Consider the following 144,179-nt stretch of genomic DNA (forward strand, 5'->3'; position numbering starts at 1 on the left):
TTGTTTTTGCAGGGGCCAAACTGGTCAGTTCCATGGAACTGTAATGAGGACCATTACCCTTTGATCCTTGAGTTTTAAAAAGGGAGCTCCAATATCTGGTACCACCCTCCCCCTCCCCCATTTGGGATGCGATATTGTGTGCTTTTTAACATATTTTCTAAAGTTTTTATTTATTTTTTCTTGTGCTGGGTCTTTTTTCCTGCATGCAGGCTACTCTCTAGTTGAGGCGGGCAGGCTTCTCCTTGCGGTGGCTTCTCTTGCTGCGGAGCATGGGCTCTGGGGCACACGGCCTTCAGTAGCTGTGTGGGCACACAGCCTTCAGCTGCAGGGGCTCAGTTGCCCCATGGCATCTGGGATCTTAGTTCCCGGGCCAGGAATCGAACCCATGTACCCTGCATTGTAAGGTGGATTCTTAACCCCTGGTCTAGCAGGGAAGTTCCAGAGATATCTTTTTTTTTTTTTTTTTAATTTACTATCTCAGAAGGGAAAAGAAGACAGTTTCAGAGGCTTCCTCTTTGCCTACCCCACCACAAAATCTCTCACCTTGCAAGCCAAGGAGTCAAAATAGGGGTTGTGACAATTACTGTCTCTAATTGCACTTTGGGGAGTGGGGAAATGACCACTGGGTGAATCTATGGACCCACTGGATCCACTGTGAGCCAGGCCTGGTCCAGTATTCCATCTATCACCTGGGCTGTGGGGCCCCACTAACGGAGGGCCACCATGGTACACCAGAGCTCAGCGCATCTTTATCAAGCCGGACTCCGTCTTCTGTCCTGGATCTATTCAGGTGGCCTCTTTCTGCGGGACATGTTTCAGGAGGACTGAGGCATGATCGCTAGACACACTCGCTTTGTGTTACCGGCTCATCCTGAGGGCTCAGTGTCTCCTTAGTCAGTGGGCTCCGGACCTGAAAACTGACCTCCAGAAACGTGATGAGGAGCCCTGACGTTTCTGTTTCACTGGGAGGATTGCCCTTGGCCTCTTGACTGTCCGTTCTTGATTCCTTTGATTGTACAGCTCAAGTAGAACATTTGATGGCTGCCCATCTATTTCGCATCCAGGGAACACCTGGTTCTCGAGGACTTACTCTAGGCCTGGTCACGTGGGGCCACTCTGACCTGACAACTTATTATAATGATTGCGTCCACCTCTTTTGGGATGGGTCGGCATCACCACCAGACCGTGATTGTTTGGGGCTCCCTGCCCTCGTTACTGTTAGGGACCCTTGTGCCATGAGAGCTGACCCCACCAGCGCCGGCCCCACAGAGGCAAGCTGTCGTCCACCGTCTCAGTGATGCTGGGCTCCTCTTAAGTGCACGTTCCCTCTGCTAGGGGAAGTGGTGTGTCCACCAGGCCCTCCAGACGAATGTACTGCTCCACTGGTTTTCCCCACCTTAGGGCTTTAGCACATCCACTCCACCCCACCCACTTCACAGAGCCCTTTAATTCCCCCTTCTACCATCTGACACAAAAATCCCGGCTTCCTAAACATACAGGCCGTGCTGTTTTCTGTGCTTCTTTTTTAACTTTTTAGAGCATTTATTTATTTGACTGCACTGGTTCTTAGTTGTGGCATGTGAACTCTTAATTGTGGCATATGGGATCTAAGTTCCCTGACCAGGGATTGAACCCAGGGCCCCTGCATTGGGAGCTCAGAGTCTTAGCCACTGGCCCACCAGGGAAGTCCCTTTCTGTGCTTCTAGCAGCATCTTTGTGCCACCTCCATGGTCCTTGCTAGGGAATCTTGCATCCCAGGAAAGTACTGTCACATCAATAAGATTTCCCATCCGTCTAGCCTTCTGCGTCTCTCCCACCATCTGACTTTGGATGTTACACCTTCAAAATCCAGTCTCACCTGCGCTCTCAGGCTTCTGCCCGTGGGCTATAGTTCCTTTCCTTCCTTATCAAGTCCAGCACTGCCTTGGCCCGGTCATCATGTGGCTTGACCCCCAATTACAGGTCTAGTGACCGGAAGGGGAGATGGAGGCAGATCCTGGAGGGGCTTCATAAAGTTGCAGAGCAGAGACCTCTTCACTTTTTGTAAAGGAATAAGGAAGTATTAACCCTTAATAGGGGCTTCCCAGCTGGTGCTACTGGTAAAGAAACTGCCTGCCAGGGCAGGAGACATGAGAGACACGACTTCGATCCCTGGGTAGAGAAGACTCCCTGGAGGAGGGCTTGGCAGCCCACTCCAGTATTCTTGCCTAGAGAATCCCATGGACAGAGAAGCCTGGTGGGCTACAGTCCATGGGGTTGCAAAGAGTTGGTCACGACTGAAGTGATTTAGCAGCAGCAGCAGCGGCAGCCCTTAATAGGGAAGAATGGGTTACTTCTGCAAGGCTCAGAGGGTTCAAGACAATCGAGGGATTTCAGATTTGGGGTGCATCAACTCAGATGTCCCATCTGAAATGTCAAGGGGCCATCCTCTCCCCATGAGAGCACAGTCTTGACACAGAGCTAAGTCAGGTTGAGTTTAATCTTCTTTGGAACTTGGCTGCTCTGAGCTCCTCCTCTTTGTCCGTTCTCCCACCACAGGACTTGAGGACCTCCTTTCACACTTAGCTCTTAATTACTCTCAGCTTTTGGTTATCTTTTTTTTCAAAGGGCTAGTCAAGTTTAGCCATAGCCACCTAAATCCACTTATTTTGCTATTTCTCAGGTATCCAAATAGCTGCCCTCAGCATTGTATTTCCTTTCACAGGTAAACTATCTTAATTCATTGAAGGTGAACGTTCTAACAATTGCATTGTCAGCTTGTTGTAATCCACCTACTACTGTCGCCAGGCAGGAGATGGGTGAATCTGCCCCCAAATCCCACCCCAGCACCTGCTTTCTCAGACTCCTCAGCCCTCGCTGCTGTAGGAGGGGTTCCCCTGCAAGCGGAACTTACTAGCACGCAAGAGGTTGATAAGGGAGCATTCCCAGGACCCAGAAGTTGGTCTCCAATGCTGTGTGAGTTTCCCGTTGCTGTTATAACAAATTGCCACAAACAGAGTGGCTCAGAGCAGCACAAGTTTCTTACCTTACAGTTCTGGAGTTCAGAAGTTGAGAATGGGTCCGCAGGACTGTGTTGCTTCTGAAGGCTGCAGGAAGAAGGTGTTTCCTTGCTTTTTTCTGGAGGCTTTCTGCCTTCCTTGGTTCAGGGCTTCGTCCTTCCATCATTCTGACCTCTGCCTCCATTGTTTCCTCTTCCTCCCTGACTCTGACCCTTCTGCTTCCTTTAAATTATTTTTTAATTAAAAAAATTATTTCTTTACTTATTTATTTGGCTGCAGGGGGTCTTAGTTGTGGCATGCAGGATCTTTAGTTGCGGCCTTTGAAGTCTTGGCGGCAGCATATGGAATCTAGTTCCCAGACGAAGGATCGAACCCAGACTTTCTGCATTGGGAACTTGGAGTCTTAGCCACTGGACCACCAGGGAAGCCCCTGCCTCCCTTTATAAGGGCACTTGTGATTACATTGTGCCCTCCCCCCATGGATGAGCCAGGATCACCACCCCACCTCTCAATCCTTAATAATAGTGGAGAATATCCTTTGGCCCTGTAAACTAGCATATTCACAAGTTCTGGGGGTTAGGGTGTGGACGTCTTTGGGGGCCGTTTTTCAGACCAGGTAGGTGGAGCTTTGAGGCTGTATGGCCCTTCAGAATTGTTGTATGAGTGTGCAGGCCTTTTCTGTTTCCATGTCGATTAGACACTGGGTGTGCCGTGACCTTAAGCAAGCACCTGTCTTTAGCCTACGTGTGTGCCCACTAAGTCCCTTCAGTCGTGTCCGATTCCTTTTGACCCCTGGGACTGTAGCCCGCCAGGCTTCTCTGTCCATGGGGTTCTCCAGGCAAGAATACTGGAGTGGGTCACCATTTCCTCCTCCAGGGGATCTCCCTGACTCAGGGATCAAGCCCATTTCTCTTGTGCCTCCTGCAGTGACAGGGGGGGTCTTCATCACTAGCGCCACCTGGGAAGCTCCCGTCTTTAGTCTAGACAATCCCGCAAGAGCATTGTCTGCCAGCGGCGCTGCTGACACTGGAGGCTCTGCCCTCCCCAGGGGCATCTGCGTGCCTCACTGTGGGATCCACCACCATCCCTTTTCCTCCTTCCCTCATTGGTCACACAATCTTTTACCCCTGGACATTTGCCCATGCTCTTTTCCTTCATCTCCCTCTTGTTCTGATCCGGGTGCAATCACCGCTTCCTCCAGGAAGTCTTCCCTGACTTCTCTACCCAGGTCATCTGCACCACAGCCCTCCGGAGCTCAGGAAGCTGCACCTGCGGTGTTAATACATCATTAGCATCAGACTAGGTAGAGAGAGCTCTGTGAGGCAAGGATGGGGCTTGGTTTTGTTCACTACTGTGTCCCCTTCACTGAGCACAGTGTGCCTCCCACAAGTGCTCAGAAGGTATTTGTTGAATAAGTGAATGAGGGGAACTGTTGCTTTCTTAATTAGGTGGATACATCCAGTTTGGCAGCATGAGTGGATAGCATTTGTCTGTTTCTCTACTGATGACTGTTTAAGTGTTTCCAGTGTTTTAATAGCTAGTTCGCATCATGCTGCAGTGATCATTCCCTGCATATTCTTGTCTTCCTGCCTGCAGCTTCTGCAGGACAGATTTCTAGAGACAGAACTGCAGGGCCCATGAGAGTGTCCCTGGGACGGGGGCTGGGTCCAGTCCCTCCCTGGGCAGCGGGGTCCCTGGCGAGTCCCCTGCCTGAGTTTCTACTGTGGGAACCGAAGGAGCAGGGGAAGCGGATGATGCACAGTGGGACAGAGAAGCAGGAAACAGCCCTCCAGGGGAGCAGAGGAAGCCCGATAAAGAGCCTTGGCGGCACTCCGGGTCCTGGGCTTGGGCCCCTGCAGCCCTGCCGTGTGTGTCCCCCCATCTTCCTGGACCTCTCATCAGGTCCTCCTTCAACTGAAACTGCTGCCAACACATTTCTTATACTTGCTACCAAAAGGTCCCTGCTCTTGTAAGCTCCAATCACGTCATTGATGTCTGAATATGTGACTTTTATATTTTACATACCTTCCTTGGGAACTGAGGGGTGTGCGTGTGTGCATGAGAGAGACAGACTCAGAGGGATCTGTGAAAACCTTTTTTTAAAAGTTTGTTTATTTATATGTGTTTTGGCTGTGCTGGGTCTTGGTTGCTGCACGAGCTTTTCTCTAGCTGTGACAAGCAGCGGGCTACTCTAGCTGCGGTGTGCTGGCTTCTCATCGCAGAGGCTTTCCTGTTGCAGAGCGCGGGTTCCAGGGCACACGGCCTTCAGCAGTCGCTGCTCCGCGGCTCTAGGGCGCCGCTCAATAGTTGTGGCGCATGGGCTTAGTTGCTCTGTCACATGGGCTTTGGATTAGGGATCGAACCGGTGTCTCCTGCATTGGTAGGCAGATTCTTTACCACTGAGCCACCAGGGAAGCCCTGTGATAAACTTTTGTATATATTCCAGAGGCCTCTGAAAAGATGATGCATTCTCTGGGGGAAGTGGTGCAAAGTGACATTTATGCTATAAGCTTATCAGCATTTCCTGAGGTTTGTGACAAGAGCTGGAGGCAGGCTGTTCTGGGAGAGTCTTTTGTGCACCTGCCCCACTGGCTCAGACAGTAAAGAATCCGCCTGCAGTGCGGGAGCCGTGGTTTCCACCCCTGTGGTGGGAAGATCCCCTTGAGGAGGAAATGGCAGCCCACTCCAGCATTCTTGCCTGGAGAATCCCCAAGGACAGAGGAGCCTGGCGGGCTACAGTCCCTGGGGTGGCAAAGAGTGGGACACTACTGAGTGGCCGCGTGCACACGTGGACACACCCACCCTACCCATCATGTTCCTGTAGGGGCAGCAGAAGCTCTCTGACCCGACTGAGTGGCTGAGGGTTGATCCACATAGGGGACCCACAGTCCCAGCATCATCCCATGTGCTGGGCCCTGGTTCTTAGCAGGAGCGCACGGGAGCCAGCTCCATGTGCCCCCAGCGCCCAGCACAGTGCCTGGCACGTATGGCGGCTCAGGAAACCTGGTGCGGATGAGTGCCCATGGCCTCTCCTCTTATGGACCTTTCTTTTTTTTTTTTTTTTTTAACGTTTTTTTCTTTTTAGCCTCACTGTGAGGCATGTGGGATCCTAGTTCCCTGACTGAACCCGAGTCCCCTGCAGTGGAAGCACAGAGTCTTAACCACTGGGCTGCCAGGAAAATCCTTTTCTCAAAAAAAAAAAAAAAATTATTATTTTATCTTTTGGCTGTGCCCTGCAGAAAGTGGGATCTTAGTTCCCCAATCAGGGATCAAAACTGCAACCCCTGCATTGGAAGGTCAGAATCTTAATCACAGGGCAGCCAGGGAAGTCCCTTATGCATTTTTTTAACGCATCTTTTTTGACATAGAAAAGCTGTTGCATCTCCAGGTCTCAAAGCCCTTCTGTGGCTTCCCGTTGTTTCTAGCACAAAATCCAATCTCCTTATCACCACGGAGAGGTGCTGCCCTCCCCACCCTGCACACAGGAGGCAAGCGCCCTGTGGAAACTCAAGCCCACTCTGCCTGGGGGTAGGGGTGGGGGTGGGGATTCCTTGGAGGAGTGTCCTTGGAGGCAGCCTTATGGGATGACATTCCTCTCAGCCCTCAGGCTCCAGAGGCCGGTCACTCCCTGCCCCAGATCAGGGCCCTCAGCCCCACCCTGGGCCCTGCAACCTCACAGAGCCCATTAGGTCAGCAACCCTGGCTGCAAACCCACGGAGAGCCTGAGGCCTAAATAATGGCAAACCTGGTCCTTGTGCCATTCATTCTCCTGTGACCCAGGCCTCCTCCAGGGCGGATGTGGGGCTGGGGGCTGAGGGCACCTGCTTGGTGGGAGGTGAAGACGGTGTCTCCAAGTGAAATGCCAAGTGGAGATGAATGACTCCTGAGTTGTGGGCACCGGGTACGTGAGGCCTAGGTTGAGCCGGGCGGGGCCTGGGGGCTTGGACCCCCAGCTGCTCCCCCCACCCCTTCAAGGGGCAGGGCTGCGGGCTCTTCACCTTCACCCAGGTGCCCAGGATTTCCCAGAAACAGTTGCCTCAGCTTCATGCCTGAAACCTCAAACACAAATAATTTTCAATTTGCCTGGGAGTTTCAATCGCACAATCCAATGTTAAATAATAGATTAGATGCCTCAGGGAGAGAAACAGGATTTAAGCAGAAGAAATAAATAAAAGGAAAAGTAAAATTCAGCACATGGGCTTGGAGAGTAAGAATGTAGCTTTGCTTCCTGACCTACCTGCCTTCACTGCCCTGGCCCGTCCTGCCTGGCTGGGTCGTCTTTCCCGAGTCAGCCCAAACTGCCCTTCGCCCACCTGGCTCTACCCACCAGCAGGTTGCAGCCCCACTGCCAGGCTTTGTACCCCAAAGAGAGGCCCGACTCACAGCCCAGGTGACACCACCTAGCCCGCAGTCAGGCTGACCCACACACAGCGGTTCCAGATAATCAGGTAGACACAGACTGTCCCAGGTGACAGGCAGGTGACAGGAATGACGTGATGGAGTTGGGTGCAGACACAGGTGTGGGATGAGGGCGTCCTTGGACCAAGAGGAGGCTGAAGAACGTATGTCTGTGAGACATTGACTTTCTACAAGCTCTGTGCTCCCCGTCGCCCGCTCCCCTCCCCAGCCAGCTACAGTCGGTTCTTGTCATGACAAGAAATCACACCATCTCCAAGGTCACAGACTCCCAATGCCCACCTTACTTCCTCTACAGACACCCCCACCTTTGCCCTGCCGGCAGCCCTTCCTGCCCTTACAGCCTTCTTGTTGAGCCCAGATCCCTTGGGCCACTGCTTCTCTCTCCCTTCCCTTCTTCCACCCCATGTACCCAGCAGGAATCTAGTTCTAACCTTTTTCTGCAGAAGCATGAGAGCACACTGTGGGATACCAGGGCCAGAATGCCAGGGGCTGAATCTTGGAACATCCTCTTCATAGCTGTGTGAGCTTGGGCAAATTACACAACCTCTCTGTGTGTCGTTTCCTCTTCTGTAAAAACTGGGAGGATAAAGGACTGTACCTACCTTTCAGGGTTGTGGTGACCATTACATAAGGTAATATATATGAAATGCTTAGAGCAGTCTCCAGTATAGCAGTAAATCCAGAATTCTTAACATTGCTTCAAGGGCCTAGGAGGGAACGAAGCGGAATCCTGGTGGTTCAGTGATTAAGATTCCATGCTTCCACTGCACGGGACATGGATTCAATCCCTGGTTGAGGAATTAAGATCCAACATGGAAAAAATGATGAGGGCACTCGACAAGCAGAGAAGTGCATGGATTCAGGATACCCTTAGGGCACAGAGAGAATGACCTCCAGGGCCAGTCGGGGATGGAGGCCTGGGGAGGAAAGCTGGGAGAGATGGGAGGTGCCCTGACACAGCCGGCAGGGGTGCGGTCTGAGGTGAGGGCTGGAGGTGCCGGTTTGGGAGTCCACCGGACAGCGGAGTGTTTCTGGCGAGCTGGTCCAGGGAGCATGTAGATCGAGGGGTAACTGTCAAATTCAGAACATGGGATAGCTGGGGACTCAGAAGCGAGCCATTTCTGTGGGTGGGGGGACTGGCAGGCAGACCACAGTGGGTTCAAGAGCAAAAGGCTGGAGGATGCGTGAGGTGGCGGGACAAGTTTTGCAGAGAAGGAGCAGACAGAAATGGGGCCAGGGCTGGAGGGCCTCTTTGGTTTGGGGGCCAAGGCTCCTTCGGTTTTGAACACAGGGCCCTGCTGAAGCCTAATGAGCCAGCAGAGAGAGGGCAATGCCTCTGAGGAGGAGACAAGGGGCTGGGTTCCGAGAAGGACTGGAGGGTGGACCCTGGCAGGGCAGGGGGAGGGGGCAACTGGGCTCAATGCACTTAGAGCATCAATTTGACAGGAGATGTGAGGGCCTATCTGGCCCTCCCTTTCCTTTCACTGCAGTAAGGCACTCTGTCAGTTCTGCACATTTCTGTGTGTGTGTGCGTGTGCGCGCATGTGGGTGTGTGTGCCCATGTAGGCATGTGTGTGCGCACCCATGTGAACACGTGTGTGTGCGTCCACGTGAACACGTGTGTGTGGTGTGGCTGAGGTCACAGAAGGCTCGGGTCACCCTCATGCACAGTGGAGGACGAATGCTTGCAGGCTGTTGGTAGCCCTGGAGGTTTGTGATGGCGAGTGTAGGGAGAGTCCTCTCCTCTTGCAGCTGAAGGGGCAGGCTGCAGGGGTTGGCTGCTTTGGGGTTTGCCAGGGGCAGGAGACAGCAGGAACAATGGCCAAGGTGGGTCAGGGTGTGCCCCCGATCTAAGCTTGCCAAAGAGGGGAGTGAAGCCAGCAGGCCTGAAGGCAGACCCCTGACCCTTCTGTCCGTGTGGACCGGTCTGTGCCCTCCAGGGCTTCCTGAAAGCTTACCGCCCTATTAGACCCATGAGGGGCGCTGGGGATGTTTGGGGTCCTCCGGAGCTGGTGGGTTTGAGACTGACCTCCAAGGTCTGCCTGGAGAGAGAGTTGGGGAAGCAGGGTCCCTGCTGCCCCAAGGCTGGGAGGGGCAGCGGGCGGAAGACCAACACAGTCTCCTCTGTGTCTGGGGCACGCTCCGGACCGCAAGAGCTACCCACAACCGGGGCGTTGCTGCCACCTCGTGGACCAGTTGGGGATGCTCAGGCCGCGGATCGGGAGTGAGGATTTAGTGCCCTCTGGTGGCCTAGTGCTGTCTCTGCCAGAGAAGGCTTGCGCCCTGCCGCGCCCCCTTCCCCGCCCGCTTCTTGAACTGCACTGAGGTCGAGCGGGGCGGGGCGGTGGGCGTGCACAAAAGCGAGGGCGCCCAGTCCTCCGGGTGGGATTCCGGCACCAGGTGCGGTTGCTATGCAGCTCTGGGCGGGACTCCCTGTGCCTCGGTCTTTTCATCTATAAGGTAGAGGCGTGGTCAGAGCGGCCAGGAGGGCTGTATCAAGCAGCGCGTGGGAGTGGCCAGCATCGCACCTGCCCATCAAGAGCGCTTGATTCATGCCGGCACATCCTGGGCCCCACAGTTTGGAATTACTCACTTTGACCTCTGACCCCGGACCTTGTTCTGGGCTTCAGGTGCTCTCAGGAGCAGCCCTCCAGCCTACTCTCTCCCCTCCACTCCTCTTTCGGAGGCCGACCCAGAGATGGGGGAGGGGACCGAGGTTCCCAGGCGGCTCCAGCTCCTGCAGACCCCTGAGCACTGTCTGCTGTCATTTTGCAACTGAATCTCCTGTGCAAAGGGCCCTTCTGCGCAGCGTGAAAAGTCAGGGAGCAGCACCGGCCTCACCGTCAGGCCCACCATCCAGAGGAACCAAAGCTCAGGGCTCGCAGGCCCTCTCCCTCGCCTGGGCCCTGTAGACCCTGGAGGCCACCCTCTCCAGCAAGAGGAGCCAAGGCAGACACATGCCGCCAGCCTCATCCAGGGTCATTGTATCCACCAGCATGGGGGCCCAGAGATGGGGCAGGATGATTTCAGCCCTGCTCAGCCCCAGACCGTCCACCCCCAGGTCCTGGAGACCACCCTGGTCCACTCCTGGGGCCCTGTGCTTAGTGCTTAGTTGCTCAGTTGTATCCGACTCTTTGCGACCCCAGGGACTATAGCCCACTAGGCACCTCTGTCCATGGGGATTCTCCAGGCAAGCATATTGGAGTGGGTTGCCATGCCCTCCTCCAGGGGATCTTCCCAACCCAGGGATTGAACCCAGGTCTGCTGCATTGCAGGCTGATTCTTTACCAGTTGAGCTACCAGGGGTCCTGGGGCCATGGATCAACACTAATGATCCGGGCCCAGCTCTGGTCCCCCAGCATTGGGTGAGGTGGGGGACATACTAGGAGGAAATTCCCTTGGTTAGCCATGGGTGCTCCCCAGAGAGGAGAGGGCTGAAAAGATGGTGGGAGAGAGAGGAGACCACCTCCTGCCCTCAGGTCTCTCCTGGGGCTCCCGTCCCCCACCGAGGGGATTCAACCCGAGGATGAAATTGACAAACAAGCCCTGCCTGGAAGGGGAGAGGATGCTGGACAACTGTCCCTCCATCCACTGCCTGCCCATCACTGTCTGGACGGCCAGGGCCCATGGTGACAGCAGACAGGAGGGTTTTGTCATGTCTTGGAGCCAGAGGTGCCACCTGGCTTGACTTGGCATCTCATCTCCCCAGAGACTGTGGGGCTCACAGGCCTCATGGGGACCCTAGGTTTGTGGGACAGCTATTCTCTTTAACCGGCTTCCCAGGTGGACTAGTGGTAAAGAACCAGCTTGCCAGTGCAGGAGATAGAAGAGATGTGGGTTCAATCCCTGGGTCAGGAAGATTTCCTGGAGGAGGGCACGACAACCCACTCCAGTATTCTCTCTTGCCTGGAGATTCCCACAGACAGAGGAGACTGGTGGGCTACAGTCCATGGAGTTGCAAACAGTCAGACATGATGGAAATGACTTAGTATGCATGCATTCTCTTTAATACTCAGAGAAACAGGCTCACATCTGGGGAGGTCTTAGCCACTGTCAGGAAAAAGGCCTGGTGGGACTTCACTGTGGGTTGCCCCCCAAAAGGGCCCATTTGGAGGACCAAGCCTGCAAAGGTCACTGGGGGTTCAGTGGTTACTTTTTCTAACTTGATGGACCTGCATGACCCCTGGGGGGAGCCCGTAGCCCCTTCTTGGGTCCCTGACCCAAACGGCCCCCTTCAGACTATACCCCACAAAGTGGTGAACAAAGGAGGACTGTCCACAGTACCCCCAACCCCTCAACGCATATACAGGCTCACACACATGTACACATACTCTCACCCCAGACACAGATGCCCATAAGACAGACCCCTGCCACACCACTCACAAATATACACATACACAGACTCGCATGCTACCCTCCTCCCCCAGAAACACGCACCCACTTTCCTATGTCAACAGTTAAGTCCACTGTCTCCAAGCCCTAGAGCTAGATGAGGCTGGGCTTGGGGGCTGGAGCTGGGTCCAGGACCACCTCAGTGGATCCAGGGTGAGGTCTCAGGGCTAGGCTTCTGGAGCTTGTGCTGGGGGCCCTCGAACGGTGATCGCCTGGACTGCGTCCCCTGCCATCTGGCACCAGAAGGAAAGACCCTTTCTGATGGATGTTTTGTGAGTGCACGCATGCTCAGTCCCTTCAGTCGTGTCCGACTCTTCAGTCATGTGCACGGACTGTAGCCCACCAGGCTCCTCTGTCCACGGGGATTCTCCAGGCAAGAACACTGGAGTGGCCTTCCACGCCCTCCTCCGGGGGATTTCCTCCACCCAGGGATGGAGCCCCAGTCTCCTGAGTCTCCTGCGTTGGCAGGCAGGTTCTTTACCGCTAGCACACCTGGGAAGCCTGTGTTGTGTGTGTACATCTGCCCAACCCAGGCCTGGTTGTCTCTGTGAGATGACACAAGGTATCTTTTCCTACTTTCCAACACACACACACACACACACACACACACACACAACACCATGGAAGGATGGTCCCTGGGGCAATCCTGATCATCTCCAAGCAGCAGCACTGGGTGAAGGCACCCTGCAGGCCCCAGGCTGGCTTCTGGTTCTCTGTTGAGCAGACTAGTGATATTGCCATGTGCGGACGTACTAAGTCGCTTCAGTCGTGTCTGACTCTGTGAGACGCTATGGACTACAGCCTGACAGGCTCCTCTGTCCATGGGAATCTCCAGGCAAGAATACTAGAGACACATTTGTCAAATGTGTCCTCGACCAGAGACACTGTTTCTACACGATGAATTCTGCCTCACTTTGTGGGCGCCGCAGCCCAGAAGAGGCACTTTCTGGGTCATGGTGAGCCAGGCTCTCCCTGCCTCTTCTCACATTGACCTGGCCCTGGCCTGCGTGTGGGTCAGCCTCTCAGCCTCTTCCTGCCTTCCACACCTTCAAGTCTCTTGGGCCCTGACCCCGGCCTCCTCCCTGCCCCTGTGAATTCCTTCTGTTCTATGGCCCAGGTCGCTGTCAGCTGCAACTCAAGGAGAGGTCTTGCCCTACTCAGCATTCTTGGATGCCTTTGGCCTGGAGCAAGCAGGGGGCAGCCTCAACTCCCTTGTTCTACTACTCTTAAACTTTCTAGAGCCCCAAAAGAAAGATGGAGTAACCCATGCCAGCACGAGCCTGGCTGGGATCCAGTAGCTTGTTTCACCCTGAGGACCAGCAGCATCCTGTCAGGGTCTGGGAGATTCCCCCTTAGCACATGGGAACAGACAGAGAGCAATCTCCTGGGAGGGACCCGCAGATGGGCCACAGAAAGACCCGGGAGGACCTGCGGCAGACTGCTGGGGGACAGGCTGACAGAAGGATGAGACCCAAAGTGTCTGACAGACAGACAGGGCCCTAGAAACAGCCAGGCTGCACTTCCCATTAAAACAAGACCCCCCAAACTGCCACGGTCATGCCCACACTCAGAGCTCCAACACTTTCTCTGAGACCTTTCAATAGTCACCCTGGCTTTGGACAATTTCAGAACCATTTCTGCAGGTGACCGTGTAAGCTTTTGGAGGAGGTGGTTCCTCTACAGCTTCTCCCCTCCCTCCGTCAGTGCTGGTTCAAATAGGAGCGGGCAACCCTGGCGGCTTTGAGGTGGTTCTGTCGGATGAATGAAGTCAGGGATCAAGGCCAGTGTTACGGGGTCTGCAGATGACATCAATGGGCCGGAGCCCTGCTTATCCCGAGGTTCAGAAAGCCAGAGACAGGACTTCCCTGGTGGACCAGTGGTTGACAATCAGCCTGCCAATGCAGGGAACACGGATTCGATCCCTGGTCTAGGAAGATTCCAAGTGCCTCAGGGTAGTTAAGCCCGTGCACCATGACTTCTGAACCTGGGTCCTCTAGAGCCCGAGCTCTGCAATGAGAGCCACTGCAATGAATAACCCTCTTACTGCAACTAGAGAAAGCTTGTGCGCAGTAACAAAGACCCAGCACAGCCAATAAAACAAAATAGAAAAGAAAGCCGGGGTGGCATCATTCTCACCTGGAAATGCCACATCCCCTGAGACCCACGTGCAGTGTAGCACTGGCGGCAGGGGCAACCCCAAAGGACAGTTGGTCTAGAGAGCTTGTCAGTGCTCTGGCAGTCCCCAGAAGGCCCCCCCAAAGTGCACTGATAGAAGGGCCTCCACGGGGACAGGTCTGTCTTCTTTCAGGATGAAGTGTGCCGGTACCGAGATCTCAGCACCTCGTTGGTGGCGTCCTGGCCTTGGGAGCCTGGGTGGAGACGCGACTGCGGGCCCTGAACCGGCACTGCTGGGGCCGCTGCGTCTTCTGCGCAGGCCCTGGGCGGGGCCTGCAGGCGCCCGGCTCCCACCATCCTCCCAAGGGGGAAAGAGCCCCAGAGAGCCCCGGGGAAGGGTCCCTGTGCTCCCGCACCAACGCACAAAGTATAGACACCCCTGCTCTGGAAACCATGTGCTTTATTTCAAACCTCATTCCAAGGGAAACTCCCCCCTGGGTCGTAGAAAAGCTGCAAACCGTGCGGTTTGGTTCAAGGCAATGCTAAGGGAAATCCCTTACTGCTGGGGCCCTCGTCCGCTGGGCCTCAGACTTCCCTGGCCATCCCGACTCTTCACGGAGCTGGGTGTGGGCAGCCGGGACTCTGGAGTGAGTGTCCAGCTCACCGCCCGCCCCACCAGTCCCCAGCATCTTCCTTATTTGAGGAGTATGGGAGGGGGTTATGGGACAAGGGCCAGGGTCTGGTCCAAGGCCTGGGCCTCTGTCCCCCCCACGCCGAAGGGCCTGCGCCACCCTCAGAGCCTCCTCAGAGCCCTGTTGCTCTGGGTACATCTCAGCTCCCAGGTGAGGACCCAAGGGGGAGTGGGATGCCCCTGCGGACCGGTGAGTGGTGGGGCTGGCCCCGCCCCTCAGTACAGGTCTGCAAAGGGCTTGGAGTAGTTGAACATCAGGTAGTCCATGTAGTAGAAGTCGTAGGTGCGCTGCCGCTGCAGGTTAGAGAGCTGGGCGAAGTACTGGTGGGTGATGCGGGCTGTCGTCCGCGCCTCCTCCGAGTGCCGGTCCTTGAACCGGGGGAAGGTTAGGTTCCGCGGCGCGTGGATGAGGCTCAGGAAGAAGTTGGCATCGTCCTCCATGCTCTCAAACTTGCCCACAAAGTCATAATCGATGAGGCAGGGGCTGCAGAGCCGGCTGACATGGTCCCAGTGGATGTCCATGCCCACCGGCCGGTGCACGTCCAGCAGGTACTGCACGAACTCGGGGAACCGCACGCCGGAGCCCGTCCGCAGGGCCTCCCGAGAGGCGTTGGCCCGGTACCGGGCCAGGATGGCCTTGCCGAAGACGGGGTGGTAGTAGCTATTGGGGTGCTCGAACTTGTCGCGGAAGGCGGAGACCAGCCTCTCGAAGGGCTCGCGCACGAAGAGCATCTTGGTGTAGGTGCTGAGGCGGTGGAGGATGCCCTGGCGGTCGAAGGTGTCCAGCCGCTTGAGGGCGCTGCCGTAGTGCACGGCGTCGTGCTGGATGTCGGCGGTGGACGAGGCCAGCCCGGCCAGCACCATGAGCACGCGCTTCCAGTTGGAGCAGCCTGCCTTGGGCACCTCGCAGTACAGCACGCGGTGGCGGTCCTCCACGAAGATGCGGGACACGTGGCGGGGCGTGACCGCCCTGCGGCTGCTGCTCGCGCGGTACTTGGCGCACGCCTCCCGCATCACCCGCTTGCGCTCCCGCTGGGTCTCGCGCAGGCTGGCCCAGCGGCCGTCCAGGGCCCCGGGGGCCGGCCGGACCAACGTGCCGGCCGAGCTGTTGGCGGGGAGGGCCGCCGCGGCCGGCATTTTCTTGATGAGCAGCCTTCGGCGGCGCTGCCGGAGTCGCAGACGGGCCCCCACGTTTAGCTGAGCTTGAGGGTCCTGGGACATCCGCAGGCTCAGCCCCCGCGGGGCGCGGCTGGACAAGTCTCGGGTGACCCTCTCCGTGGCTGCCTTAAAAGGACCATCCTGGGAACTGCCTGGTGGGAGGTCCTGGGGCAAGAAGAGAGGTGGTTAGCAGCGTGGACAGATCGGCTGGGCACTAAGGCGCCCACGGGACCAGGCACTCGCCAGGCCGGGGTCCCTGCCTCCTCTGTGGACTGAGGTTTTTCTCAAATGAGGGCGAAGGGGACAGCCTGGCCCTGCAGGATGCGACCCTTTGGTCTGAGCTCGCATACAGTCCCCAGAGCCCCGTCTCCCCTCGAGGGCCGTGGTGTGTGTGTGTTGGGGGTGGGGGGCAAGTGTTATTTTGGCCACGAGATGGCGCAGGTCTCCCAGGAACAACCTCCTGGCGAGGAGGCGAAGGGGGAGCTGGTGGCCTGAAGGAACCAGGCTCAGATTTAACGCTTCTATTAGCACAGGCAGGAGCCGCCATCCACGGGAAAGGGAAATTCATGGGTCCAAGGTCCCCGGCTTTGTTCCTAAGGCTCCTGGGAAAGGCAGGACACATTTTTCTTTCCAAGAATGGATTTAATGTGAGCTCTGAATTTCTTCCCTGGCCTCCCCAACCTTCCCCAAGCCGCCCATGCTGAGATTTATCAAACTCTCAGAACTCACGTTGTGCGGCTGCTGTGGCCTGATGCTGAACTTTATTCCTAAAAAGCAAACAGAGAGGATAGTATTGGCAGTGGAAGTACCACGTGCTCTCCTGTAAGCAATGGAACCTGCCTGTAGGTTCCTGACTGTGGGTGCCTGGGCTGGAGGGCCCTTGGTGTGAGCTCGGTGAAAAAACAGTTCAGGGGGCCAGGAGGAGAGGCAAGGCATGGTCCAAGTGCCCCTCCACTTCCCTGAGCCACGTGGAGAGTGGAGGTGCAGCAAAGACTTGGTCCCACTGGCTCCCACCTGATGTTAACTTCTGAGCATCCTACATCCTAGTGTGACCTGGAGAGTCCAGAAGGTGCCCCGCCCTCATACCTGCTCAATGGAGCAGCTGAGAACCTCACAGGCTGCCCCCACCTCACACTGTCATTAAGACACATGGAGGGGCGCTTCAGGAAGATCTCTCCATCTTCTCTCTATGCCCTGGCTCCGTGAATATGGCACACTTGTGTCTGTACTTGGCACACAGGTCTGGGAGTGGACTCATTCCTCTTGGACTAGGGCCTCCCCACTGGCTCTGGAAAGTTCCTTCACCTCAGCATCTGCTTTGCAATTTGGGCCCCTAGCTGGTCCTGGAGCTCTAGGGTGAGCTGATCTCATTCTGCCCACCCTGGTTTCCTCCAAAGGGCTGAGGAGAGCCCCAAATAGTGACTGATCACCCGGCAAGCCCTTACTGGGGACTAGGGAGAGATGGAGAGAGATCAGTGCGTCACTAGCCACACCTTGGATCATCCCCTCTGCCCCCACCAAGGAGGTGCTTTGTCGGCACTGGCGCTGGGGTCACTCAGGACAAGTAAGGTTTGGAGAGGCAAATCTTTGGCCAAGAAGAGAGGATTTGGCCCATCTGAAGGTAGGTCCTGTGAGGATGAGAGGATTTCCTTCAAGGAGGCGGTGCTATTTAGAAGTCTTGGCCTCCTTCCCATCCCTACCGGGCCATGGAAGCATTGGGCTCTTCCCGCCTCCGTGCCATGTGAATGGACATGGCTTCTCTGAGGGTTTCCCACAAGCCACAGTCACAATCAGAACCAACGATCCTTTAAACAAGCAGAGAGCTCCAGCTCCCAGCTGGCACAGTGGGCACTGCATAAACCATACCTGGTTGAGTTCTGGCTGCTGCTTGGGGGTGGGGTGGGGGTTGTTCTGCAGACACTTCCCCTGCTGTGTCTGTGTACTCTGCAGAGGTCCAGTGTCTGGAGCCCAGCTGGCCAGGGGATACCCAGGCTCTCTGTCCCTGACCCAGGGACTCTGCCGATTCCTTGTGAGGTCCAGTTTTACAGGTTCAGCCCCTGCTATGACCCTGGCCTTACACTGCTCAGTCTGAGGATGTGCCCACAATTCTTCATTCATCAGCAAGTGAGGGTGGGAGGATGTGAGGTCACCTCTGGGTTGGGAAACCTAAATTCCCTGAGCCTGCCAGGACCTTTCCCAAGACCCCAAAGAGGTGCAAGTGAAGGCATAGCTTGTCACACTGCATCTTTTCTTCTGCCGCAGTGTTCTTCTATGACCTCTTTGTCCAGGGACTGGCCCTTCCCTGGGCAAAGGGCAGAGTGTCCACACCTTTCTGGGCATCCCCCAGCTTATAAGCATTATGTGTGCGTGTGTGCAGGGGTCAGCTCTGGAACAGGCCTTCCTGACTCTTGCATGGAGAGGGGCAAGCTCCATGTAGAACTGACTGCACCCCTCAGGAGGGTGGGATGTGAGCAGTGGGTGCTTGACCTTGAGGCAGAAGCCTCTAGAATTAAGCCCCTCACCAGGATCCCCCAGTCAGCCCACAGCCTCCTTCCCTTGGCTAGCCACCTCCCACCCCCGCTGCACTCTCTCGTCTCTTCATGTGGCCTGTCCCCAGCATGAGCTTCCTAAGCTCATTTCCAGCTGATACCTGCGGGTTTCCTCCTGCAGCCGATGATCACAGATCCCTCCACCAGAAGGGCTCCTCTGCACACTCAGTTTTCCTCCACATTGCCGGGTTTCCTTAATTATTTTCTTCTGGTGACGGCAGCTGGCTCTGTTAAATCACCTCTCCTCAGAGTCTCAGATACGGGAATTTACTCTGCTTGTCAATCCTGTCAGCTTGTCAAGGTGCAATGGTGCTTATTTATATTCCTTTTCTGGAGCAAATGAGTCATGCCAGATTTGGCTGAGAGTGGGGCTGAGGGGCCACTTACAGAAGGCATCTTGCCAGCAGGCAAAGTGAGACAAGGATGTGCTTACAGAGGTCACACTACAGCCGTGACCTCCCACTGGCACCATTCCCTCAGCCTGGAGGGTGGTGGACTGTGAGGCCTGACCCATTTTTATCTGTGCAGACTTCACAAGAGGGCCCTGAGCCTAAAGGCTTTCCAAGGCTGGTCAGGCCAGAGTTCTGAGCGCAGACCGGCGATAAAGTCCTTCCTGACAGAGCCCAGGGCTGCGTGAGTCTCCTGACCTCTTGGGCACTTCTCCCCAACAAAGCCAACCTGGCCGCAATTGCCCCCTTTGAAAAAAAGGATTACCTTGTGGAAAACCCAATAACAGATTTTATATGGAGCTTGAGTTTGCCACAAGCTGAATGGTCATGACCCTTAAACTTATGGCAGCTTGTTTGCAAAGACTGTGAGCCCATCCCATTTGGCCACTTTGGAATAAAGAAACTTAACAATGGAGTGTAACAGAAATGGCCCCATTGGCCACAGGCTAAGTGTCCCTACTTTTTCCATCAAGGAAGTAGCTCTATATCCACTGCTCAGATAAAGGTTGAAACAAAGACCACCTGCAGCTCTAAGATGTGACAGCTAGGAGATGTCTTGGGCATCTGAGAATTGGGTGGGTGGGTGGGCAGTCTGTGCATTCCCCAGAGGACTGAATTTCAGGACCCTGGACAGCTCTGGGGAGCCAGGCAGGGGCGTGCCTCTACTGCACAACCAGGAAAGTACTGCCACCAGGGGCCCTGGAACCCATGCCATGGGGAACCTGGAGGGGACTTGGCCTCACTATAAGACCACCTGCCAAGCCCCCAGAAGGTGTACAACATAGATAAAAGCCACAGCCCCGCCCTCTCTTCCATCCAATGTCACCATGCTGCCTCTCATCTCCTGTCCCCGACGCTCACTCTGTGACAGGAACCCCCAGGGCCAGTCGTGTATGCACTCTCCTTTCAGTGTCTGATCTCCTGTCCTCTACCTTCAGCATAATATTAACAACCTTTAAGGGAGCCCTCTCCCCCCATACAGTAAGAAATAAACCACCACTTTCTCTCTCTGGACAGAGGACATTCGCAGAGCGGTTGAAACACATGCAGTACGATAAGAGTGAGCATCGGTGAGAATAAACAAGGCGTGAGTTATTGAGGCTGCCAACTGTGCTCCACACTGTGAGCTCTTCATTGGCTGAAGGTTTTCTTCTGAGCGTCTGGCTGAAAAAGCTCTCTGGTTACCTGCCAAGGCGAGGCAGAGGCTGATGTGAGAGTGTGTGAGGCCAGTTTCCTATAATTAGGCCAGGCAGCCTGGACCTGAGGCAGAGCTGGGGAGGGGAGGTTTCAAGCATGTGGGCTGTTGGGGGGAGGGTCCTTTGCCCACCACTCCTCTCTGAATCACAAGAGGGAGACCTGCTGGGTTGCATTCAGAAACCTCAATCCTGGATGCCCAGGACCCACTGGGGGTAGGGGTTGGAAACCAGTCTTTCAGTCAGGTTGTGTAGAGAGGCAACACTGATGAGGGTCCAAAAAGGACCCAAGTACTTAGAAAGGGCTGCCTCATGAGCCCCTGACCCCTTAGCCCCAAGTGGGTCATTTAAGGAGAGTGATTGCTATTCTGGCTGCTCAAATTCTAGCCCTGGGCCCTGATGGGCAGTGGGGAGAGGGTCCTGCCACTCTAAACACTGGAACCTTGGGGAAAGCATGGCCATCCCAAAGGAGTCAGACCCACAAAGTGGGGCAGAGATGGGAGAGAACTGGAGAGGCCACACAGTATGAGTGGAAGTTCAAAGACCCTGACCTGTCAGGAGCTTCAGACTCATGGTCCTTGGATTCCCCAGAGGTTTCTGCACTGAGCCGGGGTTCCTTGGCTCCTTTTCCACAGCCTGGCTCTTCTAGTGGCTGAGCCTGCGTGGTGGGCATCCCCATGCCCACACATCCACTTATGCTGCCCATCTGGCAGGGAACTTTAGGGGTTTCAGGCTGGAGGGAGCCAGAAGGGACATTGAAGGCAAACCCCCCACTGCAGCCTGGTTCCCTCAGGTGCGAGAGTCAGCCTCCAGGTATCGGTCCCACCCCAGGTTCCCTGTCAGTTGCCTCTGGGGCATGAGTGTTTCCACATCCCAGTTAGAAAGAACGAGACACCTACCATGTGTGCAGGAGAAAGGCCTCCCTGCTCTGGGGCAGCTGCACAGCTGGCCAGTGTGCAGGACCTCACACAAGCGGTGATGAGCTACAGGGTGTGAAACTGGGATGCTGGCAGGAAAGAAAAAAACACAACCAGGGCACATGTACTGCCTTCCCACTGGGGTCAGAGAAGAAGCCCCGAGGGAGCTGCCAGGCTCTACTCCACAGGAAATCTGAAAGGTTTCTGAATCAGGGTTCTTCGGAGAAACAACCAATAGGATATATATATATATATATATAATTTGTATATCATATAGCAGGAGGATTATGTTAAGGAATTGGCTCTTGTAATTGTGGGGGCTGGGTAAAATCTGCAGGGCAGACCAACAGGCTAGAGATCCAGGGAAGAGCTGATGGTGCAGCTCAGGACTGAGGGCCGTCTGGAGGCAGAATTCCTGCCTTCTTTCCTCCTATGGCCTTCAACAGATTAGATGAGGCCCACCCACATATGTAGGGTAATCTGCTTTACTGGAAGTCTATTTTTCTTTTTAATTAATGAGAAGGATTGGGGGTGCTGTGCTTGGTCTCTGTCGCTGCACTCAGGCTTCCTCTAGCTGTGGTGAGCCAGGGCTACTCCTTGTACAGGCTTCTCATTGCACTGGCTTCTCTTGTTCCAGCATGAGCTGTAGGTGCCTGGGCTTCAGTATTTGCAGCAAACAGGCTCAGCAGTCACTGCACGCAGGCCCCAGAGCACACAGACTTCAGTAATTGCAGGCTGTGGGCTCAGTAGTTACAGTGCAGGCATTAGTCACTCCATGGCATGTGGGATCTTCCCAGACCAGGGATCAAATCTGTATCCCCTGCATTGGCAAGCAGACTGCTAACCACTGACCACTAGGGAAGTCCACTCGAAGTCCATTGATCTAAAGGTAGTCACGTCTAAAAAATTCCCTCCCAGTAACACCTAGACTGGTGCCTGACCAACTCTCTGGGCACCATAGCCTAGTCAAGTTGACATATAAACTTGACCCTCACAAGAGGTATATTAATTTCCTGCTGCTGCTGCCGCTAAGTCGCTTCAGTCATGTCCGACTCTGTGCGACCCCACAGACGGAAGCCCACCAGGCTTCCCCGTCCCTGGGGTTCTCCAGGCAGGGCTGCTCTAACAGAGTATCACAAGGCTAGCTGGTTTAAAAATAACAAAAAGTTATTCTCTCACAGTTCTGGAGGCCAGATGTCTGAAATGAAGGTGTCAGCAGGGCCCTGCTTCCTCTGAATGCTCAAGGGGAGCCTCCTTCCTTGCCTTGTCTAGCTATCTGGCTGTCCCAGATGTTCCTTGGCTGTGGCAATTTACATCCAATCTCTGCCTCCATCTTTTTAAGTCTTTATTGAATTTGTTACAATATTGCTTCTATGTTGTGGTCTTTTGGTCAGGAGGCATGTTGGATCTTATCTCCCCAACCAGGGATTGAACTCACATCCTCTGCATTGGAAGGCAAAGTCTTGACCATGGTGCCACCAGGGAAGTCCTCCCGTCTCCATCTTCACATGATTATTTTATGTACCTGTCTACTTGTCTCTTCTCCCTTGGCCATTCTGAATTTTTTCGTTGTTTAGTCATCGTGTCCGACTCTGCGAGTCCTCCCTGTCCCTCACCATCTCCCAGAGTTTGCCCAAGTTCGTGTCCATTGAATCAGTGATGCCATCCAACCATCTCATCCTCCGTCGTCCCCTGCTCCTCCTGCCTTCAATCTTTCCCAGCATCAGGGTCTTTTCCAACAAGTCAGCTGTTCACACCAGGTGGCCCTGGACATTCTGAATTAGGGCCCACCCTAATGACTTCATCTTGATGACATCAGCAAAGACCCTATATATATTATGGTCACCTTCGCAGGTACTAGAGTTTGAGACTTCAACCTATTTGGTGGGAAGTGGGGCACAATTCAAACTCATAATGGGGGAGAGGGGAGTGAGTTCAGGGGGCTTTAAGAGCACTGGCTGGAACAGCCTAGAGGAGGTGAGGAAACACTTTCACTGCAGGATTGGGTGGCCCCATCAGTGACAAAAGATTGTGTTAGTTCTCTGTGTTCTTGGGACAAGGACTGTGTCAAAGTCTGGCACGAGGCCTGGCACACAGCAGGAGCTCAATAAATGCTTGTGGAAAAGCTGATGTTGCCTGAACTGAGAGCTGGCCCTGGAGTGGGGGATGGGTGTTGGGCTTCTCCAGGGTTCTGGCTGGAGTCCACCAACCCCCAGCTGGGCTTCTCCAGCTCAGCCTGGCAGCCTGGGGAGGGTCTGTCCACCCACCCAGGCTTTGCGGGATTTGGGGGTCTGGGTATACTCAGCTGGCTGCCTCCCATTGCCACTTGGGGGGCCCCTGGCTGGGCCTGCCTCTGGGCCCCCATGGTGGCCATTCCTCCTCTGACTCTTCCTACCAGCTCAGGCTCTGCCCTTTGGAGGGGCAAGCCCTCCCAAACCCCCTCTGGCCTCTGCCTGCCTACTTGTGAGCTGCTCTGTTCCTCTGGGCTGGTTGTTAATATATGCAGATTTGATGCAAAACGGAAGTTTAAACACTCTCAGCAATTAGAGGGCAGCTTGGATCAGGGCACAGAATTCAAATGGAAGAAGCCTCACCAAAGGGCCTTAAATTCTCACTTGTGTTCACTGGGACATTCAACCCATTAGATTCTCTGCTAGGGCCTCAGAGCACAGCCCTGCCACCTCTTCTGCCCCCATGGCCCAGGGCACGAAAATGGGGCTCCAGGAGAGAGGGGGGCCCCAGACAAAGGTGCCGGTTGCTGCTGGACCCCAAAGATGGATGGCTCTGGGGTCAGAACCTGGACCTTGGGGAAAGGCAGGGGTCAGGCCAAACGTGCTCCCAGGCAGGACAGTGGGTGGCCCTGAAGGGCCCTGTCCTCTGGCCTCAGCCTCTGGGTGGGGGAGCTTCTTCAAGTTGTTCTGAGACACCCAAACTCACAGTGGGATCCCACAGTGACCCCTGACCCTTGGCCCAGACTTGAGCAAGGGTTTCCTCTCCCTTAACTGAGAGACTGCACCCCGAGTCACAGCTTTTAACAAAGGGTCAGTATATTGGGCTTCCCTTGTGGCTCAGCTGGTAAAGAATCCGCCTGCAATGCGGGAGACCTGGGTTCGATCCCTGGGTTGAGAAGTTCCCCTGGAGAACTTCAGGGGATGTTCTGGCCTGAAGAATCCCATGGACTACAGTCCAAGGGGTTGCAAGAGTTGGACATGATTGAGTGACTTTCACTTTCAGTATATTTAAAGGGCTTCCCAGGTGGCTCAGTGGTAAAGAAACCTCCTGCCAATGCAGGAGACATCGATTTGATCCCTGGAGGAGGAAATGGCAACCCACTCCAGTATTCTTGCCTGGAAAACCCCATGGACAGAGGAGCCTTGCAGGCTGCACTCCATAGGGTCGCAGAGTCAGACATGACTGACCACGAACACACGAGGCAGTATATGTAAAAAGAGGAAAAAAAATGAGAACACTGCTTTGTGACCTTAACCTCCCTGAGCTTTAGTGTCCTCATCTGGAAAAGGGGATGAAAATACCCATCTTGTGGGTCTGCAAATGTGTAAATGAAGTGATGCATGGTGCTGGGCACAGAGAGAGCTCAGAGGATGGAGGCCCCCGGCTCGTGATGTCCCATCACCTGGGCACCTTTGCAGCACCTGGGTTTCCCCGATCCCAGCTCCTGCACCAGCGCAGGGACTCTGGGACCTGCCTGCGGGGGAGGGAAGCGGAAATCTATCCGTCCTGGGCAGACGGGCACCTGACGGCTCTGACTGCTCCTTGTTTTGTTTAGTGATTCCATCCCCTCGCCTCTGTGATTAGGACCCACGATTCAACTGAGTAGTTCCCTGTCAGCTCAGCCTTGGCTGTGAATTCCCTTGGAGCTTCCTGTCAGTCAACCAGCCAGGCAGTTAGCTGGTCTGCAAGGCCCCCTGCTGTGCTGCCGCCCACCACCCGGCTGGGGGAGGGGTGTCCCTGAGCATCCTCTGTGTACCCGCCTGCTGTCGGGGGAGGGTCCTCAGCTCCCACTTTGAGGCTCTCCTCTGTCCGAGCCTGGGGTGACTCCATCGTGTCTGGGGGGGGGTGGCCCCCGTGCACACGCCATGCACATGCCATGCACACGCAGCTGCTCCGCCGTGTGTGCACGTCGCATGGAGCGGGACTTGGTGGGTCTTGTGCTGTGTTCCACCGCGAGGGCACCTGTGTGCTTCCTGCTGTGTGCTGTGGCCTGCGCTGGGCGGGGAGGGTGTGTTCACATCCAGGCACAGTTTCTGAGAGCATGTGGCACACACTTTAAGCAAGTCCCACTTTTTTCTTCCTTTTACGTATTCAACACCCATGGGCCTGGAAGGATAAGCAGGGGTGAGTGAATGCTGCTGCAGACGAGAAAGAACCCAGCTCACGACACTCGCCAGCACAGCCACAGCAGCCCCTGGCGGCCCCATCCCGCCTCCCGTGCAGTATGAGACCTGAAGCACGGCGTGTGCCAGGCAGTGTCTTAGGCACCGGTGACAGCGTCTTGGCCATGAACAAGACAGTCGTGGCCCTGCCCCATGGAGTTTTCAGTCTAGTGAGAAGGTGAGGCACTGAACAGCTGCCTTCCATGTGTGATGGGGCACTTTAGGATGTGGTAGGCAGAATGTGGTGGGGGATGCCAGCAACCCCAGGGCACCAGGTGAGGTCTCCCTCAGGTAGTGACAATTAATTGGCACGTGGGCTTCTTCAATTGTCCCGTGGATAAAGAATCTACCTGCAGTAGAGGGAGACACAGGGGATGCGGGTTCGATTCCTGGGTCGGGAAGATCCCCTGAAGTAGGAAATGGCAACCCACTCCAGTATTCTTTCCTGGAGAATTCCATGGACAGAGAAGCCTGGTGGGCTACAGTCCTCGGGGTCACAAACAGTCAGATGTGACTGAGTAACTAAGTCCAAACGTGGGTAACGAGGGCATTGCTGGCAGACTTTGGTGGCCTTGCACCGTGACATCAGGGTTCATGGAAGGGTGTCAAGAAATGGCTGGACCAAGGCTGCAGAGGCCTTATGGTTCTGGCAAAGGCAGAAGGTCCTTCGTTTCTCTCCTAAGGCCTGAGGGGAAGCCTAGAAGGGGTTTAAGCTGAGCATTATTGTGAATTTAAGGGTCATTCTGAGGTGAAGAGTTGAAAACAGAGCAGAAGGTCTGGTCAGCAAATGTTGCCATTGTTCAGGCGGAGATGTCTGAGGCCTGGACCCAGATGAGGATGGCAGAATGTGGCGGAAAAGGGATCTTACCCACTGGTGGTCCAGTGCGTAAGATCTCACCCTCCAATGGAGGGGGTGCAGATCTGATTCCTGACTGGGGAGCTAAGATCCCATATGCCTCACATCCAAACTCCCCCAAACCCCAAAAAACATAAAACAGAAGCAGTATTGTAATATTCAATAAAGATGGTCCTTTAAAAAAAATCTTAAAGAAAGTGGAGAAAGATGTGAAGACTATTTCAGGAGGAATAGTCAGCAGAGGGTGTGCTGGTTAAGGTTTAATGACTGGCCCTGGAGGTGGTGGAGTGGGGGTGGGGAGGAGCCTAATTGGTACTGTTTGCTGATTTCCATGGTATAAATACTCCTACCATGGCAGATTCCAAGCTACAGGTGTGAATGTGGAGTTGGGACCTCATGGGCTGGTACCAGCCGGCTCCGTGCATCAGCAGGACCTGGGGACTGACTGGGAGCAGAGTCAGGGATGCTGGCTTCTGACTTGAGCAGTGGGTGGATGCTGATGCCCCTTCCCACAAAGGGAGGCAGATCCTCGCTGAGTCTGAGATGCCGATGGGTCTCCCAATGGCAGGCATCCACGATCCGCATGATTGCCAATGCACGGCCATCTGGGGTGCCCTGCTAGGGACCAGCGTATCCATCCCCGAGCCCCTGGGCAGCCCTTTGTAGGAACCTGACTCCTCCAGGGGGCCCGAGGTGCCTCCCTCACCGAGTGGCCCTGCAGCAGGTGGGGGGAGCATGTCAAGGAAGCATCAGCTAGATGGATTTACAGCTGAAGGAGGGGGAAGAAGGGAGGCCAGGGTTAGCAGGTGCATAAGTGGGGGCACACTTGTGGCTCTAGGGGGATCACTGACAGTGTGGGACCAGCACTTTCCGAGGACAGAGAGCAGGGCTGAGGCAGCCAGTTACCTGAAGCCCCAGCAGTGAGCCTGGCCCGAGTCCTGCCTTTGTCCTGAGCCTGTGGGGAGCCACAGCTTCAGCTCTGAGTGGCCGTGGCCAGGTTAAATGGATGGATGTAATGTTCCTCCTGTTTGGCTGTCAGGGCCCCTGGTGACCGCTCTCCAGCCAGCTCTGCAGGAAAGGGCCTAATTTGGCTTAAATATTATGAATTTCCATCGGGGGTGACCAGAAAATAAAAATGAGGGAGTCATTCTGGAGCCCGAGGCTGCAGTAGGCCCACCAAGGGGCTGCCTGTTTGCAGGAAGAATGCCAACCACACCAACTGGCCCAGGCCTGTGATAGACGCTTCTTCACTGGAGCCGAGTCAGGTCATCAGAGGCTGCCGATGGGGCAGCCTCATTACCACGGTGGCCCGACCGCAAGATAATGATCGGTCTGGTTCTGGCCGGCTTCTGGATGTGACAATCCGGCCGCCGCGTCAATTACTGAGCTGGTCTGTGGCTGTCAGACCCATCACAGCTGTTGCTTGTGATACTCTGAAAAGCCACAAAGCAAATCCTTCTAGCTGATGCTTCCTTGAAGCGTCCCCCAGCCCCCAGCTGCTGCAGGGGCTGCTCAGTGAGGGAGGCGCCCCAGGCCCCCTTGGGGAGTCGGGTTCCTACAAAGGGCTGCCCAGGGGCTCCGAGATGGAAGCACTGGTCCTTAGCAGGGTACCGCAGATGGCCATGCATGGCCACTGATCATGCCCAGAGGGGTCCCTGGCCTTGATTCCAGCACCACCCAGGCCCATCCTGTCTCCAGGGTCTCCTCCAGCCCAACTGAGACCCTCAAGGGGCAGCAGCATTTCAGAGATCATCTTCTGTGTCCCTGAGCAGAATGGAGTTCCTGGTGACTCACAGATGGCAAAGGGCAAGCAGGGGACCCTGGCAGTCAACCCAAGTGTTTTCTGCCATCGGTCTGGAGAGATGCAGTTCACAGCTAACCCGAACCCCAAGACAGGGCCTTGGAAGTGGAGTCAGTCCAGTCAAGGATTGGGCCACCAGCAGCTCAGGAAAGTCTCTGACCTGAGGATTTGGTCAGCTCTTCTTCCCTGGTGGCCCAGATGGTAAAGAATCCACGTGCAATGCAGGAGACCCAGGTTGGATCCCTGGATTGGGAACATCTCCTGGAGAAGGGAATGGATACCCATACCAGTATTCTTGCCTAGAGAACCCCACGGACAGAGGAGCCTGGTGGGCTACAGCCCATGGGGTTGCAATGAGTCGGATATGACTGAGTGACTAACACTTTTAGGGATTACCTGGCAGCTCAGACAGTAAAGTATCTGCCTGTAATGCAGGAGACCCAGGTTCAATCCCTGGTTCCGGAAGATCTCCTGGGGAAGAAAATGACTACCCACTCCAGTATTCTTGCCTGGAGAATTCCATGGACAGAGGAGACTGGTGAGCTACAGTCCGTGGGGTTGCAAAGTCAGACACAACTGAGTGGCTATCACTTTTCCAAGAGGTAAGGCATTAATCCTGACCTTGGCCATGGCTGGCTGTGGAGATGCCCCTTCCCTGACTACCTGGCTAAAACCTACTTCCTCTTCCTTCTGGCTGGCCAGCCCTTGGCTCCTCCCAGCTCAGCACCCAGAGGTCCAACCAGCAATGGACCACACTGGGCTGACAAAAGGCTGACCACAGCATCCCCAGGCCGTCCTGGGGAGCACAGACATCTGATCCTCCTAGCATTTGGGGGATGTTATGTTAACTCTGAGAGGCACCCTTTGCAGGGAATGTGATGTCTGTTTTCCTGGGTGCGGCAGGGGCTGCCGGATTCCTGGCAGGCACTGTCTGAGGTCCTTGAACATTCCCTTCAAGACTCAGTTCTCCTCTTAGCCTTGGCCTGCGACTGAGCAGCAAAGCCCTGGAAATTAGACCTGCCCACTTTGCAAAGAGAACATGGTCCCTGTGTAATAGCTGCTCGAAGGGTGGCAAGGGTCACTGTGAACAGAGAGCTGAAGAAGATGTTCTGAGCTGTTTTTCTGCTTCCTTTGAAGTCCAACCAGCAGCTGCTCTCAGGACGACGAGCACAGATCACAGGCACAGACCTGGCCCCTCCCGGCTGTGTGCATTTCTTTCTGAATTAAGACTCCTGTCTGGATTGCCAGGCACGTGTTTTGGGCATCACTTTACAGTCGAGAATGTGCAATTCCACAAAACAAAAGCAGCCCAACTCAGGCCTCCATTCTTCCACATCTGTGTGCCGCAGAGATGAGGGCCCAAACGTGTTAGCGTGTTTGCACCCATCCTCTCTAGAATGAATGATTCGCTGGCTGGGTGAGAACGGCTCAGCCCACTGAGGCTTTTTCTGCAGGATTAAACGTCATTCCTTCTAATGACTTGATTTATTGTCTGGAGGTTTACAGCTCCAAACAAAATATTGTGATGATGGCAATAAATCACACCAGGGATGCTTACAACAGCGACGAGCATGTTTTCTGTTAGGGAGGTGATTACAGAATGAGGGGCTGCTGTGTAACAGCATATGTGGGGCAGGGAGTGCCCAGAACACACAGGGCATCAGGCAGAGGGGCACCTGGATAGGCGGGCATCAGGCTTTGAATGCCCAAGGCTTGTGTGAGAATCTGTGGCTGGAGTTGGCAGAGATTTCGGAAGAGTTAGAAACTCACAGGGAGGTACCATCGTGCTGGGTACTGGGGGAGGCTCATGGTTGGTGGACATCCTGAGAATATCATCTCCAGCTTTCAGCCACTGTCTGCCCTGCTGCACCCAGGCTGAGAACAAGCGCCAGCTGAGGTCGGGGCCCAGGAATCCACCCTCTCCGATTGAGAACATGAGCCAGCTGAGGTCGGGGCCCAGGAATCCACCCTCTCCGATTGAGAACAAGCGCCAGCTGAGGTCGGGGCCCAGGAATCCATGCATGCTTCTGGAGGCAACATTGCTCCTCTGCGCATCAAACAGCATCTGGACACACTGGGGCCATTTTCCCGTCTGCAGCCCTGTCTTGGGTAAAGAGAGGACCTGGCTGGGCCAGGCTAGGATCACTTTGCAGGGCAGGGCTCCTGGGTAGAATGAGGGCTGATTCCACTGCAGACAGGTGCCCCTCGTTGGCATCTCTCACTCACGATCTGCAGACAGGGCATCTCTACACACCCCCTCCCACCCCCGCCCAACACACACTCTAGAGACCTCACCCTGCAGAAGAGAGCTCAGAGAGACTGAAGTCAACCTCAGGGCTTAGATAGGACCCCAGCCTGGGCTCAGGAAGAATTCCATAGCCCTGCTTCCCCAGCTCCCGTCCTCAGCTGAAGTCAGAGACACTATCCCCCGTGCCCCCAGTGTCTGGGCATGGGGGCAGGGCAGAGGCTGGAGATGGCACGCAAGAGAGGGAACACTCGAGGGGCAGCCACGAAGCAACCTGGACCATTTCCACAGGCCCAAATGAAGCTCCCTTCTGGCCAGAAATCTGTGAGAGCACAAGCCTTCACGTTGGTAAAACGGATCCTGTCCCTGGCGTCAAACTGGGGAAAAGGTGGATGGGAGGAGGCTGGACTGGGGTCAAGTTTTGGGGAGTCGTCTGCTCATCCCTCAGGCTACAATTGTGATTCAGTGGTAAAGAATCCACCTGCCAATGCAAGAGATGTAGGTTCGATCCCTAAGTCGGGAAGATTCCCTGTAAAAGGAAACAGCAACCCACTAACAGTATTCTTAGCCTGCCGGGCTAGAGTCCATGGAGTTGCAAAAGAATCAGACATGACTTAGCAACTAAACAACATCTGCTCATTGCATGGGAACACAGTGGCTCTTCTGGTCCATGCACTCTCTTTCTAGAGAAAGGGATTGTTCTCAGAAGAACCCAGTGGCCTACAGTGCCACATCAAAGACTGCATGCCATTGGAGGTCATGACAAGAGGCAACTCAGGGATGCTGAGCACTGGGGGAAAGTGATGTATCGACCAGGTATTGGCCCCAGCCACTGCTCATGGCACATTTAACTGGGAGGTGTGGGTGGGGAAAGTGGGGTGGGGGAAGCTCATGTGGTACACACAGGATGTCTTCCACATCAGACGTGACGCAGCACAGGTGATGGATGGGAGATGGCATGTGAGTGGCACAGCAGATAGTGGTGGGATGAGCAGAGGATGGCATGTGGGTGGTGGTGGTGGATGGTGGGGAGACAGTTGGTGGATGGGGGACATGGATGGAACATGGATAGTGGGCGAATGGGTTGAGGTCCAGGAAAGGGATTTTTTTAAGACAATTTTTTAATTGGAGTATAGTTGATCCCCTGGAGAAGGGAATGGCTACGCACTCCAGTATTCCTGCCTGGAGAATCCCATGGACAGAGGAGCTCTATGGGCTACAATCCATGGGTCACAAAGAGCTGGACATGACTGAGCGACTAACATACACACAGAGTTGATTTACAATGTTGTGTGAGTTTCAGGTGTACAGCAAAGTGAATCAACTATATATATACATATACTTGAAGCTGAACCTCCAATACTTTGGCCACCTGATGCGAAGAGACAGTTTATTGGGAAAGACCCTGCTGCTGGGAAGGGTTGAAGGCAAAAGGGGAAGGGGCAGCAGAGAATGAGGTGGTTGGATGGCCACGCTGACTCAATGGACATGAGTTTGAGCAAGCTCTGGGAGACAGTGAAGGACAGGGTGTGCCGCAGTCCATGGGTCACAAAGAGTCAGACACGATTTAGCATCCGAACAACAAACACACATATCCACTCTGTTTTAGATTCTTTTCCCACATAGGTCATTACCGAGTGCTGAGTGGAGTTCCCTGCGCTGCACAGTAGGTCCTCATTAGTTACCTATTTGATGTCTAGCAGGCTGTGCATGTCACTCAAGGAAAGGACTTGAGGTGGCGGTTGGGTGAGGACTGGACAGGTGGGTAGCTGGAGGGGGGATGAGGAAGCTACACAGACACAGGCAGGCTCCAGCCCAGCCCCACTGGCCAGCGATGCCGCCTGGGGCTGTGCCCTCCCCGGGAGCAAGAGGGACAGAAAGCCCAGCCCCTGACCAGTTTTGGCTTCCCTGATGCTCACGAGGTGGCCAGGGTACAGCAGCCGTGGTAACCCAGGACCCCCTCTGACCTCCTTGGGCCCTGAGTGTACATCCTGGCTGCTTCAACTTAGATGGCATGACCCTTTCCACCAAACGCTGGGAGCAATCTCCAGGATGTCGAGAGACAAAGCTTCTGTCCATCTTTGATGAAAACAAAGGCCCCCCCGCCAAAAAAAGTGTTGTCTGTCTTATAAAGTCTGGTAAACTTTGATAATGAAAACTTCAGAACATAGAAAACCAAAACCTTTCTAATCCTGGGCAGCTAAGGAGTAATGGTAATGTATCTCAACTTCAGAAGCAAGAAATAACCTTTTATCACCTAATTTAACAATGTTACTGGGAAAATATGTTAAGAGAATGTGAAAATGCTATTTAAATGATAAAATATGCTGTCTTGGATGGCAAGGATTCTAATTGCCACGCTCAGAGTCCAAACACACTCCCATGCCAGCTCCGATAGACACGCTAATGACACGCTGTCCGTAATGAGGCACAGCAGAGAGGGTCAGCCTCTCTCCTGGGATCTGCCAAAACCCGACAGCTGTCTGGGCTCCGCGGCGCTCATCAAGAGCCCTGCCTTGTGAAGTACGAACCGGCTTGGTATTAATATTAATCGGCCAACACATTAATATTAATCAGTTAATATATACTTCCCATGACAACAAGAGATAAAGGAATCTTATTATGTAGGGGATCAGGGAACACGGAATTTCTAAGTGGATTTCTTTGGGATGCACGGCATGAAGGAGCCTAAGCCTCTTAGGCATGTCGTCTCCACAGAGAAAGGAACTGGGGCGCACATGTGGAAATATATGAGCAGGAAGCACCCGGGGTGGGTTGAATCCTCTCAGGGGCAGGGAGACGTCTCCCCTAGTTGGCGAGCTGGTTGGTGGGAACGTGGTGGGGGGGAGGTGTGGGTGGCTCCCACATCCCTTCCTCTCTGAGGAAGAACCGTTCTTGGGGGGAGCAGCCTGCATAGCCCCCGAGGAGAGAATACAGCGACAGCCCTCGACCCCCAATCCTCCCAGTCCTGATGAAAGGGGACTGGTATGCTTCTGGAATTACTTACCTGGGGCCTGGCATGAGTCTCAGGTTACCTGTGTTGCTGGCATCCAGGCTGCTGGCCCTGTCGGTGGCAGAGCCAGCGGCCAGGCCAGACCTGTCTGACTCCAGGCCTTTGTTCTAACCATGAGGCAACACTGCCTGCGAGTGTCTGGGGACAGTGGGCTGGCCAGGCAGGGGCTCACAGCAGGTCTCACAGAGTCATCACTACTGGCCTCACGTGGATAAGATGAGTACTAGGGGGTACTGCCCACTCTGGGGTTCCTGGGAAGACCACCCAGTTGGGTGGTGGCAGAGCCCTCTCCCACCAAGGACTGCCTTCCTGCACGCTCGCCTGTAGACAGCTTCCAGAGGCAAAGGCACATCTGAGCACAATTAACATTTTAAGCACTAATTATTTTCCTTGGGTGTCTACGTCTGAGGATCCTTCAATCTCAGTTTAATTGGAGAAAAATGGTCATCAGTTATTGAACAGCGGGAAGGCGGCTCCATGCTTCCCCAATACGAGCCAAGCTGAGAATCATCCAAATATATGAGTCCCTGTGGGCGGGCCACAGGCAAGGGTGCGGTGGGCGGGCCACAGGCAAGGGTGCGGTGGGCGGGCCTCAGGCACCCTGCCCTGCCCTCCCAGACATCTGCCGGTAAGGCTCTGGGGCCGAGTTAATCACTCGCCTTTTTGTCTTTTCCATTTTGCTCCACTTTCTGCAACAGCATCTGTTGCAAGAAAACCAACTGCAAGAGGAAACAGGATTCATTATTAAAAGGAACACTTATAACGTTCCCTTAACTCCCCCTTGTACTTGATGATAATCTGAGCTCATAATGAAATCCTCAGGCCCTCCCTGGTGAGGCTGGGAGGGCTGGGGGGTCGGCAGAGGATGCCCTGGCCTGCAGCTGAGTGACACAGTGACGCTGGTCTGAACAGACACTGGCTGTTCAGTCCAGTGCCCACAGCTGCCTCTCCCCTCCCCTGGGGGTGGGCACCCGTGGTCCAGGGTCTCATGGGAGAACCATGAGGTTTTCATGCCCAACTCGTGGAAAACCGAAAGGAATGTTTTATTTGCTTTGCCTATTTTTTCCCACTTTGATTCTCTCTGAGCAACCAATTAAAAGACTCATTAGTTCAGGAGCCCTGACAGGGAACTGAGAAGGTGGCCCCCAGGATCCTGGCGGCTGGTGAATCAGGGGAATGAAAGCACTTTTCTGGCAGAACCTCTGTAGATGGGATGGCCTGGCCCAAGGCTGGGGTTGAGGGAGGTGGTCCGGGACACAGCTAAATCTGTGCTAAATCGGTGCTACATCTGTGGCTTCTTGGGGGACAGGCCCTCAGGGCCAAGTAGTCCTTGGGAGAAATGCACAAGAGACTCTAAGGAGAAAGGGTCTGACCCAGTGAGTGCCCTTGCTGGGGACCAGAGCCCCAGGTGAGGGCATCTAGTTGTGTGTGCAGCTGGGAAAGCTGAGTTCAGCTGTGTCCATCCGTGGTCATGTGACAGCCCCCTGTCCAAGAGCACATACTCCTACCCGCCCCCCGACTCCACTGGGTAACCTCCGCTAGTCACGCCCTGTGACCCCACGTTGACACCTTCCTGCTCAGAATACCCTCTCCAGCCCCATGTTGCTCTCAGCTTCCATATCCCTGGCCTCTCCTCCTTGGGAAGGGATCTGACACAGAGCAGCCTGATGCACTGATGCAGGGTCTGGGTCTTTCCTGGCCTGACCCCGCTGGCCTGCCTCTGGGTGCCGTGGCCCCTCAATCATGTCAGCTGCCTGGGATCACCCTTGACCCAGGCTCCAGCTTCACCGAGGCCCTCGGGCCTGCAGGACTCAGGCAGTACAGCCTGTGGACAGACGAAGGGCAGGAGCTACTCGGAGATCCGAGTGCCTGATACGGCCCCTCCCCATCCGAGGTGGGGGCCTGCCACACGTGCCCTCCCTCTGCAGGGGGCCCCTGCCTCCCTTCCCTGGAGCTCTGATCCTAGAGGGGTGGGTCTCCCATCTCAGCAACTTTCCCACAGCACCCAGAGACCACCCTGGGGGCCACCCAGGGAAGACCTCGCTCTGCTCCCACACTGACCCTGCTGTCCTGGTCAGTGAGGGTATTTGTCGATTCCTGGTACCCTTCTAGAAGCTCTGGACCCTTACAGAAGCCCACCAGGTTGGTGCCATTTTGACCCAAATGGACTCACGAAGAGATGGAGGTGCACACACATGAAGCCACCCAAGGATGCGCAGCTGGTCAGTGGCTGAGCCAGGATTTGAACCAAGTGGATGGAGGTGCACACACATGGAGCCACCCAAGGATACACAGCTGGTCAGTGGCTGAGCCAGGATTTGAACCAAGTGGACCTTGGCCCCCAGGTCAGCTCTCCTTCCCACCACTGCTTTCTCACAGAGTCATTCCTGCCTGGAGTCAGGGTCCTGCTGAGTGCGAGACACAGGTTGTCTCGCTCCCTCTCCTCAGCACCTGGCCCCTCACCCACACCCCAAAGGGCCTCTTTCGGGGTCGACTCCAGGGCAGGGGAATTTTCCTTGCTAACTCCTCTCCAGCTTCAGCCCTGGCCTCATCCAAAACAGCATCTGGAACATCTCTGATGCCTTCAGGCATCTGTGTGCACCCATGGGGTGTGAGCTTCCCAACCTGACATCTTTCTTTAGACTCCCCTTGGCTCTCTGCCTGCTGTCCTGGCTGCCTCCACCTGGGCTGTGGTCCCTCTTTTCCTGCAGCACCAGCTTCCAGATGAATGAAGGTGGCCTGGCCCTGGAGGTCTGAGCTGTGAGAGTCCCCACCAAGCCTGCGAGCAGCAGCAATTCACTGGCCTGCAGACTCAGTTTCACCATCTCTATAGCAGGAAATCAGTGGCTTTGTGCCCACAGGAAATTGTGTCTCCCAGAGGACAGGGTGATGTGAATAAGCTGGTGAGGGGGTGTGCAGACCGCTCCCCACCCACCCCTCAGCTGTGTTCTGATGGTAGGAGCCCCTGGGCACCCAGGTCTGGATCACAGCCTCCGTCTTTCCCTCCCCAGCGGGGAGCACTGCCCAGGCTGCAAGCAGAAGTGAAGCCCCGGGAAGGAAGCCTCTGGTGAAGAGATCCTGGGCTGCTGGAGGGGACAGTGCTGTAAGCTGCTCAGAGGTGCCAGCACCGGAATGGAGGGGGCACCGTGTGACTCTGGGAGCAAGCCCCCCTGCTGGAAGCTGTGGCTCCATCTTCTGCCTTGGCAGGTTCCAGACCTGCTCCAGTATTTCATCTCCTCTCATGGAGAATGGCTTGATAACGGTTACTGTGGGGAGGGTGGCAGGAGCTCATCTATGGGAGAGGAAAAGCAGAGTGCCCAAGCCTATGAAGTACCTGGGGCAAATTTAGATCCGAATTCTCAGTATCACAGGCTTCCCAGGTAGAGCTAGTGGTAAAGAACCCGTCTGCCAATATAGGAGACCTAAGAGACGCGGGTTCAATCCCTGGGTCGGGAAGACCCCCTGGAGGAGGGCATGGCAACCCACTCCAGTATTCTTGCCTGGAGACTCCCTTGGACAGAGGAGCCTGGTAGGCTACGCTCTATAGTGTTGCAGAGTGGGACACGACTGAAGTGACTTAGCACGCACACTCACTATCACACCGAGGGGTGGTCTGGCTCTCACAGCCCCTCCAGCTCAAAAGAAGAACTGCTTTGGGTGAGGTGGGGGCAGATCCAGCCTCAGGCCTGAGGGCAGCCTTCCCCTTGATTCCTGATGAGAGCTGGGCACTGCACAGGGCAGTTCTGTCCACAGTCCCTTACTCATCTCCTACTGCTGCCCATTCTGAGAGAAACAGGAATCTCCATCCCCCAGACCACACTCAGAGCTTGTTAGGAGTGTAAAGTTTGCAGCCGCACCCAGGGGGTGGCTGCAGGGGGAGTCAAGACCAGCCTTCAAGCTGCTTCTTCTGGTCTCTACCAAAAAGCCATGCCCCACATGTGCAGGCCAAGACAAGTTCAAAGCTCAGAAGACGTCTTTAGAATTGCTTTTGTCACCAAATATTTCATTTACTCAAAAGAAAACATGTAGCATCTAATGTACATGGTATAAAGAAAAAGAACACAAACATCCAGGCATTCACCACCCAGCTTAAGAAACACAGCTTTATTAAATAGTATCAATATCCCCCAGATTCCCTTGGCCCCTCTCCAACATCCCCATCCTGCCTGGTCAGGATGCCCACTGCACTGAATTTTGTGTTTATCATTCCCTTGCCTTTTAAAGGTCATTTTTCTTTTGCACGTGCTTATACTCCTAAGCAACTTGTTTATTTTTGCAAGGTAGCTTGGAATTGGCCATGGTGGGAGCAGTTACACCACAGACATTGGACAATGTGACAATACTACACATCAGGGCTTGGTTGGTTTGTTCCCTGCCCTCAAAGCCCATTTACCAGCGTGTGCCTGGTTGCAGGCCACCTCCGGGAGGGAGGCGTCACCTTCTGGAAGAGGCTCCTGTCAGCTGAGGTCAAATCTCTGAATTAAGGGTGCAGCTGTGAGCTATTAGCAGTCCATACTCATGGTGGCAGGTGACGGGTGCATCACCGGGAAAGCAGAGCTGAACGGGACACCCACAGCATCAACTGCAAAGAGTTATAGCAAGATCCAGATAAGATGTGACCCCACAAATCTGTCCCTCTCGTTTTTTATTCTGTGGCTCACAGTATTTACAGGCCATTCCCTGGAGTCAAGCACATGCTTACCAGAGTTCTTCCCAACCTGAAATTATTTATGACTTGGCATTCAGGGAGGAAAAGCAATTTTCTCGAAATGTCTGATGTCATGATATATAATCCATTTGACATGCATGTGCCCAAGCCCACTCCTCTGCAGGTCTGCCCCTCAATTACTGTTACCCTGAATTAGCAAGGAAAATTAATACTGCTTGTCAGGATACTAACTCAAATAGCATCCAAACAAAATGCCTAGAGAATCTTCTAGAAAAATACATACCTTGGAAGAAATTACCAAATGCACCAGTTATTTGGCCAGAGCACCATTTCCCAGGGCTCTTTGGTTAAGTGATGCTGGAGTGAGATCTGGTTTCCTGGCTCATGGAGCCCCCTCCTAGCTACTCAAGGTTGCATGGCTGTGTACGGGTCACACCCATTTACTGTAAACTCTAAGAACTGCGTGTATACACGCTAAGTCGTGTCAATCGTGTCTGAATCTGTGCAACCCCACGGACCGTAGCCCGCCAGGCTCCTCTGTCCATGGGATTCTCCAGGCAGGAATACTGGAGTGGGTTGCCATGCCCTCCTCCAGGGGACCTTCCTGACCCAGGGATCGGACCTGTGTCTCTTGTTTCCCGCATTGGCAGGCGGGTTCTTTACCACTAGCACCACCTGCATGAATGGAGAAGCAAATTGTGGCATATCCATACAACGGAATTTACTGTCCGTAAAAAGAAACAAACTACACCATGGGTGACGCTCACAGACCTCCCGCTGAACAAAAGAAGCCTTTCTGTACGTCCTGCAGTATTTCAGGTAAAATTCTACAATAGGCAAAACTAATCTCTAGTGTCAGAATAAGATGGGTGGTTACCCGAGGGATGGGGTGGAGGGAGCTGAATGAGCAGGCATATAAAAGAATGTTCTGGAGGTGAAGGAAATGCTATATATCTTGATTGGGAAGATGGTATACATTTGTCAGAACTCATTTACACAATGTTTTCCTGTGTATAAATTATACCTCAATTAAACTGATAAAAAATTGTGTGAACACGTTTTAGAACTCTAAAGTGCCGTGTTAAAAACACTGCTATTTCCGCGTTACAGATATCATGCTCATATCTCAGAAACCAAATGGCAATTCCTGGAAGGAAAAGGCTTTTATAAAACTGAAAAAAAAGAAGTGAATTCAATGACTTTAGCAGGAACTTCCCTGGTAGTCCACTGGCTAAGACTCCATGCTCCCAATGCACAGGGCCCAGGTTTGATCCCACACACTGCAACTAAAGATCCCATGTGTTACATCCAAGACCAAGTGTAGCCAAATAAATAAACAAAGATAAATATAAAAGTGTTTTTTTTTTTTTAAATAACATTAGCCACAGTTAATTTTCAATGATCCTTGAGTAAGCAAAGCAATTTGGAAAAAAGCTGCTCTCATAAAGGAAGCCTTTAGGCACATATGGGAGGGAGGAGCCAGGAGAGTGGGGCTGGAAGTGCAGGGAGGCTGGGATCAGATAAGATTTAGGGGATGACTGGGTGAAGTGGCCACCATGGAAGCCCAGCGACACTGCTCACAGCCGAATTTCCCTCCAGAGATTGCTCTCAGCTGGGCTGCAGAAAGTCGCCTCACCCAAGGTTGCATCTTCCCTGGGGCTGTCTGCATCCAGTGACTGGCTGATGCAGACTGTGAAGGCTGCAGCCCCTTGCCTGAATTCAGGGCCATCCCAGCTCCAAAGCTCCATGCGGGGCTGGCTGGCTAAATCACAGTCTGACTTCTCCCTCTTCCCACTCTTGCTTCCCTCCCTCCCCCCACAGGTGTTGATCCAAGAGAACACCCTCCCCTCATACTTCCTGCACTTCCCCAGAGCCTGCTCTGCAGGACTCTGACTGTCAGTGCCAGAGATCTCAGAGAGTAGAGGCTAAGGTGAGGGACAGTGGAGCTGGTTGGCTCTCGCCTCTCTGGCAGGGTATCGAAAGACTCTCATCTTCTGCAGTAGAGGACCAGTCCTAGGACTTCACAGTAGGAGTAGCAGAGCTGCAGAGAAGGTTAATTCTCAGCAATGTCAAGCACCTGATGGAGAAGGAGCGGGGATGGGAGAAATGGGGTGGGGATATCTGGATGGATGGATGGATGTAAACAGGAAAGGGACTATACTCCTGAGAGAGGTGAAGGACCCAGAAATATACACTGAACTTCATTCTGAGGGTGTTAGGCGAGAAATCAGAACATCAAGTTGAAGAAGGAGGAACAATTTATAGGGGAGCACTCTCCCGGGATACAGGATTGAGGAGTATGGCAAGGGCCCCAGATGCTGCTGCCAAAACACTGCTAGGATGGCTCTTAGAAGCACAGGGAAGGCTATGGCCCACACAAATGAAGCAGACAAGATCGAACTGCTGTGGCAGACAGTGCAGGAAGAGATCAAAAGGCTCACAAAGGTGATCATGCCAGAGTGATGAATGGAAGGCTGGAGAACTCACCACATGACTGTGTTTTGTAGGAGGACCGGGGGGGTGCTCCCCTGTCTAAAGCAATAGAGAATGCACCGGTCAGAGGGGCACCAGTATCAATAGGAAGCTCAGTAGTGGCTCTCCTGTGTAGGACAGGACTGAATAAAGACCCATCATTAGAGATAAGGAGACCCCGTTATCAAGGGGAGATGATAGGCTCATGAAATGATATTACAAAACCTACATGGCAGTGCTCAGCCATCATAAACAAATTCTAATGAGCAGCAATGTCAGAGCATCAACCAAGAGGAGCTGACCTGCAGAAAGCTATGAAGAAGGTTAATAGAACATGGCATCACAAGGGCAAGAAAGATCGGCAGCCATCAAGGGTAGTGATCAACATATAAAATGGGAAGAAGCCAAAGATGGACAACCAGGAGGCTGAGGGTAGCTGTTTCAATAAAATGGCATGATCTCTAGACCAGTTTTCAAATCCAGAACTCAATGACTGAAGGGAGGTTGGGTCCTCAAGGGGATGAACCTTTTATCATCACGGCAACTGTGCATAGCAGGCCTTCCTCAAAGTGACTGGCAACCATTTATTTGGATAAGTGCATGCTGCAGGGGTTGGGGGAAATGACACCTAAATATGTCTAGATTTTTGTCTGAGTTGACATTTGTATCTAGGAACTTGGCTCTTGGAAACCTGACCTTTCATGTAGCCTTCCTGGTAGAGTGAGAGAATATAGGGACCAGGTAATAAATTTGTCGACAAAGGTCCATATGATCAAAGCCATGGTTTTTCCAGTAATCGTGTATGGATGTGGGAGTTGGACCATAAAGAAGGCTGAGCACCGAAGAACTGATGCTTTCAAACTGTGGTGCCGGAGAAGACTCTTGAGAGTCGCTTGGACAGCAAGGAGATCAAACCAGTCAATCTTAAAGGAAATCAACCTTGAATATTCATCGGAAAGACTGATGCTAAGGCTGAAGCTCCAATACTTTGGCCACCTGATGCAAAGAGCTGACTCACTGGAAAAGACCCTGATGCTGGGAAAGATTGAGGGCAAGAGGAGAAGGGGATGAAAGAGGATGAGATGGCTGGATGGTATCACTAACTCAATGGACATGATTTTGAGAAACTCCAGGAGATAGTGAAGAACAGGGAAGACTGGAGTGTTGCCATTCATGGGATCAAAAAAAGTCAGACATGACTGGGAAACAACAACAACAATAAATGGCCCATATCTGCCTCAAGTCAGGTTCACAGACTCCGCCACTCCAATGGTCATTTTCCCCATCTCTGAATTTACCACTGAAATGAACACATGTGATAGTTGGCAGAGCCCCTATGTCCTGACCCATGGGATAAGAGCTACCATAGTAAGGAGCCTAGGAAGCCTCTGGAATTTACTGTACACCCTGAGCCAAGATATTAAATCAAAGGTAATATTTAATTTTCTATTTTGCCATTCCTGGGGAAATGGCAGAGATTAGTGCTACCTTTAAAGACCTAAAAGATGCAAGAATAGTCAAACCATCAAATTGCCATGTAATTCACTAGTCTAGTCCCTACAAATGACAAGTGGATACTGGAGGATGATAGCAGATTGCTGCAGACTCTCAAGCTGTAGCCCCAACTGTAACCACTGTGTCAGGCATGGTATCTTTGCTAGATTTACGCGGCCTCGGGTACCTGGTATATGACCATGGTTTGACAAATAGATTCTTTTCCATCCCTGTCAAAAAAGAGTATCAGAAACAGTTCACATTGACTTGGAATGGACAACAGTAGATGTTTAGTTTGCTCCAAAACTACTTTAACTCTCCTGTCCTCTGTCATAATACAGTCCTAATAAACTTCCTGCACATAAATCTCTGTCTCAGAGTCTTCTTTCCCAAGGAAGCAAGCATGCAAAAGCCTGAAATAGAAATACAGCTTTGCAATCAGAGGCCAAGCCCTGGTTCAGGGCCTGGCAAGACTGAGGTCCTGGCAGAAGCCCTGAGCAGAGTTGATTCAGACAGGATCATGTCCATAGCTGCAAGGACTAATAGCGTGACTGAAGCGAAAAGCCAGATTCTTTCTGGAATCTAAGCTGCACTAAGAAGCATAGCAACTAGCAGTTAGGTGCTTGAAACCAGGCTGAGACCGGGCACCAAGACATGCCTGAAATGGGAACCTGTGGTGGCAACTCAGCCAACTGGAAGAAGGGAGGCTGTTTTCAGGACCACGGACAGCGCCAAATAGCTTCTTTTTTTAAAAAAATAAAACAAAATTCCAGGTTTTGGCCCCAGGTTGTGTTCTGGTCTCCCATTCCAGGAGCCCTCACAAATTCAGTGTGAAGTCTATCAAAAGACATCACTGTGGATAACCAGGTGAAGTCCTGGCCGTTAGCATGATCAAGTGAAATGACTGCAACTGAGTCTCAACATCATGAACTTTTCAGAAAGCTCAGAAGCCAAGATGTTCACATGATACCAGTTCTGGGGACTGATATAAAAATAAAGCATTTATCTCTAGAGGGGTTCAATGTCCAGTGGGGAAGTCAGGCAGATGAACATGTAATGGCCTTTAGGGGTCCTTGAACCTCCGGAGATGGTAAGCTGGTGAGCAGTGTGTGTGTGGGGGGGTGGGGTGGGGGGTGGGGTGGGGTGTGTGTGTGTCTGTGTGTGTGTCTGTGTGGTGTGTGGGGTGTGTGTGCGTGTGTGTGGGTGGGTGAGAGAGACAGAGAGAACAGGAGAAGAGAGAAAAGGAGAGGAAGAGGAAGGCCCCCAAATATTAGGATCCACTCCTCCAGTTGAGCCTCCATGATGTGGTTTAATCTCAAGAGCCTAAGAGTATGTCTTAGGCTGCTGGCCTAGGGCTGTTTCATAGTGACTTTCCTCTGCCTGGAAAGGGTATTTCCACTAATGCTCTGAAGTGACCTCGGCCAGCAATGTCTCTGACCCAGACTCACTTTCAAATGGCCACACAACCCACAGGCCACAGGGAAACCCCAAGTCTACTTGCCTGACAGGTGCTCAGACGTTGAACTTTAGTGTGACACTCAGTTTTCATGACACAGATCTGCAAACATACCCACAGCCTTGGGGGTCACTGGGGCTGTCCCCTCACCTTCAGGGACTGGGAATTTCTACTAAGGAACCCCACAATCCATAGTGAGGCACTCTTGTAGGAAGCTGCGAGAGGTCTGCTTGATGACCTGGTTTGACTTTCTCTACTCAGGACTTGCTGCACAGGTCTAGCACAGCCTCATATTTGCATTTAATTTCAGGACAAGTTGTAGACATTTATTAAAAATTGATTTCGAAAATATTTTAAAGCACAGACTTCTTTTAAAAGGTATGGAAAGATTGATAAGGAATGTGACAAGGTCCCCATTCTTATTCCTGCTTCTTTCTGAGAGTTAACCTCTACCTAGGCTGCACTTGACCAAAGCCTTGAGTGTGTGACACCACTTTCCTGCCTTTAGGCTTGTCTGGTTCTTTATGTGTGTGTGTTGGTCACTCAGTCGTGTCTGACACTTTGTGACTCTAGGGACGGTAGCCCTCCAGGCTCCTCTGTCCATGGGATTCTCCAGGCCAGAATACTGGAGTGAGTAGCCATTCCTTTCTCCAGGGGATCTTCCCAAGCCAGGGACTGAACCTTCGTCTCCTGTACTGCAGGCATATTCTTTACCATCTGAGCCACCAGGGAATGTTTATCAGCCCAAAACCCATCAGATCCCTTGATCTTCTCTTTCCGCGAGATGCCCAGAGCCTGGATGTCAGAGAAGAGAGCTGTCATTTTCAAACTATTACCTGAGCATTCAGGGAATATTAGAAGAGACAAATGTGTTTTTGTAAAGACATAATACCTGTGAGCTCTTGGGAACAGTGTTTTGGGGCTGATGGAATAAGCCTTGAATTCCATTTAACACACAAGCAGACACACAACTTCACACCCATGCATTCATAAATGTAAGTATTCCTCGAGTTTCATGCTGTGATTTGCAGCAAAAAGAAAATGAATGACTTAATTCTTTTTATTAACTAGCCCTGAGCACACAGGATAAAACAAGTATTATTTGGGATGAGTAAGTCCAGACATTGTGTGAAGTGTCTGAGGATAATCAGAGCCTCACGGGAGGAAGACAACTGGTCACCCTGTTCTGAAGAAGGGGAAGGAAGGAAGGAGGGAAGGTTTTCTGCTTCTGTGACTTCCAGGGGAATGGGTGAAGATGGGGTGAGGGCAACCTTTCTCTGCTTGTTATCATTCTGTCTCGTGGGAGTGGGAGAAGTGTCAGCTTGGGCTGGTAACAGCCATGCCTGAGAGTGGGTTGAGAAACAGATTAGGTGTTTGGAACACCTAAAAGGAGAGTCACCTAAAAGGATACTCTTTCTAAAATCTCCATGAACTTACATTTCACTTTCTCCCTTTCTCTCTGTGGGTGGAAATGGAGAGAGAAAGGTCAAGACATGCCTTGTGACTTTAATTGATAAATGGATTTCTGAAGGGGTGAGGGCTGGGTAGGAAGCTGTGTCTTGAATATGGACACAGCCCACAACAGGGAGTTCAGCTTGAAAGGGAAGGAAGGCAAGATTCTCACAGCCTTAATTAATTCTGGCAATTTCCTCTCCTCCCACTGTCCCCATCTCTGGCCAGGCAAGCATGTGTGCCCTTGTTAAAGAACTTGAGCCCCATCTTTCCAGATGTCCAAAAGAGAAAAGTTAAAGTGAAGTCGCTCAGTTGTGTCTGACTCTTTGCAACCCCATGGACTGTAGCCTACCAGCCTCCTCCCTCCGTGGGGTTCTCCAGGCAAGAGTACTGGAGTGGGTTGCCATTTCCTTCTCCAGGGGATCTTCCCAACCCAGGGATCGAACCTGGGTCTCCCGCATTCCAGGCTTCAACCTCTGAGCTACCAGGGAAGCCCTAGATGTCCCACATGTCCAAGAGAACTGATATTGACATCAGAGTAAAAGCACACAGGTCTGTATCGGCTTTCTGACTCACTGGGTATCCATGACTCCCTGCATCTGACAGAACTGAAGTGTTGCAGTAATATGGGAAAGTGTTTCATAAATTCCACTCGGCTACAGCCTCCCTGGGTTGTGGCATTTTGCCAAAAACCCAGGGCTGGAGACCTCAGAATGGCCACAGAGTCTTTGCAAAGGTTGACACAGGTCCTTCTGCCTCTGCAATCGTGCCGTCTCCCCAGTTAATTTTAATGACTCTGGGAAGGGCAGAGATCAAATGTTGCCCAAATTTTTGAAACACACATTTTCAAGGCCATTTGAAGTGGCCAGTCCGTGACCCCCATCCTCTCACACTGGCCGAGGGCAGCCAGGGAGGATGGGAGACGCAGAGTCCCCAGATCAGCTCTGGGATGTTATGAGCAGGCTGAGATTATGATATATTTATCTAGCAGAATGTTCTCTAGCTACATGTCATATCCTCATCAAGAATGGGAAAAGGGTAATTGGATTTAAATGTCAAGATGTTCCCAGTGTAGGGTGGAAGGCACACATCTATTTTCTCAGCTACACTGTTTTTTTGGTCTTATGATAATGAAAACTGCAACCACTTGTTGCTGAGGGTGACAGGAGAAAATTCTCCAGGATTCGGAGCTAAATGCTGAGTCACAGCCCAGGGGCCAGGTGGGCGATTAGCAAATGCAGGAGTCACGCGACAGGTGGTCTGGGAAAGAGGGAGAGCCCAGCATCAGGCACGGGGACAGGCTGGGCAGAGGACAAGCTGAAGGCCCCGGCGGAGCCCCAGGGGAAGTAATGGCTACAGCACCCAGCCTGGGAGGAGGGCATGACCAGCCCAGGCACCCCTGAGGATAGCTCCTTCTAGGAGCTCTGTCCTGCGGCCTTTTCCTTGATTTTGTGAAGCTGACTGTAAGGACCTGAGAGCAAGCGGAAGTGAAGTGTCTCAGCTCTAACCCAGGCCACCCTCATCCCTGGTCACCAGGCAGGTGATTCCTACTGCGGCTTTGAATGTATTTCCCACTGGCTCTGCACTTGGATGGAGAAGGACACACCACACACTCTTTCCTTCCTGTATGTTGGGGACAGGGCTGTGGGCTGTATCCTACAAGGCCACAGTCCTCCAACTTTTGTGATGGAGGGAGGTGGGGGAGCGGGGTAGTGTGTCCACTGGTGCTAGACCATCTTTTCAGGAACAGGAGGGGAGTCTGGCCAGGACACTTCCCAAGCCCCAAGGACCTGGGATTTCTGCAGTGTCCCAGCCCTCCAAACTGCCCACATACACTGTCTGCCAAGTAGGTGGTCGCCCAGATTGTCCTGGCAGGTACGGACTGTGCACCTAGTCTGAGCTGAAGCAGGGCTCCCCGAACGCCTCACAAGGGTCCTCGGGGAGACCGCTTCTCTGCAAAAGCAAAGCCCCGCTCTCCGGAGAAGAGGGCATGTGCGCAAAGTTGCTTCGTTTGTGTCCGACTCTTTGCAACCCTGTGGACTGCAGCCCACCAGGCTCCTCTGTCCATGGGACTCTCCAGGCAAGAATACTAGAGTGGGTTGCCATACCCTCCTCCAAGGGATCTTCCCAACCCAGGGATCGAGCCCCTGGCTCCTGTATTGGCAGGTGGATTCTTTACCTACTGAGGCACCAGGAAGTCCCCTCTGGAGGTGCAGTGCCTGGCTAAAGAAACAGCCAGGTGGGAGGGGAACTGGGTTAGCCAGGGTGAGGTGGGGAGCCTTTTTATGTGCCAGCAGGAAGCACCACCCCCTCTTTCTCTGGGAGGGCCCCTTGAGATTCTGCCTGCATCTGGGGTTGAGCCCTGGGTTAGACTAACGCCTCCTCCCTTGACAACATTTAGGCTTCTAGTTGACGAAGAGAGGCGGTCTCCCCAGGAGTTGGGAGTGGAGTCCTAGGGGGCCCCCAGGGGTGGCAGGCAGGACCCCAGGGCAGTACTGAGTCTGGCTTAATCAGTTCCTGGCCAGCGCTTCACTGCCGGTTCCCCCCAAAGCACCTGGACTTTGAAGTTCTCTCTAATCCACCCTCCAGCTTCCTTTCCTGCCCTTCAGGGCCCAATTCTCAGTTCAGTAAGCATGACTGATAGGAATGGAAGCAAGTCATTCAGCCCAAGGGCAGCGTTTGGACTGCTGCTAGGAACTTGGTGGGGGCTTCCCTGGTGGCTCAGGGGTAAAGAATCTGCCTGCCAATGCAGGAGACACGGGTTTGATCCCTGAGTCAAGAAGATCCCTGGAGAAGGACATGGCAACACACGGCAGTGTTCTTGCTTGAAGAATCCCATGGACAGAGAGGAGCCCAGGGTGCTATGATACGTGGGGTCACAAGGAGTCGGACACAGCTGAGTGACCAAACAACAACGGGAACTCTGAGGCGCACAGGCTCAGGAAGAGATCCCAGAGACTGCCTCCGCCCAGAAGCTCTCCAGGCCTGTCTCCAGGCTGAGAGTCGATGCAGGGGAGCAAGGCTAAAGGCCCTTCCAAGAGAAGGCTGGGGCTTGGGTGTCTCTCCGGTCCCACAAGTTCTTGGCTTGGTTCCTCAACAGGGAGCTGTCCGCTTTGTCAATGGGGGGAATGAAACCTTTGAAAAATGCCCCTGGTGGCTCAGACGGTGAAGAATCCGCCTGTAATGCAGGAGACCCATGTTTGATCCCTGGGTCAGGAAGATGCCCTGGAGAAAGGAATGGCTACCCACTCCAGTATTCTTGCCTGGAGAATCCCACAGACAGAGGAGCCTGGCGGACTACAGTCCATGGGGTCGCAAAGAGTCAGACACGGCTGAGTGGCTTAACACACAAGGACGTGAGGAGATATTTGATTCCATTCACAGGTGTTAGTGATCCTACTGGTGGAAGGCAGAGTCTGGTTTTCTGTGGCTGATGTAGACAGAAGTGTGTGTGTGTGTGTGTGTGTGTGTGTGTGAGACAGAGAGAAAGAGAGTGAGGGAGAGAAGACAGACTAGGGTGGATCCCCCCGGCCGTCTGTGGGCAGGGAACCAGGAGATGGGTGAGTGCTCAGCTGGAGACTGGCACTGCCCCCTCTCCCAGCCACGTCCTCATGCTGCCAGGGGCGTACTCGGTGCCCCTCCCCAGCAATCGGCAAGTTCTCTTCTCCAACCCACCCCCACTTACTCTGTGTGTGAAGTGTTTGAAGCCTTGACTGGATGTGCCCCCTCACCCCGTGCTGGGAAGCAAGGTGGCTTCTGTGGTTGGATGAGGGGGTGGGGGAGGGGGCCTGAAGCTGACCCCGCCTCTCCTCTCTTCCATCTCTCCCCACCCAGGCTGTGTCCAGGGTTTGTCTTTGTCTCTGTCGACAGCTGGGGTTTTTCTAACAGAAAGCCAGGTCCGACACTGCTCCCTGCCAGCAAGCTCATGCCTTTGAAGGTTGCCTCCTCCCAGCCCGGGGCCACAGGCTTCTCCACCTGAAATTGACTATAGCCTCTAGCTTCTCTTGACTGAGGCACAGAGGACCCTGGGACAGAGACCCTGCTCACCCTCTGCTCAACTTGATGCAGGGAGCGGGGATGTTTGCTTTGAGGACCAACTGGGGGGTTGATGGTTGTCACCGGGACCTCACCCCCAACTGTTCAGGCACAATCTTTACTCTCCCGTCTCCTGGGTACGAAAGGTGCTCAGGGTAAGTCAGAGCTCCCAGGGAGGGGTGCTAGGCCTGATGGGAGGGGCAGCTCTGGGGGCAGGAAGCTGGGTCCCCACTCTCAGTGGACTCTGGAGCTGCCTCTCCTGCTCTGCACAGGTGCCCTCCCGCCTTCTCTCTGCACTGAGCTCCTATAACTGGGGAGACAAAGGCAGTGCATACTCCTTGGAGGTAGGAGCCTGGGATCTGGCCTGACCAGCCACCACCTCCTCCCCTTCTTCCCCACCCCATCCGAAGGCAGCACCCCAAGTCATGTCATGGGGGCACACCCCAGCAGACACACCCCAATGCTGTCTGCTCTAGAGAAAGGAGCCTTAACTTGGAGAACCCACAGATGGTCAACTGAAGTCTCTGCAGCAGGCTGTGGATGTGCAGGGGGCCCCCCAGATCTGTGCAGGGGGGGCCCCCAGATCTGTGGCGATAGATGCCAGGTGTGCCGCACACAGGAAGCCGTCACTCTGAGGTCACATGTTCTCTGGGAGCTGAAGCTAGAACTAGGGCTCACCTATCAATCATACTCCATCTTGTGCGGAGAGGGTTAAGGATGGCATACAAGATACGACAGCATAAATTAAAAGAGGGACTGACAAAGGAAAAACAAGAGAGGGCCTATAAATGGATCCTGAAGCAAAGCTGAAAGTTGCATTTCACAATGACATATTTGCTTGAGAACAGGCTGTGATATAATAAAGAATATAACTGGTCTTTGTCCTCAGGTTATTGGCAGAGAGCTTATAAAAACCCTTGGAATTTCCTGAGTGATAGAGGTCTTTGTTATGCTAACAAGGGGACTCTTGCTGGCCCTCCTGAGAGCTTCAGGATGGAAGCTGGTCACCAGAAGAAGGGTCAACCATCTGCTTAGAGGACAGGAACTTTTCAGCCCCTGATGGAAGAGGGGTGGGGCCCTGGAGACTGAGTTCCACCCTTTGGTCAATGATTAACAGATCCTGCCTCCATTCAGAAACCTCAACTAAAACACTGGACACTGAGGCTCAGGGGAGCTCCTGGTTAAACACAATGGTGTGTCAGGAGGGTGACATGCCCTGACTCCACAGGGAAGGACAGGGAAGCTCTGGGTTCAGGACCTTCCCATACCTGCTCTATATGCACCCTTTATAATGAAACTGTAACTAAATATCCCACTTCCCTGGGTTCCGTGAGGCTGTCTAACTAGTTATCAAACTTGAGGGGATCATGGGAGCCCTGAATTTGAGCAGGGTGGGTAGCCTGGGGACCCCACCTGTGGCTGGAGTCTGCGTGGCGCTTAGCTGTATGGACTGTGGCCTCCCTGCGAGGTCTGATGCCAAGTCTTGACTGTTGCAACTGCACTGTAGTGCCCACCGAGAAACAACGTCGGCTCAAGCTTCCTAAGGGCCAAGGCGGGACAAGGATTCTTGCCGATCTCATTCTTAGGTTAAGGGGTCATGAGCCTCAGGGAGCTGTTTTCCAGACCCTCCAAAGAAACAGACAGCATCGCGGGGAACATCCAGCTCTTGCCTGGGCTCACAGCCTGACGCTCAGTGTGGTGGCAGACCTGGCTGCGCTCCAGCGTGTGAATGAAAGGCCCCCACACTTGCACCCCTATCTCTGCCACGTGATCAAGGTGCTGAAATGTCTCTCCTGTTTCCCCTGAGGCTATGAGCTGCTTCAGGTGGAAATGGGGTCTGAGGCAGCCAGCAAGGAAAACAGAACAACCTCATACCTCTACTCTCCCCAGGCTCTTCTTGGGCAAACCAGAGAATTGGGCCACACTCGGCCACACAGGGCCCAGGGCTCCATGGGAAGAACTTGAACTTGTCTCCAATCATTGTGTGCAGACATCCAGACACACAAAAACACATCCCATGAGCTGAAGGTCATGAGCCGAGTCCCCCTGAAACTGAGTTCCCCTACAAGTTTAGGGTTAACCTCTCTATCCAAAACGTTATTCTTTCTCCCGTCCTGTGCCTGTTTCCCTCAGGATTCAGGTGCAGCAAAGAAAAGGGGGATCGAAGTTGAGCAAGACCCTGCAGGGCCTTCCTGGGTGCAGAGGCCTTTCTGTGGCCCGTTTATGGTTCGTAGAAAAAGGTTTCAGGCTCCACGGACTTCCCTGAGTTTCAAAGAGCAGATTCAAGCAGTTACTATTTAGGGAAATGAGGGAAGGCAGAAACAAAGGAAGAACAGTCAGGAGACAACAGTTCAGCAACAAAACAGAGTTATAGTTCCTCCTCAAAGGATATGTGGTTGTTCTGCAGGAACTAAGACCCCCCCCACCCAGGTGGAGGGTGGTGACCACGTGCTGAGGACAGGTGTGTAGACCCCAGACTGGCTGGCGCCAGAGGTTGATGACTGGGATTCCTGAAACACTACCAACCAATCAGAAGAAAGGCATTCCCCCTGCAGCCCTCACCCCAAATGTTACCTTTAAAAACCGTATGGCCTGGGGCTTCCCTGAAAGTCCAGGGGTTAAGACTAGGAGCTCCCAGTGCAGGGGGCATGAGTTCGATCCCTAGTCAGGGAACTAAGATTCCACATGCCACATGTTGCAGCTCCCAAAATAAATAAGCAAATGCATGCTAAGTCACTGCAGTCCTGTCTGACTCCTTGTGACCCCTTGAGGCCCACCAGTCCCCTCTGTCCATGGGATTTCCCAGGCAAGAATATTGGATTGGGTTGCCATTTCCTCCTCCAGGAGATCTTTCCAACCTAGGGATCGAACCAGCGCCTCTTAAGTCTCTTGCATTGGCAGGTAGGTTCTTTACCACTAGTACCACCTGGGAAGCCCAAATAAATAAATAAAGTTAAAAAAGAAAAAAACACCTTATGCTCCAGCCAGCCAGGAGGATGGATCTGAGACAAGACTATGTCTCACATCTTCTCGGTTGGTGCTCACTCTATTAAGAAACCTTTCTGCGCTCCAAACTGATGGTTCGGTTTGTTTGGCTTCACTCTGATGGCTTGGTTTGTTTGTGTGTCAGACACACAAACTTGGGTTTGACAACAAAACATAAAGGGAGCAGCAGCAAATGCCAGACACTGGGAGGGGCAGCGGCAACAACACTTTCAAATGAAAAAGAGGACAGGACTGCATAGGCCCAGGCTGAGCTTCACCCCCATATTATCTCATTTAATTCTCATAATGACCTTGTGAGGAAAGCTCTATGACTAATCTTACACCCAATTTACAAATAGGGAAACTCGTCTCAGAGAAGTGAAGTCTCCCTGCTTCATCCTTGCCCCACCCCAGTTGTTCCTCCACACAGCACCAGAGTGATCCTTTACAATGTGAATCAGAAAATGTTATTTCCTTGTGAAAGCGCCTCAATCACATCCCACCTGTGGCCGGCCACCCCCGAGCTGGTACCCAAGGACAGCCCTGCCTGGTAACTTGCCTTGTGATCCCCACTCCCTGCATGTGGGAGACCAGCCCCTAATACACAACACGCAGGAGCCAGCTAATGTGATGCCTGCCGCTTCTGAGGGTAAATTAGAGAGACACTGAGATGCCCCATCTGGTTTGCCCTGTCCTGCTTCCTTGCTCTGAAAGAAGCCAGCTCCCAGGTTGTAAGTCATCCTATGGAGACGCCCACGCAGCAAGGAACCGAGGGAGTTCTTGGGCCTGGGAGGAACAACTCCTCCCAAAAGCCATTTGGTTGAGCTTAGAAAGAGATGCGCCCTCAGTCAAACCTTCAGATGAGCCTGACGCCCTGACTGCACCTTGACTGTGCCCCATTTCCCTCTGAGCTCTCACTGGATTTCCCTCCAAGTTCCATCGGTGACTGAGGCCTGGAGCTCTTGGGATGCCCAAAAGGCAGGGCATTCTGGAACAAAACGAGGGTGGCCCCATTTCATCTGCGTCTCACTCCTTCTAGACGCCAGCAGAGCAGTTCCCTGCGTTTTGTCAGCACAGGATCAGATGCTCGTCCTGCCTGTTCCCAGCCCCTCCCACAGGACACGATGTGGTCCACAGAGGGTGCACTGAAAGTTGGACTAGGGCAGTCGGGACCATGGGTGTGCGCTTGCCTCCATCCTGAGGCCCAAGGCTCCCTCAAGGGGGTAAGCCTGCCTTAGGATGCATTCTTTGCCTGGGAAGCCCCAGCCCCTCTGGACCGCAGCTCACAGTCTCCCAGGGAGCTGGAAGGGGTGGGGTCTATCTCCCTCCCTCCCCTGCTCCAGGCTTCCGCACACCTCTCTTCCTTAGTGGGCTGTGAGTCTCTTGAGGACAGGTCAGTTCAGTTCATGTCAGTCGCTCAGTCGTGTCTGACTCTTTGCGACCCCACGGACTGCAACACACCAGGCTTCCCTGTTCATCACCAACTCCTGGAGCTTGCTCAAACTCCTGTCCATCGAGTTGATGATGCCATCCAACCATCTCATCCTCTGTCGTCCCCTCCTTCTGCCTTCAATCTTCCCAGCATCAGGGTCTTTTCCAAAGAGTCAGTTCTTCACATCAGGTGGCCAAATTATTGGAGCTTGAGCTTCAGTGTCAGTCCTTCCAATGAACATTCAGGACTAATTTCCTTAAGGATGGGCTGGTTTGAGCTCCTTGCAGTCCAAGTGACTCTCAAGAGTCTTCTCCAACACCACAGCTCAAAAGCATCAATTGATGCCTTTGAGGACAGGTGCACACTTTGATACCTGCAGCCAGCCCCAGCAAGGCCAGAGGAGAGACCTGGATGAACCAAACCCAAGTATTGGGACATGCTAGAAGCTCTCTCCTGAGACTGCTGAAGCCCCTGGGGCATGGTTATGTGAAGTCCAGCCTGGACACGCCCCTTCTTCACCTGGCACCAGTTGGCACTACTTCTCCACCCCCCTTCTTTGGATCTAGCAGCTACCCTGAAGCACATCCATCATTGAGGGCTGCTCTGTGAAGTCCTGAGAAAAGCCAGGGGAAGAAGAGATGCTACCCAGGATGCTGAGGAGTACCACCACCCCACATAGGAGCCACCCCAAAGCAGCAGCTGCATATGACCAGATGGAGGACACAGACACCACCCCTCGCCCAGGCTGGAGCTGGGAGAGGATTCTGAACCAGATGGGACTATTTATTATCCTGGGTTTGTCCAAGAAACCATGGGTTGGGCAGAATATACCTGAAAGAGTAGCTAAGCAATCAGGCACAAAGTGGGTTGGAGTGGGTGGTCTAGAACTGAACAACTGAAATCTATTCTGGAAATAAAGTTCCGCCAGAATTTTTGTGGACTGTGACAAAGGTGGGGCTATGAACCTGCCATGAGGCTCAGGCTGGCTGGAGCCCCCAGGCTCTGCTCGTGGCAGGCCCACGTTGGTGCCCATAGTCCTGTCCTTGACCCTCTGGGGACCACCCATCCATGACCCACCACAGGTGGTAGAGCCTGGCTAGGTTCCGGGCTCAGGCAGTGGGACCAGGGCAGCAAAGGGGAGGCACAGAGGTTTTTGCAAACAGCACATAGAAGCTGGCCTGGAATGCAGCCACCAGCCCGCTACAGCAGGAGACGTCCCCGGGGAGCAGATCCACTTGGCACCTGGTCACAGTAATTACTGCTGAACTTTAAAACCTTACGCAGCAAAACCGCAAATATTTAACATGTGGTCCTCCTCCCGGGGGGCATGCAGGAAACAGGAGCAAATGGCCAGCTTCACAACATGAACTCAGAGTCTGCTCGCACAATAGATTAATAAAGAAGCCAGCTGAGACAAGGGACCCCCAGCGAACAGCAGCCAGCCCCCCACTCCCAGTGCCACTCCTTGGGGCAGACGCAGGCTTCCAGCTCCCCTGAGGGCCACATGTCACTCACGTGCACAGACACACGTGTGCATGGATGCACCGGCCCCCAGGCTTGCAGCCCCCTCCCCCTGCCCTGTCCTGGGGGTCCCAGAGCCAGGACTCCTCTAAGAGCTGCTGTGAGAGCCTCCTGGGTTAGCACGAGACTGTGGTCCAGTCCTGTCTTTCCATCCGAAGCTCTGCAGATGGGGGACCTTCAGGAGGGGATGCCCACAGTGCCGGAGCTCCCTGCTGGCAGGAACCCAGGTTCAGCCTTGGAGCCAGAACATGCATGATTCTGAAGACCACCGTGTGTCCAGCACCGTGACCTGGGCACACCTGGGCAGCTGGACACACAGCTGTTGGCTCCCGCATGATTCTGGACAAAGCGCGTCATCCCATCAGGTACATATACTTGGGAGGGAGACCCGTCATGTCGGGAGCAATAGGGGAGTGCAGCCAGGCCCCAGCTGGTGTGGGGACTATGGGGAGGGAACAGCGCTGAGGCTGGGCAGATGGGGAGCCCCGATGTCACCTTTTCCTCTGGCTCCCTTGGCTCGCAATCCTCAGCCCACGGCTCTCTTGCCCCTTGCCAGGGGAGCCTCTCCTTCATGGCATGGTGGTTGTGATGAAGATGCAAACCCACAGCCACCTTTGCCAAGTGTAGGGCTGGGCACTTTGTGAGGGGCGAAGAGTTGGTGGGTCTGTCTGCTCCCAGGAAAGGGACCCAGCTCCATCCTATTTCCCACCTAGCAGGGAGGTCTAGGGCCCAAGACCTTGGGCCACCCCTAGGCTGACACCTCACATTTAAGTGGCCCAACGCCCAGGGTGGCCAGGCTCGTGTGACCCGGCTCTGTCCCCTGCCCTACCCTGAGCCTCACCTTGCACTCCCGGGGGACAGCACGGCTATCTCCAGAGAGATATCACCACTGCCCAGGTGCACGAAGGTCTCAGGGCAGAGCCAGGTCAATTCCAGTCTCCAGCTGACCACCCTCTTCCAGGTCCAGCGTGCCCACACTCCCATGAGTAATGCCGCTTCTGCCCCATCCTGGCTGCTCCTCTCTGGGCTGGTAGGGGCAGGCGAGAGCCCTGAGGGGCCCCATTCCAAGCATCCCCAGTGGCAAGTCCAGCTGAGCCCAGGCCCCCACCCAGTCCACCCTGACCCGAGCCTCCCCAAAGGGTGTACCATGACCAGACAAGGGAGCACAAGGGCACACTGGGCCCCGGGGTGAAAGGTCACCTGTGGCTGGATGCCCCAGCCTGGGTCTCCCCACCCTCCCCTCTCAATCGACCCCTTCCCTGCTCACACCTTTTTAAAACCTCCCAGAGTCCCAGGTGAGGACCAGGTAGGAGGTCGGGGGAGGGAAGAAAGAGCCACAGGAGAAGCCCCCACCTCCCACTTGGGTGGCATTCGGAACAAAGGAGGAAGGGAAGGAGGGAGGAGTCAGCCCTTTCTAAAGGAGGACACCAAGGCCCCTTCGTGTGCCAGCAGAGGGGAGCGGTCAGAGCCGGGCATGTGCTGCCTCCAAGACCGCCCCCGGCGACCAGCAGGGAGCCCGGGCTGGCGCAGTGACCAAGGAATGTGGCTGCTGGTTTTTAATTTTCACCTTTCACAAATTTCATTACCGAAAATTTCAGGTTTGAAGGGAAGGGTTGGGACTTCAGGCTCAGCTCTCAGAATGAGGGTCTGGAGGAGCCTGACAGCGACCAGTGGATGTGCTCTGGGGCGGGATGGCCCTGGGGTGCCTCTGGGACTATGAGGGTGAGGTCAGCCTGGAGCCAAAGGGAGATGCCCTTCCAAGCTTGGGACCTCCCAGCCCTGATCAAGGTTCTGTGACATGCAGAGCCATAGACCTGGAGACCCAGGTGTGACCCCTCAGCCACTCAGCTCCTGACGCATCCACACAGCATGACACCCTTGCACACGCACGCTCATGGCCCTTGTGACTTCTCCCCCACCCTCAGCATGTCACATGCACACGCACGCTCATGGCCCTTGTGACTTCTGCCCCCCACCCTCAGCATGTCACATGCACAGACAGCTCCCCAGAGCTGGCACACTCCCCTCTCTCCATCACCTGCCGGTCCCTCCGCCAGGGAACTGCCTTGGAGCAGCTCCAGCCTGGCCCCTAGCTGGGATCAGCTCAGCTGTGGCCGCTCTCTCTCTGGGCCCCCTGGAACAGCTCCAGGAGGAGGAGCTGGTGGGGATGGCCCCGGCCCCTCTCCGGCCCCCGCCCCTCTGTGTGCAACCTGGCCTTTCCTGCTTTGCCATGCCTGCCTTGGGCAGCAGGCCCTCAGCAGACCCTCTGCCGCCCTGAGGGCTCCAAGGAGGGGGATGGGGGAGGAGACTGGCATAGGGGTGGGGGAAGGGCAGGCCTAGAAGGGCAGATGGGACTCACCCAGCTGCACAGCAGGTCTGGGCCTGCTCCTGCATGCAGTGGGGGATGGGCGTCCTCCAGGCTGCAGACGCACACGTTAAGGTGTCTTCAATTATTCATGGCCACTTGGAAGAGCTGCCTGCCTGCTTCCAGCAACCCAGCAGCTTCACGCAGAGAGCTGCTTGCAGCCCCTCTGGCTGGACCCCAGAGGGGCCCTGGGTGACTCCATCCAGGAAGGATCACTTGGGAGGGCAAGGGACCCCACAGGCTGTACCTGACTCTGCAGGGCAGTGGAGAGAGGGGCCAGTCTAGCACCTCTCCCTTCTTCTGAGAGGCTGCAAGGGGTTAGGGGCCCCACACCAGGGCACAGATACCACTTGTGGGTCAGGGTACATCAGGAAGAGGGCAGGCTACAGAGCAGAAGATGGACAGGGCCTGCTCAGGGAGACTGGGGTAGGGTTTGGGTTTCATGGGGAGGAGCCAGTTCAGGGCCTGGGTGGCTGGTAACAAGTGGAGCCTGGTCAAGGGCACGTGGCTGGAGGCCATGGTCGTGGAAAGCCTGAAACCAGAGCAGCTGAGCTCACCCAGGGCCTGCAGAGCAGCTGTCGTGAATCCCCACGAAGGGCTGGGGCACCGAGGAGGTGGCCCCAGTACCCGTTAGGCTTTACCCGTTTCTGCCTGGGACGTGAGACCTATACCAGGGAGAGCAGTACCCACACCCTGCTCCTCTCCCACCTCCCTGTTTCCATCCCATGAGCACCCACTGCACCCCTGCCCCCCACTCTCAATCCCTACTGTTTGGACGGAGTGACACACACCCACACCAAGAGGGACCTGTGATCCAGCTGCACCAACACGCTTAGTCCATCCCTAGCCACAGGCATTGGCTCAGGAAGGTTCAGGTGATGACAAAGCTAGGGTGTCAGTGGAGGCCTGGAGATGCCGGGGCTGCCCCTTGGGGAGAGACTGCTTGGGAGTAAAGCTCTTAAAGAGAAACACAGATGAAGAAGGGAGAAGCTGGGCGCTTATGACTAGGATAGCACCTGAATACAGCCCTACCTGATGCCGTCCCTTTCACCTGAGAAGTTCCCGTGAGCCCAGGACCCTTCTCCCTACAGATGCCCCTCCTCTCTCTAGCACCTGCTTCCTCCAGCAGCAAAGGGACAACGGATAAGCAGAGTTCCAGCCATCACTTCTCCCTTCCAGGTACCAGCTAAGGGGGCAGTGACCGTGAGATGGCCCAGAGTAGCACATCCATCAGGCACCTTCTTCCAGAAGAGGACTCAGGGGACCTCAGGGGGCTGCAGCCTCTGGCATGTACAGCAGCACCCTGATGATGGACACAGGCCCTGACACCTACCTTCATGTAGACACACACATGCACACACACTCACAGACACGGGCTTCTGTACACCAGTGCATGCAGACACACTCGCACATACAGGTACACACATTCTCAAATATGTTCACAGTCCTACGCACACCCCAAAGGCCAGGCACTTACTTTCCAGGCTGCTCACATGCACAGATCTGTTCACACACACAGGCACACATGTGCACACGAGCCCAGGGTGTGCTCACACTCCCACTAAGCCACACAATCGGTGGGACTGCATGTTGGGAGCGGAAACGTGACCTGGGTGAGCGCCCTCAGCCTGCGGGGGAGGTGGGCAGAGCCTGACACCGCCTCCTCATCTCCGGCAGGTCTCGGAGCAGAGCCGTGGATCTGGGGAAGGGTGAACACCAGGTGAAAAATGATTAGCTGTCAGTCGGCACTTGACTGATGTCGTTTGCTCTTGGCAAAGGGCTGACACGCTATTGATCCACTTAGTGTACTCATGCCAGCAGCCCACAGCCTGAGCCAGGGCCAGCCAAAGAACGCGAGGAGCAGGGGAGACGAGGGCTGAATCGGCGTGAGGGGCGGGGTGCTGGGCCACTGGTGTACACTGGGTGGGAAATGGTGGTTTTTCTCCAGGAACCTCATCTCGGCAGTCATGCCACTTCAGGTTTGCGTCTTAGTCATGAATGTCCAGCCCAGGTTGGAGAGGGGAAGGGGTGGACCCCCAGAGAGCAGAGGGAAACTTCATGACAAGACTACAGGAACCCCTGAATTTAAGGAAATATCAGCATTTGCACCTTGTTCCTGAAGAAGCTGGAAAACAAGCTTACTCTCTGTTTCCTGAATTTAGTCCACAGGAAGGACTATAGCTTCAGTTGATCAATTAGCCTTTACTGCCCTCCTCTGCCTTCCTTCTTAAAGTACATTTACTTGTCCATCCCTCCATTAGTCTGTCTGTCCATCCATCCATTTATCCACCCATCAACCTGCCAACCCACCCACCCATCCATCCAACAGTTGATATGTCTATCTGTCTATCCAGCTGCTTGTCCACCCACCCACCATCTGTCCAACTACCCATAAGTGCTTCCTTCTTTCCTTCCTTTCATCTGTCCATCTATCCATCTTTCTGTCCATTCAACAGACAGCGCATTAAGCACCTAGCATGTGCTAAGATCAGCACCCGCTGTGGTGATGAGAGGTGAGAAGGTGGCTGGAGGTGGACTGAGGCAGGAGCAGACCTGGGCCCTGTCCTGGGGGTGCCCAGTCTCTGCAGACAGAGGACAGCGGACTGAGGGGAGTCTAGACTGTGGTGAGCTGACTCAGGGCGCCCTCTGCTGGTGGAAAGGCAAACGCACACCTCGAAAGCCAACAGGGGTTCTAGGGACCTTGCAATTGGGCTTCAGCGTGGGTCACAGCTCCCAGAAAGGGTCCCAAGGGACTGCCAATCTTCTTGTTGGGCCCTATCACCTCCCACAAGGTTTTCATTTGTGTATATGTGGACTTTGGTTTCCTGTTGCTACCCACCCGCCACATCTGGGACAAATGGCTTTGAGCCTGGGGACGGCCATAGGCACAGGCCAAGGACAGACAGACCATGTCTGGTCAGACCAGCTTCTGCCACCCTGGCTTGGGCTGGGTCCAAGCACTATTACTCCCTGTGTCCAGGCTGAGGCAGAGCACAGTAACAATGGGCAGGGCCATCTGTGTTGTGGGCTCCCCCATCCCTGGCCCAGCTCTCAGGCTAGGCTGACCCTGCAGGGGGAGAGGAATCAAGGGGTGGCCTTCAGGATGGGAAGGTGGGCTCCTGCACTGCACACCTCTGCCTGCCCAGCTCCCTGCCTGCTGTACCCTCATTGCTTTGGAGTGAAGGAGGCACCCATCTCTCATCATGACGTGTGCCGTAGTCACCGTGGGAGTCCCAGAAGGCTAAAGGCGGGGAAGGGGCTGCCACCCTGCAGCAGGCAAATGCCAGGTGTGGCAGCAGAGCTTCAGCTGTGCACGCCTTTGGCTGGTGAACTGCAGCTGATGGGATGGATGGTGGTGTGTGTGTGCGCATTATGCAGTCTGTGATATGGCCTGTGTGTGTGTGTGTGTGTGCACGTGATGCGTGTGTATGTGTTATGTAGTCTGTGATGTGGTCTCTGTGTGTGCACATGTGGATGTGTGTGGACCACAGGGCCTACACAGCTCCTCCCTGGCTCTCCCAAGGTATGGGGAGTGTTGGGTCCTTTCCCTCCTCTGCCAGGTTGGTCCCTGGTCAGGAAGGTCTGGCTGGGAGTTTTCACCATTCAGAGGGGTAACTCTCAGCCTCTGCAGAAGACAGCCACTCAGACAGACAGCAAGGCTGCCCCACGTCTCAAACGCTACCCATGGATTATTCAGTGCTGAAGCTCCCAAGGTGGGGAAGCTGGAGCCCAGGTGTCTCCCCATGGCCCTACCCCGTCATCCAGTGGCTGACACCTGAGTGTCCAGGGGCACTGTCATGACGGCCAGCAGCCTCCCTGGCTGGTTTGCAGGAGATGGTCATAAGCCATGTGAAGCCCAGCTTGCTGTGAATGGTTCTGGCCCCACTGCACAAATTTCTTTATTTCTTGTAACCAAAGTAAATTGCTCCAGGGACTTTCCTGGTGGCCCAGTGGTTAAGAATCTGCCTTGCAAAGCAGGGGACAAGTGTTTAATCTCTGGATGGGAAACAAGATCTCATATACCACAGGGCAGCTAAGCCCAAGTGCCACAATTAGAGAGTCCATGCACCGCAGTGACATATCCTGCATGAGGCAATGAAGATCCCGCATGCTGGAACTAAGACCCAACACAGTCAAATAGATAATAAATAAATAATATAAAAACAATAAAGTAAATTGCTCCAGGCCCCATTCTGCTGAGAGGAGGCTCAGGCCCAGTCATTTTTGGCTGCCTCTCTTCCTTTGAGGGTCCTGAGAAGCCCCCAGGCTTAGACAGTCTGGCGTATCCGGGAAGGCCCTCTGTTTTTTGGTTCTGCTTGACCACTGCAGGTACGTGCAGGAACAACCCTCAGACTCTCCCAGTCTCCCCAGATGTCCCTACAGACCCTGAATGCTGCAACTAAAGTGTAAATAAAGAAAAAAATTTTAACTAAAAATAAAAGACCCCCCATCCCTTTGCCCAAGAACAGTTCCTCCATGAGCTCAGGTTTTCCAAAACAAACACCAGAAGTCAGGGAGTGTCTCCTCAGATATAAACACACTGCCCCCAAAGACACACAGAGACCTCAGAAGGAAAAATTCAAACCAGGACTAAACACAGATGACTCTCACTAGGGATTATCTTGCAACTCAGCACCGCCTCTTCCTGCCTGCCCTGCAGGTCCCCCTCCCTCACAGACACAGCCCCCCACCCTCCCACCCCAGGCCTGGGTCTCCCTCCAGGTCTGTCCTTATGCTCTGAGGGGAGTCCTTGCTCTGATCCAGCTTCTCCAGTCTTAGGCCCCTGCCTCCCGACCCATGCCCAGTCGACAGAAGGTATTTGCCTTATATCAAAGGAAGTGTAAACGGTTTTTAAAAAACATTTTAGCAGCTTCAGCAACAGTTTGGAAAACATGTATTATTTTGGAGGTGTCAGACGCCCGCCCTATCTCTGGCTGTAGAGTGTCACACCTGTGACATCACCAGGGGAAGAAGGGGCTGGCAGGCAAGGTGGTTCCAGGCCGTGGGAACCAAGCCTTGTGGTCCAGAGACCCTCTCATGTGGAGCAAGACCTGGAAACCTCCTTCCCTCTCTCGAGTAGCAACAGGGATTCAGGGTTCAAAGGGCAGCTCCACAGGCCCCACTGGCAGCCTCAGTCCTATCCCACCCCTAAGCCCCAGGTGTCTGCGTTCAGGAAACCACTGACCAAAACCGCCCATCCTGGCCAGGCACCGCAGTGACCATTTGCATGAGTCATTTTACAACAGGAGGTCCTGGTAAGGAACACGGAACAAGCCACCACCAACCAGAAGAATTTGGGAAAGGTTAAGAGGAGACAGGAGACACCAGTGCATATGTCCTACTGACCTCCAAGAATCCTCGCTGCCATCCATCTTGGCAGGGCAATGCATGCGCCACCAGGAACGACCCTGAGTCAGAATGATTGGCCAGAAACAACCAGGAAACTAACCCCATCACCATGAAATGCGAGCTGAGTCTATGCTGCTTCTGGGCCTCCCCACCCCAGACCCCTGCAGGCCAGGAGGCTTCTGGGTAGACACGGTGGGTTGAACATACACATTCATCTCATCGTCCTCCCAGATTTTAGCGTAATGACAGCCAAGGAACGAAACAGATAGAGGCCCCATGGGAGCACAGACCTGCAGAGGGACAGCAGATGACAGATTCCGACACGTATTTGGAACTTGAAGAGTTGGATGGAGGGTTGTAACAGATTCTGTAGGGTGACAGAGAGGCACAGCCGAGCTTATGGAAGTGTGTGTAGAGGGCTGATCTGCTTCCCAGAACCCGGAGAAGCTCAAGACTCAGAGCAGCTCAGCTGTCAGGGCTGGTGGGTGGGCTTGAAAGCCCAGCAGCCAGGCAGACTGTTCCCTAAGCACCACCTGCACCCTGACCCACCGAGCAGGAGATGGAAAATTTCCCCTCTGAGGAAACTGCAAAGGGTCTGAGGGCTCCGGATTGGGAGAGGAGCAGGGCAGCTCTGAAATAAGAGGACTGACCGCACACACCAGGGGTCTCCCCCTCAGACTGGAGACTGCAAATCTCTCCGTTATGGGTTAAGTTGTGGCCTCCCCAAATTCATATGTTGAAGCCCTGACCCTCAGGACTGCAGAATGTGACTAAAGATAGGGTGTTTAAAGAGTCAGTGAAGTTAAAAGGAGATCATGTGGGTGGGTTCTAATCCAATGTGATTGGTGTCCTTCATAAGAAGAATTCAGACATAGATAAAGATATGTGAAAACACAGGGAGGGGACTTCCCTGGTGGTCCAATGGCTAAGACTCAGCACTCTGAATGCAAGGGGCCTGGGTTTGATCCGTGATCAGGGAACTAGATACCACATGCTGCAACTAAGCGTTTGCAAGCCGCAACTAAGGGTTCACACACACCAGCTAAAAGATTCCCTATGCCTCAGTGAAGACCCAGCACAGCCAGGTCTTACAAATTAATAAATAATACTGTTTTTTTAAAGAGACACAGGGAGAAGACAGCTATCTGTAAGCCAAGGAGACAGGCCTCAGAAGAAAGCAACGCTACCATCACCTTGGTCTTGGACTTCCAGCCACCAGGACTGTGACTAAACACATTTCTGTTGCTTGAGGCCCTTAGTCTGTGGTGGTCCGTGGTGGGCCTAGCACATAACTCACACTTCCTTGGAAGACTCCAGTTAGATGGCCGATTTCTCCCCACACCTCATGAAGTAAAGCCCTGCCCCCAACCTTACATCAAATAATCAGGCGTTTGGTGACTTGCTCTCAACTATGAATTGACATCTAAGGGTCATCAAGCATTTGAGAACCACGTCCAACATGACAGAGACCAAAAGCAGCAAACAGGTAAAGATGACCCCAGAGGAAACAGAAATAATTCACAAACTAGCCAGAAAACTGCAACCGCCTTAAACATAAGTCAATAGGGAGCTGGTTAAATAAACCGATGGTCCCTCTTTACAATGAAGACCTTTAGGCCGTTAAAAAGGGTGAAGAGAATCTTTACATGTTTTGTGGAAAGAGGTCCATCATTCAGCGTTGCACGTGTGCGGGCTAAGCTGACCCAGTCGTGTCCGCCTCTTTGCATCACCATAGACTGTAGCCCACCAGGCTCCTCTGTCCATGGGGATTCTCTAGGCAAGAATACTGGAGTGGGTTGCCATGCCTTCTTCCAGGGCATCTTCCTGACCCAGGGATGGAACCTGAGTCTTTATGTCTCTGCATGGGCAAGCAGGTTCATTACCACTAGCGACACGTGGGAAGCCCCCGTGTAGCATCAGGTGAAAGAAAACTGATTACAGTGTGAAGAAAGTGACTGTGTTTATGCAAATTACATGTATATAAGCAGGGCCTGGCAGAGGCTGGTAGGCAGGCTCGCAGTGTATATGTGTTGCGAATATCTTCTAAATGGACTCACATATGTGCTGGTAAAAAACAAAAAATCTCTATGGCTTTCTTGACCTCTGGGCTTGCCCAGTTATCTTTGGACCCACAGAGGGCATTCCTGTTTGATCTAGAGGGCTGGGAACTTATATACTTGCCTAAAGAGGCCAACATGAAGCCAGGCACACAGCAGACACTCAGGGGCTGCTTACTGAATAAACGGATGGATGGGAGGATGGGTGGCTGGTTGGACATGATCACAGGATCTTGCAGGTAGCTAGATGACAAGCGAGGTCAGCAAATCCAGCGAAGAGGTGAGGAACATCTTGGGCACTGAGCTATCTGCCTGCTGAAGACCTGCACACCACCAGGGCTCCTGTCACCTTCCGCCTGAGCAGACAGCGATGCCTGGAAAAGGGGTTGCACCTGTTGAGTTGCCAAGGCAACCAGAAGCATGCTGGGATGCAGAGCTGACAGTCCCAGCAAGTCTTATCTTCCATTTTCTAAATCACAGCCCTGTCAGCAGTACCTTAAGGTCCATCTCTATCAGTTCCCAAACCAGTCCTCTGGGTCTGCTTCCCGCCCTGCCCCCAGTTCCAGGAGAAGCTGCAAGACGGAGGCCAAAACCTCTCGAGTTCCCCACCCCTGGGAAAGGGAGTCCCAGCTCCTGAAGGGGCTCAGATCGGCAAGGCTCTGATCGACCCCTGGCTCCGATCCCCCTGCCTCAAGCGACAAGGCAGGGGACGGGCCAGGCAGCCAGTGGGCTGGGGACGGCGGGCCCCGCATAGAGCACCCATGATTGGACCAAACAGCAGCCCCAGGAGGGTGGGGAAAGGGAGGGCCAAGGGTGCAGCGTAAGCTAGTGACTTGTTTGAAGGCAGAGCTGGAGTTCTTTACTGGCGAGAGATGGCAGCTCAGATGGCAACAGGGTAAATATGAAAACAGCAGAGCAAGCACCCCAGACAAGCCCTCTAGAAGGAAGTGGGTATGTGGGAGAAGGCGGCAGCCAGTGGCCTTGGTCCTGGGGTCAGGGCTCTGTGGAGGGTGGGGCTGACTGGCTCTGCAGGGAGGGTGCAGCAGGAACCTGTGTTGGAGCGAGTGCTGTGTGCCAGCAGGCTGTGCACTCCCCCAGTGGGCAAGGCTGCTCGGCAAAGCTGCAGCCAAAGTCTCAAGGCTTCAGGCAGTGTGAGCAGGCCCGGTGTTAGGATCTCACACCAGGCAGGATGGGGAAGGAGGTGCTGAAGCACGGGGCACAGGGAGAGCAAAGGGAGGGCCATATCCAGCTGGGTCAGGCCCCAGAGTAGTAGAGTGAGAGAACGAAAGGGCTGTCAGGATTCTGGAAGGACCCAAGCCTGGGCTTTGTCATCTGATGACAAAGAGACCTTTGCCTGTGACCCCTGATGAGGCCCGGAAGCAGAGAGGTCTATCCCTCTCTCTAAGGCTTGCTGGGCCACTGGTGTGCATGCTAAGTCATTGCAATTATGTCTGACTCTTCGTGACCCTATAGAATGTAGCCCGCCAGGCTCCTCTCACCATGGGTTTCTCCAGGCAAGAGTACTGGAGTGGGTTGCCATACCCGCCTCCAGGGGATCTTTCCGACCCAGGGATCGAACCTGTCTCACATCTCCTGCACTGCAGGCAGCTTCTTTACCTCTAGTGCCACCTGGGAAGCCCTTGCTAGGCCATTAAAGTCTCCTAAACCAGCATGTCTCAACCTCCAAGTGCATTCAAACCACTTGGGAATATTAGCAAAATGCAGATTCTAATTCAGTACATCTGGCAGCAGGCCCGAGAGTCTGCATCTTTAGGAAGCTCCCAGCATCTTTAGGGAGCTCCCAAGCTTTGTGGATGCTGCCGGTCCACAGCCACACTTTCAGAGGCGTGATTCCAATTATGAACACTTGCTGTCAGCCATGCAGAATCATGGGCCCAACCTAGACCTACAGAATCAGAATCTGCATTTTGACAGGTTGTCCAAGTGACCTGCGGTTATGTTAAAGTCTGAGAAACACTATTCTGAATCTAGTGGCTTTCAAAATTGTTTGCATAGTGGAGTGGCCTGGGGAGCTTGGAAAACTGCTGCTGCCTGGGTCCCTTTACCCCAGGAGATTCAAATTTGATTGGTCTTGTATGGGAAGGCTGGGGATGGGGGGGGCAACTTGGACATCAGATTTTTAACACTTCTGCAGGGTTTCCCAGGTAGTGCTAGTGGTAAGGAACCTTCCTGCCAATGCAGGAGACATGAGACTCAAATTCAATCCCTGGGTCCGGAAAATTGCCAGAGGAGGGCATGGCAACCCACTCCAGTATTCTTGCCTGAAAAATCCCATAGACAGAGGAGCCTGGCGGGCTGCAGTCCATGGAGTTGCAAAGAGTTGGACACGACTGAGTGACTGAGCACGCAGGTGACTCTAACACGCTGCCAAGGCTGAGAACCATTATTCTAAGTTGCAGCTGCCCCTTCAGGGGCCAGGTATGGAAGCTGGCATGCAGGCTGCTCTCACCCAGCCTTGCACTCCTCAGCCAGGCTCTGTCTAGAATCCATGGCTCAAAACGCCTGGCAGATTCAAAACCCCAGTCCCAGCCTCTCCAACAAGAACAACTCGAACTGCTCAGGTTTTGCCTGGTAGCTACATGCCTCAAAGAATGGAGACCCTGGGAAAGGAAAGAGGGTGGGAGGCAACTGCCTCACCAGCACAACTGCCTATACTGCCTCTGAGACGGTGCCTCAAAGGGCTGAGGGGGGCGCCTGCTGCTTCTTTACTGCTGCAGTGGTGCCTGCCAGGGGGACCAATCCCCGTTCTTCTGCTTTGAGAGGAGATGCTGGAAGATGTGGCACTTTTCACAAAACCCTGTGGACCGGGAGAAGCCACAAGTGGCAAGTGGAACCTCGTTTCAATCACGCGCTGAACTACGCTGGTTCCTGAAATGGCAGTGAGCAAGGCCCAGGCTCCAGACCCTTTGTGTACATCAGGGATGAAGGGGTCTGTGGCAGGTGATGCTGGGTTACCTGTGGCAGGTAGGGGGTGTGAGTACCAGAAACCCCAGTGCTGGGCTCAGGGCCTCATTGTTGGATCCTGGCTGCAGTCCATGGGGTGAGGGCCACACTGGTTGGCCAGTCTCCCTCTGTGTAATCCTTTCTTTCTCTTTTTAGAAATGTTCATATGTTTATTTATCTGGCTGTCCTGGGTCTTAGTTGCGGCCTGAGGGACCTTCAGTTGCAGCATGTGGGATCTAGTTCCCCGACCAGGGATCCAACCTGGGCTCTCGGCACTGGGAGCATGAAGCCTTAGCCACTGAACTACTCAGGAAGTCCCTACATCGTTTCTGAAGGAGTCACAAACTAGGCCTGGAGGCTATGGGTTTTTACAGCATGTGCCTATAAAATGGATATGAGGATGGACAGATGGTGGAGGGAGATGGATGTATAGACAGGCAGGGGGTAACGTGCAGGAACGAAGGAAGGTCCCAGCATCCTAGCTGGGTTGGGGGGAGTTCTGAGACTATGGCAAGAAGCCCCCTTTCCAGACCCTGGCTCAGGGCTGCCCCCACATGGGATGAGGTATTTCTACTCTTAGGCTCCTATGGGACAGTCTGCTGCTGAAGGGTAAGGCTTAAAATTAAGGCTCAATGCCACGTGCTGCCTGGTGAAACCGCCGCGGCCCAGTGCAAGCCCCCTCCCGACTCTGCTCCTACAGAGAAGGTCCTCTAGCTGAAAACCCATCAAGGGGACCAGTTTCTGCTTACCCCGAGTAGCAGGTTTCAGTGCCTTAGCAGCCCGTGGAACCGTTCAGACAAGCCAATGACATCCTCCCGTGAAACCCAGGGGCCGCCTCACCCTCCTGATACTACTAGCCTGCCTCCCGTGACTCCTGTCGTTCTCTCTCCCTGTACCTGAGGGGTGTGGCACGTGGGGTCCTCCTCCCCCAGGCTGTGACTAGTCCATGGCTGTTGAGCTCATCTGTCTAGTGTTGAGGGTTTACCATCCCCACAACCAGAGGCTGGGAATCCCCTTTTACTAAAGAGGTAAACAGGTGCTCAGCTCTAGGAGTGGGGCTACACTGAGAGGGGCCAGTGCAGAGACTCAGAAGATACACATTATACTTCCAGGATTGAGCCACATTGAAAAGTAAAGTTCAAAGTTTATTACTATCTCATTTTGCTTTGTAACAAGATAAAGACCTCAGAACTTCCAAATCCAATTACTGGCCCCCATGCAAGCCTCCATGTTATTGCAGTTCCTAAACCCCCGCAAGATGCGTGTTTATTTTTATTATTATATTTTACTTTTTGGCTGCGCTGGGTCTTTGTTGCTGTGCACAAGCTCTCTCTAGTTGTGGCAAGGGCGGGGGGCTACTCTCTAGGTGCAATGCTCAGGCTTCTCCCTGCGGTGGCTTCTCTTACGGAGAACAGGCTCTAGCTGTTCGGGCTTCAGTAGTTGTGGCCTGTGGGCGAAAGAGTGTGGACTCAGTAGTTGTGGTACCTGGGCATGTGGGATCTTCCTGGACCAGGGACTGAACCTGGCAGGTGGACTCTTAACCACTGGACCACCAGGGAAGTCCAGGTTTTTATTATTTTTTAAAGTAAATATTTATATTCAACTACATCACACACATGCTCAGTTGCTAAGTCATGTCTGACTCTTATGACCTCATGGACTGTAGCCCGCCAGGCTCTTCTGGATTCTCCAGGCAAGAATACTGGTGTGGATTGCCATTTCCTACTCTAGGGGATATTCCTGACCCAAGGATTAAACATGCATTTCCTGCATCACTGGCAGGTTCCTTACCACTGAGCCACCAGGGAAGGATCAACAAATAGGTCAGTGGAAAAGAATTAAGACACCAGCAACAAATCCTTACATTTAAAGCCAATTTATTTTGACCAGGAGAAGGCAATGGCAACCCACTCCAGTACTCTTGCCTGGAAAATCAAAAGCAGCAAGGCAATTCAATGGGGGTGGGGAGGGGCAAGACAGCTTTCAATAGGCAGTGCTAGGAAACTGGATATCCACCTGCAAAAGATCACTGTGCGTTAGTCGCTGAGTCTTATCTGACTCTTTGAGACCCCATGGACTGTCAGACTCCTCTGTCCATGGGATTTCCAGGCAAGAATACTGGAGTGGGTTGCCAGTTCCTTATCTAGAGGATCTTCCCGACCCAGGGATGGAACTGGCACCTCTTGCATCTCCCACATTGCAGGCAGGTTCTTTACCATCTGAGCCATCAGGGAAGAAAAAGACCGTAGTCTCACATAAAACACAAACATTAACTCAAGATGTATCATAGACACAGAAGAGCTGAAACCAGAAAACTTTAAAAGGAAAGCATAGGTGGAGAATCTTTATAACTTCAAGCTAGGCAAAGATTTCTTACATACAACACCAAAAGAATGATCCATAAAAGAAAAAAAGAGAGAGAGAGAGAAATGTACTTCTTCAAATTTAAAAACTTTTCGTACTTCAAAAGACACCATTAAGAAAATGAAAAAACAAACCACAGATGGGAGAAATTATTTGCAAATCTAATAAGTGCTTGTATCTACAAAACAAAATAACAACTCCATAAAAGACAAATAACTCAATTTAAAAGATGGGCAAAAGATCTGAATAGATATTTCACCGAAGAATATATTCAAATGACTGATAGCACATGAGAATATGCTCAACAGCATTAGTCATTAGAGAAGGCAAATTAAACTTACAATGAGATACCCTTACACTCACTAGAACGCCTATAATGAAAAAGACAGATAATAACAAGTGTTGATGAGAATGTAGAGAAATTGGAACCCTCATACATTACTGGCAGGAACGTAAACAGTGTAGCCATTTTGGCAACAGTTTCTTTGAAAATTCAACATAAAGCCACTAAACAATCTAGCAATTCTACTTCTAAGTATCTACCCAAGAGAAACGAAAACATATGTTCACAGGAAGACTTGCATATGAATGTTCATAGTGACATTATTCATAACAGACAAAAAGTATAAACATTTCAAGTGTCCATCCACTGGTGAGTGGATAAACCAAGAATCCATGGAACAGAATACTACTGAATGACAAAGAGGGATAACTACTGATGCAGGTTACGTGATGACAAGTGATCACAAACATGATGCTAAGTGAAACAAGCCAGATGTAAAAGACTACATATTGTATGATTACATTTATGAGCAAATCTATAAAGACAGAAAGCAGATTAGTGGGTGCCTGAGGCAATGGGGAGTGACTGCAAACGGCAGAGATCTGGGGAGGGGGCGGTGGCAATGAAAATACCCTAAAATTGGATTGTGGTGATTACAGAGCTCTGTAAATTTATTAAAAAATCACTGAAGCATTCACTTAAAACAGGTGAATCTTATGGCATGTAAATCATACCCGGATAAAGCTGTTTTGTATAAAAGGCTCTAGCCGCAGGCCTGGTGGCAGGTGTCCCCTGGTGCTCACTGCTTCTTGCTAATCCTTCTCACTTGCTGGTCCTGGGATTTCACTTTCCTTCTGGAGTTTTAAGGAAGCTGTAGGTTCTGTTTTACCCAGGGTGGGTGGGTGCATCCACTCTGTCAGCCACGCTACCGATCTTTGCTTTCTTGGGATTCTGGCATTTTCTGCCCCCCAAGGAGGGCTGTGTGTTAATCTCAGGGAAGCAAAAGGAAGAAACACAAAACTGGCTTGGGGGAGGGAGGGTCCAGCCTGGGTGTGAGCTCCATCTGACTCTTGTGGTTGGATCTGCTTCCCTCACCCCCACTCGAGGACACAGGACAGGTCAGGTGGGGATCACGCCATGCCAATGCCCTTCCTTCCTCCTTCTCTGATGAGCAGGGAGTCCCAGCATGGTGTCAGCCTCAGACCCTAATTTGGGGCCCTAAAGTGGAAGGAAGAGGCAGTTCTAGACATCACAGAACTCCTGGGACAAGTCTGCTTTGGAAAGAGGTGGGTGGACACCAGGAATTCTCCATCACCCTACTTTCTGGGGCTTACCAGGTGGCACAGTGGTAAAGAATCCTCCTGCCAGGAGATTCAAGAGACTCAAGTTTGATCCCTGGGTTGGGAAGATGCCATGGAGTAGGAAATGGCAACCCACTCCAGTATTCTTTCCTGGAAAATTCCATGGACAGAGAAGCCTGGCGGGCTACAGTCCCTGGGGGTTTCAAAGGGTCGGACACAACTGACCACGTGCACACACAGTACTCACTGCTGAGTTCCATGAGCACAGGGGCCTCACGGCCCTATTCCCTGCAGATTCTCAGTGTCTGGCTATACTGGGACTCAATAAATATCTCTAACATAAATGAACGAAAGTGGAAAAGCAGTAAGAACCCACCTCCTTCTGACTGGTGGCCTTCCTGCCCTCACTGACTGTCATCCCGTTCCCAGGCAGGTGCAGGCCGGCACACATTTTGCAAGCCCTGTATATTGTACGTGCCTGATGAGCAGACTTGGTTTAGCCCAGAAAATCCTTTAATTACTGCCGCTACTTCTGGCTGGGTTCTGGGAAGGAACTAATTCGAGCAGCAATCACTCAACCTGAAATATTATGAATGTAATTTCATTATTTGGTCTGCTCCGGTCACAGGCAGGGGGTTACAATAACTGGTTTGCCGAGTTCCTGCTGGAATGGTAATTAATTTCTCACCCACTTCTGTGCTGACAACCTGCAGACAACTCCTGCCCTGGTGCCCAAGTCACTTGCCCCAGCCCGGGCCCTGATTGTGTGTGTCCCACGCTGCTTGTGGCAGGCGGGACTGTCAGTGTGCACAACGAGGAGTCAGCCCCCAACTTCAGTGGGAAATGGTCCCTATGTGAGCTGCGAGCCCAAGGCACACACACACGTACCTCGTGGTTGCATACATATACACTCCTACACAGGACCGCGAACGAGAGTCAGACACGCACACCATTCACAGAGGTCTCTGTCCTTCACCAGTAGATCTATGAACAAACCAGAATATGTCTGCAACTCACAGGAAAGAAGGGCACCCCACACATCAGCATGGCAGCATATGCAGGCACCCCGACTGGCCCTCCAACACTGTGCATCTCAGCTCTGAGTGGTGGTCAGTTGTTGCTGTTCAGTCGCTGAGTCATGTCCAGCTCTTTGTGACCCCATAGCTGCAGCACACTAGGCTTCCCTGTCCTTCACTATCTCCCGGAGTTTGCTCAAATTCATGTCCATTGAATCAGTGACGCCATCCAACCATCATCTTCTGTCGCACCCTTCTCTTCTTGCCCTCAATCTTACCCAGCATCAGGGTCTTTTCCAATGAGTCGGGCCTTTGCATCCAAAGTATTGGAGCTTCAGCTTTAGCATCAGTCCTTCCAAGGAATAGTCAGAGTTGATTTCCTTTAAGATTGACTGGTTTGATCTGTGTCTTTGGGACCCAAACACCCAGGTTGTAGTTTAGGTACTATTAGTTCCTCGTTGTGTGAAAGTGAAATGTGAAGAGTGAAAGTGAAGTCGCTCAGTCGTGTCCGACTCTTTGCAACCCCATGGACTGTAGCCCACCAAGCTCCTCTGTCCATGAGATTTTCCAGGCAAGAATACTGGAGTGGGTTGCCATTTCCTCCTCCAGAGGATCTTCCCGACCCAGGGATTGAACCCAGGTCTCCTGCATTGCAGGCAGACACTTTACTGTCTGAGCCACCATGGAAGTCTCCTCTTTGTATAACCTTGTGCAGCTGACTCTGCCTCTCTGGGCCTCAGTTTCCCTCACTGCTGTGAGGCTTCAGAGTAAGAATATTTATAAAGAAGGTCAGGTGCAGTGCCTGGCACCCAGCAGGCACCCAGCACTCATACCAACACACTGCTCACAGCACACTCCTAGGTGGCCCTCCCCGGATGCTACTGGGACACTTAGGTGCCACTCACAGCCCCAAGGCCACTGCCCCTGACGTGGAGCCACTCCCTGACCCTTGACCCCCTGACACTTCTGCAGATCAGTCACCTTCTGGGCATCCCACCCCAGGTCCCATGCCTGAATGGTGAGGGGTGATCTGGTGGGGCCCCTAAGCTGGGTAGGGGCCCCTCGGGCTCCGGGAGGCCACCACTGATCAGCAGACACCTGGAAAAGCTCTGCCTGGGACTGGCTCGAAGGGAATCTTGCCAAGGCTGGAAAGAGTTAATGAGTTCCTTGTCCGCCAAGAAGACCTACCACCTCTCTGTCCTGGGGGTGACGATGGGGGTGGGTAGCACAAAGAAGGTGGGAAGGAGCAGGTCTCAGCCCCGAGGAGGTTGAGATGGTGCAGGGCCCCTCTTCTTCCAGCCCATCTGACCAACAGGAGGTGCCAAGTGTGACCAACTAACTCTGAAAACACTTTCTAAAATTTGAGCAGCCACTTATAAATCAGAAGAAATGACATAACTGTATGTTACAGATGTCTTGCTTCCTTGAAAGAATAAAAAGGAAGATCTGGCTACCCTGGGCCCACATCTCACACAGAACTCTTGGCTGGAGCTGAGCAGCAGCCCTGCCCAAGGAGCCAGGAGCCATCTGTTCCCCCTTTCCCCCGAACGCCACTCCCGGTGGTCTCCCTGGCAGCTCTGTGCAGGGACATATTCTGATGGGCCTGGCGACCCCACTCTATTTTTCACTGACATTCCCCCCCCATCCCTTCCTCTTTCTTATCTCCCTCTGTCCCCGGCACGCCTAGACCCTGAGGGCAAGGGGTGGAAAGCACTCACAGATGCTTGTAGCCTTTGGGGAGTTGGGGTGGGGATCCCAGACTCTTTCCAGGCTACCTTTTCTTCCCAGGACCTATGCACATTGAGACATACGAGCAAAATCCAGTGAGGGATTCACAGATCACTCCCTGGGTCCAACCCAAGTTGGGAACTGCCTGGACTGAGAGTCACTGGCTGGGGACTGGACCCTTGACCTGTTTTAAAGAAAGAAAAATAGCACTGAGTTGTGTCCGACTCTTGTGAGCCTATGGACTGTAGCCTGCCAGGCTCCTCTGTCCACAGGATTCTCCAGGCACTGGAGTGGGTTGCCATTTCCTTCTCCAGGGGATCTTCCTGACCCAGGAATAGAATCCAGGTCTCCAGCACTGCAGGCAGATTCTTTACCAACTGAGCGACGCGGGACCTGCTTTGGGGCACCCAAGCTGGGGTGAGCGGGTAGCTTGGATGGGGCCAGCCTACCCTGTGGTCAGTCTTCAGCACTTCTGAGGAGGGCTGGGAAACGCTGTGGCCAGGCTGTAGGGCTTGGGGAGAGGCAGCCCCCAGTTTCCTGCCTGTACCCCAGACCAGGAGCATGGGAAGACCCCCACACACCCTGCCAGGGCTCCTCACCTCTCTGTTGGGAGCCAATCAGCTGTGCAGGGGCATCAGAGCAGCAGCTGTTGAGGGCAATGCAACCCATTTACGTTTGGCTGTTTTCCCCATATAAATAGAAAATTTTAAATGAGAGAATTGTCCACCAAGTTTTACCATGATCCAAGTTAAAACTGTCGGTTTCCCTGGTGAGTCAGATGGTAAAGAATCCACTTGCAATGTGGGAGACCCAAGTTCGATCCCTGGGTCAGGAAGATCCCCTGGTGAAGGGAATGGCAACCCACTCCAGTATTCTTGCCTGGGAAATCCCATGGACAGAGGAACCTGGTGGGCTATGGTCCATGGGGCCTCAAACAGTCGGACATGACTGAGCAACTAAACTTCCAAATTAAAACTGTAGAGCCCCAAATCCTGAGGGATAAGCTTTATAATGGAAACATCAGCAGATACATAACAATGAGCTTCTGACTCAGATGAGATCTGCCTAAGTCCCCAGCTTCCTGCAAAGATTTTGGGAAGGACACTCATAGTGACCCTAAAGCCACATGAAAAGTGTCACCATAAATGGAAAGGCAGTTTATGTATACAGCCACCTGGCAGGCAGTTGGGGTTCAGGTGAGAGCCCCCACAGAGCCTGGCCAGAGGCACTGAGGTCTCAGCCCACACACAGAGCACCCCTGATGGGCCCGCTGCCCCATGGACCCACAGAGGCTTCCAGAACCGTCCTCCAGCACTTCTGTTGTCATAACTACCACCGTGACCTTTTCCAGGTTGGAAAAAAAAAAACCCACAAGAACCACCTGGTGACACGGGGAAATGCGACAATCATAGCAACAGCCCTGTCCTTGGATCAGGTTCCGGCACAGAACCACCTCTGTGCCGCCCACATTAGCAGCCTAGGACTTCTGGAAGGTTAGTGGGGCCTGCATAAGCATGTGTTAGGACCTGACCGGGCCCTTCCCCATGCTGGCAGCGAAAGTCACTGTGTCCCAAGCCCCTCTCCCCACGCCCCCTCCCACTGCCCTGAGACTGCAGACCAAGTGGGGCTGAGTGGGGAAACAAGCCAGGCACGAGGCCACCCCGGGAGCCCTGTGTTGGGCACTGAGGTCTTGCCCTACCCTCCTGCTCTTCCTGGCAGGGCTCTCGGGCTGAGCTGGGGGTGGGGAGGGGTTGACTCTGATGTCAAGTCAAGTGACCCCACTGCCACTGAAGATGCCTGGTCGGTGAATGGGCACAAAGTGGGGGAGGTGTGGGGTGCATGCCTCACTGCTGCCTGCCCAGGTGAGCTCACCGCAGTGACCCAGACCAGGTGTACTTCTGGGCATCTCACACACAGATCTTGAGCCCCCCTCCTCCCCGCTGGGTCCCTCCTATTCATTCTGGGCAGGGCAGATGGGAAAGGGGTCAACCCACACCTGAGCCCCGCTCTGGACCCACGGAGTAGTGACACACTGCAGGGGAACAGAGCCTGATTCACCTCCCAGGTGGGGGCCTGGGGGCTGCAGAACAATCAGCTGCTGTGGAGACACAACCTGAAACCAGGGCTTCCGGGGGAGGCTTGAGCCTTGGAACCTCCAGTCCAGCTCAGGTCGCTCAGCCCCATCCAGCTCCACCTGGACTGGGACACAAAGGGAGACCCAGTTTCCCAGCTGCACTGTAATTTCAGAAGGGGTCTTTGTGTGGGCTGTATTAACCAAGAAGCCAGAGAAGCCCTGGGGTTTGGGCAGGGAGTCAGGCTGCCAAAGAAATCTGCTGTGTGTCAGCAAGAAATGCCCTTTGAGAAGATGGCAGAAAGACATCAGAAAATGTAAGAACTGCTGACCATGCCGTTAAGGAGTGGCAGCGGGCGAGGGGTGCAAAGTGAGCCTAGGAAGGGCTTTGCAAGCAGGCAAAGCTGCATTTGAATCTGGGTTCTGCCACTCTAGCTGTGGGACTTTGGGCAACTGACCTAACCTCTCTGAATCTAAGTTCAGGACAATGATGCCTGTATCTCACGGGGTGAAGGGAGATAAAGTAAAGACACCTGAGACAGTGCCTGGCGCCAATAAATGATAACTATTACTAGGTTTCATGCACACCGAAGCTTAATTACATTGTCTAATTTTAAAAATTATCATCCTACACGAGTGTAGAGCTCTGTGGTTTTCAAAGCCATCTTTGTCCACTACTTCATTAGAGCCTCACAGTGATCCTGTATTCTATTTTTAGCATTTTACTTTAGTTCCTTTAAAACATAAGTCTTGCTCTTATTGGATACGATTGTCCCAATTTTCCATTCCGCTCTCCTTAATTTCCCCACCCTGAGGAACCTTTAGCATAATGATGCTGGGGCCATCTTCTATTAATATCAATTTTCAGATTACAGTGATAAGATGTCTGTTTCCTAATTTAATTAGGTGATTCCTGTATTTAGTTCCTACACGCTCATTATTTTTCATTTAGCGTCTTCTAAATGCACCAAAGGAAAAGCGAGGCTCTGGCTGGTAGACCTCCAGGGTGTCTTCTGCAGTGGGGAGGGAGGAATCCCGGAAATGGGGCCACATCAGAGAGGCAGGTACCAGGGGGCTGGAGGCTGGGGCAGGAGAGGGGATAGGTGCAAAGAAAGTCCTACTGCAGAGGGGCTCACGGTGGGCACCCCTGAGGGAGGGCTAGGTCTCTCACAAAGCTCCCCCCAAAAGCAGACTTCAAAGAAGACTCCAAAACCGGCACCCCCAGGGTCCACCAGCCCCTCTGGGCTCCTGTGCCAACACTTCAAGGCCATGTGATCTTCTTTTTTAAAAACAATTATTTATTCGGCCGTGTTCGGTCTTAATTTCAGCATGAGGGATCTTGGTTGCATCACGCAAGATCTTCTGTTATGGTGCACGGACTCTGTAGTTGCCTCACCTGTGCTCTAGAGCACTCGGGCTCAGTAGCTGTGGCTCGGCCTCAGTGGCTCCATGGCATGTGAGATCACAGTTCCCTGACCAGGGACCGACCATGTCCCCTGCGTAGCAAGGCAGAGTCTTAACCACTGGACCACCAGCAAAGTCCCTTGAGGGCTATGTGTTCGGACACATCCCCCTCCCTTTTCTGGCTCTCACTGTGTGATTGCCATGGAGATCCCATGTCTGCCCCTTCGTCAGTACTATTCTCTGCACAACTCCAGGGGGCGCCCTTCACACCACAGTTTACATCAACTCTATGCTGAATCAGCACAGAGCACAGTGTGAGTGGTGCCCTAAAGTGTTCAGGCCCTGCCTCAATGCTCCCACTCCATCAAGGCGGGGCTCAGCCATCATGCCATGGGCTCTGTTCACCCCTGGTCCCCAGCCCTCCAACTATCCACACTGACCCGACCAGTTTTCTTCCCTCTGCCAGCACAGTGATAGCTGGGCTGATCCTCCTCATCGCCCGAACTGTGGTACCAGAAGGAACCCCCACTAAAGCCCCTCGAGTTGAGGAAAGGGGGACAGGAAGCCCCAGGGCCACGCTTGGAAGGAGTACTGCCACAAGCATCCTGGCCACAGTTCTGACTTTGAGAATCCACTGCGTTCTGTGTCACGAGGCAGACCCTCCAGAGAACTGAAAACTCAGTTGCTGCTGCTGCTGCGGCTGCTAAGTCGCTTCAGTCGTGTCCGACTCTGTGCGACCCCATAGACGGCAGCCCAGCAGGCTTCCCCGTCCCTGGGATTCTCCAGGCAAGAACGCTGCCCAGCATTAATTTTTCTTTTGGTTTTGTGTGTATGCGTGCTAAGTCACTTCAACTGTGTCTGACTCTGTGCAACCCTATGGACTGTAGCCTGCCAGGCTCCTATGTCCATGGGATTCTCCAGGCAAGATTTCATTTCCTCCTGCAGGGGTTCTTCCTGACCCAGGGATTGAACCCATGTCTCTGACGTCTCCTGATTGACAGGCAGGTTCTTTACCACTAGTGCCACCTGGGAAGTTCTTCTTTTCGGTTTTACCTAGCGTTAATTTTTCTGTGCTGTGGTCACAGAAAGGCGAGGCAAGGTATGGCGGGTGAGGCAGCCTTAGTGAATCCTGGCAGCATTTGGTGAAGAGAGTTTGAACACACACGCTTGCAGGTGCATTGTTTAGAAACACTGAGTTCTGAGAGTCCCAGCCGTGCTGATTTTGCAATGATATATTGCCAGCTACTTAACAGGATGGATCACTGCAATTACATGTCACTTCTGATATTCACAGTCACAACAAGGAGGTGTCAGCTTTGCAAGGGTTGTAGGAAATATATATGATGTTCCGCAATGCCGTTAGGAAAGGATTTCAGGAGACAGACTCAAGAGGATTCCAATAAAACCCACCTGCCTGGGCAAAGCAGACGGCACCATGGAAACTGGAGGGGCTGGTTCCCCTGGCCAGGGAGGGAGTTGGGCTTAGGCACCCGGGTTCCACAGGCTGCCCATCCTCTGGCAGTGGAGAGCGGGAGGACGGCCAGCACACTTCTGGTTATTCCATCACCCTCACATGACTTCCCTGGTGGCTCAGACGGTAAAGCGTCTGCTTGCAACGCAGGAGACCCGGGTTTGACCCCTGGGTTGGGAAGATCCCCTGGAGAAGGGAATGGCAACCCACTCCAGTACTCTTGCCTGGAAAATTCCATGGACGAAGAAGCCTGGTAGGCTACACAGTCCATGGGGTCACAAAGAGTCGGACACGACTGAGCGACTTCACTTTCTTTCTTTCTTTTCACATGGGTGAGCTGTTGAGAGCGACTCAGCAGTTACTCCTATGGCCTTTGGCTTGGTGGCATCTCGGGGTTAAAAGGGTCACACCCAAATAAAGGCAGTCACTGCAGGAACAAGACAAATCCTCTGAGATTGTTCTGTAGCCTTCAGAGTTGGCACGGGCAGTAACCATGGAACCAACAGTGAGAGCCACACTTTCTCTGGCCAACACAGCCCTGCTCCAGGGAACCAAAGAAGTTCTGTTGATTTCTGAGTCAATTCTGGCTCTGTCAGTTTCTATGAGATATAAGGCACCATTCTTAGCATCTGTCAATTCTAAAGGAAATCAACCCTGAATATTCATTGGAAGGACTGATGCTGAAGCTGAAGCTCCAATATTTTGGCTACCTGATGAGAAGAACTGACTCCTTGGGAAAGACCCTGATGCTGGGAAAGACTGAGGGTAGGAGGAGAAGGGGGCGACAGAGGATGAGATGGTTGGATGGCATCACTGACTCAATGGACATGAATTTGGGCAAACTCAGGGAGATAGTGAAGGAGAGAGAAGCCTGGTGTGCTGAAGTTCAAGGGGTTGCAAAGAGTTGGACATGACTGAGTGACTGAACAGCAACAAACACTTAACATGCACTGGGGAGAGACACCCCGGGGTCTGAGTCTCACCCAAGTCCACTTCACTGCTGCTGCCGAAGGTCAGCGTCTTGTCACCTCTTGCGCCCTGGAGAAAGCAATCAAGCAAGACACAGCTCCCCTCCTCCAGGAAGCCCTCCTGACTCCTCTGGTCGGGACTTTGCCCTCAGGTGTGTGACAGCGAAGGAGTGAGTGTGTGACCTGTGTGAAAGGAGGTGCAGTGGCGGGGGAGTGGAGCAGGGAGGGGGCTTTCTGCTCCTCTTGCCTGTTCCCGTGGTCTGTGAGTCTGCAACCCTGGGCGGAGAAGACGCAGGGCAACTCCACACACCCTGCCTAGCATCTCAGAGGCCATCTGCCCAAAACAGAACACGCGGTCTCTACTCCCCTCCCCCAACCACTCCCCGTCTGGAGTGTCTCCCTTGATGGATGGCACCCCAACTCCCCTCTACCAATGCCAGAAACCCGGAGCCAGAGTCACCTTGAAACCCTGACAGCTGCCGTCCTCAGCTTCCCATCCACGTGGTCGCCAACTCTGCCCCAACCTTATGATGCCACTGAACCACCCTCTCCCATCCCTGCCTGCCTGCCCCAGGCCGCGCCCTCTCTTCTGTCCCCATTCCACCCCTCCTAGCTGCTCTCTGCGTGCCTGAGGTCTCTTCCTCTGCTACTGTCCACAGTTCCACAACATGCAGTCACTGGAGTGGGCTCTCTGACGGCTGCTGCACCCTCAGAATCCCCAGGGCTCCCTGACTGAGCCTGCACCAAAGGCTTGCACCCCTGTAGCACTCCAAGGGCTCACGGGAAACGGGGCCTGCCTGAGCCTTCAGCCGTGAGTCTGGGTCCTTAGGTCTCACGCCAGCCCCTGATGCACTGGGAGTTCTTCCCACGCATATTTTCTCATGTGTCCTTGATCCATGCTCTGCTCTGGATCTGGACAGGTCGGACAGAGCGAGCATCACTGGTGTTGAGAAGGCAGGAGGTGCTGCAGGCAACAGTTGGCTCCCTATGGATGAATCCCGGCATGGCATGTAACCTCTCTTACCTCAGTAGTCTTGTCTGTCAAATGGTGTAATGGTATTTAACTCAAGGGGTTCCAAAGGTATTAAATGGGCACTAAATACATGTCAAATGTGTGTCTTAGTGCTGGGCACACAGTGAGCAACTGGGAGCATTAGCCCCCATCAGTGATGTATGTCTGTGTCCACTCTGTAAGTCTTGAGATCTCATTTATTGTAAGAATTATATGCACTAAAAGCTGAAGCTCTAATACTTTGGCCACCTGATACAAAGAGCTGACTCATTGGAAAAGACTCTGATCCTGGGAAAGACTGAAGGCAAAAGGAGAAGCGGGCAGCAGAGGATGAGATGGTTGGATGGCTGGATCACTGACTCAGTGGACATGAATTTGAGCAAACTCTGAAAGAGAAGGATAGGGAAACCTGGTGTGCTGCAGTCCATGGGGCGGCAAAGAGTAGTACAGGACTTAGTGACTGAACACACACACAAACATGGAAAGGGGGACTTCCCTGGTGGTCCAGTCGCTAAGATTCCACACTCCCTGGGGGCATGGGTTCCTAAGATCCTGCATGCTGGGTGGCATAGCCACAGGGGAAAATAAAACCACATAAAGCGCTTGGCACAAGAGCTGGCATGTGGTAAACTTTTGTTATTACTATTATTATTCCTGGATGCCCTGGAAGTAACACCCTACGGCTGGTTATGGGCTGAGTTATCAGAGTCTGTCTGTACTCAGGGTGCCCTGGGCCATCCCTGTGGCTGCCTTCCTCCCTGAGCATCCCAGCACTGGCCTCAGTCCCCAGCATCCCTACCACCCACAGTTCCACGGCTTTGGGAAAGCAAAGAGCCACTTCACTGAAACGTGGGGGTGGCTTGCTTTAACAAAAATCCACTCTACAAAAACCAAGCATTTAAAAAAATAATAATCCACTCTACAAAAACCAAGCATTAAAAAAAAAAAACTATCTGTAGTGTGCTAGCAACAGAATCTGTGTCGTAAGGTCACATTTTTGAAAACATATCAACTAATACGTCAATCCAGGCACTGTTCACTTTGGCTTCATGGGTCACTAACAATGTCTCACCTCACTCCATTAAAACAAAATCCATCCCACTTAAAAGAATGAAGAAGAAATGGTACAATTAGAAGATCACAGGAGAGGGAGTTGGGGGAGGGACAAAGCAGGAGGCTGGGGTTAGCGGATGTAAGCTTTTATGTACAGAATGGATAAACACTGAGGTCCTACTGCATAGTACAGAGAACTATACTCAGCATCCTATGACAAACCGTAACGGAAACGAACAAGAAACTAAAGAAGGTATATGTGTGCATAACTGAATCATTTTGCTGTAAAGCAATAATCAATACAACATGGCAAATCAACTATACTTCAATTTAAAAAATAAATTTAAAAAAGAACATTGAATTGTGCAGCCTCGATTGGATGGTCTAGGCCAGGGGGGCCCCAACCTCTGGGCCACTGGCCAGTATCAGTCTGTGGCCTGTTAGGAACCAGGCTGTAGAGCAGGTGAGCGGCAGGAGATGGAGCAAAGTTCATCTGTATTTACAGCTGCTTCTCATCGCTTACATTACTGCCTGAGCTCCGCCTCGGGGCCTGAAGCAACCGGAAACCATCCCCCTGCCCTGGTCTGTGGAAAAATTGTCTTCTATGAAACTGGTCACTGATGCCACTGAGTAGGCAGGGTGCCTGCATGCTGTCGCTCAGTCGTGTCTGACTCTTTGCGATCCCATGGGCTGTAGCCCTCCAGGCTCCCCTGTCCATGGAATTTTCCAGGAAAGAATACTGGAGTGGGGTGCCATTTCCTACTCCGGGGGATCTTCCAGATCCAGGAATCAAACTCGCCTCTCTTGCATTAGCAGGCGAATTCTTTACCATTGAGCCACTTAGGAAGCCACAGGGTCAGTGGCTAACCAATAACTCAAAGCTGGGCAGATGTACTCCCCCCCACAGAAGAACACAGGATCACATATGAATTTTTGCCAAAAAAGGGAAATCAAACCTATATCTGATCAACTGCTAATTTTACGTAATTTACAGGGAGTACAAGGGGCAGAAGGCTATGTTGTTCTATACCAAACAGGCACGATCAGCAAAAATCCCAACTGTGGGAAACTTACAGAACCTGTGACCCAGTTTCCTCCAATAAATAGCAAGAGGGAAGTAAAGGCATGCAGGACATCTTAGAGACTGAGAGAGGCTGAAACGACTCGCCCACCAGTTGTAACATGTGAGCCTTATCCGGATACTGACAAAACAAATTGGAAATAAAGGTATTTGTCACATTTGTGGGATGACTAGAAATGTGAACACTGGACATTTGATGAGATTAAACAATTGTTGAATGTTAAAAGAAAGAATTCTTATCTTTTCAACTAAGAAATACATTGAAATATTTATGGTTTTATGGCTTTATGGTTATGCAGGGAAGCAAGCGGGGGAATAAATTAGGACTGACATAAACACACTGCTATACATAAAATAGATAACTAATAAGGACCTACTGTGTAGCACAGGGAACTCTACTCATTACTCTGTAATGACCTACATGGGATAAGAACCTAAGAAAGAGTGGATGTAGGCATATGTATGACTGATTCACTTTGCTGTACAGCAGAAAACTGATGCAACACTGTAAATCAACTATACTCCAATAAAAATTTTTTTAAAAAAGAAATATTTAGGGGAAGTCCCTGGCGGTACAATGGATAAGAATCCCCCTGCCAGTGGAGGGGACACGGGTTGGATCCCTCGTCCGGATGGTTCCACATGCCGTGGAGCAACCAAGCCTGTGAGCCACAACTACGGAGCCCGTGCTCTAGGGCCTGAGAGTCAAAACCACTGAAGCCCGTGCTCCTAGAACACGTGCTCCGCAACAAGAGAAGCCACAGCCGCAACAAGTGCTCACACCATGAGTGGAAAAAGCCTGCAAACAGCCACAAAGACCCAGTGCAGCCAAACTAAACCAGGACACTTTTTTAAAAAAGAAATATTTATGATTGAACTGACTGGCCCTAGTATATATGCTTTGAAAAGAGACAAGTGTATCAGGCTGTGGATGGGGCGCATTGAGGCTGTCGGGTGCTCGGGACGTGGGGTTCACTGTACTATTCTAATCTACTTCTCTGTGTGTCCCAAGCTCTCCATAATACAAAGTTCTGCTTTGTATTAAAGCCTGTATATAAAGACAGGCCGCTCATAACACACACGTGGAGAGTGCCCTCTGCACCTGCAGGGCCAGCATGTTGGGATGTGTTATTCTCAGTTCTGGTCGGCTCTCTTCCACTGTGGGAAGGTCAAGACGTGAGTTTCCGGAGGCCTCAGGGCCTGGTAATATTGGAGACATGAAAAACAGTAGGATAGGTAGATTCTCTGATACCCAAGAACACCTAATCTTAGAATGAAGGCAGGTGAACCGGCAGTGATTTATGTTCCAAAAGGTTTGATCTAAAATATAGCAAACATTTTGGAAAATAGCACTTGGTTTACAGAAGTTGGCGATCCCACAGGATTGCATCTAATGCACGAAGCAGGTGAGATTTGCTGACTGGTCTCTGAAAAGTTCAGGTGCTTTTAAGAGCTGGTAGCTGCATGGGAGAAATCTGAAGGACACGCCAACCCCAAGGGAGCACAAACAGCTAATGGCTCTGTCCGCCTTTTCAAGCTTGTTTCTGCATCTTTACCTGACCACCCTCCCCCTCCCATCTTGGCCAACGCCACCAACAGTGGGGCCCAGACTGCATTCCCAGGAAAGTTTCTGCTGCTGGAGAAAACCCCAGAAGAGCCCGTGGGGAATGTCTTCTGTAGATGCCCCTACCGCCTTGCCCAATCTGGATGGCAGGGCAGCCTCTCACGTCTATGTCTCCCAGGGCCGAAATTCTGACTTGTCCAGGACTCCTGGGGCCAAACCACCCATGCAGCTGGATACATACACTTTGTAAGCACTGGTTTCCAACAGATAAATGTAATCAAGGTTTATGTACGCAGAGAAGACAACAGGATGGGATTGTTTCACTTGAAAGATCAGAAGAAAATTGTAACTAATGTTGTGGAAAATTACTTTGATATTGCTTTCTTGGTACCGAATCACAATTAGGCTGCCGTGAGAAGTACAGGGGAAGAATAAATGAATAGTAACAAATCAACACAAACAGCCTGTGTCAGGAACACTTTGCTCAGGGAGAGTAACGTAAGCATTACTTAAAGTTTTATGACTGTGTTTGAGGTGATTTACGTAGAACGTACAGGTGCTACGTCCAGGTGGTCCAGCTCCATTTACAGCCAGAAGGGAGCTCAAAACCCAAGCGTGCTCCTCACCTGGGTCTGCCAGGTCCTCGCCATCCCCGGCTGCAGGGGGAGGCTGGCCTCAGCTTCCTGCCATCCCACCTGCCAGTCTACCCACCCCAGAAACCCTCACTGTCCGCTGAGCCCCCACTCCACCAGTGATCGAGGTAATCCACACGTGTGCACCCAGGTAGCTGTGCAGGCCATGCCAGCTGGTGAGGACAGGAATCCGTGACACAAGAGGCAAGGTCTTTGCGCTGTCAGCTGCTGGAGCATGGCAGGGCATGTGTCGAGGTCACCAGGCAGCGACCCCACTCAGGACTATCACACCGGTCCCAAGAAGACACCACGGGTGGGCACCCGGCCCCAGTGGACACCACAGACACGCTCAAGCCTTCTCTCCCAGGCTGGTCCCACAGAAAGCAGAGGACAGAGGACACGAGAACCCTCTGCCCACGTGTGCCCCAACCGCACGCACACACACCAAGACGTGCAGAGGACACACGGCGCCATTATCCCCAAGCTGCGTCCGAGAGGCCTTTTTTGGGAGCTTGCTCCCACTCATATAACACACAACTGCGGAGAGCAACTCTGAGTGCTCTGGGGGGCGCGGCCCGTGGAGCTAGGCGCTGCTCACAGAGTCGCTGGCCACGCTGGGGCCCACGTGAAGCTGCAAAGTCTCCACAGAGGGACCGGCTCAGTCATGGGTCTCTGCTTCCGCAGCTGGGAAGCAGCCAGACCCATCTTCAACAGCCACCTCCATGGAGGGTCCGGCCCAAGCGTGAGTCAGCGCCAGTGACTCACCACCAGCCCCAGGGGGTCCGCCCAATGCTGGGCTGCTTCCGGCTGACGCTCAGGGATGAGAGAAACGACTCACCAGCCTCTCCCGCCAGGGTCTCCAATAGCAGCTGCCAGGCCCAGCTCTGGCCTCCTGCTCCTTCTGCCTTTTCACGTGGCACCTTTGGGCCCCCAGGCTGAGCTCAGCATGGGTGCAGGCTGCCCTGAGCATGTGAGCTGTGGCGGGCCCTGTGCCCTCCCCACTCAGGGCCAGGGACCCCCTAACACTGTGTCCCGCACTCCTGGGCTGTGGGCTGTAGGCAGGGATGGTGCGGGGGAATCCCTCTGCCTAACCCTCCAGCCTCCACGCCCCTTTCCTTCTGTCCATGTCCAAGAGCCCAGGGGTGTCCTGCCATCAAGGACCCTCCCCTAACAAGGCCTCTGGAACCTCTGTTGTAAACACAGGTGCTTGGCCTGGCAACCGTGCTGTCCCCTCACATGATGCCAATGATTCCTGGCTTTGGCCCCATGCTGGCAGCCCTCCAGGTCGGCTATGCTCTCCGGGGCTCGGCCACATCCCAGTCAGAGGGGCCTTGCCTGAGCGTCCCTCTCTACCTTATGTCCACCATGAGGCTCCAGGACCATTCTTCCTGCTCTCCCCTCACTGCTATCCCCACCTCTGCGAGTCCAGTGGGCTGGGAGGCAGCAGGTGGGGAGGCCATCAGGAGGCTCCTCAAAGAGCCTTACAAAGGCTCTTACAAAGCCGGGAGGCACTGAGGCACCCTGACTTTCTTGCCCAGGCTGGAGAGGCTGAATTCAAGAGGTCCCCAGTGCTGGGCAGAGAATCAGAGTCCCATTGGGGAGGCCTGGGCTCGGAGAAGTCACTTGTCCTCTGATATCCCAGACCATGTGGGAGAGGACCCGAGAGGTGGTGTGACCCTGAAATCTGAGTTTCACCAGAGGCAACGACCAGATGAGAGAGGGGCAGCCTGGCCATTCTTCCCAAGAGGAGTACACGGGCCAGAGGTCAGAGGTCAGAGGCCAGAACCACGTGGTTGGTGGCCTGACTGCATGCAGATACAGTGCCCCCACACTGCGGCTGGTGACTGGAGCCTCTGCCTTGGCCCCAGGGCAGCGAGGAGGCCTGCACCTTGGGTGGGAGAGCCGGGTCAAGCAGGCGGCGGGGCCGAGTGCAAGGGCTCACCTGGCGCCGGGTGGGGGGCGAGCTCCGTGGGGTCCTGCAGGCTGATGAAGAGAAGGAGTCCTGCAGCTCCGAACAGCAGGATGGACGAGAACATGCAAGCCAGTCGCATCGTTCCTGCTCGCGGGGACATCCGGGGCTCGCTCGGGGGTCACCTCTCGGGTGCGGGAGGCACGTTCTTCCCTCATTGTCCACACCGGGAGTCCATCAGGCCAGGTCTACGGAGCAGTAGGGGAGAAAGACGGCCCATCACTGAGGCCCAGGGCCCCGGTCACTGCTCGTGACCAAGCGCAGTCCCTGGACCCCTCCACCCTTACTCACGTGCATCCCTTTGACCTTCTCAAGCCCAAGGAGGTGAAGCCAGGTCACCACCTGGGGCTGAGACGCCAGCTTCCAGCCAGGGTCTCCTGTATCTGAACCTTTAGAAAAGCCACGGAGAGAGACACTCCCCAGCTCCCGCCCAGGAGGGGGACCCTGGTGTGGACCCTCATCACCCACAGCCAGGGGAGAGCAGCCACCCCCTGCACTGTTCAGGCAGGAATCCGGGTCCCTGTGGCTCACAATAGGCCCAGTAGACAGAGAAGCTCTTGGGTCTGTCTCTGCCTTGGCTCCAGTCTTCAGGATGCTGGGGACAAGGGTCTCCATAGAACCAGAGGCTTTGAGAAGGGGCCTCTCAGGCCCAGAGATGTCAGGGACTGACTGACTTGCCATTGTATCAGCCAGAGCTGTCCCTGCCCCCGACAGACGGAAGGATGAGCTGGGTGGAATCATAGCCCTGCTGACTAGTCATACTGACAGGGGCTGAAGTTCCAGCCAGATCATGGTCATCCCAGCTCTCAAAGTGGTCTGGAGCTGAGATGGGTTGGCCAGACCCAGATCTGACAGATCCCAGGCTCAGAGGCTGTGTCCCTGCAGACGGACACCTGCTGATCCGGCCACTGCAGACCCAGGCCATGGCCATGTTGCTTGCCCCCACCTTCATTCCCCTCAAAGTAGAAGAGATGCCTGCCAAATATCCCGATACCAACTAGTGACATCAGTTGGGTCAAGCTGTGGGTCAAGACGGGGGCACCCTCGGACTTCCCTGGTGGCCCAGTGGTTAGGATTTCGAGTTTCCACAGCAGGGGGAATGGGTTCGATCCCTGGTCGGGAGAACTAGGATCCTGTATGCCATGTGGCGTGGCCGAAAGAAAAAGATGACAGCCCCCCAAGGCCATCTGCCTAAAGGAAAGATGTAAGTTCCTGTAGTGGGGGGTGTGGTGGGGGTGGGCTGGGGGTGTGGTGGGTGGTTCGAGCAAGCTATCACTTGTTCCCCTTATCTTCACCCGACCCTACCCACCTGGGTTCAGGGACATCACCCTCTTTCCACCTAAGGAGTCCTTTGGGAACTTGCCCCTGCCTGGGACAGGGCAGTGCCCGAGGAAGACTGAGGCCAGGTGGGCAGTCCCCAGTAACCTCTGAGACACAGCAGGGTGCTGATCAGGCCCCAGACCAGTGTGCCACTCAGCACAAGGATGAGCCCTGCCTGGAGTCTCCTTGCCTTGACATTCTGAACAGGGAACCCATCTCTGACCTGGCACCCAGGTGCTGGGGGAGGAAAGCCCAGCTTTTGTACCCCTGTATCCAACCTGAAGATGGGGCATGAGGCAGGAAGTGATAATCAGAGAAACTTCACCCTCCCCTGCCCAAACACACATTCCCAAGGACTAGACAGTTCTTAGCAAGGCTCTGAGGCTGAGAGTTAAATTGCAGGTTTGGGTTTCTCCCCTCCGCAATCTCTGTAATTATTTTTTCACTCAGTTAACTTTAATTAACCTGCCCCAGGCCTCCATGCTCGGGAACGCGCCTGAATGCCAGGCTCTCTGGGCTGTGCGAACAGGAGTTTCCCACGATCTCCTAGCTTTCACGTTTCGGAGGCAGTGCTGACCGGGCGCTGTTTGCCTCTAGCATTGGCTCTGGGGTTCCAAATGGCCCTGACCTCCCTGCAACAGCCCCTCCCGTACCCCCACCACCACCTCGCTGAAGAGAAAGGTGGCTGCTTCCTGCCAAAACCAGGGATACCCTGCCTCCAGCTTGCAGTGGGTTAAAATGGGCAGCAACATGTCCCCAAAGGCTCAGACCCTGAAGCCCCTCAGGGTCTGTGGCATCCTTCTCCATGGTGGCCCCAGATGGGACCATCCTGGGGACCTGGCTCATCATTCTGAAAAGACACAGGTGCAGGGGTACAGGCCCCAGGCTCCAGGGAAGGACAAAGCCCACAGCATGCCTGATGGCGGGTGGTCTCCCAGGACCCTCCCTCAGTGATGACAGGCCCTCTGTGCGGGACCCACAGGTTGACCCTATACGCAAGGCCATGGCTATAAGGACACCCAGCTTATGCTGGCCAAGGTGTTGACATACTGCCTGCAGACACACCAGCCTTCAGAGTGAGACACGAGGTCAGGAAACCAATCTGATCTAGGGTGAACCCCCAAATTAGGGCATTTCTCAAGGAGGGGAGAAGAAAGAAGAGAGGAAGAGGGGAAGAAAGGATGGCAACTCGATGGCCAGCAGACACAGTGGCCTGGTAAGGCAGCTAATAATGTGTTGCCCAATCTTGACCCAAAGACTATTTGATGAGAAAAAGGGACTCAGAGGCATATGTGATCATTATCGCATTGTTTGCATGGTGGCTGGCACTGCAGAAGTGACTGCAGAAGAGCTGGTCAGTCTCCTCTTCTTTCTAATCTGTCACACGGTCACCGTTCAAGCCAATACAGATCTCCCGCCTCCTCCAGCCACGATCTGTTCTCACTTGTTTCTGAACCAGCCCAAACCAAGCCCACCAACTGGAGCCAGGCTTCCAGAAGCCCATGTGGCTGGAGCCAGGCTGAAGACCACATCCCTGACCCCAGATCTGGGGAGAAGAGAACACAGTCCCAGAACCTGCACTTTCATGGTGGCAGGAGCATCAACCATTCAAGCATCTCAGTTTAGAGACTCTCCCCCAAGAGAATACAAGCACTCTCTCTACACCCAGGGAAACTGGTGTTAGAGACATGCATGGCTTCCCCTGCCCAGACTTAGCTTCTAAGCCTCAGACCCCAGCATCCACCCCTTCATTGGGCCTTTCTCCTAGGGTTGGCTCTCACTGGAGACCATCTGATTAGCTAACTCCCTGCTTTGTGCAAACAGGAATCAAAGGTTAGCCTGCCTCCTCTCCTGGGGGAATGGTTTGCAGCCTGACTGAGTCTTCAAGGCCCCAGGAGGGAAAGAATGACATCACAGAATCTGTAGGAAACTCCTTCCTTTAAAGAGAGGTAGGTGAGAGATCACCAACAGACCACGAGACACTCCAGACGGTGGGCACATTTGATCCCCTATAGTCCCCATGAGAGTCCTTGTCTTCAAAGTCACATGTTATTTTCAAGGCCACAGGGAGATGATGTTCAAAGGCTGTCTCCCTCTCCTGCGAGTTGAGCTGCTGCCTGGGGAGGGGACACGACAGTCAAGGCTGGGGGTGGGCTGCCCTGGACCCCACAAACACAGTCACAAGCCCCCACTCCCAGTGGGATGGGTATAGGCTCAGCACGCACTGCATCACACTCCGATGACAAGTGAAGAACCTTCTCCTACTCCCCTTCTAAGATCAGCAGACAAGAAGAAAATTCAAATGATGGAGTGGAAGGAGGAGGGGTGAGGCAAGAAAAATAAATAGCCCATTGAGATTTCAGAAGGTCCTGCCCTCCTCACAGTTCCTAGCGCTCCCGGTGGCTTCTCTCCCTGAGGCCCCGAATGGCGTCACCAATTTTTACAGGAAGAAAGAGAAATCCAATTAATCTTGTAAACACCTCCTGGGACACAGGGTAGGGCCAAGGATTTCTCCTATTTCCTTATTTATCGGATTTAAAATTTTGTCTCTAGAAAATTCACTTCAGGGCACAAGCAAGGACTTGGGAATTCAGCCAAAACGCACGCACCTCCAGTGGCGAAGGGCCGGCAGGCAGACGGACGGACGGCTCCAAGGACACAGTTGGCTGCGGATGCTCCAAGGCCCGGATACTCCCCCCAGTCACCCAGAGGACCCCCTCAGGCTGTGGAGACCCACCCCTGTGCCCCACTGGAGGCAGGAGAAAGCGTCCAGCCTCGCGTCGGTGGGTGCACCCAGAGGGTGTGCGGGCCCCGGGCCTGGGAAAGTTCTCTGTCCAGTCGCTTCCTCCTCAAACCGGCAGGAGTGAACAATGACGTCCCTCCTGGCTGAGGGCTCCAAGAGAAGCTGCTCATCGGGAGAGAGGCTGCTATGGCAACTTGAGGAGAATAGAGCCAGACATTGCCGTCACCTTGAATCCAGCACCGAGCATTCCGCTATGGCAGCAGAGGGGGCCACGCTTCCAGCTCTGCCCACACCGAGGCTGGCACTGGGGCTGACCCACCGGCTTCCCTCCTCAGCCTCCTGGCCTCGGTAACTCATTTGCTCTTTGCTGAAACAAAGCCCAGTCCCCTGAGAACACCACCTCCATCTGTTTTGTCAGAGTTCTTCCCTGTGTTCGGCTCCTGCTTAGTTCTGAGATAGGGTTCCTCTAGATTTCAGCTCATTAAAATCCTGCAGCTAATTAAAACTGCTCTACCGGCAGCAGCGATGGCAGCCGCAAACTCTGGGACGAGTCCCTCCAGTTTTTGTGCACAGGCATAAAGTTGCAATGCTCTGTGAGCATGATGGATGGCTGCAAGGGCTCAAGACTCTGAGGCGGGGCTACAGACTCCTACCTCACCGCTGACACGGCGGAGTGCTGACCTGGGTCCTGAAATGGGCAGGGCCCAGCCTCAGCACATCCGGGCAGACACGACTGCACCCCATTCCTGGGGGAAGCAATTTACTTGATAACCACTCCCTTGTTACAAGGCAGGGATTCCCTCCAATCTCCCACACTGTCTGCAGGGAGAGAGAAAGGCGACCCTGAGGTGAAGGCCGAGGTACAAATCAGGTTCAAACAACAGCCCCAAACCTTGTCCCCACGGCCCCACTAGGAACACCACAGCCCAGCTCATACAAAGAGGATGAAGGGAAGCCTGCAAACACACAGCCATGGCAGGAAGGTCCCAAGAGCCTGGCCAAGATGTCACAGGCTGCAGGTCCCTCTTTGCTATTAGGAATAGACTACTGGTATCATCTCTGCCCAGAACTTATATTTTCATGGTACTTTATTACCCTAAATAAAGGACAGGGTATGGAAAATAATCCTACAGGTAAAAAAAAAACTAACTCCCTGCCCACTAGCTTGCAGGCAGTATCCTCAATCTTGTGAGCATGGGTATCTCAGTTACAGGCCTCCCCCCACTATGTGGAGAGCATTCTCATGACTGTTTTGGACTCTTCGCCCATCTTTGTATTCCCAGCACTTAGCACAGTGCCTGGCACAGGTGATCAATAACCTTTGCCACATGTTGAATGAGTGTGAGTTAATAGAGGTGATTGGACCATCTGGAGAGAGGCACTTCATGAACCTGGAATTTTAAAAAGGTTATTTCTGTTTCAGGGAGCCGAGGGTCTGTTTTGATCAGGTCTGAGCTGGAATCAGGTTCAACGAGTAGTTCAATCCTATGACTGAAGAAGAGACAAGGAATTGAGCTCCACCAGGGAACCCGACAGAAACTGACAGCTCCCAAACACCCTAGGCACACTCACCACCAGGATGCCATTTTTGTATCTTCACGTTTGATAGGGCAGATTTCAAAACATGAAGGCTTGAAGACTAATATATTTGTAGAGGTAAATGATGACTCTATTTCTATGAGTATATTAGAACACACAACATAAACAAATATATATCATTTAGATCCTGTAAAATGGATGATTCTCAAACCTTTAAAATACAGTATGATGCTAGGGAACTCCCAAACAAAAGTGTAGTTTGCACTGGTCAGTCGGTTCAGTCGCTCAGTTGTGTCCAACTCTTTGCGACCCCATGGACTGTAGCACACCAGGCTTCATTGTCCGTCACCAGCTCCTGGAGCTTGCTCAGACTCATGCCCACGAATTGTTGATGCCATCCAGCCATTTCTTTCTCTGTTTCCCACTTCTCCTCCTGTTTTCAATCTTTCTCAGCATCAGGGTCTTTTCTAAGGAGTCAGTTCTTTGCATCAGGTAGCCAAAGTATTGTACTTTCAGCTTCAACATCAGTCCTTCCAATGAATATTCAGGACTGATTTCCTTTATGACTTACTGGTTTGATCTCCTTGCAGTCCAAAGCACTCTCAAGAGTCTTCTCCAACACCACAGTTCAAAAGCATCAATTCTTCGGTGCTCAGCTTTCTTTACAGTCCAACTCTCACATCCATACATGACTAATGGAAAAACCATAGCCTTGACTAGATGGGCCTTTGTCAACAAAGTATTGTCTCTGCTTTTTAATATGCTGTCAGGTTGGTCATAGCTTTTCTTCCAAGGAGCAAGTGTCTTTTAATTTCACAGCTGCAGTCACCATCTGCAGTGATTTGGGAGCCCCCCCAAAATAAAGTGTCTCACTGTTTCCATTATTTCTCCATCTATCTGCCATGAAGCAATGGGACCAGAAATCACGATCTTATTTTTCTGAATGTTGAGTTTTAAGCCAGCTTTTTCCCTTTCCTCTTTCATCAAGAGGCTCTTTAGTTCTTCTCCACTTTCTGCCATAAGAGTGGTGTCATCTGCTTATCTGAGGTTATTGATATTTCTTCCAGAAATCTTGATTTCAGCTTGTGCATTTGAGTGATGTACGCTGCATATAAGTTAAATAAGCATTGTGACAATATACAGCCTTGATGGACTCCTTTCCATATTTGGAACCAGTCCATTGTTCCATGTCTGGTTCTAACTGTTGCTTCTTGACCTGCATACAGATTTCTCAGGAGGCAGGTCTAGTGGTCTGGTATTCCCATCTCTTTCAGATTTTCCACAGTTTGTTTTGATCCACACAGCCAAGAGCTTTGGCATAGTCAGTAAAGCAGAAGTAGATGTCTTTCTGTAATTCTCTTGCTTTTCCTATGATCTAACACATGTTGGCAATTTGATATCTGGTTCCTCTGTCTTTTCTAAATCCATCTTGAACATCTGGAAGTTCTCGGTTCATGTACTGTTGAAACCTAGCTTGGAGAATTTTGAGCATCACTTTAATAGTGTGTGAGATGAGTGTAAGTGTGCAGTAGTTTGAACATTCTTTGGCATTGTCTTTCTTTGGGATTGGAATGAAAACTGACCTTTTCCAGTCCTGTGGCTGCTACTGAGGTTTCCAAATTTGCTGGCATATTGAGTGCACTACTTTCACAGCATCATCTTTTAGGACTTGAAATAGCTCAGCTGGAATTCCATCATCTCCACTAGCTTTGTTCGTAGTGATGCTTCTTAAGGTCCACTTGACTTTGCATTCCAGGATGTCTGGCTTAGGTGAGTGCTCATACCATTGTGGTTATCTGGGTCATGAAGATCTCCTTTGTATAGTTCTTCTGTGCATCCTTTTTTTTTTTTTAACATGAGAACTCCATGAATAGTAGTTTGCATGGGTTGATCAAAAACCAGTGAAAGCAATTCATGGTATAACATGAATGAACCTTGAGGACATAATGCTATGTGAAAGGAGCCAGTCACTATAGGCAGAATCAAATAATGCATGATTCCATGTAGACAAACTCAGAGACAGGAAGTAGAATAGTGGTTACCAGGGACTGCAGGGGAGGGGGGAGTGGGGAATTATTACTTAATGGGGACAGACTTTCAGTTGGGGAATATGAAAAAAGTTCTGGAGAAGTGCAGAGGTGACGGCTGCACAACAGTGTGAATGTACTTAATGCCTTTGGACTTAAAAATGGTTAAAATGGTTTACATTATGTATATAAATAACAACAATATTAATTCTACTTCAATTAAAAATCAGTGAAAACAAACTGAGCAGAAATCACTATCTTATCGTTTAACTCATCCCACAGGTGCAGGCCCAGGAGCTAAGAAGGACCAGAATTGTCAAGTTCATGGCTGTGTGGAACATGACCAGGATATAGAGGAAATGGGTTTACAAACCCAGGCAGCCCCCTCCCCACAAAGTGGCTAGATGTCATGGGATGCAAGCAAGGCTCAGAGCAGGGAGCCCAGGTTCTGGGCCTGGCTGTCCCTCCAATTTAACTGTTGACCCTTAGGACTTGGTTTGCCTAATCTTGGAATCAATCTGCATCCAAAATAAGCACTGTAGATGAGTTTCCAAGTTCCTTGCAGCTCTAGGGTGTGACTAACACGTTTTGGAGAACAGAAAGACATCTTGTGAATTTTATCTGCAGGAGGCCACTTTCAGGCAGAGCAGGTGGCACTCTGGCGAGGTGTCCCTCACCCACACCTGCTGACTGTCCCTTGACACAAATCTGGGTCAATGCTGTGTCTCTATGGACCAAAACTGCCAAACTGTTTCCATTCAAGATAATCTCATCCTTATTGTAAAGGACAAAGGACCTTCATGCAAGTGTCAAACTGGAAAATATGTTCTCAGGTTCTCTCTGGTCCACAATCATGCCTGAGGCCTGCCTGGTTGAGGCGAGTCTCTCTTGGGTCCACTCTACCTAGGTGACCACTGCTCTATGTTTGAACCCATCAAGTCCAGCTGGGACAGTGCCTCATTTAATGATAAAAATCATTTTAAGGCAGAAGTCTAAAAAGTCTAAACAGGGATAATGATTTAAGTCCCACCATATTCATGGTCACCGTTGTCATTTAAAAATCTTTAATTTTTAAAGAATGTAAAAGGGCAACAAGGGGCATCCTTGTGGTGATAGAAATGCCCTCTATTTTGACTGTTATCTATGTCAACATTCTTACTGGGATACTACACTTTAGTTTTATAAGACATTACTATTGAGGAAAAACGGATAAAGGGTACACAGTACTTTTCTGTATTACTTTTTACAATCATATGTTAATCTATAATTATTTCAAAATAAGAAGTGTAATTAAAAAAATCAAGCACTTGAAAGTTACTGGCCTTCCAGCTCATGCATAATGGAAGCCAAATTCTAATGTTGTGCATGTAAATAATAGATAACATTTTCATGGATCAGCGCCATCCTCTGTTGTATAAGAAACACTTTAAAGGTAAGGGAATATGCCTTTAACAGGAAAATTTGATGTGTTAGCAACTACTGGTTGATCTTTGTGCATTTTTCAATTGCAAATTGCACTTTAAAAATGCAAACAATTATTAATATTGATTTGGACTAAAACAATATTGAATTTCAATATATTTCCAGCTCTTTTATGAATTACCCTGTGGATATGTGGTGATTATGATAAAAGAGTATTTGCATGCTCGATTTCTTTTCAGTGAGGAACCTTGAAGAGGGCTGATGTGATCCATGGATAATGAACTTCACAGGGACAAGGCTGGCTCCAGAGTCCTCTGCCAGGTCCTTAAACTTAGCAGCTGGAAGGAACTTTCAGGGCCACTTTCCCCTCTGGACTTTATCCAAACCAGTATCACAGAGCACAGGCTATGAACAAGTGCTTTGCAAGGCCTGGAATGGGGCTTAGCATCAGTTTTTTTGTTTTTGTTTTTAAAAATTTATTTATGTTTAATTGAAGGATAATTGCTTTACAGTATTGTGTTGGTTTCTGCCAAACATCAACATGAATCAGCCATAGATATACCTATGTCCCCTCCTTCTTGAACCTTCCTCTAAACTCCCTCTCCACCCACTCCTCTAGGTTGTTACAGAGCCCTGGTTTGAGTTCCCTGAGTCATAGAGCAAATTTCCATTGGCTACCTATTTTATCCCAGCAGGGCCTGTCCTCAGCCTGTTGGGGCTTCCCTGGTAGTTCAGATGGTGAAGAATCTGCCTGCTAACGCAGGAGGCCCCAGTTCGATTCCTGGGTCGGGAAGATCCCTTGGAGAAGGGATAAGCTATCCACTCCAGTATTCTTGGGCTTCCCTGGTAACTCAGATGGTAACGAATCTGCCTGCAATGCAGGAGACCTGGGTTTGATCCCTGGGTCAGGAAGATCCCCTGGAGGAGGGCATGACAACCCACTCTAGTATTCCTGCCTGGACAATCCCCATGGACAGAGGCGCTTGGTGGGCTACAGTCCATGGGGTTGCAAAGAGTCAGACATGACTGGGATATTAAGCACATCTACTTTACATATAGTAACATGTGTCCCTGTTACCCTCTCCATACATCCCATCCTCTCCTTCCTACCCCACTTCCCATGTCCATAAGTCTGTTTTCTATGTCTGGGTCTCCACTGCTGCTTTGCAAATAAATTCATCAGTACCATTTTTCTAGATTCCATATATATGCTTTAGTAGACGATATTCATTTTTCTCTTTCTGGGTGTCACAGCTTTTAAGAGAAAAGGAATAGACATTGGTCATGCTTTGTTAATGTTCCAGGCATTATGCTGGGTACCACAAAAACATCCCATTTAGCTTTCACACAATAACCTCTCGAAGTGGAACTCTTTATCCCTGTTTGTCACAGGATTGGTTTTCTGTAAGGAGAGGTTGAGATAGAGTCTGGGGTGCAAGATGTTATCAAGGTTCAATATCTATGAAGAGAAAAGGGAGGAAGGGGAAGTGAGCAGAAGGAGAAGTTGGTCAGGGACGCGGGTTCAACAAAGCCTGGATGGGAGCTCAGGAGTGGCTGTCAGCTGTCAGAGCGTCCAGCAGCCAGCAGAAATGGCTGTGCCCGTATGCTTCCACCTGATTCGGTAGCTGGATGCAGGGTGCCCGGGGAAGGGCATGACGTGGGATGAGGCAGTTTCCTGCAGATCCTTAAGGAGCTTACAGCTGACCCCTCTGTCCCATGGGTGGCCAGTAAGTCCTCTCTGGAAGGGGCTCGAGGAAGCATATCTCCAAGTCCTCTGCTCTGTTTTACAAATGATAAAATTAAGACCCAGAGAGACTAAACATCGTCAAGGTTACACAGTAAATAAGCCACCCCAGATCTCTTTGACTCACTTCTTCCAAACAAAAGCGTAGATCAGACTGTCCTGACCTTCAGTTACTGAGACACGAGGGCTTGAAAGTCTCCTGAGGAACATGCAGAAAGTTTGACTGCGTAAGCAGATACCTTCGTTTCACCTCTACTAACATCTCTGCAACACACACACACGTGTCTGTGCTCGCACACACATACGCTTACTTTTTGGCAATTATCTCATTGCTAATGGTAGGCGGGGACATGGATTATTTGGGTTAAAAGTTCCCCTGACAGTACAGCCTGGAGAACATCTTCCCTCCCAGCAGAGCTGTCGGATCTTGCCAAGAGCAGCAGACGATGTATGAAGCTGCACGGCCTCCTTTTACTTTTAGAAAGCACTGAGCTGTTCACATTTTCCAGCTGCTCTGACATCCAACAGCCACAGCAGGGAAAATTACAGGGAGGAAAAAATTGCATATTTACTTCTCAAAATTGAGAGTTGGGGTATAATATGGACAGGAAGGAGTGTATGAGTAAACCCAGAATGCCCTGGCCCCTGGCAGGGTGCAGCTGCTGCCAAGTTGCAAATGGCAATCCATAGACTCCAGAGGAGGAGAGAATGGCAAGGAGGGCTGGCTTCCTTCCAGGGAATCCCTCTCCCTGTGCTGCCCCCAAAGGACTTGCCTTTGTGTTCCCAGCTGGCAAAAGTGCCTGGCACAGAGGAGGTATTTGGGCAACGTGTGGTGAGTGATGAAAGGTTAGGAAGAGGAGGGAGGAAGGGAAGGAATGCTTGTGCCCTAGAGCCAGCTGAGTCCTTTTGAAGTTGACGTCATGTGGAGCCTGGCAGGTGTCCCCTGGGTGTCCTGTGGGACCAGGCTGGCTTTTCTGAGCTGGCTCCAGGGCTGACCAACCACATTCTTGATTTTTACTAATCCAGCATGACTGTTCCTGGATTTCTCAAAACAGGCCGGCTCCTTCCAACCTGGGGGCTCAAAGACTAAGGATATGGCTGAACAATCAAGTCTGCTGGCTCTGTCCTGATTGTTGTGTGGAGAATCGGGTCTCTCTCAGGCTCTCAGGAAAGGGCCAAGACTGTGAGTGACCTGGAAGTTCTAATAAGTGGCTATGCATGAGGTAGGAGCCTGCCTTCTTCATGAGCTTCTGCCTCATTTCTTCTTCCACTTGACTTCCCGGATTTCAAGTCTCCTCCCCGTCAATGCCTTCCCCCTCTTTCATCACAGAGTGTTGGAGAACCATAAGTTTAGGACTAACCTCCACTCCCTTCCGTTTCCCCCTACATCCAACTGTAGACTTGGTCCCCTACACCTGTCCTATGTTTTCCAGCCTTTTGGGGTAGCTGATTCAGCACTGGGGTCATGGACAGCTCTCTACTTCCATCCCAATCCCTGTCTTGGCATTTCTGTCCTTCCCTGTTTAAAACCATCTGAGTGCCCACAGTTCCCCTGTGGTCCAGGTTTAAATGTCTCAGCATGTCCCACAAGGCCTGTGAGTACCAAGTCTCATATCTTACCATTTCCTGACAGCCCCCAGACCAGGCAAGGCATCCGCCTTGTATGTTTTAAAGAGGCCGCAGGCTTTCTCCAACACAAGTTAACAGGGAGGAGTTAGTGTAGAGAAACGATCACTGGACTCTGAACTGTCTGCTACTTAACATTAAATTTTCTCCCTGGGAGACTTTGGGCATCATCATTTTACATTTCTGAGCTTCAGTTTTCTCAACCAAGAAGTTAGTCTCTGGGAGACTGACAGCATAAGGCTCTTTGTGAAGATTCCTGCTGTGATGGGATGCTGTTCTGCGGTGGAGCAAAGAGGCTCAGGGCAGGTGGAATGGGATGCTGGGTCCCTGTCCCTTCCCTGTGGTTGATCTTGCCCCTCTCGCCAAATGGTTCTGTTGATTTTTTTTTTGCTTACCTTGAACACCTACAAGGCAAGGGTGGGGGGTGGGGATGGGTCTGGCTTTTCTCTCCCTGAGCCTGTAACCTCTTTTCTGAAGTCTTGAGTCCTCGTTGTCCTCATCTTTCGGTCTCAAGGACACAGGCAGGAAAGGGTTAAACCTTTACAACCCTGGACATGCCATGCTTGCCAGGCTGGAATAGTGGGCAACACCCAGTGAACTGGGAGCATCTGAAAGCGGAATAGTATCCACACAGGCCCCATGTTGTGCCCTGTGCCACTCTGCACGTGAAGGGGCACTCGAGTCCTGACTCTCTACAGGTTGCTAAAAACAGGAAGACACAGGGGCAAATACATATTTTTATGATATGAGATTCAGAATGCCAATCGATGGTCTTCAGTGAAGCTTTGCTTAAAGCAGCCCATTTTCTAAAATGGGCTTTCCTGATGGCTCAGATAGTAAAGAATCTGCCTGCAATGCAGGAGAACTGGGTTCTAACCCTGGGTTGGGAAGATCCCCTGAAGGAAGGCATGGCAACCCACTCCAGTATTCTTGCCTAGAGAGTCCCATGGACAGAGGAGCCTGGTCAGTTACAGTCCATAGGGTCAAATAATCATATGAAATTTCAATATGAAAATTCTTTTTTAAATGACTGTTGGTAGTGGATCCAAATCTTCAGATCTTCCTGTTTGTAAACTTGGATTTTTAACTTGAAATTTCCTGATTGTCCAATTGGCAAGCAATGTACATTTTAAAAATAGACTTGAGCCAATAAAAAACTCATATTCAAGTTGGATTTGGCCTGGGCTCCACTACTGCTGCCTATGCCATGAAAAGCAAAGCCTGGATTAAAGAAAAGCACCTGATCACTGGATAAAAATGATGCCTAACAGTTCAAGGAATTTTGTGCAAGATCAGTAAGGGGAGAAAAAGCTTATGAGTCAGTCACGTTGGAGCAAAGCTGCAGCAGCCCCGCTGGTCAGGAGTGGCTTCCTACAGCTCTGGAACTGGATGGCACTCAGGCAGAAACAGGGGCTTCCAGCCCAGGGCATCTATCTCTGCCTGGAGGACAGTCACTATGGTGAGACAGGGGAGTCATGACATAGCATCCCCACAGAGTAGTGGCAAACACACAGGCTGACATTCGAATGTACCTGTTATGGACTGAATGGTGTCCCTCCCTCCCAGTCCATAGGTTTAAGTCCTAATCCCCAGTACCTCAAAATAGGATCTTATTTGAAAAGAAATTCATTGCAGAGGTAATGAATTAGAATGAGGTCACACTGGAGGAGGGTGCACCTCTAATCTAACAGGACTGATGTTCTTGTAAAAAGGGGAAATCTGGACACAGACATGCCCATGAAGAGATGCTCTGAGAGGATAAAGGCAGAGATTCAGAAGCCAAGGGGATGCCAAAGACTGCAGGCAATCCCCCAGAGGCCTGGAACAGACTCCTCACCATCCTCAAAGGGAACCACTTTGATCTCAGACGTCTGGACTCCAGAACTGAGACAGCATGTTTGGGTTGTTTAACCACCCCCAGCCCGTGGTATTCTGTTACGGCAGTCTCAGCAAAAGAATATATCTCTGTAGCAGAAGACTCAGCCCTCACCTACAGGGCAGCATCCTCGGTGGGAGAGGGAGGAGCTGGGGTGTTGCCAGGAGACCGGCTCTCGCCTGGTTCAGTGGTTGCCATCAATTGAGTTCAGTGTCAGGCTCAGCATTTGCCATGATCCCTGTGACAACCAGCACATGTTTGGAGGAATAATAGAAATAATAGAATAATAGAATAGAATAATAGAAAACCCCAGCTTGGTGGGAATCTCAAAGTTTCACAGTGTCACTAGGACTCAGGTCCTTCCTGGGGCTCTACTCCTCTGCAAGCGCTATGAGGGTCCCTGAGACACAGGTTTTATCCTCAGATGGCTCCTTTATGGTTGTATGATGGCTGAACCATGGTCCAACTTGCAGCCATCCTCATTACAACAGGACAGAGAAAGTCCCATCCCCAACTGAACCCTGAGCTGATGACACCTCTGGGGCTGGGGGAATGCCCTCTGCTGGTGGATGCAGGCCTGGGTTTCCTGGAACCAGTGGGGTGGAACTGGCCTCCCAGGAGCTGAGGGTGGGTTGAGTCCCTCCCAATCTCAAAGACTACGGAACAAGAGGTGGAGGGAGAGGTGACCTGGAACTGGCCACTGAGTTCACTGCACAGTTATCTCGTCTGCTCCATACAAAAGCTGTGTGAACAACTATACCCCCATTTTAATGATGAGGAAACAGACTCAGAGAGGCTGAGTAACTTACCCAAGGCCACACTGCTAGGAAATGGTGGTCAGATTTGAATTCAGAGCTAAGTTCAAAGGACATGCTCTCCACCATTCCTCTTGCTGACCGTGGAATCAACCCTGCCTGCGACCGAAGAAGGCATATTCCAGACACTCACCAGCACAGACCTGCATCGGTTGGGGGCAGGGGGTAGAGGAAGGGGGGTGATCAGGGCTGCTCTGTAGCTCTCAGGAGCCCTCTCTAAGCCACACCCTGCCTGCAACACTGGCCCCCTGGCTCCCAGCAGACACTTGAGACACAGTGAGAGCTTGAGGGACCACAAGAGTGAGGAAGAGGCCCCTCGCTCATGCATGAATGTTTATGTGACTACATGTGTGCCCACGTATGTGTAAACAGGCAGACCTGTCTCTGTGACTCTAGCCTATGGATGGAGTGAGTAAAGGCCGTTGTACATGTGCCTGGATGAATATGTGCATGAGTAGACATATGTGTGGATGTGTGTGCATATGTGTGCCGATGTGTGTGGGATCGAGAACCTCTCACCTTCCTGCCCTGTGGCCACCAGCTGGGAGCAGTCCAGCTGCAGCCCAGGCCATTCCCAGCACCTGGACGATGACCGCAGCGGCCCTCACCCCAGCTCAGCGGTGCTCCCCCACCCCAACCACTGCCTGGGGTCAGGCCTCCTCCCTGGGAGAGAAGAACAAGGCTCCCTTTTCTGCAGGGCCTGGAGGGAAGGCAGTGAGAGGCTAGGCTGGTGGGGGGAGCACTCAAGGGTGGCAGCCCAGCAGGACCATCTGCCATCTGTGGGGTGCCCCCCTCTCCGAGCTCCGTCCTCCTTCCGCCTCAGGGTGCATCATTCTGGCGACCCCTGGGAATTGGAAGCTAATTTTCCACGATCATTAGTGATGGAAAGACCTCAGGTTCTGCCTTTAATTAAAGTCAAACGTGGGACTGAGGAGATGCGCTGCACGCCGGCATCCTTTTCTCACTTGTAAAAGCCATATGCAAATAATTAAGCCAGGCATGGAAGCCATAATTAAAAATTTCACAAACCCCCTCATTAGCTGAGCAGCCTGCATAGAGGAGTGGAACTGAGTCCCTCCCCCATGTTGGCGGCAACTCCAACAGATGGTTAATTGGGGCTGGGCGGGGAGAGGAGGGCTGCACCTAGGTGACCAGGCACCTGGCAACGAGCTGACAGGGTGCTGACCTCCCAGACCAGCAGTGATGACCTCTCACCTCTGTTGAGGAAGCTTCCAGCTAAGGACCAGGGCTCCCAGAGTGACGTGGGTGACTCCAAACATCCATCCACCTATCCCAGGGCGAAGAGGACCACAACACAGGACCCTGGTTCCCAAATCTCACAGCCTCGCTGGTTCGAGTCCTCATGTGTACAACTAGACACCAGAGATGGCTCCAGCGGGACCTCATCGAAGTCCCTCCCCTCAGTGTGTCCAAGGGGGTGGCAGGACCCTTGGATGGAGGCAGGCTCAGCACACCACTTCTCTCTCCCAGCAACTGCATGTGCAATGGCCCTTAATACCCCTCCATGCACACAGATGTCCCAGTACACAGATGTACAGTAAACTGTAAGTTACTCTTTACATGCACAGGCCTGGGGCCACTGTGCAGTGAATGATCTATCTGAAGACAGAGGCCTCAGACAGGATACCCCGCCCCCCCAACCCCACCAACATCCCAGAAGCACTCCGTCAGCCCCAGTTTCAGTCAGCATCCGGAGAGCTGTGAGTGGAGCGATGTGGCAACCTCGTGGTCCCAGTCATTCTCTGGCTCTCTCTCCCCGCCCAGCCCCCGAGCCTCAGCCCCTGTAGACATCTGGTCCACCTTGTGTCCTGAACTGATCCTGCCCAGCCGGTCACTGCAGGCATAATCTCCGCGTGTTCTTTCCCATTGCCAAATGAATATTCACTCATCACGATCGCCACCACTTGCTTCCCCTCCTGCCTGATCAATGGCACTCCTCTGAAGGAGCTGTACTTTCCAGAGGCATTGGTCAACACCTGGGAAGCTGCCCATCAAGCATGAGGACAGGACCTGTCCTCCTGGCTGTGACCAGCCCTCCTCATCTGTAGACCACCGGCCATGTCCGTCACAGTGTCTACACAGTTGGCTCTGAGACTGGCTCTCCTTTTGCGGATTTGGGGATCTTACGGGGCCACAGAAAGTCACAGAGCCGAGATCTGAGTTCTGTCCTGCTCAGGTCAATCTCAACCCAGAGGAGCCCCCATCCGAATTTTTCACCAGGTGCCTGAACTCACCCCTTTCCACCTTCCTGGTGGCTCGGGAAACATCATTCCTCTTTCTGTCTCTCCTCTGGAGAACAGAGGGGACGCGAGTCCTTCTGCCAAGGACCATCAGACACATCCCTTACCCCCTGAGCATCCTGCTTCTGGAAGCTGGCCCAGTGAAGCCTTACTCTTGTTTTTCAGCTGTCCCCAACATGCTTTGATGGGTAGTTCTGCAAGTCAGCTCAGGGTCCCTTCAATTCGCCCACCCTCCAGTCAAGCTGCCCTGATGGTCAGAGCCCCTGCCCCACCTTCTCCTTCTGTCCCTCTGTTACTGACCAGGGTTCTTGGCTTTCCTCAATCAATAGAAATTGATAAGACCAGATAAGAAACTCATACAAGGCTTTTCTGGGGCCCTGCTGCAGCGAGGGAGAGTGAGCTGTTTCCTTATATGGGGTGAGGGCAGGGGTGGGTTCAGGGGTCAGGCCAGAGGGGTGGCTTGGGTGGTTTGCCCACTCCTTTGGTGATACTGTGTGCAGGGGCATGCACGGTACCCTGCTTTTGCTCCTGGATCTTCAGAGTGGCAGTTCGGTTTTTCTGTCTTCTTGTATCTTGTTGTCCATAATTTGCCCCAACTTCATAAGCACACAGTTAGTTTTAGTCACTTATAGTTTCCTTGAATTTTGTTGCTTCAGGAGATATTTGGCCAGGTGCAAGCACTGTAAGGGTCCCAGATCTCAGGTCCCAGCCTGTCTCACCTCCACATCCCCCAGTTACAAATGCGTCTCCCCAAGAATCTGAAGTTGAAGCTCCAGTACTTTGGCCACCTGATACAAAGAGCCTGGTGCTCATTAGAAAGGACCCTGATGCTGGGAAAGAGTGAAGACAGGAGGAGAAGGGGACGACAGAGGACGAGATGGTCGGATGGCACCACCGACTTGATGGACATGAGTTGGAGCACGCTCTGGGAAGTGGTGAAGGAGAGGGAAACGTGGCATGACGCAGCACATGGGGTCACAAAGAGTCGGACACAATTTACTGAACATCAACAAGAACCTGAACTGTTAGCCACTGACACAGGATGGTACACAGAAGCAATTCATTTGGATGGGGAAGGGGACTATCCCACTAATACAAATCATATATAAATCTTACTTTTGGACCCAGTTTGATTCTTGAAAATTCTTGTGAAACATTTCAGACAGACAAAAAATATATTAAAATAATATAAAGAACAACCAGTATACTTACCCTCAACCTAAAGAATAAAACAATTAACAATATTTGGAGTCTCTTTTATATTCCTTCCTACAACTTAACCCCTCCCTTCCCTCTAGAGGTAACCACATACGTAATAAATATTTAATGAGCACCTACTATGTGCTTGGCACTGTTCTAGGCAACAGGGATCTACTGGTGAACAAAACAGACAAAGATTCTGCCCTTGCAGAATTACATTCCACCAGGGCTTCCCTGGTAGCTCAGATGGTAAAGAATCTCTCTGCAATGCAGGAGACCCGGGTTGATCTCTGGGTCGGGAAGATCGCCTGGAGAAGGAAATGGCAACCCACTCCAGTATTCTTGCCTGGAGAATCCCATGGACAAGGGGAGCCTGGTGGGATATAGTCCATGAGGTCTCAAAAGAGTTGGACATGACTAAGTGACTAACACACCACACACACACACAGGAAAGAGATAGTGCTACCAAAATAATAAATTAGTAAATTACAAATAATACTAGAGGGTGATAAATGCTATGGAGAAAAGGAAAATAGCAGGGTGAAGGGGATAGGAGGGTTGGAGACTAGAGGTAGTCTCAAGACCTAAGCATGTGAGTGGAGGTTTCATTGAGAAGTGGCATTTGAACCATGTGGATATCTAGGGAACAGCCTGTGCAAAGGCCCTGGAGTGGGAGCATTCCTGACACCCAGTGTGTTGGGAAAAGTGAACATAATGAAGGTGAAATGAGATAAGGTAAAAAGAAGTAATAAAGGGCCAGTCATGGACCACTGAGGGCTTCCCAGGTGGTGCTAGTGGTAAAGAACCTGCCTGCCAACGCAGGAGACATAAGAGACACGGGTTCAATCCCTGGGTCAGGAAGACCCCCTGGAGGAGGGCATGGCAACTCACTCCAGTATTTTTGTCTGGAGAATCCCATGGACAGGGGACCCTGGCAGACTATGGTCCATAGAGTCGCAAAGAGTCAGACATGACTGAAGCGACTTAGCCTACATGGACCACTGAGAGGATGCTGGCCTTGACTCAATGAGCTGGGGAGAAAAGAAAGACATTATCTGACTTGATTTCAGCAGGACCCCTCTGGCCAGGTAGGTAGGTAGGCAAGGGCAGAAACAAGCAACAGGCAATCATAATAATCCAGGTGAGAAATTTCAGCTACAACATGAAAATTCATGTCTGCCATTCTCAGGAGAATTGGCACTTTAGGAAGACAGCTTTATTATGATGTTGAAAATTACATGTTTTTACTTTGATGCTCAGATATCACTGTGTGTCTCAGGTCCACTTGCTGAGCTTTTCTCATGTGAGTATTCTGGATTCTGAAAAAAACTATAAGTTACTCTTTACATCAAGCCTGGCCCTCCCAGCTGGTTTTCATACCCAGCAGTGCAGGAAACTCAGCTGCCTGGTATATGTGAGCAAAATGGAAATGAGATAATGAGATGTACAGTGATGACTGAGAAGGCCTGGAGTAGCCAGGTTGCTTGGGTCCAGATCCCAGCTCCATCACTCATCAACTCTGTAGCCCCTAAGCAAGTGACTTAAGCTCCTCGCGCCTCAGTTTTCTCATCTGCAAAATGGGGATAATGGCTGCCTCCCCAAATTGTTATAAGGACTGAATGAATAAAGGTGATGCTCTTAGAGAAATGCCTGGCACACAGCAAGTGCTCCGTCATGTTAGTGGCTGCTTTGGGGAAGACAAACAGAGACCCCAAAAGTGCTTTTTGCCAGGCAAATCCATCAACCTGGACCCAAAGAAACAACTCCTTCTAGCAAAGCCTGAATATCAGCAAGAACTGGGAGCTGTGGAAGCTTCCAACAGGGGTCTCTGAGAAATGTTTCAGGGACTAAGGCTATAGGCAAACCTACAGAAAAATGTGACGTTTCTGGAAAGGGCTTCCATGAAACTGGCCCTCAAGCACTTCATCAAGAAGGGAAAATAAGCAGCCGTTTCAAGCACTATGCCTCTGCAGCCTGTGCTGGCCTTGGGCAACCTTTACAACACGTGTCACGATGAGCAATGGGGTTGATATTTATTCTGAAGTTCTGTGTTTGCAAAACTATTTCAATCATGTCTGCTGAGTGTGCCGAAAACTTCAGAATGATCAATTTCATAAGTTCAACGCAGTTGGTCTTTTCCCTGATGATTAAAAATATAATACAGTCAGTCATTCAGTCTTGTCCGACTCTTTGCAACCCTCTGGATTGTAGCCTGTCAGGCCCCTCTGTCCATGGGATTTTCTAGGCAAGGATACTGGAGAGGGTTGCCACCTCCTCCTCCAGGGGATCTTCCCGACACAGGGATAGAACCCAGGTTTCCTGTATTGAAGGGCAGATTCTTTAGCACTGAGTCCCTTGGAAAGCCCCAAAATATGGTAACGTCTACCTTCAGCCCATTTATTCACAAAGTGCTTTTGACAATTTCAGTTCAGACCTAGAGAACCCAGTGGGTAATCCAAATTCTCTGGCATGCAAATTTTCACAGAATTAAGGAAACAGCATGGCATCCAGTGCATTGGGTGGGTGTTTCTGGTTCTTGTGAGGTGGTTTTTTTTTTTTTTAACAAAATTAATTATTTTGCTAGCGAGGTTGACGTCTTCTTTAAAAACTGGCAAACGCTGAAACTTGGCAGAGAATGATGGAGTATATTCTGAAAATATTTATGAGGCTTTCCCTTGTATCCACACACAGACACACACACACAGACACACACACAGAGAGTCCTTTTCTTGAATTTGGCACTGCAAGAACACCCCTAATGGAAGTCTAATATTATTTTCCAATTCGGCTCATTTATTTCGAAGAAATTTGACTCCAGTTCAGAGACATAATCAATTCCATTGGTAGTCTCCAAGGCTTAGAAAAACAGTGTTTCCTCCCAGATTGGCTCCTGAGCCATGGATCACACACACCTAGGTAGCTGTGCATGGTTTCATTTATCACCCATTCATCACAACTAATAGCCAAATAATAGAGCTGACCTTTTGCAAAACTTTTGCCCCGCCACCCTAGTAATGGATTTCCTCCAGGCTATGTTTTCAGCTTCTTCACTAAGGCAAGGTCTGGCTGCCTCAATGTAGATTTCATGGGAGTTTCCAAAAGGTGAGAATCTGTATCCTTGAAGTGTGCAAGAGTTTTGCACAGGTTGGTGACAAGATCCTGATAATGCTAGTTTCTTTCATGGGAAGCAGAGAATGACGTTTTGCAGGGAAAAATTAGACCCATAGGCTTTAGAATAAATTTCATGTGATCTTGGCCCAACAGTTTTAGCTATGACGGTGGTTTGGCATGACTGCCCAGAACTTGCCAATGCCTCAAGGAAGGTGCACCTCCTCTTTGCACTATAGATAAATCTACCCTTGATATAAACCTCATGCATCATTACCATTAGTTTTGTCCCAGAAAGGACCAAAGAAAGCAAAACTTGATGTTCAATTTGATTTGTAGATGGCAGTGTGATCTCCGGGGCCAGCAGGCAGAGGGTAGTGGGGCAGGCCAGGCACCCATCCACACACAGGCTCCAAGAAGCAGGAATATGGCTATGGGTTTCTTTTGCATAAAAAGTGGTGAACACAGTGTACTGTGGTGATGGAAATGATTTTACTTTGATTTCCAGCTTGTATAGTGTTAGGACCAACTTCAACTCTTGGAAAGGATAGAACTGAAGATGTAACAACCTCACAGTCCCTTTTTTGTGCTACTCTTTAGTAAAAACAAAAATCAAACTTTTCCCCAAAGCATATCTTCACTGTAAAACAGAAAGTGCATATTTTTATGATGTGTAATGGGAACTACAGTACACATGTCAACATAAACACACAATATTAGTCCACAACATACATAACACAAGTGTCAGAGAGCAAAAGCTCAGAATCTCTTTCATTCAAAATTCCAGAGTCCCACCTGCCAGGAGAATTGAGAGAAGCTTTCCTTTCTATAGCTTGATTATGAAAATCTAATTTTATACTTTGAACCCTCTCCACAAAACACCTCTCCAATGACAAAATATTCTTTTTCAAGCCTTTCAAATACTCCTCTCCCTCCACCTGCCGTAGCTTCATCTGCCTGTCCCTCTTCCTCCCATCCCCCTGGAGAATTACTACTGTTGACCCTCTGGGGAAGGTGGTGAAACAATACCACTTGTTTTTCCAAACCCTAATTGCTCAGAGACTTTCTTTCCCTCCCCCACAAAGCCACAGTACCTCTTCCCATCTTGGTCAGGACCAAGCCTCAACATCCATCATGCTGGAGGGTGGAGTTCCCGGAGGCTGTGTGTTCTCTCACCCAGTGAAGGCTCTCAAAAGGAAGGCAGAGGTAACCATCAAGGATCTACTGCATAGAACAAGCAACTCCGATCAGGATTATGTAACAACCTAAATGGGAAAGACCCTTGAGAGTCCTTTGGACTGCAAGGAGATCAAACCAGTCACTTCTAAAGGAAATCGATCCTGAATATTCACTGGAAGGGCTGATGCTGAAGCTGAAGCTCCAATACTTTGGCCACCTGATGTGAAGAGCCAACTCATTTGAAAAGACCTTGATGCTAAGAAAGACTGAAGGCAAAAGGACAAGGGGGCGACAGAGAAAGAGACGGTTGGATGGCATCACCAACTCAATGGACATGAATTTGAGCAAACTCTGGGAGATACTGGAGGACAGAAGATCCTGGCGTGTTGCAGTCCATGGGGTTGCAAAGAGTCAGACATGACTTACTGACAACATCAACAACAGATGGGGGAAGGATTTGAAAAAGAATAGATACATGCATATGTATAATTGAATCACTTTGCTGTATACCTGAAACTATGACAACATTGTTAATCAACTATACTCCAAAATAAAATAAAAAGTTTTTTTAAAAAGGAAGGCAGGGGCTTACGCAGCATGCCTAGTATGGAAAACCCAGGGTCCCCAAGCTCTAAGCCTCTATCCCCTGGCAACAATCACTCAGATGCAATTTAGTTAATTCCCTTCCACATCTCAGCACTCATGGCAGCCTTCCCACATACAATAGCAGAGGGGGCAGAGTTAGAGGAATGGAGGGACCTCAGAATCATCCTTTCTCAAGCCGAGACAATTAAAAACCAAGTGTCAGATTTGCTCTCTGACACGTGGAGGGTTATGGCCACTCTCGTTCTTCCCCTCTGGCCCTGTTGTTTTAGGATGATATGAGGTGACTCTAAAAATGGCCAATATTTCTCCGCCGACACAAAGGCATAAATCACTACATCTTTGGTGCTTTCTTCGTGGTATTGATTCTTCTGAGAACGAAGGCAGATGGTTCTGATACGGCATCATCTCATATTCCCCCAGCCTGATTTATAGATTTCCTTGTGCATTACCTGAACATAAACCAGTCTTGCATTATTTCTTGCACGCTTGTCAAATTAAGGTAAGATATTCTTGTTGACCTTTAAACCTTAAAAAAAAAAAAACATTAAATATGCCTGAGACATTTTCCAGCGAGTGTAAAAATGAGCTGGGTCCTCAGATGCCAATTAAGAGGATGTAATTATGAAGGGGATCGTTGTCTGTGCTTTGGGTAATGATTTAATTTTAGTTTTAACGTGCTCACTCAATGGAGGAAAAGAAAATAAGCTGGTTACGAAGTTTCGTGAAAGAGACGAGAACAATTTGGCACCATTTGTCCCTTAATTTACCAAAATGGGAAGGAGCTGGGAGAGCTTGGCACCCCAGCCTTCCAGAAGGGAAGGAGCGCTTCTTGAAAGGTGCAGAGAGAAGCAGCAGTGGCAAGGACCAAAATAGAGACAAGGCGGCCGTTTGCTGTGATGTTATCAAACAGAGCCGGCACCAGCCTTCAGGCTGTGCGAGGGTGTGAATTGGATCTAACTTTCAGCAGGGGAGGAAATTCCGTTTGGGCGCTGAGTTAAGGCTTTCTCCTACATTGTTTCTCCCTCTGCCCTTCCTGCCACCAAGCCCAGAACCAGGAAAAGAGTCTCTGGGCAACATCCACACGAGGCTGGTATTGTCTGCTGGGACACAGACACAATGAACGCACCATTCACTCTTCTACAAACTCCACTCTTCAAGGCTAAGTGATGCTGGCTGCACCTATGTGGTCCAGCCTTGGTATGTACAATCCTAGGACTGCACACACGCATAGCCCATGAGGCTGACTTTGGCACGTTTGAGGTCTCTTTCAAAAAATACCCACTCAATGCACTTTAATCATTTATGAAGCTAGTATGAAGGTTGAAAGACAAAAGTAGTGGAAACAACTGTGATTACAACAATTAGTTAAGGGAGACAACAGATAAAAAGATATAAAATGTGACATCATAACCATGAAACATGGGGAATGAGGGAATGGGGAAGGAATAATGTCAAGCTTTGCAGTGGGGTCAAACTTAAGTTGTTATCAACTTAAAATAGACTATTACAGCTGTAAGTTATGTGTAAGCCTCATGGTACACACAAAGCAAAAACTTATAGTAAATACACAAAAGAAAAAGAGAAAGGAATATGAGCATACCTCTAAAGAAAGTCATCAAATCACAAAGAAGGCAAGAGAAGATAGGAGCAGAGAAGCACTATAAAACAGCCAGAAAACAAAGAATAAGGACATATGTATCAATAATTACTTTAAATGTACATGAACTAACTTCTCCAGTTGAAAGACATAGAGGGAATTCTCTGGTGGCCAGTGGTTAAGACTCTATGCTTCCAATGCAGGGGGCGAGGGTTTGATCCTTGGTTTGGAAAAAAGATCCCACGTAACATGTGGTGTGGCAAAAAAAAAAAAAAAAAAAAGACATAGAAAGGAGATAGATACAAGAACAAGACTCATTTATAGGCTGCCTATAAGAGACTCACTTTGGATGTAGGAATACAGGTAGATTGAAAGTGTAGGGTGGGAAAATATAATCCATGCAAATGGCAACCAAAAGAAAGCTTGAATAGTTATACATCAGACAAAGTGAAGTGAAGTCACTCAGTCATGTCCGACTCTTTGCAAATCCATGGACTGTAGCCTGCAAGGCTCCTCTTGTCCACGGAATTTTCCAGGCAAGAGTACTGGAGTGGGTTGCCATTTCCTTCTTCAGGGGAGCTTCCCAACACAGGGATCGAACCCAGGTCTCCCACGTTGCAGGCAGACACTTTACGGTCTGAGCCATCTTCACACCTCAAGGAACTAGAGAAAGTACAAATGAAACCCAAAATTAGTAGAAGGAAGCACATAGAAAAGATTAGAGCAGAAATGAATGAAATATGGGACGTCCCTGGTGGTTAGGTGGTTAAGAATCCACCTTCAAATGCAGGGGATATGGGTTTAATTCCTGGTCATGAAACTAAGATCCCACATGCCACAGGGCAACTAAGTCCATGCTCCATAACCAGAAAGAAGCCTGCATATGCAACTACCGAGCTCATGAACTCTGGAGCCCTCAAGCTGCAATGAAAGATACTTCATGCCGCAACTAAGACCAGACAAAGACACAAAATAAACAAATAAAATTTTTTTAAATTAATGAAACAAAGACTAAAAAGACATTAGAAAAGATCAGTGAAACTAAAAATTGGTTCTTTGAAAAGATAAACAAAATGGACAACCTTTAGCTAGATTTACCAAGAAAAAAAGAGAGATGACTCAAATAAATAAAATCAGAAATGAGAGAGAAAACAATACAACTGATACCACAGAAATACAAAAGATCAGAACAATTACACATCAACACATTTGATGACCTAGAAATAAATGGGTAAATTTCTAGAAATATACAACTTGTCAAGACTTAATCATGATGAAAGAAAAAATCTGAACAGGTCTTCCCCGGTGGGTACGAACCCACCTGCTAATTTAGGGTACATGAGTTTGATTCCTGCTCTGGGAAGATTCTACATGCAGAGGGGCAGCTGAGCCTGTGTGCCACAACTACTGAGCCAGCGCTCTAAAACCCACATGCCACAACGACCGCCACCCATTCACTCTAAAGCTCATGCTCCGCAACAAAAGAAGCCGCCGCAATGAGAAACCCACACACTGCAACTAGACAGCAGCCCCCGCTTGTCACAACTGCAGGAAGCCCATGTGCAGCAATGAATACTCAGCACAGCCAAAAATAAAATTAATTAATTAAAAAGGAAAATCTGAACAGACTAATTATTAGTAAGAAGATTGAATCAGTAACCAAAAATCTCCTAACAAACAAGAGTCTAGGACAAGACAACACCCCCTCTAGTGAATTCTACCAAACATTCAAACAAGAATTAATACCAATCCTTCTGAAACTCTTCCAAAAGACAAAAGAGAAAGGAAGGAACTCTTCCAAATTCAAGGCTAACATCACTCTTATACAAAAACCAGACAAAGATGCCACAGGAAAAGAAAACTACAGACCGGTAACTCTGGTGAACACAGAAGCAAAATTCCTCAACAAAACATTACCATACCAAATTCCACAATACATTAAAAGAATCATATATCATGATCAAATGGGATCTATTCCAAGAATGCAAGGATGGTTCAACACCTGCAAATCAGTGTAATATACCACATTAAAAAATGGAAGATAAAAATCATTTGCTCATCTCAATAGACAAGTAAAAAGCATTTGACAAAATTCAACATCTATTTATTATTAAAAACTCTCAACAAAATGAGCATAGAGAGAACATACCTCAACATAATAAAGGCCATATATGACAAGCTCACAGCTAACATCATACTTAGTGGTGAAAATCTGAAAGCTCTTCCTCTAAGATCAGGAAAAAGGCAAGGATACCCACTCTCACTATTTTTATTCAACACAGTATTAGAAGTCCTAGCCATAAAGAAAATAGGCAAGAAAAATTACTAAATAAATAAAAGGCATGCAAACTGGAAGGGAATAAGTAAAACAGTCACTATCTACAGATGACATATTATATATAGAAAACCCTAAAGACTCATCAAAAACTGTCAGAACTAAGAAACAGATCCAGGAAAGCTGCAGGGTACAAAATCAACACATAAAAATCTGTTGCACTTCTATATACTAAAAAGGGACTATTAGAGAAATTAGTAAAAACAATCCTTATAAAATTACATCAAAAATAGAATAAGTTTAACCAAACAGGTGAAATACCTGTATATTGAAAACTTATACAGGTTAACTTAAGAAATTGAAAAAGACACAAATAAATGGAAAGATATTCCATGCTGATGGACTAAAGGAATTAATATTGTTAAAATACTACCCAAAGTAATCTACAGACTCAAGGTAATCCCTATCAAAATTCCAATGACATTTTTCACAGAAATAGCAAAATAGTGCTAAAATTTACATAACACCATAAAAGACAACAAATAGCCAAAGCAATCTTAAGAACTGGAGTAACAATCTTAAGATACCAGGAGTTAACAGGCACATTTGGCCTTGGAGTACAAAATGAAGCAGGCCAAAGGCTAACAGAGTTTTGCCAAGAGAACTCACTGGTCAAAGCAAACACCCTCTTCCAACAACACAAGAGACGACTCTACACATGGACATCACCAGATGGTCAATACCGAAATCAGATTGACTACATTCTTTGCAGCCAAAGATGGAGATGCTCTATACAGTCAGCAAAAACAAGACTGGGAGCTGACCGTGGCTCAGATCATGAACTACTTATTGCCAAATTCAGACTTCAATTCAAGAGAAGTAGGGAAAACCACTAGACCATTCAGGTATGACCTAAATCAAATCCCTTATGATTATACAGTAGAAGTGACAAATAGATTCAAGGGATTAGATCTGATAGACAGAGTGTCTGAAGAACTATGGATAGAGGTTTCTGACATTGTACAGGAGACAGGGATCGAGACCATCCCCAAGAAAAAGAAATTCTAAATGGCAAATGGTTGTCTGAGGAGGCTTTACAAATAGCTGAGAAAAGAAGAGAAGCTAAAGGTAAAGGAGAAAAGAAAGGATATACCCATTTGAATGCAGAGTTCCAAAGAACAGCAAGGAGAGATTAAGAAAGCCTTCCTCAGTGATCAATGCAAAGAAATAGAGGAAAACAATAGAATGGTAAAGACTAGAGATTTCTTGTAGAAAGTCATACCAAGGGAACATTTCAGCAAAGATGGGCACAATAAAGGACAGAAATAGTATGGACCTAACAGAAGCAGAAGATATTAAGATGAGGTGGCAAGAATACACAGAAGAACTATACAAAAAATATCTTTATGACCCAGATAATCACAATGGTGTGATCACTGACCTATCCCAGACATCCTGGAATGTGAAGTCAAGTGGGCCTTAGGAAGCATCACTACGAACAAAGCTAGTGGAGGTGATGGAATTCCAGTTGAGCTATTTCAAATCCTGGAAGATGATGCTGTGAAAGTGCTGCACTCAATATGCCAGCAAATCTGGAAAACTCAGCAGTGGGTACAGGACTGGAAAAGGTCAGTTTTCATCCCAATCCCAAAGAAAGACAATGCCAAAGAATGTTCAAACTACTGCACAATTGCACTCATCTCACAAACTAGCAAAGTAATGCTCAAAATTCTCCAAGCCAGGCTTCAACAGTATGTGAACCATGAACTTCCAGATGTTCAAGCTGGATTTAGAAAAGACAGAGGAACCAGAGATCAAATTGCCAACATGTGTTGGATCATAGAAAAAGCAAGAGAGTTCCAGGAAAACATCTACTTCTGCTTTATTGACTATGCCAAGTCTTTGACTGTGTGGATGACAACAAACTGTGGAAAATTCTTCAAGAGATTGGAATACCAGACCAGTATACCTGCCTCCTGAGAAATCTGTATGCAGGTCAGGAAGCAACAGTTAGAACTGGACATGGAATAACAGACTGGTTCCAAATCAGGAAGGGAGTATGTAAAGGCTTATATTCTCACGCTGCTTATTAAACATATATGCAGAGTACATCATGTGAAATGCCAGGCTGTATGAAGCACAAACTGGAATCAAGATTGCCGGGAGAAATATCAATAACCTCTGATATGCAGATGACACCATCCTTAAAAGAGAAGACCTAAAGAGCCTCTTGATGCAAGTGAAAGAGGAGAATGAAAAAGTTGGTTTGAAACTCAACATTCATGGCTAACAAACACATGAAAAGATGCTGAACATCGCTTATTATTAGAGAAATACAAATCAAAACTACAATGAGATATCACCTCACACCAGTTAGAATGGCCCTCATCAAAAAGTCTACAAACAGTAAATGCTGGAGAGGGTGTGGAGAAAAGGGAACATTCTTGCACTGTTGGTGGGAATGTAAATTGATACAGCTACTATGGAAGACAGTATGGAGATTCCTTAAAAAACTAGGAATAAAACCACCATATGATCCAGCAATCTCACTCCTAGGCATACATACACCCCAAGGAAACCAGAATTGAAAGAGACACATGTATCACATTGTTTATTGCAGTAGCTAGAACATGGAAGCAACCTAGATGTCCATCAACAGATGAATGGATAAGGAAGTTGTGGTATATATACACAATGGAATATTACTCAGCCATAAAAAGGAATGCATTTGAGTCCATTGTAATGAGGTGGATGAACCTAGAACCTATTATACAGAGTGAAGTGAATCAGAAAAAGAAAGATAAATACCATATTATAACACATATATATACGAATCTAGAAAAATGGCGCTCAAGAACTTATTTACAGGGCAACAATGGAGAAACAGACATAGAGAATAGACTTACGGACATGGGGAGAGGGGAGGAGAGGGTGAGATGTATGGAGAGAGTAACATGGAAACTTACATTACCATATGTAAAATAGACAGCCAATGGGAATTTGCTGTATGGCTCCGGAAACTCAAACAGGGGCTCTGTATTAACCTAGAGGGGTGGGATGGGGAAGGAGATGGAAGGGAGTTTCAAAACGGAGGGGATATATGTACACCTATGGATGATTCATGTTGAGGTTTGACAGAAAACAGCAAAATTCTGCAAAGCAATTATCCTTCAATAAAAAATAAATTAATTAAAAAAAAAAACCCCTTCAACATTCAGAAAACTAAGATCATGGTATCCAGTCCCATCACTTCATGGCAATAGATGGGGAAACAATGGAAACAGTGAGAGACTTTATTTTGGGGGGCTCCAAAATCACTGCAGATGGTGACTGCAGCCATGAAATTAAAAGATGTTCTTTGGAAAAAAAAAAGCTATAACCAACCCAGACAGCATATTAAAAAGCAAAAACATTACTTTGTCAACAAAGGTCTGTCTAATCAAAGCTATGGTTTTTCCAATAGTCATGTATGGATGTGAGAGTTGGACTATAAAGAAAGCTGAGCACTGAAGAATTGAGGCTTTTGAACTGTGGTGTTGGAGAAGACTCTTGAGAGTCCCTTGGACTGCAGGGAGATCAAACTAGTCAGTCATAAAGGAAATCAGTCTTGAATATTCATTGGAAGGACTGATGCTGAAGCTAAAACTCCAATACTTTGGCCTGATGAGAACTGACTTCTTAGAAAAGACCCTGATGCTGGGACAGATTGAAGGTGGGAGGAGAATGGGCCAACAGAGGATAAGATGGCATCACTAGCTCGATGGACATGAGTTTGAGCAAGTTCTGGGAGATGGTGATGGACAGGGAAGCCTGGCGTGCTGTAGTCCCTGGGGTTGCAAAGAGTCAGACATGACTGAGTGACTGAACTGAATTGAATCTTAAGAAAGAACAAGTTGGAGAAGACTCTTGAGAGTCCCTTGGACTGCAAGGAGTCCAACAGTCCATTCTAAAGATCAATCCTGGGTGTTCTTTGGAAGGAATGATGCTAAAGCTGAAACTCCAGTACTTTGGCCACCTCATGCGAAGAGTTGACTCACTGGAAAAGACTCTGATGCTGGGAGTGATTGGGAGGAAAAAGGGATTACAGAGGATGAGATGGCTGGATGGCATCACCGACTCGATGAACGTGGGTTTGGGTGAACTCTGGGAGTTGGTGATGGACAAGGAGGCCTGGTGTGCTGTGATCCATGGGGTTGCAGAGTCGGACATGACCTAGTGACTGAACTGAAGTGAACTGAACTTAAAAATTCATTGACTGATGGTAAAGAACAGATTCTCATGGAAGCTTTTTAAATGCCAATCTTAACACCATTATAATGGGTGGGTAGTGAGTAGGTGAATTGATGAACCAATTGATAAAATACCTTATACATATAAAACTATATCCTGCTAAATTATAAGAACATAAATTTCCAGGTCAGTTTTTTTTTTTCACTTTTCCCCCACCTCTGAATGCTCAGAAAATCTTGTTCACAATATCTAATTCAAGAAATCTACCCTTCTGGATTTTTTGTCATGCTTACAAAATGATGATACCCTTCAGTACTACCAACACAGTATGTAAGAAGAGGCTCCATTTGTGGCTCTTTGATTCTGTAGTGGTATCCTTACTTTCTAGATGTTAGCTTTACTTTACTATCTCACTCTTTCCTCACTGATAAGAATAAAATAATTATAAATTTAAAAAAAGAAAGAACAAAGCTGGAGGCATCATGTTCTCTAATTTCAAGTTATATTACAAAGCTATGGCATTTAAAACAGTATGGTGTTGGCATAAAAACAGACACATGGATCAACTGAATAGAATAGAGATACCAGAAATAAACCCTTGCATATCTGGTCAATTAATTTATGACAAAGGAGCCAAGAATATGCAGTGTGGGGAAAAAAAAACAGTCTTGTCAATAAATGCTATAGAGAAAACCAGACAGACATCATACGTAAAAAAATGAAACTGAACCACTTACACCAAACACAAAAATTAACTCAAAATGGATTAAAGACTGTAAAAGCTAAAATCATAAAACTAGAAGAAAATATAGTTTGTAAGCTCCTCAACATAAGCTTGGTGATGATTTTTTGAATCTGACACCAAATGCCAAAGTAACAAAAACAAGTTCATAGATACAAGTAACGGATTGGTGGTTGTTGGAGGCAGGGGGGTGGGGGATGGGAGAAATAGTGAATTCTTCTGGGGGAAGATATAAACTAATAAATTATTTAAACTACAATAAATGGAATTTTTAAAATGCCCACTTAACAATCAACCTCGAATTAAATCTACCCCCAAAGCTCACTAAGATAACAAAAGGACCCCACTGATAATGCCCGGCTGCCTGTTGGAGCCCTGCCCCATCCTGCCTCCATATCTCACATGTATACACAGCAGCTGTCTCCACCCCTCTCCTCCGAAGGCTGAAATGCCCTAAACCCCTTCTCTGCTTTCATCAGGCTCTGAGTTCCATGGCCTGCCCAGCCACTCTCACCTTCCACTCCCTTCTCTTCTCTGCTGTGATAATTCTGCACTTTCCTGGGTAAACCTGTTCTCTCTTCCTTCAGGGCTTCCCTTGTGGCTCAGCTGGTAAAGAATCTGCCTGCAATGCAGGAGACCTGGGTTCAATCCCTGGGTTGGGAAGATCCTTTGGAGAAGGGAAAGGCTACCCTCTCCAGTATTCTGGCCTGGAGAATTCCATGGTCTATACAGTCCATGGGGTCGCAAAGAGTCGGACATGACTGAGCGACTTTCACTTTCTCTTCCTTCCAGGACTGATGACCTCTGTCTTTCTTTCTCTCCTTACCTTGATTACCTTGACTACACAAAGACCTGGGAAACACCAGGCAGAGAGAACTCTCCTTATGAGGCTGGGAGGAGGGGATGCTGGGGTGTCCACCTGTTAGAGATTGTTTCCCAGACACGCTTATCTGCAGGCATCTGTATGTGTATGTGCACACACACACACAGGCATGAGTGCTCACTCAGTGTGAAAGGAAACACACACACCCTAGTGGTTCCCTGTCCCCCCTGGTCACACGGGGCATGACGTGCCCAGTTCCAGACACAAGTGTTCCATCTCAAGCCACATGTCTAATTCACATGGCCTACATAACTGGGCACTAATGCACCCTCCCTGTCCTGCAGCCCATGGTGCTCAACCTCAGCCCGGTGACCCAGGAGAAAACAGGATAAGACAGAGGGGTTCCGATGCCCCAGTCAGAAGGGCTGAGGCTGGTGCCAGGAGAGGCCTGGTTTTCAGCAACCAGCTGCAGGGAGGCCACTTGTCTCTTCCCCAAACTGATGATGTCACTCACCTGCCTCAATTTGATCCTGTCCACCACCTCCCCAGGGCTGGGCAGGCCACTCAGAGCCCCGTTCAGGCAAACAAAGCTTACAGAGTGCAACTGTGTGCAGGCTCAGGCCGCTCCCAGTCTGGCACAGGGTTGGGGAGCTCCTCCCAGAAGGCTTGCTTCCTCAGAGGAGAAGTCCTCACACTCCTTCCTGGGGCCTGGCAGCCAAGCCTCCCCTGGTCCAGCTGGAAGAAGCTGCAGGACAGTGCTCAAGAAAAACAATGGTTTTTCTTTTCCCTTTGGCTTTGCAGATCCTCAGGGTTTTTTTTTTTTCTTCAGTAAGATAGCTCTGATTGTATTTCTAAAATATTTCCATTTGCCTTTTTTCTCTACTTTCACACCCACCTGTGTCTTAAGGATCATGTAAACTCTGCTATGTGTTACATGCTAAGCCACTTCAGTCGTGTTTGACTCTTCAGGACCCTATGGACTGTACCCACCTAGCTCCTCTGTCCATGGGATTCTCCAGGCAAGAATACTGGAGTGGGTTGCCATGCCCTCCTCCAGGGGGTCTTCCTGACCCAGGGATCAAGCCTATATCTCCTGCGGCTCCTGCGCTGCAGGCAGATTCTTTACCGCTGAGCTATAGGGAAGCCCAATTAAACCCTAGGAGTCACCCAACTGTGGCCCACAGGTCAATACCTACCAGCAATCCGTTTCTTTAAATAAAGTTTTATTGGGACACAGCAATACTCATTCATTTTCATATCATCTATGGCTACTTCATGTTCTGACTGCAGAGCTGAGTAGTTTCAGCAGAGACCTTTTGGCTCACAGAGCCTAAGATATTTGCTACCTGGCCTTTTAAGCAAAGGTTTGCTGACCTCTGACCTGAACTACGCATATAATTCACTTATAAGTCATCAATCAAGTAACCTTTTGAGATGTCCAATAAATTGGGTAAGCCATTCAATGGGGCTTCCTAGGCAGCAGTGGTTAAAAAAAAAAAAAAATTCCCTGGCCAATGGAGGAAATGCAAGAGACATGGGTCAGAAAGATGTCCTGGAGTAGGAGATGGTAACCTGCTCCAATATTCTTGCCTGGAAAATTCCAAGGACAGAGGAGCTTGGCAAAGGGTTGCAAAGAATCAGACACAACTGAGCATGTACACACACACCACACACACACACACACACACACACACACACACACACACACACAAGCCATTCAACACCATCACTCAAAGAAATGAAAATCCCAGAAGCTCAAGGTAAACCATATAGAATCCCACTTCTAAATCCATACATCTCTTAAAATGACACACATACACAGGAATATATTCTCATAGGAAAAAAACTTCAAACAATACAATTAAAGATGATTTTGAAAGCTCCCCAATCCTGGGATAATTGGGCACAATTCCTTCCAGACTTCTTTCTAGCTATGTATTTATAATTATGTAAATACAGAATATACAGTTTGGGCTTTTTTGCATGCATATATTTTTTAGCTGTAAATGTATATAAGTACATACTGTTCACAGTCTGCTTTTTAACTTAACAATACGTTTTGGACATTTTTCCCAGACAGTACATACATGCTTTTTAACCATCTAGAAAATTTGAAGATTGGGTGTTGCAGATTCTAATCTCAATGCACAGAAACATCTGGAGTGGCCACTGAACTTAGCATAACCAGCTCTCCTTCTTCCCAAGAAAGAGGAGCCAGTGTCCACAGGTCACGTCAGAAAGCAACCTTTCAGCTGATGCACCGCAGGGCCCTGGCACACACACACACCCCATCTATTTGAAGGCAACTCCCCACCCCCGAAAAGCCCTGCTCCTCCTCTACAACTTGTGCCCCATCGAGGAGTCTTTGCATGACCCTCAGCCGCTCCTGGCAGAGTCCCTGAGATCCAGGACTCCAAAAACACCATTCAAAGGAGCTATTTGAAAGGAGAATCACTGTGAATTTAAATGACTTTCTCAGAAGCTTGACTTTTAAAAAAGGAAGATGAATCTGGCCCTTGCAAATACAAAACAGATTGAGAAGCTGAGCTTCGTGGAGTGACTTAAACAGGCATTCAGAGCTGGCACCCACTGGGAACAGTGCGGCAAAGGCGGGCGTCAGGAACAGGCAGAGCCTGGAACTTGGCTCATGAGCGCCTGCCTCCTCCCTCCTTTGAATCACCTCTTCATTGCCCCCTGCCTTCATTATCACCCCTACCTTCACCTCTTCCTTTATTCCACAAACCTTTGCTGAGCACTGCACCCACTATGTGCCAGCTTGTATATACTACCCTTGAAGAGTTCCCAGCAATGCCAAGACAGTCCCAAAGCAAGGGGCCATGGCATGCAGCTCTGGTCTGGGAAATGGAAGAGCCCTGTGCCTAGGACATCAAGGTGAGAACTGAAGGAGGAGTGGGGCAAGTGAGGATGCTTGTGGGGTATGAACCTCTCCCACCAGATGCATGCGATTTTCCCTTTAAAAAAGATCCACTCTGGAGACTTCCCTGGTGGTTCAATGGCTAGGACTACCTGCAGGGTTCAATCCCTGGTCAAGGAACTAGATCCCACATGCCACAACTAAGACCCAGCATGGCCAAATAGGTAAATAAATATTAGAAAGAGATCCACTCCTGCTGACGGTGAACAGATCTGTGGGAGGGCGCTGCTCCGCTCATCTGCTCTAGCTACCTAGGGGAAGCATGAGTGGTGCCGGGAAAACACTGGCCATAGGCACAGGGGACCCACACATTGGGCAGGGGCTGTACAGACTGCAGAGAAGAGCATGGCTGGGAGGTGGGCCCTGCCTCTCTCCTGAAGGTCCAGCCATGATGGTCCAGCCATGGACCAACCTCGGGTTGGGTCCCTCTTCGTTCATTGATTGGAATTAAGACCAGTCTGCCAGCTCCACACAGCTTCTGTGCCCTCACGTGGGGGCTGGCAGTGCTAGAAAACTTCCTGCCATGAATGCATGTATAGATGGACATCATTCACCTGGACACCTGGGGAGTGTGGGGCTAAGGAAGGAGGTCAAGCTGAGTAAGGAAAGAACATTAATGCCTGGAAAAGCAGTTGTTGGAAAGAAAGGGACTTCTGTGTTAAGGATGACAACAAACACCATTTGTCTAACTTCTTTCCTTCCAAACTTCCACTGAAAGGATCAAATAAATTTAGAAACGGGCAGGGTGGGACTTTGAGCCTGTGTCCATGGAGGAAATTTGGTCAGGGCACAGGGCAGGAAGACAGACACGGACAGGAATTCCAGCCAGCCCAGTGCAGTGGGCATAGGATGGGTGACAGGGCAGCCTCTGGGAGGTCAGGGTGCCTGGAAGAGTCCAAGGACCACAAAGGAGGTCCAGGAAAGCTTCAGGGAGACGCCAAGGTTCAGGCCCGTGGAGTGACCTTCACAGGTGGGTACTAATACATCTCACAACATAGCTTCAGGGTCTATAAAACAAATGATCAGGGGGAAAAGAGACGACATTTCCCCAGTCGTAAAGGTTTTTTTTTTTTTAACACTTTTTAAATGATAAATTATGCAAACAAAATTAAGTGAGAATATTAAAGGCTTGACTAATAAAATCTGGCACTCCCTCTCACACCTTTGTGCTCAGTGAACAGAATACAATTTTCTCAATCACTCTCAGAATATTTAGAAATATGGGCTTATATTAGACTACAGAAAAACATCTCAATAGAAGTCATTATTTTATCATGATGCAATAAAAATAGAATCTAACAAACAAGAGAGAGGAAAAAATGTTGGCTACAGCATTGCTTTTAATAGAAAAAAGTTCAAAAAATATAAATTTCCACTAGTAGAAGAATGTTTAATTAAATTTTGGTCCATCCAAACTCTGGAATCCTATGCAACTGCTGAAAAGAATCACCTCATTCATCTAATAGAGCTCCAGAAGAAGAGAATGGGGTGCTAGTAGAAAAGCAATAAATTGAGGGAATATGACTGAGAATGTTTCAGATCAGAAGAAATGTGATTGCTTTTTGTCCTGAAAACGTACATGCAATGCTAAAGTAGCGGTAAAAAATTTAAAAATTCACCCATCTTGGTAAAGCTCTAGAAAACCAGAAAGGAAAACCTTAAACTTTACCAGAAAGAGAAGACAGATCATCTGCCACCATTTAGACCACAGTAGACACCTTAGGGGCTTCCCAGGTGGTGCTAGTGATAAAGAACCTGCCGATGCAGGAGACATGAGAGATGCAGGTTCGATCCCTGGGTTGGGAAGATCCCCTGGAGGAGGGCATGGCAGCCCACTCTAGTACTCTTGCCTGGAAAATCGTATGGACAGAAACCTGATGGGCTATGGCCCATAGGGCCGCAAAGAGTCGAACACCACTGAAGTGACGTAGCACAGGCATCTTAGCATCAAGAGATGCTTAGAAGACAGTAGAGGAATACAATTTTTTGTAGGTGTTATAGGAAAATAAAGGTTATTCTATTCAATTATTCAAGAATGAGGGCAAAATAAAGACATTTCCAGACACCCAAAGCTGCAGGTGTGCCAGCTAAAATAAAAGAATTCTTAAAGGATATATTTCTTTAAGAAAAATGAACTCAGAATGAATGGGATTTAAAAAAACAGGAACATGGTAAAATATGTTAGCAAATTGAACTATCAACTCTACATATTAAAAATACTATTTTTGCATTAGTGAAAGTGAAGTCGCTCAGTCGTGTCTGACTCTTTGTGACTCCACGGACTGTAGCCTACCAGGCTTCTTTGTCCATGGAATTTTCCAGGCAAGAATACTGGAGTGGGTTGCCATTCCCTTCTCCAGGGGATCTTCCCAACCAAGGGATGAAACCCAGGTCTCCTGCATTGCAAGCAGACGCTTTACTGTCTAAGCCACCAGGGAAGTCATTTTTTTTTGCATTAAGGTAGCAAAAAATTCTCAACTATAACAACGAGGAAGATGGAAGGAGAAAGTGTTTGGTATGCAGTCCCCATGTGCAAAAATGCTTGATTGTTTTGGAGGACAACAGAGATAATAACTTTAGCCTTGCTAAAAAAATTTATAGTTAAATATGTATGTTAACATTTTGAGGGTACTCAATTAAATGATAAAAAAAATCTATAGTTTTCAAATCAATAGGGAAAAAAAGAAAGGAAAAAGAAAATTGCATTGATTGGACAAGAAGTAAGAAAGGAACATAAACAGAAGCCACAAAAAAGATGATATAAATAAATCCAAAATATTAGTGATAACAATAAATATTAAGATTGTGTGTTAATTTGTTCTGTCATATCCAACTCTTTGCAGCCCCATGGACTACTGTAACCCACCAGGCTCCTCTGTTCATGGAATTTTTCAGGCCAGAATACTGGAGCAGGTTTTGCGTCTTCCTACTCCAGGGGATCTTCCTGAACCAGGGACTGAACTCATGTCTCTTGCTTTTCCTACATTGGATTCTTTGTCACCAGTGCCACCTGGAAAGCCCTTAAGAGATTAAGTCCCTCTAAAATTTGGCGATGCTCACCATATGTCAAACTGTGGTATAAGCATTTTACACATATTGGCTTATTTAATCCTACAAACAAGCGCATGAGCTAGGGACATTATAATTACATTTTATAGATGGGGTAACTGAAGCCTCAGATGGAGTAGCCATCATGGTCAACAAAAGAGTCCGAACTGCAGTACTTGGGTGCAATCTCAAAAATGACAGAATGATCTCTGTTTGTCTCCAAGGCAAACCATTCAACACCACAGTTATCCAAGTCTATGCCCCAACCAGTAACGCTGAAGAAACTGAAGTTGAACGGTTTTAAGAAGACCTATAAGATCTTTTAGAACTAACACCCCAAAAAGATGTCCTTTTCATTATAGGGGACTGGAATGCAAAAGTAGGAAGTCAAGAAACACCTGGAGTAACAGGCAAATTTGGCCTTGGAATGTGGAATGAAGCAGGGCAAAGACTAATAGAGTTATGCCAAGAAAATGCACTGGTCATAGCAAATACCCTCTTCCAACAACAGAAGAGAAGACTCTACACATGGATATCACCAGATGGTCAACACCGAAATCAGATTGATTATATTCTTTGCAGCCAAAGATGGAGACGCTCTATACAGTCAGCAAAAACAAGACCAGGAGCTGACTGTGGCTCAGATCATGAACTCCTTATTGCCAAATTCAGACTTAAACTGAAGAAAGTAGGGAAGACCACTAGACCATTCAGGTATGACCTAAATCAAATCCCTTATGATTATACAGTGGAAGTGAGAAATAGATTTAAGGGCCTAGATCTGATAGATAGAGTGCCTGATGAACTATGGAATGAGGTTCATGACATTGTACAGGAGACAGGGATCAAGACCATCCCCATGGAAAAGAAATGCAAAAAAGCAAAATGGCTGTCCGGGGAGGCCTTACAAACAGCTGTGAAAAGAAGAAAGGCAAAAAGCAAAGGAGAAAAGGAAAGATAAGCATCTGAATGCAGAGTTCCAGAGAATAGCAAAAAGAGATAAGAAAGCCTTCTTCAGCGATCAATGCAAAGAAATAGAGGAAAACAACAGATTGGGAAAGACCAGAGATCTCTTCAAGAAAATTAGAGATACTAAGAGAACATTTCATGCAAAGATGGGCTTGATAAAGGACAAAAATGGTCTGGACCTAACAGAAGCAGAAGATATTAAGAAGAGGTGGCAAGAATACATGGAAGAACTGTACAAAAAAGATCTTCATGACCAAGATAATCATGATGATGTGATCACTCATCTAGAGCCAGACATCTTGGAATGCGAAGTCAAGTGGGCCTTAGAAAGCATCGCTACAAACAAAGCTAGTGGAGGTGATGGAATTTCAGTTGAGCTGTTTCAAATCCTGAAAGATGATGCTGTGAAAGTGCTGCACTCAATATGCCAGCAAGTTTGGAAAACTCAGCAGTGGCCACACGACTGGAAAAGGTCAGTTTTCATTCCAATCCCAAAGAAAGGCAATGCAAAAGAATGTTCAAACTACTGCACAATTGCACTCATCTCACATGCTAGTAAAGTAATGCTCAAAATTCTCCAAGCCAGATTTCAGCAATACGTGAACCGTGAACTCCCTGATGTTCAAGCTGGTTTTAGAAAAGGCAGAGGAACCAGAGATCAAATTGCCAACATCTGCTGGATCATGGAAAAAGCAAGAGAGTTCCAGAAAAACATCTATTTCTGCTTTATTGACTATGCCAAAGCCTTTGACTGTGTGGATCACAATAAACTGTGGAAAATTCTGAAAGAGATGGGAATACCAGACCACCTAACCTGTCTCTTGAGAAATCTGTATGCAGGTCAGGAAGCAACAGTTAGAACTAGACAGGGAACAACAGACTGGTTCCAAACAGGAAAAGGAGTACGTCAAGGCTGTATATTGTCACCCTGCTTATTTAACTTCTATGCAGAGTACATCATGAGAAACGCTGGACTGGAAGAAACACAAGCTGGAATCAAGATTGCTGGGAGAAATATCAAGAACCTCAGATATGCAGATGACACCACCCTTATGGCAGAAAGTGAAGAGGAACTAAAAAGCCTCTTGATGAAAGTGAAAGTGGAGAGTGAAAAAGTTGGCTTAAAGCTCAACATTCAGAAAATGAAGATCATGGCATCTGGTCCCATCACTTCATGGGAAATAGGTGGGGAAACAGTAGAAACAGTGTCAGACTTTATTTTGGGGGGCTCCAAAATCACTGCAGATGGTGACTGAAGCCATGAAATTAAAAGACGCTTACTCCTTGGAATAAAAGTTATGACCAACCTAGACAGTATATTCAAAAGCAGAGATATTACTTTGCCGACTAAGGTCCGTCTAGTCAAGGCTATGGTTTTTTCTGTGGTCATGTATGGATGTGAGAGTTGGACTGTGAAGAAAGCTGAGCGCTGAAGAATTGATGCATTTGAACTGTGGTGTTGGAGGACTCTTGAGAGTCCCTTGGACTGCAAGGAGATCCAACCAGTCCATTCTGAAGGAGATCAGCCCTGGGATTTCTTTGGGAGGAATGATGCTAAAGCTGAAGCTCCAGTACTTTGTCCACCTCATGCGAAGAGTTGACTCATTGGAAAAGACTCTGATGCTGGGAGGGATTGGGGGCAGGAGGAGAAGGGGACGACCCAGGATGAGATGGCTAGACGGCATCACGGACTCGATGGTTGTCAGTCTGAGTGAACTCCGGGAGATGGTGATGGACAGGGAGGCCTGGCGTGCTGCGATTCATGGGGTCGCAAAGAGTCGGACACGACTGAGCGACTGAACTGAACTGAACTGAGGCCCCAAGAGGTTAAAGAAGCTTCCCTGGTGGCTCAGAGGTTAAAGTATATGCCTAGAATGCGGGAGACCCAGGTTCGATTCCTGGGTCGGGAAGATCCCCTGGAGAAGGAACTGGCAACCCACTCCACTACTCTTGCCTAGAGAATCCCATGGAGGGAGGAGCCTGGTAGGCTACAGTCCATGGGGTCGCAAAGAGCTGGACATGACTGAGCGACTTCACTTCTTCACTTCACAAGTGCCCGCTGCCAATAGAGAGCAGAGCCAGGATACAGACTTGCACATGCAGAATCCCCAACCTATACACTCCCTCATACTCTCTGCCTTCAGAAACAATGCTTATATACACACAGAGCCTACTGCCAGCCAATGAAAACCATTAATTTTGATGGTAAAATCCTTTTAAAAGCAACACCGAAAGGCTGGAAGTAAGTAGCTGGAAAGGGGAATGCCAGGAAGTACTAACCAAAGGAAAGATGACATGATATTATTATCAAATAAAAGTGAATTCAAAGCAAAAAAAGAATGAATAGGGGTAAAGAGAGGCACAACACAAGAGGAAAAAAAACAATCTGAAAAAGAAGGTATAACAATTAGGAACTTGCAGTCATCTAACAACAGAAGCTCAAAATACATGAAGCAGAAAGTGGCAATCACAAGAAAAATTAACAAATCCATCATCAGAGTGGGAGATTTTAACCGGTCTCACTCAGAAATGGAAAGATCAAACCAACAGAAAAAATTAGCAAGTGTATGGAAAATTTCAAAAGCACAGTTGCAAAATTGACTTTATATATGCATGTGTATATGTGAAGATATGTATAGAGAAGATACCTTATGTTCAAGAACATGTAAACATTTATAAAAACTGACCACATACTGAATACCAGATTCCAATGTATTTTGAAGAACTAATATACTACAGATCACATTCTCTGACCACAATGTACTTATATTTATTTTTTAATAATTAAAAAATTTATTAATGCATTTATTTTTGGCTGAGCTGGGTCTTTGTTACTACCTGTGGGCTTTCTCTAGTTGCAGCGAGTGGGGCTACTCTTCGTTGTGGTGGCTTCTCGTTGTGAGTGTGGGGTCAGTAGCTGTGACTCACGGGCTCAGCAGTTGAGGTGCACGGGCTTAGTTGCTCTAGGGCATGTGGGATCTTCCCCAACCACGGATCGAACCTGGGTCCCCTGCATTGGGAGGCGAATTCTTAACCACTGGACCACTAGGGAAGTCCCTGTACTTAAATTTTAAAATGAATGATAAACTACATACTTTATGCATCCTAAGATTTACGTTTTCATGTCATCTCTGAAACCATGATACATCTGACTATAGAGGGGATGTTAGGATTTAAATAGCAGTGATTTTTTTTTCTTTCTTATTCTCATATAAAATAATGGTGTACATTACAGTCAGCATCAATTTAAATTTCACATAAACACAGTAGTTTTAAAAAATATATGAGATATAGTATTATCTAACCTGAAATTAATAACAAAAAATAGAGTTTTAAAATATTCTCCTGAATACCTCTTTTATATCAAAGAGAAAATAAAAATAACAACTTCAGATGATGAAAAATTATGATCATGACAATTTATGCACATCAAAACTTATGGAATGTAGCCAGAACTGTACTCAGAGGAAATTTTTTATCACTTTAAATGTTTTATTCTTAAAGAAAAAAGGTAATAAGTGAACTGGACATTCAACTTAAAATTAGAAAATGAACAAGATAATAAACCTTAAAAGAGGATTAAAGATGAAAGAAGAAACGACAGATCTTTCAGAGTTCAATAGCAGGATGAAAAAATTCAATAATTGTTTCTTAGAAAAGGTCAATAAAATATATAAATCTCTGGTAAGTCTAATCAAAAAAGAAAGAGAGAAAAATATTAATGAGAAAGAGATATAACCAGAGATGCAAAAAAAAAAGCCTATTAAAATATAAGAACACCAAGTGGAATTCCATGCGAATAAATTTTAAAATCTTGATTAAATGTATGATAGTCTAGGGAAGCAGAAGTTATACACTCTGATTTAAGAAGTAAAAAAGCTGAATAGAAAATAAGTCTTGAAAACAATCATTCCCACCCCTAGAGGCATCGTCCTCAGACAGATTTCACTGGAAAATTTCAAACCTTCAAGGAACAGAAATTTTCTATGCTATTTAAAATGTTCCGGAGGATAAAGAAAGGAGAGAAACTTCCTAATTAATTTTATGAATAACACATAACCCTGGCACCAAAACCTGCCAAAGATGAAACAAAAATAAAATCGTAGACTAATCTTGCTTGTCACTCTAGATGTAAAAATCCTAAATAAAAGATCATGGCAGACACACAGCCCCCACCATCACCACTCCCAGTTCTAAATGCATGGAAGCACTGGATAAAATATAATATCAAATAATTAAATACCTAATCGGGCTTAAAGGAAAAAAGGGAAATCTTTGGAGGCAAAAAATGAAGAGATGTGAAAACTGGAGCAATACGCTGTCAGCTGGTGCCCAGAGGCCTGGAACGGCAGATGGCAGACCCCAGAGGCCAGAGCTACGGGGTTAGTGTCCACAAGGGGCAGGAGAGCCAGCCTGGCTCTCATCTTTCAGTAAGAGGAGCTGCAACTCAGTTCCTGCTCTAGAGGGGGTCTCACCTCAGTGAAATGGGGGCTGGAACACTCGACCTCTGTCTGGGGAAGTACAAAAGATCTTAAAGAGAAATAGTTTCCAGAAAGAAAGGCAATCCCAACCCTGTACTATGGCCATGAAATCCAAATTTACACCATATGTGCAGTGCTGGAGTCCCAGCATGCAGAAGTAATGGGGAAAATGAGTCCCAACTGACGCATTCATGGAACTCTCAGCAGAAACAATTTTTGAAATGTTGTGAAGCAATGCTTTTACAACCCAAGAGCCACAAAGCTACCATTAAAAAAAAAAAAAGAAATCACCCATCTTAAATTAGCTTGTGTAATTTTTTTGCTTCCCTAGAATATCATACAGAAATTATAATCTGCTCAAGGAAATGATTCACCATGAGGGAAAATCAGCAGATAAACAAACAGAAGGACGAATGTTCCATGAATACAATAAGGAGAAACCCAAAAAGATAATATGTTTTAAATTATTAAGTGAGTAAAAAAAAACACTAAAAATAATGAAAGAACAAAAACTAGCATGCAGACTTAAAAGGTCTCTGGAGAATTTCTAGAAATTAAAAAAAAATGCTTGAAATTAAAGATACAGTACAAGAGTTTAATAACAGAAGGTGTCGTGGCCCAGGATATAAATCTCACATTATCACCCAAAATGCATCCATAGAAAGGACAATACTGAGGTTACAAGCAAGAGAACAGATGAGACAGTCCCAGATAATACTAACAATCATGGAGACTCTGGCAAAAATGCATCCCCAGAGACTAAAACAAAGTCAGATCCTTCTAGAAAACTTACAATAACGATCTTGAGACAAACACATTAGTGCAGTGTAGGGTCTCTGGAGCATTCCAGGGAACTCTAATAACTAAGACTTACGTAGAAATGACCATGTTCCGGGAGCTATTTTAAGTGCTTTACATATAAAAGCTCATTTATTATCGCAACAACCTAAGAGTTTGGCAGTGAGAAAACTAATAAAGAGTTTATGTAATTCTCCTCCACTATTATGCCCTGAAATAGAGTCAGATCCATATAGTTATCTGCAGAGTTCATGTTCTTAACCAACATGCTATACTGTTCCTATATATGAGGTTGGCATTTCAAAGGCTGACATCAAGAATAAAGGAAAATAATTATTGGAAGAGATGATGTCTGAAAATGTTTCAGAGCTTAAGAAAGTCATCAGACTGAATAAATGTTTCAACTTCCCAGCAGCAGAAATAAAATTATATACCTAGATATATCTGAACGAAGCTGAGGAAAATCAAAACAAAGAGAAAAATCACAAAACAACTAGAGATAAAGACATTATCCACAAAGGACTGACAGCATAACTCCTAGCTTCTCTGAGGAACAGTGGAGACCAAAAGGCAATGGACTAAGTCTTCAAAGAGCTTCACGACCCAGATAATTACGATGATGTGATCACTCACCCAGAGCCAGACATCCTGGAATGTGAAGCAAGTGGGCCTTAGGAAGCATCACTATGAACAAAGCTAGTGGATGTGACGGAATTTCAGCTGAGCTATTTCATTTTCTTTTTTTATTAATTTATTTATTTATTTTTAATTTTTACTTTACAATTCTGTATTGGTTTTGGCATAGATTGACATGAATCCACCACAGGTGTACATGCTTTCCCAAACATGAACCCCCCTCCCACCCCCCTCCCCACAACATCTCTCTGGGTCATCCCCGCGCGTCATCCCCAAGCGTGTCATATCCTGCATCAGACACAGACTGGCATTTAGATTCTTACATGATATTATACATGTTTCAATGCCATTCTCCCAAATCATCACACCCTCTCCCTCTCCCTCTGAGTCCAAAAGTCCGCTATACACATCTGTGTCTTTTTTGCTGTCCTGCATACAGGGTCATCATTGCCATCTTCCTAAATTCCATATATATGTGTTAGTATACTGTATTGGTGTTTTTCTTTCTGGCTCACTTCACTCTGTATAATCGGCTCCAGTTTTATCCATCTCATCAGAACTGATTCAAATGTATTCTTTTTAATGGCTGAGTAATACTCCATTGTGTATATGTACCACAGCTTTCTTATCCATTCATCTACTGATGGACATCTAGGTTGTTTCCATGTCCTGGCTATTATAAACAGTTCAGCTGAGCTATTTCAAATCCTAAGAGATGATGCTGTGAAACTGCTGCACTCAATATGCCAGCAGATTTGGAAAACTCAGCAGTGGGGCTACAGGACTGGAAAAGGTCAGTTTTCATTCCAATCCCAAAGCAAGGCAATGCCAAAGAATGTTCAAACTACTGCACAATTGTACTCATCTCACACGCTAGCAAAGTAATGTTCAAAATTCTCCAAGCCAGGCTTCAACAGTATGTGAACAGTGAACTTCCACATGTTCAAGCTGGTTTTAGAAAAGGCAGAGGAACCAGAGATCAAATTGCCAACATCTGCTGGATCATCAAAAAAGCAAGAGAGTTCCAGAAAAACCTCTACTTCTGTTTTATTGACTATGCCAAAGCCTTTGACTGTGTGGATCACAATAGACTGTGGACAATTCTGAAAGAGATAGGAATACCAGACCACCTAACCTGCCTCTTGAGAAATCTGTATGCAGGTCAGGAAGCAACAGTTAGAACTGGACATAGAACAACAGACTGGTTCCAAATAGGGAAAGGAGTACATCAAGGCTATATATTGTCACCCTGCTTATTTAACTTCTATGCAGAGTACATCATGAGAAACACTGGGCTGGATGAAGCACAAGCTGGAATCAAGACTGCCCGGAGAAATATGGAGAAATATCAATAATCTCATATATGCAGATGACACCACCCTTATGGCAGAAAGTGAAGATGAACTAAAGAGCCTCCTGATGAAAGTGAAAGAAGAAAGTGAAAAAGTTGGCTTAAAGCTCAACAGTCAGAAAACGAAGATCATGGCATCCGGTCCCATCATTTCACGGCAAATAGATGGGGAAACAGTGGCAGACTTTATTTTGGAGGGCTCCAAAATCACTGCAAATGGTGACTGCAGCCATGAAATAAAAAGATGCTTACTCCTTGGAAGAAAAGTTATGACCAACCTAGACGTATTAAAAAGCAGAGACATTACTTGGCCAACAAAGGTCCATCTAGTCAAGGCTATGGTTTTTCCAGTAGTCATGTATGTATATGAGAGTTGGACTATAAAGAAAGCTGAGCACCGAAGAATTGATGCTTTTGAACTGTGGTGTTGGAGAAGACTCTTGGGAGTCCCTTGGACTGCAAGGAGATCCAACCAGTCCATCCTAAAGGAGATCAGTCCTGAGTGTTCACTGAAAGGACTGATGTTGAAGCTGAAACTCAAATACTTTGGCCACCTGATGTGAAGAACTGACTCATTTGAAAAGACCCTGATGCTGGGAAAGATTGAAGGCAGGAGGAGAAGGGAACGACAGAGGATGAGATGGTTGGATGGCATCACCAATTCAATGGACATGAGTTTGGGTAAACTCCGGGAGCTGGTGATGGACAAGAAGGCCTGGCATGCTGTGATCCATGGGGTCACAAAGAGTCGGACGTGACTGAGCAACTGAACTGAACTGAACTGAAAGTCTTCAAAGAGCTAAAGGAATAGAACTGTCATCCCAGAGTTTTATACCTTGATTAACCCTTAAGGGCAAAATCATATGTAAATGAACAAAGTCCCAGAGAGGCTTTGGTCTTCTACACAGGTCTTTTCTGAAAGGACTACTAAAGAGGTATAAGGTTAGAAATGAAAGGTGGGACTTTCCTGACTGTCCAGTGGTTAAAACTTCGCCTTCCAATGCATTTTGATCCCTGGTCAGGGAACTAAGATTCACATGCTCCATGGCCAAGAAAACCACAAAAACATAGACCAGAAGCAGTAATGTAACAAATTCAATAAAGACTTCAAAAATGGTCCACATCAAAAAAATCTTTAAAAAAGGACAGAGAGAGAGAGAAATGGACCCAGAGAGAAAGAAGAAGATGCAATAAGCAAAGGTGAGCAAAAAGTTGGTAAACATTTGTAAATTCAGATAATCACTAACTGTAAATAATAACAACAGTAGCAATGATTTAAAGATTGAGGAGTTTATTAACAATATAGTGCTAACTAGACAAAAGGTATGGGATGAGGAAATAATCAAAATTAAAGTGTTCTACAATTATTGTGCTGCTTTGGAAGAAAGTAAAAATTTTTATTTAATTCATATTCTATTAAGCCAAGTATTCATACTGAAAAATTGAAGGTCATCATTGAAAGAATAAAAAATAGAATATATAACTTTCAAATCAGTAAAGGAAGCAAAAAAGAAAATATGATTCATCTTTTAGGAAACAGAAGATTTTTTAGAAAGAAACAATGAAAAAGCAAGGAATGTAGAAAACACAAAATAAAACAGAAAAAAGAATGCCAATATACCAGTAACCACACACACACACAGACACAGATTAATCTTGCTATGAGAAACTCTTCCAAAACATGATTCAGAAATGCTAAAAATAAAGAGAAATTACAAAGCTACACCATCTAAAAGATAACAAAAATCATTTTTTACAATATTAATATAAGGTAAAATAAAATCTAAGGCAAAAAAGCTTCAATGGGGTTTTAAAAAGTTCTCATATAGAGAAAAAAGGAATAATTCACTAGGAAGATATAACAACCTCAAACCCATAGGCATCTAATAATAATAATATAGTTTTTTAAAATATAGAGTAAAAATTGATAAGATTACAAAGAAAAATCAACAAATGGATAACCATAATAGGAGATTTTAACACATCTCATCCTGAAATTGATAAATTCAGCAACCAAAAACTTAAAGATACAGGAGATACAAATAGTACAATTAACAAAACTGAGCTAAAGAATGTATAGATAGATAGATAGATAAAGGAATTCTGCACCTAACAGAGGGTATATATTATTTCAAACATAATAGAACAAGAAATGACCGTATACTAAGAAACAAAGCAATTCTCAACTAAAATTAAAGAATCAATAACATGCAAACCACTATCTCTGGCTATAATGCAGCAAAATTGGAAAGCAGGAAAGAAAAATATGCCCTTGAAATGCTTAAGAGTCTAATAATTCATGAGTCAAAGAAACACAAAGGCAATTATAAAACTTCTGGCTACTGAACAAGCAGTATAATATAATAATTATGTACCCCAATAAATTAAGATTAATCCAGAAATGCATTATAGAGTGCCTCAATATTAGAATATCTATTAATATAATTTATTGCATCACTAGGTCAAAGGATAAAAATCATGTTTATCTACACAGATTAAATACATTTGCAGGGGAGGAGGAAAAAGATTACATATGTTGTTGTTTTCAGTCACTAAAGTTGTGTCTGACTCTCTGTGACCCCATGGGCTGCAGTGTGCCAGGCTCCCCTGTCCTTCACTACCTCCGAGAGTTTGCTCAAACTCATGTCCGTTGAGTCACATATAAACACTAGAAAGATAGGATACCTTGTTTTTTTAAGTTATGAAATTCTTATCCCATAGACAGCATCATGATTAATAATGCAACATTAAAGTCAGGAATAGAACCAGGGAAGCCAGCTATTATTTAATATTGTCCTGAGAAGACTTGCCAATTTAATTAGAAAGGAAAATTAAATTAAAAATATATACAAATAAAAAATAAAAAGGAGTAAATCTTCATGACTTGAGTTAGGCAAGGCATTTTTGAATACAATACCAAAGCACAGCAACAAAAGAAAAAAAATTTAAAAACTGGATTTCATAAAAGTTAAAAACTTTTGTGCTAAAAATGACGCTATCAAGAAACTGAGAAGATAACCCAACAGAATGGGATAAAATATTTGCAAATTATGTATCTGATAAAGAACTTGTATCCAGAACATATTAACACAAAGAAATCTTACAATTTGATAGTTAAAAAATTAATTTATAGGCAAAGGATCTGAATAGACATTTTCTGAGCACATGCTGAGTTGCTTCAGTCCAACTCTGTGCGACTCTGTGCAGTCCAATGGAGTGCAGTCTGCCAGGCTCCTCTGTCCATGGGATTCTCCAGGCAAGAATACTGGAGTGGGTTGCCATGCCCTCCTCCAGGGGATCTTCTGGACCCAGGGATCGAAGCTGTGTCTCATGTCTACCTGCACTGGCAGGCAGGTTCTTTATTACTAGCACCACCTGGGAAGCCCAGACATTTTCTAAGGATGTACAAATGACCAATAATCACATAGAAAGATGCTCAAATCATTAATCATTAGAGAAATGCAAATAAAAACTATAGTGAAATCAAATACTAAATCCAAATCAAATACTACTTCACACTCACTACGATGACTAAAACCTAAAGGACAGACAAAAACAAATTGGCAAGAAAGTGGAAAAATGAGAATACGTATACATAGCTGGTGGGAACATGAAATGGTACAGCCTTTATGGCAACCCACTCCAGTGTTCTTGCCTGGAAAATCCCATGGACAGAGGAGCCTGGTTGTGGTCTACAGACTACAGTCCATGGGGTCGCAAAGAGTCGGACACGACTGAGTGACTTCACTTCACTTTTGGAAAGCAGTCTGGCAGTTTCTCAAAAGGTTAAGCATACAGTTACCTAAAGACCCAGAATTTCCACTCCTCTGTATATGCCCCAAAGAGATGAAAACACACACAATCACACACACACACATACACTAAGAAATTTGTCCCATAATGTGTACACAGCAACTTTATTAATTATAGCCAAAAATAGAAACAACCCAAATCCCATCAACTAATAAAAGGATAAAATAATATATGCAGCACATACATCACAATGGAATATTATTCAGCCATAAAAAGAATGAAGTGCCACAATGTGAATGAACCTTGAAGTCATTATGTTAAGTGAAAAAAAGGAAAGAAAGGGAAAGACCACGTATTATACGACTCAATTTATATGTCCAGAATAGGCAATCTTATAGAGACAGAAAGTACATTGGTGACTGCATAGGACTCGGGAGGTATAAATAAGGAGTGACTGCTCATAAGTACAGAGTTTCTTTTGGGGGTGATGAAATTGTTACTGATGGTTGTACAATGATGTGGACATCCTGAAAACTATTAAACTGTACACTTTAAATGGCTGAATAGTATGGTATGTAATTACATCTCAATAAAGTTGCGTGCGGGGGGTGGACAGAGCGAGACAGGGAAGGAGACAAGAGAACCTCCAGATTTCAATCACCGTCTTGGCACGTGCTATTCTGTCTTCTCAGCATTCTCTACGCTTTGCCAGAGGTTGTGTCTGTGCTCCAAGGATCAATGCCCCCATTTTTACCAACTTCAATGCTCTCTTACGTTCTCCAGAACTTCAAACCAGCAGCTCTCTCCTCTCCCACATACATCTTACTGGATCATCCCCATTGGCATAATAATGTCCTGTTATTTCTCCTAATGAAATACCAAGCAACAACAAAAAACCTCTCCTCTTTCCCCTTCCCGTCTCTTTGCTTTCTTTCACAGCAAAACCTGAGTGCCGAGTTCACAATCTCCTCCCTTGCCATTGTCTCAGAGACGCACTTAAATCAGAATGTTGTTTCTCCCACTTCACTGAAGCCACTCTTGCCAAGGCACATAGTGGAAACTGGTCAATCCTTGGTCCTCATCTTACCTGACCTGCCACCAACATCTAACACAGGTGCCACAAACTCCTCCATGAAGTACCATCTTTACTTGGCTCCTAGGACACGATGAAGGTGAAAGAGAAGACTGAAAAAGCTGGCTTAAAATTCATTCAAAAAACTAAGATCGTGGCATCTGGTCCCATCACTTCACAGCAAATAGATGGGGAAACAATGGAAACACTGATAGACTTTTAATTTTCTTGGGCTTCAAAATCACTGCAGATGGTGACTGCAGCCGTGAAATTAAAAGACGCTTGCTCCTTGGAAGAAAAGCTATGACCAACCCAGATAGCATATTAAAAAGCAGAGACATCACTTGGCCAACAAGTGTCTGTCTAGTCAAAGCTATGGTTTTTCCAGTAGTCATGTATGGATGTGAGACTTGGACCGTAAAGAAAGCTGAGTGCCAAAGACTTGATGCTTTTGAACTGGAGAGGACTCTTGAGGGTCCCTTGGACTGCAGGGAGATCAAACCAGTCAATCCTAAAGGAAATCGGTCCTGAATATTCATTGGAAGGACAGATGCTGAAGCTGAAGCCCCAATACTTTGGCCACCTGATGCGAAGAGCTGACTCATTAAAAAAGACCCTGATGCTGGGAAAGATTGAAGGCAGGAGGAGAAGGGGGCGACAGAGGATGAGATGGTTGGATGGCATCACCGACTCAATGGACATGAGTTTGAGCAAGCTCCTGGAGATGGTGAAGGACTGTGAAGCCTGGCATGCTGCAGTCCGTGGGGTAGCAAAGAGCTGGACACAGCTGAGCAACTGAACAACAACAAGGACACGGCACTCTCCTGCATCCTTCCTACACCACCAGTCACCTCTTGGTCTCCTCGGTTTGTCCCTTCTCATTTCCCTGGCTTCTTCATGTTTGAATATTCTTGGTGTCCGTCCTTGGTCCTCTTTTCTTCTCTGTCTGCACTCACTCCTTTGCTGACCTCAGTTGGTCTTATGGCTTCAAAAGGCACACACTGATGACTGCCAAATTTATATGGCAAGCTCCCACCACTCTCTGTAACTCCAGACTCATATCTAACCAAATATTCAACATCTGCAGTGGGATGTGTGTTGGACATCTCAAATACTGCATGTCCTTAACTGAATCCCCTCCAACACCAGTTCTGCCCGCTACCTTTCCCATCTCAACTGTGGGTAACTCCATCTTTCAAGTTGCTCAGACAAAAACTTTCTGTTCCTCACACCCCATCTATTAATAATCCATAAGGAAATCCTATAAGCTATCTTCAAAATCTCTGGAATCAGATCCATTCTCTCCACATCATGCTACTATCTCAGCCCAGACCACCACCTCTCACTGCAACAGCCTGCCAGCTCTCTTTGCCCTTCATCTGGCAGCAAGAAAAGAATGATCCTCTCTAAACATAACTCGATCATGGCACACTCCCCTGTTCAAAATTCCACAGTTGCTCCCACCTCACATGGAGTAAAGTCAGATTCCTTTATCCTGCCCTGCACAACCTGAATCATTGACCGTCTCCCCATCCACCCTCCATCCTGTGGCCTCATTCCTAGCTGCCTCCCCTCCATCTCTCCACCTCTTTGCCTTTCCTCACTCCTGCCTAAAGACCTTTCACTAAGTGCCTCTCTGCCTAGAAAATCTTTGCCTGGATCAGGATTACTCAATCTTGGCACCAACAACACTTGGGGCCAGAAAATTCTTTATTATGGAGGCTGCTCTGTGCCTTTTAGGATGTGAAACAGTATCTCTCACCTGTACCCACTAGATACCAATAGTACCTCCCAAGATGTTGCCAAATTCCCTGGCGGGGCACCATCGCCCCAGGTTGAGAACCACTGTCCCAGATCACCTGCCTGGCCTATGTCCTCCTTTCCCCCAAATCTCACCTTTGAGGCCTACTCTGACCCACCCATTCCCTCCTCCCCGATCCCCAGCTCCAACCCACTATACCCTGCTTGGCTCTTCAAAGCAACTCTCATCATGGCTTTATGGGGGACTGGGATCTTCCTCTCTTTTGTTCCCTGACTGGTCCCCAGAGCCTGACACACAATTGGTTTCAATGCATATTTGTTGAGTAAATGAATCAGAAGACTCAATATAGTAAAACATAATAAATAAACTAAAAGGTCAATTTATGTGCAACCTTCTCCTAAATTTATCTATAAGTGCTGCTGCTGCTGCTAAGTCGCTTCAGTCGTATCCGACTCTGTGCGACCCCATAGACGGGGGCCCACTGTCTCTGGGATTCTCCAGGCAAGAACACTGGAGTGGGTTGCCATTTCCTTCTCCAATGCATGAAAGTGAAAGGCGAACGTGAAGTCGCTCAGTCGTGCCCGACTCTTAGCGACCCCATGGACTGCAGCCTACCAGGCTCCTCAGTCCATAAGATTTTCCAGGCAAGAGTACTGGAGTGGGTGCCATTGCCTTCTCCGATCTATAAGTGAAACACAGTCCAAATACAAATTTCTATTGGACAGTATTTGAAATTTGACCCAATATTTCTAAGAGTGCATCTAAATGAATAAAAATGTGATACCACACAAGCACAAGAGGAGACTTGCCCTCTAAGGTATTACAAATGTTTGTTTTTAAGCTATAATCATCAAAATAGTGGATTCTGGTAATAGAATAGACAGACAAAAACAGAAGAGACCCAAAACAGCTCAGTAAATACAAGAATTAAGCAAATGATGAAGCTGGCATTTTAAAAAAGCAAGCAAAGGGTGAGTGCTCAATAAATAATGCTGGGATGGTTGGCTGGCCATTTTGCACCTGCAGTATATGCATGTGATGTGGAAATAAATATAGAAGTAGTAATACACGCCAGGGAAATAGCTCAAAGAATCCTAGGGAGTTGCCTCTGGGGAGCAGAGCTGGGAGAAGTGGGGAAAGATGACGCAGGAGATTGCTGGATATATTATACACCTTTATTCTTCTGCTTTTAAAATGACACATACATATCACCCTGATGTAAATACAAGTTATTTCAAAAAAAACAATAGGCGTGCCACTCTTTAACCTGTCAAATTGACAAAGATTTTAAAAAATAAAGATTTGCTGGTATGAAAAAAGGCACACTCATGCACCACTGAGTCTTTCTGTAAGGGGATCTGTCAGGAAGTATTAAAAGTCTTAAAAGTGGGCATACCCTTTGAGCCAACAATTCCACTTCTAGAAATTTATCCTGAAATGACACAGAGGAATACTAGCAAGAAAATTCACTTCAACGTTCTTTAAAACTGAAAAACAAAAATGAAAACCCCCCAATATGTCCAACTGGGAATAGTTTATATAAATTATGATAAATTCATTGGAAGGAACCCCATGTGGGTGTCAAAAGCAGGATGAAAAGAGATCCATTACCAGGGAAAGCCGTTCATGATGTATAAAGTGATTAAACAGGTTATGTGCAGTGGGCATAAAAATTATTGAATTTTTTAGAAAATGAATATGACTTATGAGTTTATGTACATAAAGTGATTTAAACAGAAGATTCTCCCACTCTGTGATGATGGATGGGAACCCCAGATACGGAGGGCAGTTTGGGCAATGGAGACTTTTCTTTTTTGCTCTTCAGGCATTCCTGCAGGGAATTGCTAAGATTTGTGACGGTGAAGGCAGAAAGCTCCAGGTGAGGTCCCTCAGATATGGGGTGGAAGGATCTGCCCAGGTCCCTCTGCTACCCATTCACTCACCAAACCCCACGCTGAGTGGTCCAACTGACCAGGGCTGGACTTGCCAGGATCCAGCTGCTCTTGGGGTCCAGCCAGCAGCTTGATGCCTAGAGCCCCAGCAGTGAGGACCCCCTTCCAGCAGATTGTGGATGGGGGATGTCCCAGGACAGAAGCCACATCTGGGCAGGTCACAGCTGCCTGCAGCCCGACAGTTCTTCAGCCTGGCCTTCAGTCTTGGTCGTGACCGTCCCTTTCCAGGGCTCTGGCCCTTACCCTCCAAGGGGAGAACTGATCACCTTGTCAGTGAAGCTCTGGGCTCCAAATTCCTCCAGACCAGAAGCCAGATGCATTTCGTGGGCATATTGTTTGGGCACGTAAGACTTTGATTTTTAAATTCTGAATTAGTCTCCAGATTTTTGAAAGGGAAAGACTTCATGTAAAAATCTACCCATTGTTGAATATTCAAATATCTGGCTACCCTGAACCAGTTACTGCAATGGCAGCTGGATCTAAGCTCCCCTCCCCTCTTCCGAAGAGACAAGTGCACCCCAAACTGCACCACCTCCTTTCCAGGAGGCCCGGCTGCACTGGGGGGCTGAATTTTCCACCCAGCTGGAAAATTCCATGTCTGGGCTACGTCATGCTCTCTCCCTACCTTACCAGGCCCCTCTTTCCTCTTACCGTTGGCTGTGGGAACCAGTGCTCACATCCCAGTGCCCTCAGCCCCTGCTCTGATCTGCTCCTTTGGGAGAGTGGGGTTTTGTTGCAGAAAATCTCTCCAAGTTTGCCCCCTATCCAAAGCAGCTCAGATCCGGGGGAGTCCTTTGACTCTGCTGCTGCTCAAACCCTCCCCAGGGAGACCAGGGCTGAGGTCAAGGCCTCGTCCCTGCCTCACCCCGGCCCTGGGCTTAAGAAGGGGACACAGAGCGGAAAGAAGGATCCTGATTCTTGGGGACTCTG

General features: G+C 49.8%; 1 protein-coding gene across 1 annotated transcript; it reads right to left on the minus strand.

Moving 5' to 3' along the window:
- Positions 1-14,373: 14,373 nt before the first annotated feature.
- CHST8 (carbohydrate sulfotransferase 8) lies at positions 14,374-87,524 on the minus strand. Its single transcript, XM_040253145.1, has 3 exons — positions 87,333-87,524; positions 16,504-16,541; positions 14,374-15,939 (listed from the first exon to the last, which is right to left on the minus strand). The coding sequence occupies exons 1-3, from the start codon at positions 87,460-87,462 to the stop codon at positions 14,833-14,835; spliced, it is 1,275 nt and encodes a 424-aa protein (XP_040109079.1). The 5' UTR covers positions 87,463-87,524; the 3' UTR covers positions 14,374-14,832.
- Between the last annotated feature and the right edge of the window lie 56,655 nt (positions 87,525-144,179).

This window comes from Oryx dammah, unplaced genomic scaffold (assembly GCF_014754425.2).
Source record: "Oryx dammah isolate SB20612 unplaced genomic scaffold, SCBI_Odam_1.1 HiC_scaffold_13, whole genome shotgun sequence".
Classification (NCBI taxonomy): domain Eukaryota; kingdom Metazoa; phylum Chordata; class Mammalia; order Artiodactyla; family Bovidae; genus Oryx; species Oryx dammah.

Bases quoted from the DNA above. Each gene is read 5' to 3' on its own strand.
- CHST8 (XM_040253145.1), bottom strand. From the start codon at position 87,462: ATGTCCCCGCGAGCAGGAACGATGCGACTGGCTTGCATGTTCTCGTCC. The intron at 16,542-87,332 runs GTGAGCCCTTGC...TTTGCTTTTTAG, and splicing joins CGCCCCCCACCCGGCGCCAG to GAATAAAGTTCAGCATCAGG. The intron at 15,940-16,503 runs GTGAGTTCTGAG...TTCTTGCCCCAG, and splicing joins GGCCACAGCAGCCGCACAAC to GACCTCCCACCAGGCAGTTC.